The 144,179-nt window shown below is 41.0% G+C and overlaps 2 protein-coding genes across 5 annotated transcripts; one reads left to right on the plus strand and one right to left on the minus strand.

Annotated features, from left to right (window-relative positions):
* Positions 1–48,944: 48,944 nt before the first annotated feature.
* On the plus strand, positions 48,945–98,866 carry LOC147438267 (uncharacterized). Of its 4 annotated transcripts, none has more exons than XR_015184964.1 (10): positions 48,945–49,103; positions 49,812–49,991; positions 67,385–67,498; positions 67,618–67,722; positions 68,777–68,883; positions 68,980–69,086; positions 69,434–69,646; positions 98,268–98,320; positions 98,422–98,521; positions 98,595–98,866. XR_015184964.1 is itself a non-coding variant. In XM_086487567.1 (10 exons), the coding sequence occupies exons 1-10, from the start codon at positions 48,985–48,987 to the stop codon at positions 98,675–98,677; spliced, it is 1,185 nt and encodes a 394-aa protein (XP_086343693.1). In that variant the 5' UTR covers positions 48,945–48,984; the 3' UTR covers positions 98,678–98,866. The 4 variants fall into 4 exon arrangements, 3 of the variants coding, with proteins under 3 accessions (XP_086343693.1, XP_086343694.1, XP_086343695.1); XM_086487567.1 differs by having other exon boundaries at positions 98,418–98,521; XM_086487568.1 differs by having other exon boundaries at positions 48,946–49,103; positions 49,818–49,991; positions 98,418–98,521.
* A 27,187-nt stretch (positions 98,867–126,053) lies between these two features.
* LOC147438268 (uncharacterized) lies at positions 126,054–130,134 on the minus strand. The gene is made up of 3 exons (XM_086486725.1): positions 130,111–130,134; positions 126,468–126,658; positions 126,054–126,386 (listed from the first exon to the last, which is right to left on the minus strand). Exons 1-3 carry the CDS (start codon positions 130,132–130,134, stop codon positions 126,137–126,139), a joined length of 465 nt encoding a protein of 154 aa, XP_086342851.1. The 3' UTR covers positions 126,054–126,136.
* Between the last annotated feature and the right edge of the window lie 14,045 nt (positions 130,135–144,179).

Raw genomic sequence — 144,179 nt, forward strand, 5'->3', positions numbered from 1 at the left:
TCAAATACCATATCCTTCTTACGAATGGGGTATGTCCATACCTTCCTGCTAGCATCATCAATGAACGTAACAAAGTACATAGCACCTCCAAGAGAAGCATTGGGCATCGGCCCACATACATCACTATGCACCAAAGCTAGCTTTTCCAAAGATCTGTGTGGAACACTTTTCTTATGAGAAGACCGAGCATGTCGACCATAAAGGCAATGCTCACAAAACTCAAAACCACCAAAATCTGAAACGGGAATGTAATCCGCACGTGCCAACAACTTCAAACCTTTTAGTGACATATGCCCCAAACGCTGATGCCATAAAGAAGCAGGAGGTTGCTCAGTGATCCCCACAATGTGATCAGCCACACTAGCTACACAAAGGGAATATAACGTATTCCTCTTAGCACCTTTAACCAAAACAAGGCTGCCCTTAGTGATCTTCCAACCTCCATCACCAAAAGATACATTGAAACCAAGTGAATCCAACTGACCCACACTAATCAAGCTTTTTGCAAGAGCCGGCACATGACGCACACGCTGCAAGACAAACGTAGTAGAGTTTGGCATAGCCAAATGAATATCCCCAATGCCATGAATCTGCATAGAACGCCCATCGGCAATCCTGACAGTACCTGTGCTCGAAGCATCATAGTCATGAAACCACGACCTATGAGGCGTAACGTGAAAAGAAGCACCACTGTCAATGACCCAATCCATAGGCATACTACGCTCATGAGTGAGAAGAAAAGCGTCATCAAAATAGGATGCAAGCAACACATCACCAAGCTCTTCACTAGTAGCACTAGTCGGAGCACATACATGGTCATCTTGAGAGCTACACTCTCCCTGTGTTGCATTTAACTCCTCAATCTTGACATTGGATTTAGGCTTGTCCTTAGCATCATGGTCTTTCTTCTTACCATCTCCATTTTCCCTTTTCCCCTTGTAGCAATCCTTTTTGAAATGGCCTTTTCTACCACAATGAAAACATTCCACATCCTTTTTACTTGTGCCTGCACGGGACTTGCTTCTAGATTTACCCCTGTTGGACTTATACTTGTCCAAAGTCCTGCCTCTGACAACCATTGCATTAGAAGACTTACTACCTGCATTATTCTTTCGATTAATCTCTTCCGTGAGAAGACTAGACTCCACATTAGTACTTGTCAGCTCATTCGCAGGAACCGAGTTACTTATGGCTGTCCTAAATGTGTCCCATGACTCAGGCAACGTGACAAGTAAAAACATAGCTTTTACATTTTCCTCAAACGTAATTTCCTGCGTAGCAAGTTGGCTGAAAATTGTATTGAACTCATTCAAATGCGCATTCATGGAAGCACCTTCCTCCATTCGCAAATCAATAAGCTTTTTAATCCAATACACCATAGAAGCAGCCGAATGCTTATCATACATATCGCAAATCCGCTGCCATAGCTCATAAGCTCCACCCTATGCATCTTTCACATTGTAATAAACAGAGTTTGAAAGGGAAAGCCTAATGGTAGACCTGCACATCTCATCCAACTCCTCCCAATCATCCCTCTCCATGTTCTCTAGCTTAACTCCCTGCAACTTTAGAGGTCGAATCTGTTTCTTCTGCACCAAGACATCCCAAATCTGATCTTTCCAATATGAGAAGTTAGCACCATCCAACTTCTCAATATTGAAAACCGTGTCCTCTTTAGTGCCCATTACAACAAGAATGCAACAATGAGAAACCTGTAACCAACCAACAAACTGCCACAACAAAGTAGTGTTGCAAATCTGACAACACCTGCTGCTCAATCAAAGAGCAAACGCATAGAGTATAAATCAGCCCATAATATGGTCAAAAAACGTACGTAGAAATCCACAAACAAATGCATAAACCCGTGACACCTGTAACTCAACCGGCCTAGGCAAACTGTGCCACAAAATGCATCAACAATGAGCTGTCATAGAGGCATAAACATACTCCATGTCTGAATAACCACAATAGAGACATAAGCTGACCAAGCTTACACAAATCCGTGAGCATAAATGGATCCAAGTGAGCATATAACCAATGCACAAGCTCAACGAAGTCCAATCTCTACTGTCAACCAAGTACCTATCCGTACTCAAACCGCAACACTGCAAGCAAGAGCAAACCCGCTCTATGTATAAGTGAACCAAATCTCCACAATATGATGCATAAAGAGTGTCTGTCAAACTGCCATATCCACATCCATCAACATACATAGATGATGTAAACCTGTAGCTCAAGAACACGCATAAACAGACTGCCGAGAAGAGTAGAAGCTCCCACTCAAACCACAACCATATACATGGCTGTCCCACAGTCAAAATACATGTTTTGTAACCACAGAAGAGACCTGTATCCAAAGCTCCCTGTAACCTGTAACCTGTACCTGTACCTGTACCTGCACCTGTACCTGTACCTGTAGTCGAAGAAGACAATGTCGCCAAAACTCCCACTCTTTCTGTGTGTATGAGGCCACTCCAAGAAGAGGCTACACACTCTCAAATGAGCTGTGGGCTCACGTAAGTGGAAGACACTACAACAATGGCACCTGTAATGGCTATGGAAGCTCTAACAGCAGAAAACTACCAAAGAGAGATGAAAAACGTAGCTCCTAGTCTGTAGCTCGGATGGGATTTCTAATGGCACGAATGGCTCCGAAAGGGGGGTTAAACCCCAGGACGCCTGATGAAAATACTCGCAGAGTGCTGAACCTTCCAATGCCAAGCTCAGAAAAACCTTCTGCTCTTTGGAAATGCGCGCGTGCGCAAAACCGAAAAACGGCAATGAAACAGCAGCAAGTTTCAACACACTCAACAATGATGATGAAGCTCTCAATGCTCTCACTACCAAGCTCTGATACCACTTGTTGGGATCGCAGAGCACACACACAGAGAGCCAGCACGAAGAAGGAGATAGACGCAGTGTGTGGCGGGGCGGTACTCACACTACAATGTGTAGTTATGAGTATAGTTATTATGAATGAGTAAATGAATGGCTGTACATGGGTGGCTGAACAACGGGCAGCCGGGCACACGGGCCTTTAACCCAACATTATGTATCAAATGTCTCTAAAAATGTAATCAATGTAACCGAGCAGCCGAACGTTTCTTTGTGGCATAGCCGGTTAGGACATATGTCCAAGAAGGGAATGGAAATCTTGTCTCGTTCTGGTTATTTGCCTTGCTTTTCATTTAATGATTTTGAATTATGTGAACATTGTCTGTATGGTAAGCAAACACGGCAGCCACATAAGCATAGAAGCAGTAGAAGAGATACACAGTTGGCACTTGTTCATAGTGATTTGTGTGGACCTATGCCTAACCTATCTCTAGGGGGAGCTTCTTACTTTATGACATTTATAGATGATTACTTGAGGAAAGTATGGGTTTACTTTCTCAAGCACAAGGATGAAGCCTTTAGTGTTTTCAAAACGTTTGTGACACTTGTGGAGAATCAGAGTGGCAAGAAGCTTAAATGCTTACGCATTGACAATGGTGGAGAGTATGTTTCAAAGGCCTTTCAGGACTTTTGTGAGTCAAAAGGTATAAAACATGAACTTACTGCTCCTTACAATCCTCCTCAAAATGGTGTTGCTGAGAAGATGAATAGGACCATACAAGAGAAAGTCAGAAGTATGTTGTCTAATGCACAGCTCCGCTCCCAAATGGGTTTTGGGCTGAAGCTGTATCAACAGCTGTTCATCTTGTAAATAGATCTCCTAGCAAGGTTTTGCAGAAGGATGCAGTGCCAGAGATGGTATGGTCAGGCAAAATGCCCTCATACAAGCATCTCAGAGTCTTTGGCTGTGAGGCATATACTCACGTTCCAAAGGAATTTAGGAACAAACTTGAGCCAAAGAGTAGAAAGTGCATCTTTCTAGGCTATGGTAATTCTGGTGAGATGGGGTACAGACTTTGGGATCCCGAATCCAGAAAGGTTGTCCGCAGCAATGATGTTCACTTTAATGAATCCAAATATCATTCTAAACCAGAGAGGGTTGAGGAGATTAAAAGAGTTGTCTTCCAAGAAGATGGACCTGCACGTGCAAGACAAAATGTCAGGGCTCAAGAGGAGATAGAGTGGAACCACAGGTTGTGGCTAAGCCTGAGCCACCTATTGTGCGTAGATCTAGACGTATCACGCGACCTCCTGATAGGTTTGTTCTATCTATGAACTATGTCATGTTGACTGATTGCAATGAGCCTTCATGTTACAAGGAAGCAGTGCAAATGAAGGACTCCGGGAATTGGCAATTGGCCATGCAGTCAGAGATGACAGCTCTGCATAAAAACAAGACATGGAAGCTAGTTAAATTACCACGGGGCAAAAAGGCTCTACCCTGTAAATGGGTTTACAGGTATAAGATCACCGCTCATGATAGTCAGCCAAAGTACAAAGCAAGGCTTGTTGCCAAGGGCTTTAAGCAAGAACAAGGCATTGACTTTGAGGAAGTCTTCTCTCTGGTGGTCAAGATGACTACATTGAGATGCTTTCTTGCATTGGTTGCCATACTAGATTTGGTGTTGCACCAAATGGATGTCAAGACAACGTTCTTGCATGGTGATTTAGATGTGGAAATTTACATGCAGCAGCCAGAAGGGTTTGTTGAGAAAGGCAAGGAAGATTGGGTATGCCAGTTGTTAAAGAGTCTTTATGGCTTAAAACAATCACCGAGGGCATGGTACCATAAATTCCACAAGTTTATGCTTTCTCAAGGCTACAAACGTAGTGAGTTCGATCACTGTCTATATACAAAGAAGGCTAAGGATGGTAGTGGCTGATCCTTATTTTGTATGTGGATGACATGTTGATTGCTGGCAAGCACTTGGAAGAAATTTCAGCTTTGAAGTCAAAGATGGCAAAATCGTTTGACATGAAAGACATGGGTGAGGCAAGTCATATACTTGGTATGCGCATTGAGAGAGACAGATCAAAGAAGTTGATTTGGTTATCTCAAACAGAGTATATTGACAAGGTTTTGCAACGTTTCAATATGGAGAAGGGAAAGGCACTGAGTGTTCCATTGCCACCATATGTGAAACTTAGCAAACAAGATTGTCCTGTGTCTGAGGAAGAACAGGCTGAAATGGATAAGACTCCATATGCGTCTGCAGTGGGTAGTTTGATGTATGCAATGATTGCTACTCGCCTAGACATTGCATTTGCAGTGGGAGTAGTAAGTCGATACATGTCAAACCCAGGCAAGAAACATTGGGAGGCAGTGAAAGGAATATTGAGATACCTGAAAGCTACAAAGAGTATGCGTATATGCTATGGGAGTCAGGAGCTAAGTGCAAAGGGTTTTACAGACTCAGATTATGCAGGTGACTTAGACAACCGAAGGTCTACGTCAGGGTATGTCTTTACATTGGCTGGTGGAGCAGTATCATGGCGTCCTAGATTACAAGATTGTGTTACTCAGTCTACTACAAAGGCTGAATATGTTGTAGCATCAGAGGCATGCAAAGAATCAATTTGGCTTAATCGACTAGTAACAGATTTGGGAATCAAAGAAGAGATGCCTATGTTATATTGTGATAGTCAAAGTGCTATACAATTGGCTCACAATCCAGTTTATCACTCAAAGACAAAGCATGTGGATGTGAAGTATCATTTCATCAAGGAAATGCTCGAGGATAAGCAACTTCAACTTGTCAAAGTTCACACCACAGAAAATCCTGCTGATCTACTTACAAAAGGACTTCCCTCAGAGAGCTTTGCGGATTTTCGCAAGCAGTTAGGTGTAGGGTAGTACATCACTTCTCTACATCTCTTGTATATTAGCTTGTATAGTAGCTTCTCTCACACTTAAAGTACCACATTGGACTTTAAGTGGGAGGTTGTTGGGGTATAAAGCCCAATGTGGTCACCCAGGTAAGTGGGCGGGCCACCAGGTATGTACACATATTCTTTTGTAAAAACCTAATAAGAACTCACTATGCTCTACACATTACAGTAGAGCGAGTTCACCATATCGTCGTGCTCTTCTTCTCGCACTCTCTCTCGCGTCGCACTTCCGCTCGTACTCCTTCACTCTAGTCCTTAAAAAAAAGAATTCCTTGCAAAACTTGCACCCTGACACAACAAAAATCTTCTCTACCTCCATCATTGACAAATATGCCTCCAGACCACACTCGTTCTTTGCCATCTGCTTGGCCCAGTTTGCATCCACAACCAGAACCCCTCCAGGCCTAACATGCTGCTGCAAAGAGCATGCATTGTATGATATGTTAGGTACAATAAATCCAAAGACCTTGACAACCACTACAGAGAACAATGCCTTCTCTTCTTGCCATGGTCAAGACATGAGAATGAGCACCTGCCTGAAGGTTCGTCTTGGATCGATGTCTACGCTTCGAACATTGAGACAGTGAAAAACAATGATTACAATTTGTTGTCAAACCAACTCCAATAGACAAATTTACAACAACCGTCACAATCTCACGCAGCACAAAAAGTGTAAGTTCCTTGAATGATCTTGACAATGCAAACGTGATGATCAACTCCCCATCAAAGCAACCAACGAAGAAAACATTATCTTTGTATTTTATCGAACATTCTGGCATGACCAATGAGGATTTCCACACATTAGTAAAGAAGCTAAATCAACAACAGTGACTCATCCTTAATGATGTCATGCTCAACGCATAGCACCATCAGAAAAGATACATCTCTTCCTCACAAGTGAAGCGGGCACCGGAAAAACATTCACGTTGCTCTTGCTAGTTGAAGCCTTCATTCATTTCTACACGTACAAGTTGAGTCACAATGTTGACTTTCCTGAGGTGCTCCTAATGGCATATACAGGCAAGGCAACATTCAACATTGGTGATACAACTATACACTCAACTTTACATTTGCCTTTGATAACTACAACACACACAAGCCTCGGAGCAGAAAAGCTAGATGCATTGTCCTTACTTTATCAGATTTGGAACTTGTAGTGTTTGATGAAGTCTCCTTGATAGAATCAAGTGTCTTCTCAATGGCCGACTCACGTCTTCGTGCCATCAAGAGAAAACACGACCAACCTTTTGGTGGCCTCGATGTCATACTCTGTGGTGACCTCTGCCAAGCTAGCCCAGTCAAATACTCTTGGATATTCACAAGCAAGCAAGCTCTTCTTGAGGTGGTCGCACCTTCGTACATGAATTCCCTAAGTGCTACGAACTAACAATTACAATGAGACAAACCAATGAACAAGTTATAGAGGTGCTCAACCGAATGAGAATTGGTTCACACACCAGCAACGATCTTGCATATACTAACAACTCCTTTCACAAAGAGTTGTCTACTGACATAATCATATCACACTGTTGCGGGAGCGAATCACACCACCTATAAAGTGCATGCAGCACAACATCAACTTAATGTAAATTGAGGACAGAGTTGACACGATAGGCACACGGAGGAAATCTCTTTAGCTTGTCAGGCTGAGACTATCCTACACATACAACACTTTGGAAGGCCAACTAAACCACAATCTAGAATCTCACTACTCTCAACTACACCACCCAACCCACATACACAGAAATGGAAGGAAACCCATCAAATCATACCAGAATCATACGAAACTTAAGGAACACCATCCCCTTACTAGGATACACCATCCCCTCACTAGGATACACCTGTCCCTAAGCCTCTATACTCAAAACTCTAGCTCTCGACCCATCTGCAGAAAACGCATATAAAGACAGAGCCAGATTTTGAAAGGTCCGAAACTGAAATTTATGAGTACCTATGCATAGCTTATGTCCTATGATTCTAACGAATACTTGCAAGCAAAAAAAAGACATCATTTGATATACTTATGGCCACGAGTAGCTCGTAGATGGGCGAGCGCGTATGCTCCGTTCCACGAGGACTGCTTGGCGTTGTCGTGTAGCTCTTGCCAAGACTAGCGCGATGGTGAAGTCGGATCTACAATGTGATGAACGAGCGGGGAGTAGCACCAGGATGAAGCTCACTCTCTCTCTCTCTCTCTCTCTCTCTCTCTCTCTCTCTCTCTCTCTCTCTCTCTCTCTCTCTCTCTCTCACACACACACAATCGACGACAGCTTGAAACTTATGGTTATGATTGAACTAGGTACCTTATATACTAAGGTCACCTTAGGTTAACCAAAAATAGAGTTCAAGGGTAAAAATGGCTGTGTATTTACAATCTGGAAGTGTCATTGCACCCCGACTTCTGCAACTAGACTACCTACTTATTACAAATGATGTTTATAACCATAATCCTCAGCATTTCATAACTCTCAAGAAATAAGGCTTTGTTGAGCTATGTCGTGCTGTTGACCCAGCCATCAACACTCCCCCCCTCCGCGTTCATGTCGTCCCTGTCATGACCTAGTTGTCAATGTCGGTGTGTTCTTTGTTGTCATTTTGCTGATGTAAAGAAAGTATAGGATGTAGCCTTTGCACAAGCTCGTCCTGTTCGTCCAATTCGATGTACATAGTCTTCACATGATTCAGGAAAATTAAAATTGATGATGACATCTGCCAATTTTGTGTCGTTCTCATTTTTTAGAACCAGCTTCTATAATATGTAGAATTGAATGATTGGCTTTTAGATCTTGTGATTATTGACAACTTTGTAAGGATTCTGTCGAAATTGTATGGCTAAAGCCAAGTTGCACTCCAATGCAAAGTATGTCTGTGAGGTCGAATCTGGGAGATAAGTTTTTGGACTTGAGGTTCAAAATCCATGTCCATCATTCAATCTGCCTCATCAAGGACAAGATATGTAACCCTATCAAGGTCGATTTGTCTACCATTTGTGTTTGCTCTTCTTTGTTGGTGACTCCTTTGTTCCTGCTTTCAAGGTGATCAAAGCCGCATTTGCCACTATTAGCTTTTGTGTGATGTGTAAATCATTATACTAATTCTACTTGATACATGACTTTATTAAAGCCCGCCAAACCCCAGTTAATTTCCCAAGTTAGTAACTTGCGTCAAAAGGGCTTATCCAACATCATTCGCAATAGACAACCATCTATGAGCTATCATCGTCCATTTGTCCCCAAAATTCATAAACATGATTTACAAGGTATGTAGATGGCTATCATGGCTTCATATTTGAAAATTTTACATCTTCGGTTTGGCTAAGAGTTAGACTTTTTTCTTTCTTTTTTGAAACCCTTAGCTTGTTCTCTCTATGCATATCCTCCTGAGACAAAGTTTGGCTTGATTTGAACTTGTATTTCACACTTTTTGGACTTCAGTCTAAGAAATGACTGATGGGCATTGTTGGCACCTTCTGGTTGCCAAACACATGTAGAACCAATGATGATTATCAAAATGGGCTTGATCCTTGGTTGCTCTTGCAGACATCTATCATGATAGATGACTAATTGTCTTCTTGCTGCCCTTATTTTGTTTGTCAGTATTGTTAATCCCTTTTGTTTGTGAGGCTTCATTAAGTCACATACAAGATAGAAGAATACAGTATAAAGATCTACTCCCTGTATACGGCCTTCTCGTTGCATGAAGTGTCTAATGGAAACTTTACACTTGATGGCTGCTTTTGTTTAGTTGCATCACCAACTTCCTTTGTCCTTGAAGACCTTTTCCTGTACCTTCCTCTCTTTGTACTGCTCGACATCTCTTGAGTCTTTTCTTCATCTTGATTATGGATTTTTCTTGCTTTTTCTTTTCATCTCAAAAATAACAAAATAGAACCAAAAATCAAGTCAACTCAAAAAGCAAAATTATTCTAATAGAATTTGAAACGCTATGTACACTATATAATGTCCCTAGGGGCTCATATATGGCTTTTGTTCCCATATTCCTCTTGTAATGCTATTATGAGGGCATATACTCTGAATTTTATCAAAAAATTATCGCAATCAAACGCAAAAACCCAATATAACTCACAAAACATTGCCCTCTAATATTCATAATATTAGGTCTGCATTTAGAATGCCTCCCTTCCTCCTATTTGGAGTCCTCCTTGACGACAGGGTATCGCCAAGGGTATGTGTTGTGCTTGGGCAATCAAAAATTGTGCCTATGCAGGCCTTGTAATGTAGCCCTATTATGCATACACAGTCAATGCATGGAAAAGATTTATGATGTGCAAGATGTGGGTATAATAAATTTTCTTATTGGCATTTGCTGGCGAAGCTTCCTATTCTAAGCAATGTGAGTTTCTTTGAAACTCATGTGTCGTGTGCTTGATGGAAGGTTGTAGAGATTTTTGAAGGCATACTTATTTGTTCGATGCTTCTTTGGAATCCAGTTTAGCCTTCTGGTTGGTTTTTGTATTTGGCATTGTTCCTCAACAGTGGGTTCTTCTTCTAACTGTACTATAATCGTAGGAGGAATTGAAAGAATTCAAGTGGCGGTGCCATAACAACAATGTTATTGGTTTCCTTTGGGATCCACTTCTTTGTGATTACTGGCTGCTTCATTTTGGTGCTGCTCATTTAGGACCCATACTTGTCCCTGCTTTGTTTGTGTTTGAAGAGACTTCTTTGGGATCCACCTTATCTTTGTGTGAGTCTTCAACGGTCTTTGCTTCATTCCTTGTACTCTTGGTTGGCGACGAGATTCAAACTTTGGGAATTGACACTTTGGGAGTTGATAATTTAACCGCTTTGGAATCCAAATGAACCCTTGACCTCTTTGTGCTTGAGTCAACTTCTTTCGAACCCAAATCTCTGCGGAAGCTTGCAACTGTGACTTTCTTCGCCATTCTTCCCTGCTTCGATTGATTTCTTTTTGGCATTGGATCTTGTGATTTTTCATCAAAGATCTATGTCTTCTTGATCCATACCTGTTTTTGGCCAATCTGGCTCTTTGGTATTCATATTTTTTGAACTTTTTGGTTATGACTTGTTGTTCTTTTCTTTTGGCCATCCTTGATTGTTACTGAAGCTGTTAGTGACCGTGATGATCTGAGTTGTTGGTAGGGGATGTCATAAGAATCATCATTGTCACTACCATCCTCAGCAAGGTAACATTCTAGAACTTTCTCGTTGTGGTTTGGCCGGTTATGGAAAGTTGTTATGTGCTTGCTCTTCGATTGTTGTTTCTGGGATGACTTTTCTAACCATTTGATTAGAGCGTTGGTAGCTCGTTGACACGGCTGTGCTCTTCTTAGCTGAGTATTTTCTTCATATATAGGAGCCACATATGAGGATGCTTGTTGCAGTTTTGTTTCCATCGAGGATTTTGGAATCCACTTTTGTTGCACTTTATGCTTGTAGCGGTGACATTGGTTCTTGGGTTTTTAATATGGACAATCATAAAATCGTGCATTTGTTAAAGTGTTGTTCATGTCAGCTGCTGGGTCGTCTGGATTTCCATTTTCAACATCTTCTTGAAGCTCCAAGTGTTCTATAGAATCATAGAACTCGTCTTCGTTTTCTTGGATCACACTCACTGCAAAATAAGGAACGACATCGTAGCCATTTTCATCACAAAATTTTGTTGTTGGATCGTCTTGAATAGCGCACACATCAAGAGTTGCCAAGATGTGTTTCCATTCGAGTGGCTCTAATTCTTCCTCAGAAAAGGGTTCTGGGATGTAATCCATATCTTCAATTGCCCTTTCTAGGATGCCTTCCTCTTTATTTAAGCTTCCACATTGCGAAGCTCCACACATCCACAGTTCTTTAGGCTTACCCAACCATGTTGGAAGTTCTGATCCTGCTACAATAGCGGAATCAAACTCCTCCATAGGTGTTCTTGTCACATCCCTGTAGCTAGTCCTTCATATTTATCTTTCCCGTGGTTTCCATATGTCTCAAGTAGATATGGTCATAACCCCAATCTTGGACCATTTTCAGTTGTTGTATGAATGGTCTTCCTAGAATGCTATCATAGTTGTTCTTCTTGCCAAAGTCAATGATAGCAAAGGTTTGCTCATACTCAATGCCACAAGAAGTAACAACAACTGATTTTTCTAGCAATCCCATGAGCCTTTCTCTATGTATGTATGTAAGCTGCAGTTTCATCCTTGTAGCCCTCACTACTGGTTTTTCCCATTTTTCCGAGATGTCTTTTGTTGCGATGGAAATGCCGGCTCCACTGTCAAGGATTGCCATGGTTTTTACACCTTGGAATTCCATGAGAAGAGTGGTGTTCCCATTTTCTCCTTCATAATACTCTCCAACCTTGTTTAATGGAATTGGCATGGTGTTCAGCTGAGGCATTTCTAGCTCTTTGATCCCTTCCTCGATTTGAGTCATTGGGTTTTTAACACCAAGTTTCTCTAGGCATTTTTCCACAGTAGCCCACATGTTTGGTCTTATTCTGAGCAACTGGGCTAACGTTATTGTACAGGTGATTGGGGTAAATAAAATATCTATCAACCCTTTTGAATCAATGACCTTGTTGGGAGACAGTCTATGTGATGGGACTGCAACAACATCTGACTTGGCCTCATACTCTCTCGTATAGGATGGTAGTGTTCTTAGCGAATCGGACTGATTGTCCATAGACTGTACAAATCCTTTGTCTCCCTAATGCAATTCCATTTCTAGATTCATTTGAGATCCAGCCTCAAATTCCTCTATTGGTGGAAGAGACACTCCTCTTCCATCACTCATTTGGTTTACTCGTTTGCTTATCTCACTTGCTTCATTGGCCTCTTTGACTTGTTTCCAATTCGTCAAGACCATCTATTTCTTTACAGTTGTCAGGTGTAGTTATGTGAAATCGCATGGAAGAGTTATCCGTGGTATTCAGCACTATCCTTGGTTGTAATGAGAGGTCCTTGAGATTTGGTCCGCGCTCGTGATTGGAATCTGGCTCTTTTCGTTCTTGGTTTGGTGGGATTACTAGTGTAGGTGGGGTAGGGATGACATCTCAGGTTTTCCAACTTGTGGTTCTAGTAAGGCTTGGGATTTTTGAATCATTTTTCTGCAAATTTCAAGCCCGTCCTTTTCTAGTTCTGCATATGGATATGTCATCCACCTCTGTTCTTGGGTTTGGTTGTTTTTGAGCCGTGTTTCATAGATTTTAGGAGGGCGTCTAATGGCTCATTGACCTTCTCTGATCCTCCTGAACTAGCACTTCTCAATTTCTCATCTGTGGATGGTTCTTCTAGAGGTTGAGACATCTACTTAAGAGAAAATGCAACCATTTCCTCATGTTGTCTTATCTTCTCTTTAGCTTGGGTAAGCTTCTTAGCTAGGGATTCCAGCTCTCGTTCCCTACGTGATTTCATCCTAGCCTTTCTAGATTTCCAACTGTTTTTTTTGCTCTTGGTTTTTTGACTAGGTGCGTAGGTCTTTGGCTCACCTATCTCTAGACTCGCGTCAGACTTCAGTTTCTGTTTTCTCTGTCTTTGGGTTCTCAGCAGCTTCATTTTGAGCTTGAACTCTCGTAACTACTTGAACTGGTACAACATTTTCATTTTTTTAGCTACTGGGTAGGTGAACAATTCCTGAGACATTCGTTGTGATTTCACTGACTTGGTTTGGGTTTTTGGGACATTTGGAGATCAAGTGAGTGATACCACAGTCAAGACAATAGGCATTCACTTGAGTAATCTCCATCTGAGGACATTGTTTGACCAAGTGGTTGTCACGACTTTTGTGACAACCTATCTCTGGTTGAGGAGCTTCTTCTTGCTGCTCCTCTTGGCTGTAAAGAGGCTCTGACATTGCTAAGCCTCTATTAGCAAGGAACCGCAATGTCCTTTCGTCCATCTCATATCTTCTTTCTTTAGGTCTAAACGCAGGAGGTTGAGGTTGTATCGGCCTCACCACTCCATTTGTTTCTCTCATCTTTTGACGCTTTGAAGGGTCGCACCCAATTTGGTGATTATAATACATTGTAGCTGGTACTATCGCTTTTTTATTAGATGGTCCCATCATCTGTGTGTATCTCATGTCTGTAGGCAATCTAGCACCCGACAACATAGGTTGTTGTCCTAAGACAGGTTGTGGCCTTCAAACTCCTACTGGACCTAGCACATTCTCCATAGCGTATCTATGAGGAGTAGGTGCTACTGGAATAGGTTGTACATACCTTCCCCTAGAATATTCCATGCCATAGTAACACTCTTCTCTCGTATGGTTTGTCCATTCTCTCTCAATTTCGCACCATAGAGGTTGTGGAGGTCAGATTTGACTAGAGGAGCAAGTCAATGAGCTAATCCTTCTATAAGCTTCATTTTCTCACTAGATACCTCAGGCTTTATAGTGGGTTGGATTCTTGGTGAATCACTCCTCTGCGAAGATGTGTCACTCTCACTCTCAGTATCATATTTTCTAAAGGTTCTGCTCTGATTTGGATAGGAGTAAGTTATAAGGGGTGGTGATGGTACATATGGTTCTGTTGGAACCGTAATTCCACCTCTATAAAATTCATGCTCATCAAGCAGACTCACTTAAGGAGGCATGTCTGCCATCTCTGTGATCATTTCATCTCTCGTTATCGCTCTAGAAGGGAAACCAAGTGGCTCCCTTTTTGGAATTCTTGTAGGAATTCTTGTGCTTGGTGGAGATATCTATGGTCCTTCTAAAATTCATGTTCTACGGTTGCATCTAGGTACAGCCATGGTGGTAATGTAGTTGGGCTTGTGTCAAAATGTGGATAGATTGGCATTTAAGCACTTCTACCTTGGCTTGCCATACCTCTGGTCATATCTTGGTAGATTGGTAGATTGGCTTTCCATCCTGATGATCTTAAATTTCTTGATGTCAGGCCCACTCAATACTCTTAAGATAGTTCTTAATAAGCACCTTTGGCCCCTTGTTAAGTCCCTAAGAGTCAAGTCTGGGTGGTCTTTTGACCTCTGGATACTGGTTCTGGGTACCCTAAAATTTTGGATTTAGGAAACCTGGGAAAATTCAGCTCTAAAACCAAAGCTTTTCTCTTAGCTAAACCTGACTCAATTTGGAGTTCCCTAGAACAATTTTGGTGTACTGCACTTGACACAATACTCAAAAACAGTTTCAGGATCAAGGATTTTTGCTTGTATCTTGACCAAATGTGACCCAAATTTGTTGAAACTTGGTCATTATGCTTACTTTATAGTACTTAACACTTCTAGAAGTTCAATGTGAGTTTTCACCTCCAAATTAGGGCTAGAGACACCATACACATATAAAGTCTATGTGCTCAAAATTTGACAAAATTTGGTATGTGAGCTCTCCTTGATGTCCTCTACCCATTGCAAGTTTCACTTTGTGAATTTAACCTTTATTTTGACACTTGATATATTATACACGTATAATGTCTTTTGTGGCTGAATGAGGTGACTTTTATTCCATTGATTCCTTATCACTCAAGCAACTCTCAGCAAGTTTCAGAATTCAATTTGGACATTTTTTGAGCAAGTTAAGACCAATATAAGCTTGAATCTGCAGTTTTCTGTCTTTTGCTCTTTGCAAGCCCAAATGAGCTCCAAATTCTATGAAATTTTGGCTAGGGACTTCTTTAATGCTCTAGGACACTGAGGTATACTCAAATGTCCAATTTGACCCAAATCTGGCCTCTAAGACATTATACACCTATAAAGTCTTTTTGCTCAGATTTCACTTAGATTTCTACCCAAGGTACTCCTTGATGCATACAACAAGAATATGTGATTACAACAAATTTTGGATGTCAAAATTCTCAAAATCACCACTTTTTTTACCTTTACCTTCTTGTATCTGCAAACATCTCTTTAAGTGCAAAAGTATGTGTCCAAATGAGATGAAATTTTGCAAACAGGCTTAAAACGTCATTTTCCAAACCCCTATGTGGTCAAAAGTGAAATTTTACTCTCAGATCTGGTCTTCAGACATTATATCCGAATAATGTCTATGTGCTCAAATTTTAACAAAATTTGGTATGCGAGCTTGTCTTGTGGTGCTTAACACCCTGGTAAGCTCATATCTCAATTTCGATCTCTAAAAGTGCCGTTTAGACATCATACGTGTATGATGTCTAACTGGTCATAATGAAGTGAGTTTCACTCCAAAAGTTCCTCTCTATATTGGCAACTCACAACAAGTTTCATGATTGAATTTTGACACTTTTTGAGCAAGTTATGGCCAATACAAGCATTCACTTGCTTAGATGCATTTATGGTCTTTTGAAACTCAATAGTGATCCAAATTTGTTGAAATTTGGCCTATATGATTCCTAAATTTGTAGATCACAAGGGTACACTCAATGTAACTTTTGACCTCAGATCTGGTCTCTAAGACATCATACGCGTATGATGTCTTTTGCTCAGATTTTAGTTATGTTTCTACCAAAGGTGCCCCTTAGTGTGTGGAACAAGAATATGTGCTCACAACAAATTTTGGATGTCAAAATTGCTCAAAATCATCACTTTTCATTAAAAAAATCCCATGAAAGAGTAAAATCCCCCCAGTTTTCAATCTATAAGCCCAAATGAAATGAAACTTGGTGTATGTGCTCAACACAACAGAAGATGGGTATAATGTCAAAAGTTCCAAATTGCTGCCAAAATCACCCCTTACACGTCATACGTGTATGATGTCTACTGATGAATTTTTGTACAGTTTTCATCCACAAGCATCCCCAAGCCTCTAGCACTGGTTTTCAAGCACTCTTGCTAATTTTCATGCAAAAATGTGTTTAGAATCTTAGGTTTCTCTTTTTTCCGCTTCAGACACTCCGTCTTTTGCCTTTTGGGTGTTAAGATTTGGTCAAAACTCTAGTCTAAGTGTATACTTACAGTAAACCCCCCCTTCTGAACACACTGGTGCAATCATATTTTTCAAATTTGGTCTCCTTTTAGTCTTAAGACATTATACGCGTATAATGTCCAAGTTTACAGAATCAAATTTTTTGTACACAGAACCCTTGCACATGCCCTCTCATATAGTCAGCATCAATCAGCCATGCAAAAATGTCAACAGAACTCTTTTTATTGCATTTTTATCCTCAAAAGCAGACTTTGTAGAGATCATGAATGCAAACAAGCACTTTAGCAAATAAATCAATGATAGATAACTCTAGATCATAATCAAATCACTTACCTAAAGCTACTCCTACAAATCATATGAGGTTTTGCATCTATGAGTAGAAAAACGCTTCAATGCCACACACGGACTAACAAATGCTTTTATCACCTCATAAACCAACAACTACTCTAATCTAAAAATCCTAACTAAATTTGCCTAGTCGTAGACCCTTGGCAAGGCACACACTTCCTGGCTATCCACGTGATCTCGGAAAAACCTCTTCCGGATCCACGTAGAAAAAATAATGCTTTCTTTAGCCGAAACTAAAGCAAGCAACCATAGTGTTAGTAGGAATACCTACCTAAGTCCTTGTATCCCCTGCAACGCCGCCAATGTTGCAGGAGCGAATCACACCACCTATAAAGTGCATGCAGCACAACCTAGATCAACATAATGTCAATCGAGGACACAAGTGATACGATAGGCACATGGAGGAAATCTCTTTAGCTTGTCAGGCTGAGACCATCCTACACATACAACACTCTGGAAGGCCAACTAAACCACAATCTAGAATCTCACTATTCTCAACTACACCACCTAACCCTCATACACATAAACGAAAGGAAACCCATCAAATCATACTAGAATCATACGAACTTAAGGAACACCATCCCCTCACTAGGATACACCCTAAGCCTCTACACTCAAAACTCTAGCTCTAAACCCATCTGCAAAAAACACATATAAAGACAGCTGGTGGATTTCGGAAGTGTCCGAAACTGAAATCTATGAGTACATATGCGTAGCTTATGTCTCTACGATTCTGATGACTACTTGCAGGCAAAAAACAAGCATCGTTCCTATGCGATCTTATGTCGCTACAATTCTAATGACTACTTGCAGGCAAAAAACAAACATCGTCTGGTATACTTACGGCCATGAGTAGCTCATAGATGTGCGAGCACGTATGCTCCATTCCACGAGGAGTGCTTGGCGTTGTCGCGTAGCTCTTGCCAAGGTTAGCGCGATGGTGAAGTCGGATCTACAATATGATGAATGAAGGGGGAGTAGCGCCAGGATGAAGCTCACGCTCTCTCTCTTCCTCTCTCACACACAGTCAATGGCAGCTTAAAACTTATGATATGATTAAAGTTTTTTTACAAAAATGACCTAGGTACCTTATATACGAAGGTCACTTTAGGTTAACCAAAAATAGAGTTCAAGGGGTAAAATGGCTTTGTATTTACAATCTGGAAGTGCCATTTGACCCCGGCTTCTACAACTAGACTACCTACTTATTACAAATGATGTTTATAACCATAATCCTCAGCATTTCATAACTCTCAAGAAATAAGGCTTTGTTGAGTTATGTTGTGTTGTTGACCCAGCCGTCAACACACACCTATTCTACTCTAACAAGGCAAAGGATGAACACGATGAAAAGGTCTTCGCACAATTGCCCAGTGAGCCACAAGTATTCAAAGCAATTGACAAGCGTGCCGCTTCTTGCAGCAAAACAATAGCAATTCCATTGGATGCCAAGCATGCCAAGCAAACTGCAGGACTTCAAGCAACATTGTGCTTGAAGCCAGGCCTAGTGGTCGAGCTATGCACTGGAAACCTAGACATTCTCGACAGCCTCGTCAATGGTGCAAAAGGCATTTACAAGCTCTGCACTACATTCTCCAGCACGACATGCCTCTCGATTCATTTCACCAACCCCAGCAAACGGCAAAAACAGAGATATGAACACCGTCATCTTCGCAACCCACTCACATCGGCTGGTTGGATGCCAATTCTTCGCATCGTACGTGAATTCCAGATTGGCAAAAACCACTTCAACACCCTCACACACAAGCAATTCCCATTTCAGCATGTTGCGGCACGCACAATTCATCGATCGCAAGAGCTTACACTCAACACATTGGCTTTCAACCCCAAAGGAATTAGACCTCATGGCCTCACCTACACTGCTCTCACACACATTCGTGACATTGCAAATCTTTATTTGGTAGAGAGCCTACTTCTTGACAACATCGTGTTGACCCATGTGTCCTCAAAGAGCTCCATAGGTTGAGAATGGAAGCAGCTTATCCTCCCATCCAAAAGCAGCTGCATCTCCACCAAGATACACATTACATAGTGCAATCATTGAATGTTGTCTCCCTTAGAAACCATGCAAACGATATCATCCATGACAAAAGCCTAATGGCCTTCAACGTCCTCTGCCTACAAGAGCCTCGACAACATGCGACAAACATTCCAAGATTCCGCAATATATCCTCAACACAACTACACGGGATCTCCATTCTCCATAAAATCAACCTAATACCTACACAAATACACATCTGCATAAATCAAACACTTGAAACAATCCATGCAACTTTCCACTGCGCCAACAAGTGCGTGGCCACACTTGTCTCTCTCTACAAAGCACCGACATCATCACTCCCAGGGTTCCTGGAGAGCATCTCTAGTCTTCTCGATTCAACATGCACCATGCAACCACTGATCATAATGGGATATTTCAACATTGACGCACTTGAGGAAACCAGCACATACAAAACCCTCTCCACCCTCATTCTCTAGCACGGACTCCACCAATTGATACACCATCCAACCAAAGTACACAACTCTATGCTAGACCACATATGGATTAGCAATGACCTATCGCAAACCATGTCTGGCACCAACTACAACTCTTGGTCCGACCACTCCATTACATATCTCCTCATCGCAAAAAGCTAACATTCTCTTACCTTCTGGAGGCCATCATGAGTTCTCACCTTGTTCTTCTATGTAGTGTGTGCTATTGTGTGTACATGGATGCCATGGTTAATGGATCCTCTCATGTTACGTATGTAGCACTGTGAGCAAAGCAGCTTGCATCTTTATTTTGCCTCTTGATTACTATAGGGAGTATCCACATTCTACACAGAAATTCCACCTATGTCACACATGTCAGCAAGAATTCGTCGTGCAAGTTTCTCTTTGTACATAATTGGGGGTGCTCAATGCTCTATAAGTATCGGTATTAGCTTAATTTGGCTTATAAATGCCCAAGTCAGTTTCATCCATTGCCATTGCTATTCCAAAAATAATAAAACACCTTTGCATAGGCAAAGAGAAAGTCATCCTAGATAGTTTGGTCAAAGCTTCATAATGTTCTAAAGGCCCCCAAAAGTTGAGCGGCACCACACAGGTTTAAAGTTACAATGTTATATTATGTTTTTCATGGGTGCCTTAGTGTGGTTGGTCATCAACTTTTCCAAGGAAAATAGGTTGGTTGTAATTGATCCAAGGTTCTCGATTTGCACATGATATCATGGAGAGGTCACCCTTGATTCTTTGAGTGCCTTTTAAAAATGAATGTGCATGGAGAGGCTCTTGTTTGCATTATAGCCCCTCATGAATGCACAAAATTGGTAGTTCTATAGCACTTGGAGAGCATAAGAGGCCTTTTACACAAGCAAGGGTTAACCCCACTAAGTAGGCATCCTGAGACTTTTGCATAGATCAGCAGCGTAAACCTTGCCTTCCCCACCTAAACTCCTTTAAAACTAGCAAAGTTATAATTTGTGTGCAAGGTTACACTACTGGTGAAATCGTTCATTGTGTGTGAAATCTTAGCTAGCTTTGGAGGGATTAGCCACACCTTGTAGGCTAAGGTTTGAGGATACTGTAAACCCATGCTTGTGAGAAACACCTCTAAGAGGTATTTGCATCTCACTGCGATTATATTGACTACCTTGTGCTAAAAACCAATTCTTTTATTAGAACACCAACGTTTAGTTTTTAATAAGGAGGTGGCGATAGATATTTCTATAATTTTAGAGAGATACCTACAACTTGAAATTACAACTCACACACCTGACTCCGTGAGGTGGAGCATTCGAGACGGATAAGGTTTGCCAACCCTTCATGTAGACCTGGGGAGCAACCCCTAAGGGCTACATGTAGCACGAGTTTTCAAGGGGGTTTGAACCCAAGACCTTGGACACGAAAGTCTCTTGCTCTATCAAATGAGCTAGCATTGGTTGGCAGGTGATGGACATGTTGAAAAAAGGACAAGTTTTGAGATACAAACCAAATGCACCTCAATAAACCTTGGTACTGAGATGAGGCTCTTATGCGGTTATCTCATGGTCAAGCCACTATTCCATAACACAATCCAATCAAAAATTTTATGCCATAAGTCCATGTGAGTTCCCATTGGTCTTTTGATATCTTCATGCAAGGGCTTAGTTTGCTACAAAACTCATTTTAATTGACTACAGCTAGGCTAACATGCATTACATTCGGAAGGTGGCAAATCCAAGCTTCAAACCTTTTGACCATGCTATCGCGAGCACATAATACTACCAACGACTCTCTCTCTCTCTCTCTCTCTCTCTCTCTCTCTCTCTCTCTCTCTCTCTCAAGTTTTGAGACACGAACATTATGCACCCCAATAAATCTTGGTACTAAGATTTAGGCTCGTATGCGGTTACCCCATGGTCATGCCACTATTCCACAACAGAGTCCAATCATAATTTTTATGCCATAAGTCCATGTGAGTTCCCATTGGTCTTTTGATATCATGCATGGGCTTAGTTTGCTACATGACTAGTTTTAATTGACTACAAGCTAACATGCATTACATCCTGAAGGTGGAAAATTCAAGCTTCAAACCTATGACCATGCTTCAAAATCGTAACTACATACTCGAGCACTTAATACTACCAACGAATCTCTCTCTCTCTCTCTCTCTCTCTCTCTCTCTCTCTCTCTCTCCCCCCCATCCATGCATGCTAACTTATACACGATGTCATAAAATATAATATTTAACTTTACCAAATGATTTTCTCATATTAAACTGTTCATTTAATGTGGGAAGATAGAAGGGAAACAAGAATTAGGATATAGATATGTGCTTCTAGAACTATCTCAACTGTGGACCAAAAGGAGAAATGGTTGCATCTCAATAGGGGTCCAAAAGGAGACGGTCTACCAAAGAGCAATGTGCAATAAGTGCTTCTAAATTTACCTCAGCAAGGGACCAAGAGGAGAGATGGTTACATCTCAATAGGGGTCCAAAAGGAGGTAGTCTATCGAAGAGCAGCGTGCATCTAATGGAGCTTAAAAGACCTTAGGGTTAGCTTCATTAAAGACCTCCAAAAGTTAATGTTAAAAAGTCCTTTGACCTTATGCAAGCTAGGGCTGACCTTGAGGTGGAATCCTACCTAAGCATGAGGTGCTTGTCGGTTTGCTAGCTAAAGTACTTAAAGTGTTTGTGGGAACCTTGCACAAGCTTGAGGTGATTCATCATGCTTAAACGACTAAGGTTCTTGAAGTGTTCAATTCAAATATAAACACTCAAGAGGCATAAACTGTTTCCATGCTTAATTGACTAAGTGTTTGAAGTATTCAATTCAAACAAATGACTTAAGAAGCATAAAAAACACATGTCAAAATCCTCCACATGTGGCCCTCATGATGTGCTTGAATCCTATTGGATAAGCTTTAAAGGGGTTCAATGAGAATTTAGATGCATAAAAATAAATAATTAAGTTCTTTCTCTCAAAGTGAAAAAAGAGGCACATGTCCAAATGATATAATCAAATAATACGAGAGAGAGAGAGAGAGAGAGAGAGAGAGGGAGAGAGAGGACCAAACATGAAAGGGGGTAGACTCTCCCACACACACACACACACACACACATACACATTCTCTCATTGTGTGGAGTGCAAAGTGCAAGAGCTCCATCTCCTTCTCCAAGCTTGTTCAGAAGTTTAGAGCCTACACCAACAATCTTGGCTATGGAATGCAAATTCAACCAAGATCCATCTTTCAATGCTTAAGCTTGTCATCTTCTTCATCTTCATTACTATGTTATTATGCTATGCTAAGCAAGAAGAGTAATGATAAGTGAGGAACTATTTCTTTCTCCTAGGGATGATTCTTCTTCCTCTTCCCTACCCTCATTTCCTGCTAGCTCCCTCCACCTTCGAAGGTGTTTGAGGCCTTGGGACTGAGGCTTAGGATAGTTAATGCTTTTTGCAAAGTTTATGTTATGCTCGTGATGCATGAAGCTTTCCATCTTCATAGCATCACCAAGGTCATAAGGAACACAAAGATTATATTGTACCAAGTCTCTCTTGATGGGAGAATATATAATACAAATGCCCTTTGGAGGGGTATCGGCTCCAAGTAAATCCTGTCCTCAACTATTGTCATGTTCTCTAATACTCTCTCTCTTGCAAAAGTATTGGTCATGCCAAGTTAATTAAGTGCTATGTTTATGTTGCTACCATCAATTAATTTCATCCTCTATGTTCTCAAAGTGATCTCACAAAAATGCTCACTCTAATTCTCTTAATTCCGTTATTCTCAAAGTTCATAGGCCATTTCGATTACATGCGATGTTGGCAATTGACCATTTTGCACCAGAACAAAATTCACTTACCATGTGAATTAGTAAGACAACTTTTAAGATCTCTCGTGTAAAAATAGCTACCATTGCCATTTTTCCATGCAATTAAATGACAATTATTATATTGTAGGTGTGATAGTGTTGCAATATGGGCGGTTTCACATGCCAAGGTACCACCTAAGCTACCATCACATATGTCACGCTACCCTTCTCAAGTGTTCAAATTTTGGGAGAGTTGGGAAAGTATATTCTCTACCCCTAGGTACCTTCAAATTTTTACTACAAGAGGAAAAAAACCAGCCTTGCCTTTGAGAGTGTTAGGCAAGAAGATCATGGGTGGGCTGGCCTTGGGACTAAGTGGTACGGGCATGGGGGGTGGGATCTACGATGGGGGGATTGTGGGCCATAGATCTGGTGGGCGGTGCCAAAAGTAATCTAGGGTACCCTAGATTATAAAAGTAATATAGAGTACCCTAGATTACTTTCGGGGGTTGCCGCCTTGCATACATGTTTTAAGTAAATTAGGGTCCCCATCCTTCAAAAATGCGTGCAAGGCGAACTAGCTAGGACATGTGCCTCCCATGGGTGAGGTCACATGTTCAAACCCCATGCCCGCAAAATAGGGTACCCTAGATTACTTCGAAACACGGGTACCCTAGATTATAAAAAATAATATAGGGTACCCTAGATTACAAAAGAATAATCTAGGGTATCGCGTCCAGATCTACAACCCACAATCCCCCCGTCGTAGATCCAACCTCTCCATGCCCGTGCCACTTAGTCCTGAGGGATGGTGGGATGGTGCAAGGTTTACCCCCGTAATCATCACGTGTGAAATTAGATTAAAAACAATATCACATCCTCTCACATGATGAACTCAAAAGGTTAAAGTTCTCCGATTACGCTAATTGACTATACTCACGTGTATATTTCATTTCTCTCCTTTGTTCACCTTTATAGCCAATCCACATCTATAAAAACAATTTGTGTATGGAAAATCATGAAGCCTAGGCATATAGTCAATGAGAGCAAATGGATATGCAGACCAAAAAGTTAAACATGGACAAAAAAAGTAAACAAGGACACGGGAAATGTGCTTCACTTCAGCGCCCTAGATCCCATCGCTTATACTTCATTCAATATTCCGTGTTAGATAGTGTTCAGGATGTGTGTATATGTGTGTGTATGCATGCATGTATATTGTGTGTGTGTGTGTGTGTGTGTGTGTGTGTGAGAGAGAGAGAGAGAGAGAGAGAGAGAGAGAGAGAGCAATACTCAAGCCTTAAAAAAAAATTGGTATATTAAAACAAGGCCTTAGGTGGATGTCACAATAGAGCAGACAGAGGTTGGCCATGTTGACATAGTGGGCATCCAGTAGTCATTCAAAAGAGAAAAGATGGTCTTGTGCTTGTGATAGAGGGGTGACCTTTCCCCCCCTCCCAACTTCTAGATGCCAATTGCAAAGGGCAAGGAGACATGTTGATGATGGGCTTCGAGCACTGTCAAGCAACAAAAATGCGACAAACACTACCACTTGGCTAACGTGAAGTGGATAATGTGAAAGGAGATATTTTTAATAAAAGCCCAATATGATGCCACTTGGGGGGCACAATGAAAAAGATCACTTGGGCACCCACCCCAATGTGACACAGGACTTAGTGAAGAACTAAGATAGCCATAAATCTTAAATTCTTAATACTTGTTTATTTTGTAGTTGTCCAAAGGTTCTACTAGGTTGAAAGAGTTATGGTAGACCTTGTCTTTAGGGAGCAACCCCTTTGTTGGCCTGCTAAAGGCCTTAGTATCCATATGGGTGAAGGTCGTTCAATTTTAGTTGTTTGACATGTGGCCCTCCAAAAAGCCTTAAAAGTCTTGAACAGAAGACATCATGTCTTTTCAAATCTATTTTCAAAGATTGCATTCATTTTTTGGTCTGCAGAAGACCATAGTGAGGTGGGTGGATTTTGGGTGCAAATTGTGGACCGTTGATGTAAGTCGATTGGATGGAGGATACGTATACAATTGCTTGTTTTTTATTATTTTTTTTAGGTTTTTGTGAAAGGTGTTGACATTTGTGTACCTCTTTCTTTAAAGAGGACCATTGAAAATAGAGTCACACAAAGTCTTTTTTTTGTCCTCTTCCACTTTTTTTGTTATTTTAGTTTGTAAAAAAATCATTTCATTTAAGAGCATGGGCTCCATTTCATTAAAAAATTTATTTTATCTTTGTTTATTTAAACTGCTTTAGAAAACCTTAAAGAACAAAGCATTAGTAGTACATTCATAGAATTTTGATCCTATGATGTGAAATGATGTAATATTTTGATTTGTAGAAAAATCTTTTCATTTAAGACCTCCTAAAAGGATATGATATGAAATAATGTAATATTTTGATTTGTAAAAGAATTTTTTCATTTAAGACCTCTTAAAAGGACGTTTCATGAAAATATTTTTAATTTTTTATTCTTATTGAACCTACTTTTCTTAAGAATTTGTTTAATTAGTATCTATGCTTATTAGATCTATTTTTTAGTTTGTAACGGGGTCTCTTTATTTTGTTTTTTGTTTTTAATTATTATTTTATTTTTATTTTTTACTTTATTTTATCTTAAAATGTCAATGTGATTTTTTCACCTTGTTTAAGTAGATCCATCGTAACAGACAAGGCATCTCTACTACTTCTATATAGAGTTTGGAAAAAATAAGTGTCATCTTAAGGACGATTCAATATTTTTCATTTTGAAGGCCATAAAAAAACTTCCCTTTTCTTTCAACATTTACACAAACCTTAACCTCACTATTTGTTGACCATTTCACCTCTATGTACACGTGTGCATTTGTGTGGGAGGACTGGGGACAAAGGGAAAGTGCATTTCCCGTATCCATAATCCATTGTCGAAGACAATGGTGGGGGCCATACAGATCAATAGGCCAGTTTGAAACCGCTAGTTTCTAACGCCCGTGTCACATTGGGACATGTAGACAATGTTTATTCTCTTCCCAACCAATCAACGGATGTGCCGACAAACTCACCTGTCACACTGGGATGATGTCCATGTTTCCCCAACTTAGTTGGCCGTCTAGCTTAGCGACACACTTTTTCCAAAACTGTATCACCCTCCCATGCCCGCCCAACTTCAACCCCAACACTAATCCTACCGTTTGATTTGACGCGTAGCAACTTTTCTAATTTCTCGCACGCGCTGAGTGTGACAACATTTGTGCTAGCTATTGTAATCCGGACTCTTCTCATGCAAGGGCATGTTGATCATGGTCGTCCAACTCATGATGGACACGCGACCCAGTGTGATAGGGGTCTAATTATGTGTGTATATAGACATTACAATTCTATACCAAAACAATACAATTGCACAACTGATTGAGACCTACTTTTGATAAATCTTCCCCCTGCTCCTTACCTTCAGCAAGCCATCGTGACTCCTCACCTTGTTTTTCATGCTAAAAAGCTGTAGAGAACAAAAGATTAAAAAGTATTCATAGAAATTTGATCCATGATGTGAAGTATTGATTCAATAATTTTTTCATATAGATTTTTATATATAAAAAATCATTTTATTGAAAGACTTCACAAAGATTCATTTCATTAAATTGTTTTATTATTTTCTAGGATTATTAAGTCTATCTTTCTTTATGAATACATTAAAATAATATTTTGTTTTAGTTTTTCTTTTTTTCAAAGTAACGTGCGCGCGCGCACACACACACACACATGTGTGTGTGTGTGTAGCTAATGTGCAATGTGCATCTTTTACCTTATCATTCAAGTTGGGCCCTTGGCAATATATAAACCATTTGTGATTATGTATGTATAATTGATAATACAACTTTACATTAGAAGACAACAAAATTGCCATTAGATTGTGGGAATTTTTATATAAACTATTTTCCATAACTCTATCCCCCTCTTAACTTAACGGGCATTAGTGCCTTCTCACCTTGTTTTACTTATCAATGTGAGTTAGCCATACATCTTAATACTAGTTTATTTTGTATTTGTGCAAAGGTTCCACTAGGTTGAAAGAGTTATGGTAGGCCTTGTCTTGAGGCAGCAACCCCTTTGTTTTACTTATCAGTGTCTGAAGAAGTTGTGTCTCGGCTTATAAATTTGATGCTTGAAGATTCTATTAAGCCATTTTCTACTCTATTAAGGAGACCCACATTCAAGCACTCCACGTGGCTCAATAAGAAGGACGTTTAGGATCACAAGCTAGTGGACGTCGGGAGGTCTGCAAGATGTGAATTTGAAGAGTCGTCGGGTCCTTAAGGGGGGTGTAGTGGGGTTGTTGGGAGGTGAAGAGGCACTACACACAAACACCTTGCTTGATCAAAAGAAGGGGACCAAGTTCAAAATTTGAGAGAGAGAGAGAGAGAGAGAGAGAGAGAGAGAGAGAGAGAGAGAGAGAGAGAGAGAGAGAGAGAGAGAGAGAGAGAGAGAGACTCCTTGCACGATCAGAGGAGGGGACTAGTTGCAAAAGTCTCGGTTCATTCTAAGCATCTGTGGAGAAGAAATAGGTAGTGTATACCGGGGTTTCAACCTCTCTCTCTCTCTCTATGTGTGTGTGTGTGTGTCGTTGGGGTTGTGTTCCATATGCATTGTAACGAAATTGGACTTGTAACATGGAAAGTAGTGGAATTAAAATAACTATAGTGATCATTTTTAAGAGGATTATTCAAGAGCATAAAGAGAAGACTTCATAATAGATAGCTACATATTTATTATACCTAATCAGCTTGGTATTAACAATACTTTGCAAGAGAGAGAATTAGAGAAGTTGACAACACTTGAGGACCGTATTTACTTGGAACCCCCCCCCTCCCCCCAAAAGGCTTTTGTATTATAGATTCTCCCATGATGAGAGACTTGGTCCAATACAAGCTTTGTGTTCCTTAAGACCTGATCGATGCAACGAAGATGGAAAGCTTCATGCATCAAAATTATGTCCTTAATCAACTTAATGAAAGCATTGACTTGTCCCTGGTCTTAGTCTCAAGACCTCAAACACCTTCAAAGGTGGAGAGAGCTAGCAGGGAATGAGGGTAGGGAAGAGGAAGAAGAAGTAACATACGAGAAAGTAGTACCTTCCTCACCATAGATTACTCTTGTAGCTTAGCTTAGCATAGTAATATAGATGGTAGAGAAGATGAGCATGCCATTGAAGCTTGGCTCTTGGTTGGATTTGCATTCCATAGCCAAGAGTTGTTGGTGTAGGCTCTCAACTTCTCAAGGTTGAAGAAGGAGATGTAGTTCTTTGCTTCACACCATCAAAGTGTGTGTGTGTGTGTGTGTGTGTGTGTGTGTGCGCGCGTGCGCGTGTGAGAGAGAGAGAGAATGAGAATAAGGATGCCCAAATCAGCCCCCCTTTCATGCTTGGTTGACCCCTCCCTCTCTCTCTATCTCTCTCTTTTGATTTAATCATATCATTTGGACAAGCGACCTCTTTTCCCTCTTTGAGAGAAAGAGCTTAATTATTTATTTAAATGCAACTAAATTCTCATTGGACCCCTTTAAAGCTTACCCAATAGGATTCAAGCATATCATGAGGGAAAAATGGGGAGGATCTTGATATGTGTCTTTTATGCTTCTAAAGAGATCATGTTTGAATTGAACACTTTAAGCACCTTAGTCATTTAAGCATGACAATCTTTTATGCTTCTTGAGAGATCATGTTTGAATTGCACTTTAAGCACCTTAGTCATTTAAGCATGACAAGCATCTCAAGCTTGGGCAAGGTTCCCACAAACACCTTAAGCACCTTAGTCAGCAAGTACAACAAGCACCTCAAGCTTGGGTACGGTTCCCACCTCAAGGTCAACCCCAGCTTGCTTGAGGTCCTAGGTCTAAGGACTTCTAACACTAACATTTGGAGGTCTTTAATTAAGTTAACCCTAAGGTCTTCTAAGCTCCATTATATGCACATGTCCATATTTTACCTCTTGTTCCCATTCATCTCCCCCATATTAAATGATCGGTTCAATATGAGAAAGTCTTTTTGGAATAGGTAGTTTTTAGAGTTTATGACATGTACTAACCTTTGCAGATAGATTGGGCTCCTCTGCGCCCTTAGCCCTACCATTGCTACCAATCCTATGTTGTCCAACAGAGCTTGCATGGCCCTTGTTGCTAATGCCATCCACCCCTTTTGTGTTGTTGATCGTTGGGCGGCACTATTGTGTGTTTTCCAACAAATCTCGCACCTCCCTTGCTCAACTGTTAATGCCATTCACCCCTTTTGTGTTATTGAACATTGCTTGCGACATTGCATCTAATGCACGTGTCTTTGGCAACACCACGAGTGCCCTTTACGAGCTCTCAAAGGCATTTTCATGGTTGTCAAATCCTTACTTTCAATGACTAGTCATTAGTATTCGAGAGAGATTTGCCTTAGCTTAGCCTAGAGCCAATTTAAAATCCAAATTAGCTGGTTTGAAACCAAGGAAAAGGGAAGAAACACGATAAATTTTACAAGGAAATAGTTCAAAAATCTTTCAAATTTAGAAATTTTACTAGTAATTTCAATTCTCATTTTCAAGGGTAGAAAACATATCCGTCTAGGGAAAAAGACTTTCCCAACCTGCTAGTCATAGCTTGAGATCTCCCATCGTGTAGATTTTCCTTCTTGTACATCCCTCCATAAATGCATCTAGTTAATTGGTAATGTACCCAAGTTTCTTATGGTAAATTTATAGATAGGTACATACCCTAGATGAACTATGAATCTCCATTATTCTTGGACACATAAACCACTTGTGAGAATATGGTGCACAATAAGGCTCCAAAATATCCATGCTAATCTTCTCATTAAGTAGCTATCAACTTATGACCTTTTGGAAACATAACTAGACGTAGATTCCAAGGTACATGAGGTATCACAAAAATCACCATCGTAACAACAACACTAGGATCAACACACCCTTCAAAAAATGCTTATCATGCCGTGCAAGCATACCTTCAAAACACCTTCTTCTTTTGTGTTATAAACTCCTTATAACCAACCTTTGGCTTCTTTAAAATTCTATCCAGAAATATCGATGTCTATTTCACATTCTCGTGGTGTTGGTGCTCCTGATCGTAGGTGGTGTAGTGCCGAGTGAAAATCCTTGCCAGTTCCAGTGGCAACTTTGACTAGATTTTTGTTTATTTTGGTAAGGGTGGCTCCCTATAAAGCCTGACATATTTTGCTGCTTTTTATCTTGGGTTTGAGGACTCTTGTAAAGGCCCTCGAGATGGTGTTTGGTTCTATGGGGGTGGCTCTCTTATTATTCCTTAAACCTTTTGTATTTTTTTGGCCATGACTCGTGTTGAGCATACCATTGTTGTCGTCATTTTTCTTTGACATAACCTCCCACATAATGTGAGACTTTTACCCCAAAAAAAATACTATGTGGGGTAAAGGTAATGCCATTGGTTTAACCTTCTTTGCCATAGAGCCATAGACTTGTACTACTACTACTACTACTACTACTACTACAACACACACACACACACACACACACACACACAACTTTTGGAACTAGTTTACTCCTCGCTTGATCATCGCAGTAAACTAGTTCCAAAAGTTGTGTGTGTGTGTGTGTGTGTGTGTGAGTGAGAGAGAGAGAGAGAGAGAGAGAGAGAGAGACTCCTTGCATGATTGGAGGAGGGGACTTGCTACAAAAATCATATGTCAGCTTTGAGCATCTGCAAAGAAGCAATCGGCATTGTTCGGGTGAAGGCAGTTTGCCTCTTTAATTGGCCAGATGCAACAGAGGCATCCAACCACCCATTGTACACACCTTATTCTTCACTCTAGTGAAGAATAAAGGGCTCTCTTATAGATTGTGGCGAGTAGCTCCACCTACATAATGTCTCTGCTCCTCTCCTCCCTCACACTCCGCATGCATCGTGCACAGCTTGTGCTTCCAACGTCGCTCTACAAGTTGTATTAGAGCCGGTGTTTTGAAACCCCCCCCCCCCCCCCCCCCCCCCCCCCCCCCCCCCCACACACACACACATACCTAGCTTGCACATGTGTATCAGCCTTAATTGGATCAAGGCTTGGAAGCCCTATGATAAAGGGGAATTGATTTTTCTTTTTTGGATTTCTGGTAAGATTCATAGAAGCTAAAAACTAAGGCTTGGAAGCTCAATCAATAACACATAGTGTGCGTTGTATTGGATTACTAGTAAGATTCATAGAAGCTAAAAACTAAGGCTTGGAAGCTTGTACGTTGTAAGTTTGAGCTCAACTCAAATGGATTACAAACTCTATCATACCTTTCTTTAATGCTCTAATAGTGAGGTGCAAGTTCAAGTAGAGCTCGTAGTGCCATTGTTGGTGGCTTCTGGCAGTTGAGAGGGTGACGTGCTCCCCTTTAGGCTACATGAGGCACATAACACATAGTAGTTAGAGGGCTCAATCGCTGCGACCCAAGAAGGCAAAGTAGTAACCAACTCATAGGCAATAAACATCCATAGCAACTGGTGGAGGTGCAAGAAAAGGGGTTGATTTCAGCCCACGGCTAGCCCCCACACTTGGCAAAGGTAAGATCCCAATGAAGCATCAGATCAGCAAATCAATGCCAGGACTATACACAAAGCCATATTGCCTTACAAGTAGGTTCGGTTGTAGACAGATAATTGGCATGTTATGGTTTTGCTGTAATTCAAAGGTGTGGGCCATTTATGCATATGGTTTTTATGTGTATGGCACTGAGGAGTGCGGTTTGAATTCCATTGAGAGTGTGTATCCCCACAAGTAGTGTTTGCATCACATGGCACCGGCTTGAGTGCATGCTACATTTAGTAGAGACTTTGCCGCATATGTATGTTATATGCGATTGCTGTCATTTTATGATTCTATGGAGCCATTGTTGGCATTTATGACAGTCTGTCTATGGTGAGCACTCGGCAGTCATACTTTTTAATTTGTTTATGATCAATTTATGCACTCGGATTTTGTTGTGATGTTGTTGCATTGTTATGCCATTTTTGAGTTGATTTTATGCTCCTCGTACAGGGGAAACTTTGCTGAAATTTCCCTAGGGTTCTTACCTCTCTCACATAGTGGGTGACTTTACTCCCACATTGACAGGCATAGTGGTCGACTTACCTCTCTCACATAGTGGTCGACTTTAATCCCACATTGAGGGGCATACGGTTCTTTTGGACACGGACAAGTGTTCACATACCCACACTTGCAGTAGTGCATATGAGATGTATGCTCATGTGGCTATGAGTTACAAGTAGCCAAACTTGAGTTTTTGACAATGGTTGAGTTGTTCTCCCACTCGCTCTATAGGTTCTAGTCACAGTTTTTTATACAATTGACACTTAAGACTTGCATCAGTGTGACAATTGCAAATCATGATGTGGTTACATACTAGGGAAAATTTTATGTGTTGATGCACTTGAGCACTACAAGTGTTGGTGAGCTCTTTTGAGAGTGTTTTCTCCCCACAAGGAGCACATTTTATCCAGGTTCAATGCACTTCTCTTTGGCATTCGTTTATGCACATTGCCCTTGTACATGTTGTAGAGCCATAGCTCTTGTTTATGATTTGATAGCATCGTATCTGTTGAGATTTTGCTCTAGATACATGGGAAACTCTGTTGGATTTTCCATAGAATTTGATATTATTTTGGTAATAGTGATCAAGTTGATCTCCTACTTTGGCATTCACTTATGGCAGTCGATGTTGGCATTGTGGTCACTCAAGAAACATTAGATGATGCTGCTTCAAATACATGAGGCAGGAGAGGAGATGTATGCGAGATGAAAATGCGACTTTGACACATGTTAAACAGGCACTTATAGTGGTGGTATATGTCAGTGATGGTGATGCCATGCCTACCTCGAGTGTATCTCTTGCAGATATGTCTATGGATAGCACACTTTCTCCACATTGGTTACTAGATGGTGGTGCTACTTTCCACGTCACACCATGTCGTGAGTGGTTTAATAATTTTTCTACTGGGAGACTTGGTAGTGTGTGACTCGCTAATGGTTTAGTGTGTGACATAGAAGGCATATGAGATGTATATTTTTCATTGCCATTGATGCTTCATACACACTTTGCCATGTGTGATATATTCCTGGTGAGAGAGTTGAGAGACAATGGATGTCAAGTACTACTAAGAGATCAGTCCTTCCATATGCATTACAATTTACTAGTCATGCAAGAGGAGCTCTGATTGGCTGATCTATCCATTGCATGCATTTGAGGTCCAAGACGGTTTAGTCTTGCTTACATTACAATCATGTCAGCAAGAGACTAGATGAGCTCCAAAGTGCTATGCATGACATGTCTATAGATGCAAGTTAGAATGTTCATGCTTTAGCAAGACACAACGTATTGATCCTCTTAGGATAGGAATGCCTCCTACCATGGAGATGGGTGATATGGAGTTCTTTGACATGATCATGCTAGAGGCTGGTATGGTGATGCCATGTGGATACAACCCTTATGGATGACGAGGGAGTGCCGACTACCCTAGAGTCAATATCATGCTAGAGGCTGGTATGGTGATGCCAAGACATGTGGATACAGCCCTTATGGATGAGGAGGGGGTGACAACTACCCTAGAGTCAAGATCAACGCATCCATACGTGACTAGTTCTCATGGCGATGCAATGAGCATTGAGATACCTATCTTAGATAGATTGGTAGAGGTCACTGCACATGGCATTGATGCGATTGCCATAGATATGTTGACAAATATTTTTTGCATTTGTCATCAACCTTGAGGACTCTCATGTACGACCTCTTAGTGTCGAGACCCGATATAGCACCTCAGTGGGAGAGCTTGCAATTGGGATTATCAGTCATGCGATGTTTGGCACTATCATGATGCATCGTGGAGTAGTGCAGGTCATTACAAGATACCTGGAGGGTATGCATGTTGATTCTGGCAAGGATATATACTTTCGCACATTGCTAAAGCCTATACGCTGGCATGCATTGACTTCAAGAGAGCTAGTAGGCATAGCCTGAGACAAGATTCCTCCATATACCTCATGTACATACTACTAGGTCCTATAGTAGTACCACTTATAAGCACATTCACCTTTAAGTAGGAGATTGTTGGGGTAAAGGTGATGTGCCTCTTACCATAGCCACATGCACTAGAGGCGTCCAAATACCCATCAGTGTGGTGAGTAACTCCACCTACATCGTGTGTCTACTCCTCTTCTCCCTTGCACTCTACATGCGTTGTGCATTGCTTTTGCACCCAACACCACTCTATAGGAAACATGCTCCAAGGTTTCAAAACCCCCCTGTGTGTGTGTGTGTGTGTGTGTGTGTGTGTGTGTGTGTGTGGTTGTTGTGGGTTTTCCTTATGCATGCATGAGCCTCGCCTACTTTGCCTCTAGTTCCATGCACAACAACATTTGCCAATAGATTTCACTCCTTTGTGCCCTTATCCTACCATTGCTACCAATCCCAAAAGAGCTTGCATGTCCCTTGTTGATCATTGGGTAGCGTTGTTTTGTGTTGTCCAAGAGAGCTCACACCACCCTTGCTATGCTAGTGATTGTGCCACACACGGGTACGCTCAAAAAGAGCATTTGTCAGCGCTTGTAATGTCACACACAAGTGGACAACTAGTTTTATATAAACATTTTGCCAAATAAAACTTTGAACAAATATAGCCCAATTGGCAAAGGTGTTGAGGTGTGAGCATGCAGATCAAATCCTCTCTCTACTTTTGCACGTAGAATTTTGTCCATGTCTGTTGTTGGTTGACGATGGGTGAGCGGGTCAAGCTTGATGGCTTGATGCTCTGACGGACATATCAGCACGCCAATCTGCTTTTGCCACCTCATTTGCACACATGTTTGAGAGGATGACACATGTAAGAGGGGCCTAATTACTGTTATGCACATACATTTAACTGAGCTAGAAGGTGATACTCTTCTCATGTCAATAAGACATGAAGAGGATTTGGATACAGAGTGCCATATCTTGTATGATAGAATGAAAGGTTGAATCGATGTTTTAGAGTTGATTGTACTCTCGGTCTATAGTGGCTTCCCAGTGAAGTACATACAAGAATTTTAGAGTACCTAGGGTGGTTGAAATCAATGTTGCAGAGCCATCTCTAACCATTGGTGGTTCTACCCAAGCTTGGGTTAGATTTCCCCTGTCATCACTCTCAATTCTCAAGCTTTTGCAAAGCAAGCAAGCCTAGGGCGAGTAGGCATGTTTTTTGGTCTCTGCAAAGTGGTGGGAGAAAGGTTGAGATAAGCCCAGATTCACCTTCAAACGAGAGTGTAAGGTATAAACTTGTGGTAATGGTCTACAAGGTAGTATAACCATCAACTCTATCATGCAAAATTGATTAGATATATGAAATTTCCACTTGTGTCTTGAGTGCCCAATAGTGGACGGAGAACACGTACAAGAATAAATAGTTACCAACAATTGTGCTTGAAATTTGGAGTAAAAATCATTAGGCAATACAAATTTGGAGCTCAAGGATATGAAATGAAATGAATGCATAAAATAATGAAATGTTACCAGCAATTGTGCCTAAAGTTTGGAGGATAAATCATTAGGCAATACAAATTTGGAGCTCAAGGATATGGGCATTAAAAACTTATCGGCCTTCAATTTTATGATTCACCATCTCCACAGGCTCTAATATCAACCATGGAAGAGCTCTACAATTTAGGAGCCCTAGATAAGGAAGGGCTTTCGCCAAAGTTCTGAAGATGATTGAGTTTCCTTTAACACCTTCTTTATTTAAAGTGCTACTTGGTAGCATGGACCTTGGCTACAGTGATGAGATTTAAACCATAATTTCCATGTTATTTGTGCAAAATATTTTATGTAGGCCTTAGGAGAAACAAGCATAGGCTGACAAACCATGACTAGTGACTCCTAAAGGAAGCTGTTTGGCCATTTTTACATTGTTGGATGCTTAGCTTGGCCGTCTTTAACGCGTTGGATCATAGACACTCAAACGAAACTCATAGCAATGGGCTGAAATATGCAATGAAAATCACTATCATATGTTTATCAAGGTCGCTGACAAATATCCAAGCTCAGCAATGTGCTTTAATTGAAGCAATCTTGCATGATGTTGGATTGGGACAACATGAAGGTCTAAGACTTGGATCTCATACTTGTCTGGAGTGTTCTAGCACAATATAAATTTCAAGTTGATCTTTAGAGTGAATTGCCATTATGGTGAGTAAGTAGTTGATAGATACTATGTTAATGATTTCATTTGAATTTAATGTATGTTCATTTGAAGCTAATGTTACTCCACTATGTTTCTAATCTTGACCTCGTGCCTTGTGTGTCAAAGAAAATATTCACTACATTCACCACATGCTTTGCAAATAAGATAGCGGCAACCTCTCCAAAGTGACAAGAAAATATTTATGATGAAAAGTCATAAAGGTCCGTTATTAGTATCCAAATTTTTATGTGTATACATTTGCTTGGGCCACACACTAGACTACGAGATAGGGCACGACTTTGATTCTTTATAATTCTTAAAGAGACACAATGCCAACTCTCCACCATACTTTTGTATGACACCTTTTCATGTCTTGCACTATGTGGTGATCTATAGGTTGTGCCACTTTCTCATGTCATGATGAAAAGTTTAACTAGTCTCATGGTTTTCATTGTAGCTTATCAAAACATCATATTTTGCATCAAACACTCAGGCACGACATCTTCTCATTAGTTGTTTACTTTCATTTGTGCATGTTAATATCACATTTTGTAAATTACTTCAAGCACATGTTGTCTTCAATAGTACATATTTGTTGTTAACATTTAAATGCGTTGACTAGAGACACATATGTATGCTCCCTCTACTATGTCATGTGGCAAGTTTTAAGATGAGGATTTCAAGCTGTATAAGGCTTGAATTTGAGCACAAAAAGCTAGGGACCAAGTTATGACCAGATTGAAACTAGGTGAATGCTCATACTGTTGGTCAACAATCCATGTAGGTGGGTTACATGAGAAGGATTATAATGTTTTTTCTTAAACATGAGGTATGGCAAGAATAACAACTAGAACGACAATGAATATCTAGTATCCATATTAAAAATAAAGGGCTTCATTAATTGTGTTTGCATTGAATTGAAATTAAACAAAGTAGCCAAAAATATATGTGCCAATTCAACACTTTTCAAGTGGAAAAAGACAATTTCTATTAATTTGACGAGAGAGAGAGAGAGAGAGAGAGAGAGAGAGAGAGAGAGAGAGAGAGAGAGAGAGAGAGAGAGAGAGAGAGAGAGAGAGAGAGAGAGAGAGGGTCTTGTTTTCATCAAAGTGAGCTAGATTTTCTTTTACATGATTGTATGTCTGTAGTGATCACAATGTGCTAGAGATGTACTTTGCAGAAATCCGCAGGAAGGTATAGAGCTTAATGTTCGTGATCATACAAAACATCAATACTATTAATCCTTTGTTGTTCCATTTCTATGTTTCAAAAAATAGAAAACATTCAAGTTTCCTTGCATAAGAGAGTTTTCACAATCCTCCCCAAATTATAATCATACGTGAACTTGGGAACGTGCCATCCCCATGGTAGCATGCAATTTTAAATGCGTCCGTTCACTGTGATCTTAGTGTCAAAGATAAAAAGATTGTAGATCTTACCACACGATTGAATGTCTCTTGCCGATACACACAAGTTACATTCAACCTTACATATGGCCTCACTGCTTGAAATAAACATGATAGTGGAGGCAAGGTTGCCAATGAGAAGATTGAAGCTACTGGTATGGAAGAACTAAGAGGGCTCTTTTGTAGTGGTAGGGGACCAACATGCGAGAGGTAGGCACATATGATCTCCTCCAACTAGATTTATAGCTTCAACTAGATTTGTCTACTTTGCAAATACTTGGTATCTCCATCAACAAATCATTGAACCTTTCCACTTGCATCAATCTAGAAGCTATGATGTAGCTTCTTTCGAGAAGCATTCTTAATCCTCGTGCATTCCATGTTTTGTGCCACCTTCTGCATGCCAATAACTGCATAAGTGTTACTCATTAGCACATATGTTGCAACATCATCTTTCTCTAATCATATTGCATACGCAAAGGCCAATTGTCCAAGCTCTATATTTTCCCATTCTCAGCAAGCACCTAAAAGAGTCCACCAAACTGCAAAGCAATTAGAGCATGGCATCATTTGAATTAATTTCATAGCTTTTTCAAAATGCCTTGCCTGCTTGAAAAGTTCAACCATGCGAGTGATCATTGTTTGATGTATAATGGCATATATTTCCTCATGCTATCAAAAAGCATTTGGCCATCATTGATAAAATCTGAGTGACTCCATGCATTGAGAACACTAAGAAAAGTTGTTAACTTAAGATGACATTCTTATTATTTGTGATATATTTAGTAATGGGTCATGCTTGTTGATCTCGTAGGTGTATGGTCAGTGATTGGATGATCACCAATGAGAGACGCACCACAAACTTTATTAGATCTGAAATTAGTGCTGACTAGCCAAATGTGGGTGCCCATATGTGAATGGAATGGCCCACATAAAAGATGTTGTAACCTAGTTTTGAGGTCATTTTCAAGGTACTAATGTACTACTAATGCAAAGTGCTCTAGCTATCCTTATCCCTTCCCCCTCATCCTTTCTCTATCAATGTGTGAGTGTGTGTGAGCGTGAGGGATAGAGAGTGAGAGAGGGTGCATGGGCGATCGAACATTGTCGGCGCTATGGTAGCGGCGAGGTGGTTGAGTAGTAGCCACAAGCTCCCACTTCACTACAATGCAAAATTCCCTCCTAGACGGTGACACAGCAAAGTGAGTACACACTCTTTGCATCTGTCAAGCTTGTCTACAACAAGGTTGTGTGTTTGCAGCCTTCGTCGTTCAAACACAATGCACAAGGTCTCTTGTGTTTGGTGCCACTACATGGGACCATGTTGTGCATCGAGCTCTAGGTGTAGGTTGTGTTGTTGTCTGTTGAGGTTCTCTACATTTCTATAAGAAAGGCTAGAAAGGGAGTGTATGTTGTTTTTAAAGTCCACTCTCCACAATTGTGTTGTGCATTGCTCATTGTAGAAGCAAAAGAAGGAAAGGTTCATATTATTACGTGCACTGCAAAAGGTAGAAATGAGTAGACAGAGTGTGAAAATATTTTCTTTATTTTGATTTTTTTTTCAAATTTTATAATCCTTGGTTTTAGTTGGATGAGGTTCAGAGTTTCTACAGCCTTCAAAAAACAAAAAATAAACTTTAAAAATTAAAAAAAAACACCACCATGGGAGGGGGAAGGAATTATTTTCAAGCAGAATTGAATTGACACAAAAAAAGACTTGAATCATTTTTATATAAATATTTTGCCAAGTAAAACTACGAAAAAATGTCACCTTATTGACAAAAGTGCTGACGAGTGAGTGTGTAGATCAAATCCTCTATTTACTTTTGCACACAAAGTTTCTCCATTTATGTTGTTGGTTGATGATGGGTGAGCCGATCAAACTGATAGCTTGATGCTCTGATGGACATAGCGGCATGCCAATCTACTTCCGCACCTCATTTGCCCACACGTTCCGGAGGACGATGTGTGTGAGAGCGGCCTAATTATTGTTATGCACATGCATTTAATTGAGCCAGAAGGTGATTTTCCTCTCATGTTAATAGGATATGATAACGAATTTGTTACAGAGTGCCATATCTTGTATGAGAGAACAAGGGGTTGAATCTTGATGGTTTAGATCTGATTATTTTCCCGGTTTATGGTGTCTTCCTCGTGAAATGCATACAAAAATTTGAGAGTAGGTGGGTTGAAACCAATGTTGTAGAGATGTCTCTAACCATTGGTGGTTCTACCCATTGCCATGATACTTGATGTGTGATCTTCATCTTGGTTTCTCTTGCCTCACGAGTATCATTAATATCCATAAATAATCCTATCTACTCAAATCTATCCAAGATCGCTAAAGCAAAATGTTTGTAAACCCAAGCTTGGGTTAGATTTCTTTTGTCATCACTCTCATTTCTCAAGCTTCTGCAAAGCGAGTAGGCAAAATGGGACGAGGCACTTAGCTCCATTCATAGATCAATGGTGACTTTAGAGGCATGTTGTTTGGTCTGCAAAGTGGTGTGAGAAAGGTTGGGATAAGCCTAAATTCAACTTCAAAGGAGAGTGTAAGGTATAGACTCGTGGTTATACAAGGTAGTATAACCATCAACTCCATCAGGTAGCATTGATTAGATATATGACATTCTCACTTGTATCTTAAGTTCCCAATAGTGGACGGAGAATGCATACAAGAATGAAATGTTACCAGCAACTATGCTTGAAATTCAGAGGACAAATCATTAGGTAATACAAATTTGGAGCCTAAGGCTATGGTAGTGGCCAAGTGGCTAAGCAGTAGCGATGAGCTCGCTCTTCATTGCAGTGCGAGATTCCCTCTTGGGACGACAACCTAGAAAGATGAGACACGCCTTCTACATCTATTGAGCTTGTATGTAGCAAGGTTGTGTGTTTGTAGCTTTTGTGGCTCGCACGCGACACATAGCAAGGCCTCCTTTAGTTGGTACCATTAGTGGGGAGCATGTTGTGCATAAAGATTAGGTGTATGTTGTGTTGCTATCTATTGATGTTCTCTCAATGTTTGTAGGATGTTGGAAAGGGATTGTGTGTTCTTTTGAAGTTCGCTGCTCATAGTTTTTGTTGCGCACTGATGATTGTAGGAGAAAAATAAGGAAAGGTTCATATTATTCCATTCATTGCAAAAGATAGAAAGGAGTAAAGTGAATGTGAAAGTATTTTCTTTATTTTGTTTGTTTTTAATTCTTCTCTATAATTTTTGGTTTTGGCTTGATAAGGTTTAGAGTTTCTACAATTTATAAAAAACAAAAGAAAAAATCTTTAAAAAAATAAAAGAAATGTTTTTTTAAAATCGCCACATAAGAGAGGGGGAAGGAATTCTTTTTAAGCACAATCGAATTGACACAAAAAAAGACTTGAATGAGTTTTATATAAACGTTTTGCCAACTAAAAGTACGAACAAACGTAGCCTGATCGGCAAAGGTGTCGACGCGTGAGTGTGCAAATTAACTTCTCTCTCTACTTTTGCATGCACAATTTCGTCCATGTCTGTTGATGATGGGTGAGCATGAGAGAGAGAGAGAGAGAGAGAGAGAGAGAGAGAGAGAGAGAGAGAGAGAGAGAGAGAGAGAGAGAGAGAGAGAGAGAGAGAGAGAGAGAGATTGCATCGGGCATTTATGGGATGGGTTGTATAAGCTCACTTTATATGACAAGTGTGGGTAGAATTTTTCAAATGCAGTCGTGGATTCTAAGGCTATTTCAAATGCAAAACTTTGACATACACGTTTTGGGCATCTGAATTTTGCCAATTTGCTGCATTTGCAAAAATCTGAGATGGTTGCTTCTATGCCGCCTCTTGAAGCACCTATTAAGCATGTTTATGAAGGCTATATTTTGGGTAAGATGTAGCGTTTGAAGTTTCCAAAGGATGGTTTAGTTAGGGCTACATGCACGTTGCAACTTGTGCATAGTGATGTTTGTGGGCCCAAGCAAACTCAGTCCTTGGGAAATTACCTTTACTTGGTGACCTTCATTGATGATTACTCTAGGCATGAATGGGTGTATCTGCTTAAGGAGAAGTCTGACGTGTTTATGTGCTTCAAATATGTCTCATGAATTTAATGCATTTTTGGCCAGTCATGGGATAAAACACCTATGTACAGTGCCATATACGCCTCAACAAAATGGTGTTACTGAAAGGAAGAACATGTCACTTACAGAGATGACAAGATGTAAGGTCAAGATTCAAGCTTTTCCACATTCGTTTTGGTTTGAGGCCATCATGTGTGCCACTTATGTACTCAACATGTTTCCTACAAAAGCTTTGCAGTCTACGACTCCATATGAAGTATGGCATGATAGACAGCCATATATTGATCACATGGGCGTTTTTTGGTGTTTGTCTTATACTTTGGTACCACAACGCAATGCAAAAAATTGGATGATAAGGTTGTCAAGTGCATTTTTGTTGGTTATAGTGCTAAAAGCAAATGTTATAGGTTGTACCCGCCGCAAACAAAGCGTATCTTAGTTTCACGGGATGTTGTGTTTGTGGAAGATTATGTTAATTCTTTGCTGTCATGTACGTACTAGAAACAGTAATGTAAGCTCACAAGACACTATTGTGAGAGTTTATTGACTCTTTTTTGTGGTGCATTAGTGTTCAACTAAACATCTCGATTGTGAGCACTTCCATGGGCCACTACTCTCATCAAGATGTTTACTACCACTCTCGGTACCTGCTCCAATCGGCACAACTATAGATTTTAAGGACCAAATCTACATCAAGAAGAGGGGCAGGTTAACCTAGGATGGCATTCTTATTATTTATATTATATTTAGTCATGGTTCGTAGCCTTATTGATCCCATAGGTGCATGGCTAGAGATCGGGTAATCGTCAATTAGAGGTGCACCACAAACTTTGTTAGATAAGAAATTAGTGTTGATGACTGACCGAATGTGGGTGCCTACCCGGTGAATGAAATGAACCACATAAAAGATGTTGTAACTTACTTTTGTGGTCATTATCAAGGCAGTGATGTAGAGTTCTCTTACTATCATTATCTCTTCCCCCATCCTTTGGCTGTCTGTGTGAGTGTGTGTGAGTTGAGAGAGAGAGGGTGCTGTTTGAATTAGGGTTGCAGGGAAACACAAACAACTTGGAGAAGACAAAGGAAGCTCAAGGTACACAACACAGAGTGTATTACTTAGTGTGCAATAGAAAGATAGATAGCCCTAGAGTGATGGGCGTATATACAATGCACGAGGGAAAAAACCTCCTAAAGAGGGAAAAAATGCCCCGGCGGTCCCGGTGTGACATCACTACCACATGTATATGGTAACAAATCCCCCATGGGAGTGATGCGGTGAACGAGGGCTAGCACGAAGAGTAAAGGGAAGTGCCATGCCCTGAGGACATGATCAGTCCACAAAGGGGAGCAAGCCCAAAGCTTTGCAGAAAGCTTCGAACTTCTCATGAGACAATGCCTTTGTGAAAAGATCTGCAAGGTTGTCCTGTGTTGGCACATAAGCCAAGATGATCTCTTATTTTGAGAGTCTCTCCCTAACATAGTGGTAATGCACTCAATGTGCTTTGTGCGAGCATGCAAAATTGTGTTCCTTGCAACTACCAATGCGCTTTGACTGTCAGTGTAGATGATGTTGGCAATGTCTTGTGCAACACCCAAATCAGCCATAAGGTGTCTGAGTCATACACACTCAATCGTAACTGTGAAGATTGCCTTGTACTCAACCTCACAATTGGAAGTGGCCACAGTAGGTTGCTTCTTGCTCAACCATGATATACATGAACTGCTAAGTATGAAACAAAAACCACTTGTGGACACTCGCGTGTCAAAATAACCAGCCCAATCTAAGCCCGAAAAAGCATGTAATTCCGCCGACAATGATCCCCCCTTGGGATAAAACAAGCCAAGATGTAAAGTGCCACTCAAGTAGCATAAAGTCCTCTTGACAGCCTGCCAATGCTTAGACCCTGGGCTATGCATAAATCTGCTGACCTGTGAGACTGCAAACTGAATATCCGGCCTCGTGTTGCATACATAAATGAGGCATCCAACAATAGTTTGGTAAAGAGTGACATCTGCAGTATCACCAGCATCAAGAAGACTCAATTTCAAACCTGTTTCCATGGGAGTGGCAATAGGTTTGCAAAGTCTAAACTTACATAGCAATGTCTCTATCTAACTTTTCTGACAAAAGGCAATACCACCATTACATTGCTTAAAAGGTACGCCCAAGTAATGATGCAGCAACCCCAAATGTTTCATCTTGAAAGTAGCATTCAATTCAGCCTTAAATTCAAAAATATGTGCCTCATTGGGACCAGTGATCAGCAAATCATCCACATAAAGAACAACAATGAGAAGTACATCGTTGTCACACTTGACATACAATGTGCTTTATGTTGGATTGTTACGAAAGCCTCATTTGACCAAATGAGTGTCAGCCTTCTCATACCAAGCACAAGGAGATTGCTTCAACCCATACAAAGCCTTCTTACATCTGCACACTTTGTCCTCTTGTCCTTTCTTGACAAAACCGTGAGGCTGGGTCACATAGACTTCTTAAAAAATGTCACCATTCAAGAAAGCAGTAACAATATCGGATTGATATACATCCCAACCAAAATGAGCTGCCAATGCACATTGAAAACGAACAATAGTCATGCAACAAGTAAGAGCAAAAGTTTATTCATAATCTATGGCTTTCTGCTGCGCATAGCCTTTTGCAACAAGTCGAGCCTTATGGCGATCAACCTCACCATTCGGCTTGCATTTCAACTTGTAAACCCACTTTGTACCAATGGCCTCTTTTCCAGGAGGCAAATCACATAAAGTCCATGTGTCATTTTTTACAATGCATCAACAAGTGTGAAAGAACTGCCATTTGCAGCATGTAAGAACAATCTTTTCAACTTCTTGAACAAGGTAAGAGGCATTGTTGGCACAAGTGACCGTATTCCCATGAGGGACAGACTCAATAGAGGTAAACAAATCATGATGTGAGGTAATGTGCTTTGTAGCACCACTATCAAAATACCACACATGTGATTCTGACATACATGCATCATGGACAACAGGATCATAAGTGAATTCTGCACTAACTTCCCATTTTGCATCAACATCAGCATCGCAATCTCCTTTGACAGAAGACTCTACAATCGCTACACTTGTATTGGACCCTATAGTGGATGCAACCTCTTTTGCCTTCAATTTTGGACACTGCTTGATCAAGTGATCATTAGCTTTACAATAATGGTAATGCATCTACTTTTGCCCTTATCACTAGAATTGCCAGACAAAGTGCTGCTAGAAGAAGCATTAGGAACATAAGTTTTGCCACTCGCAGCAGAACCATAAAAGGTGGTTACATTGTTGTTCCCACCTTTTCTTTGAGCTGCAATAAAAGCCTGTTCAATTGCACGTTGCCTAGTCCTGTTTTTTCTGGAAAGTGACTCTTGCAACAACAATGTGTGTAATGCATCAAACTTGACAACTTCAGGATTTCCTTGGGTCATAAGTCTCCAAGTACTAGCAAAAGTCTAGTAAGAATCTGGCAAAGCATCAAGAACAGTCTACACAAGTGAATTGTAAAAAATGACTTCTCTTGTAGAAATTAGTTGCTCATTAGCATCCTTGACACCAGCAAGGAAAGTGTCCATTTCATTTTCCTCATGCATAATCTTTGATTCCAGATCTTTATGCAACAAAGAAATTTTAGCCTCATTGCGGCTTGCATAAAGACCTGCTAGAATATCCCAAACCTGTTTTGAAGATTTTGCTGAACGGATATGAGGAGTGATAGTGCGCTTCACAAACAATGCAATCAATGCATGATCCTGTGCATCTCTTACATCCCAACGAGCCTGCTCAGCCGTAGGCAAAACAACTCTGACAGCAACCCCCCTGGTAGCAAAACATGTAGCATCCTCAACATCGCCTGCATCCACAATACCACGACGTACATCAATGCCCTGCACAATGCTCCAAACTCCCTTTTGGTACAAGTATATGTTGCATTATGTAAGCCCACATAGAGTAATTGTCCCCACCCAATCTATCCTCAGCAAAAAACATCTTGAACACACCTGTGTTGTTGTCAGCCATGGAAAATGCCTGCACCTTATGTGAAAATTGTTGCCCGAAACGAGGAGAAACTAAGTGAGACCAGTACGTGCTATATAGCACAACCCGTAGTAGACAGTATGGGACATGCTATGCAGTGATTGTCATGGACAAATTTTTTGCACAAAATGACAAAATTGCCTGTGCATACCTAATTGTAGTGGAAACGGAGGTCGAAATGAGCCCGAAGACAATAATATGGTCTCCCTCTAGGCTGTGTGTGTATCACTATGGTTCCGTTGTAATGCCACCTCTAATTTTTCAAAAGCATTCTCATATAGCACATACTCTCTCTCTCTCTCTCTCTCTCTCTCTCTCTCTCTCTCTCTCTCTCTCTCTAATCGGTCGGTTGCCTCTTTGACCTACTCATTTGTGGCTTGCCACTTGCCTCCAAGTCCTGCCTATTTGCCTTTCACTCCAAGATTGTAAATCTTGGGGACGACTTCCTCGCGGCTGAAGCCCATGCTCCCGGGTCATGCTCACCACCTCTAGGCTCCCACTTATACCCCCTTGCAACCATGTGGAGTGCCTGAATATGGCCTCCTATAATAGATTAAATAGATGGGATCTTTGAGGAGGTGTTCTTGTGTTCCCCATGGAGGATGCATCACTTTTGTAGGTTATGGATTTGGGATGGCCTTCCCTCTTGGCACCATTATTTTGGGATATTGGTGAATGGCAATGGCCTTCTGTGCCGATTGATGGGGAGCATGTTTCCTTCTTTGAGTATATTGTCTCCGTGCAAAGGTGAATCATTTTGAGGGTGTAGCACCCTCCACACGGTCCACATTAGTTAGAGCAGTGGTCTAAACGACACACCTCTCCTACTTTAAAGTACAATTTTGGTAATGCATTTGGAGCATAAGAGTCAATCGTTAGAAATTTTACTTCATATAGATGATTGCACTTGCATGATTACTTGTTGGCATGTGGTCTAGACACATTGGAAATGACTCCACATGTGAGCAACGTACTTTGCAGCAAGAGTCCTTATGCCATTGTTTTGGGATTTGCACTTATGCATAGGCGATATGTGGTTTGCTTATTAGATATGGCATTCATGATGTGTTTGTGACATGGAGTGTAGCTGCATGGATTTTGTGATTTTTAGAGTCACATAGCCTCCGTAGGGGCTCTGGTCTTCTTGCTCACAACCTTGGGGTACAAACATGGCAACGCCTTCTCCACTTATAAATACAGGTTAGATAGGAAATATCTTCTCCACTTATAAAAACAAAATTATATAGGATTTTAATAACCTACTATCCACTTGAGCGTTGAGAATATCTTCCAATATGAAGCCCGATATACGATTATCCAAGCCTTGATGCTATACATAGTGTAAGCTTTGAATGTGGGAATATACCCCAAATCGTTTTCCTCTTCATATATGTTTGGAAATCCTTTCACATTCATGTAAAGATTTGTCTCGTTGGTGGCACTAACTGACTCATTGCTTGTTATTTTGCCTCTTTGACATATGTCCTTGGTAACAAAAGGAGGAAGAGAGCAAGATTTGTCCGGTTGGTGGCACTAGCTGACTCATTGCTTGTTATTTTACTTCTTTGACATACATCCTCGGTAACAAAAGGAGGAAGAGAGCAAGGTTAAGGCATGTAAGCAACTCATTTGCCTTTATGTGTTGTTCTTGATAATTGCTCAACTTACAACTACTTAGCCATTCAACCGTTGTGCTCATCATGCAACTTCGTTCCATGACAATTTAAGTTGACACCAAGATGAAAATATTGTTGTGATCGTGGTTGTGTTTCCCTCCATGGGATGTTGCCACACTCTCAATCCATCCTGACATTCAATTTGCAAGGGACTTTAGCAATTATTGTAGTACATACTGAGACTTGTTGCTTGCCTCATAAAGGTCTACTACTATTAGGTCCTCTCCACCATCTCTACTAAAACGGAACCACACTTGAGAGAGAGAGAGAGAGAGAGAGAGAGAGAGAGAGAGAGAGAGAGAGAGAGAGAGAGAGAGAGAGAGAGAGAGAGAGAGAGAGACTCATGGAAGTCGGCAAAAATATGCACAACACAAAAACGTTGTGAGGGAAAAGAGAACTGAAAGCTTTAATGGAGATAGCGTTTTCAAGCAAATCGATAGCCAAAAACCAAAACATATTGCACATTCAAAACACTCAATTGCAATGCAACACTTCACCTTCCTATGCCACTTGCATCCGAAGACCACAATTTCAATACCCCACTGGCCTTGCCACCAACTCCACATGCACAACCCACCGATGTTTTCTTTGTAGTTGCACCCCATTGGTATACCCAACTCTCTCGGGAAGTTCATAACTACCTGTCACCACTTGTTGTTGCTGATCGCATGCATGCAACCATTGCTGATGCAACCCCTTCTGACCCTTGTTGCTATTTGCAAGCACTCCCATCACCCTCCACCTGTCGCCCTAAACATCTACCTGGGCCTTCAATTGTCGACGACACCTCTGTTTGTAGAGAGAGAGAGAGAGAGAGAGAGAGAGAGAGAGAGAGAGAGAGAGAGAGAGAGAGAGAGAGAGAGAGAGGGATTCTTGTTGGGGGTGAGAGGGAGTAGGCGGGGAGAGAGAATCTTGGCTAAGGTGGCTCCATAGTAAATATACGATTGAGCTACCCATTTTATTTTTTATGGACCTCTTGTAGCTTGAGGTAGCAAGGTTTTCAATGTCGACAACCTGGAAACGATTCTCCCTTATAATATCAAATAGATTTTTGAACTACTCAGATCAGCAATCAATCAATGACTGCCAAGTGGAGCAAGGAGAGAGTGATAATTTGAAGAACATTTTTTATTTATTTTGGCAAATCGCACAACTCCCGTGCGAGGCGACAAAGTACGTCCGTGAATTGCTCAGATCAGCAACCAATCATTGACTGCCAAGTGGAGCAAGGAGAGAGCGATAATTTGAATAACATTTTTTTAAAAAATTTGGCAAATAGCACAACTCCGTGCGAGGTGACATCGTGAACGCCAACGAATGAACGATGAGAACGAGAGCATCATTGATTTCGGGGCTACTGTCGAGACCTTCCGTTGCCATCACTGTAGCTCGTCGGCCTCGTCCTCTGTCTCAACATGGGGCTCCGCCATTCCACGTTGTCAGGTAATGTCACAATGTTGCCGTCTTCTGGAGCGCGCGCGCGCGCACGCACACGCGCGCACACACACACAGACATGGCTTTTATGCGTGCTTTCAGTAGTATCTGTAATTCTAGAGGTTACGCAGCAGTAGTATGAAAGGATTCACTGTATCATGAAGGCATTATGAAACTGTAAATGTGGTGCTTTTGAAGGTATTGGTTTGTGAAACTCATGTAACCTGATGCAGAGAATGGTACCACGTCTCTACTGCTGATTTAGTTTCACTTTTTGTCTCGAGACAAGGTATCATAAGAAGTAGCCTATTAAGGAATTCTGATGGTGTCTCTAGGGCAGCTCAAAAAGAAAGCTGTGTGCTCTTGTTGCTTTTTGATCGAGTTTCTGCTCAACATGCTTTCACGGGCATCATCAAAGTGAAGGTCCAACAAAGAGGCATTCCAATCTTCAATTTTGTATCGTTTCTCTCATTAGTTTGAGTTAAACAAATCTTGCACTTTGCTTATGTAATTTGGAGAAGAATGACCTTAGGGACAAGGGATTTTGGTATTTTAGCCTTCTTGCATACTCCCATCTTTCTTTTTGTGTCTGTCACATGGTATCAAGTGCAATCTGCTACCATTGGTGCCTAGGAGAATTTAGGATGATAAACTGACACAAGTACCTTTTCTATGGCTTTGTTGGGGTCTTTCGGTTGACAATCATGCTTTATCAGGAACAGCTGCTTGGGTGTTACTCCGCGTCATGTGTGCTACACGACACTGAGTAAGGAGTCAAGTCTGTCAGATACCAAGAAGGCAGCACTGGAAGTGGGAAAAGGAGTTGGTCTGGTGGCTTTTTATGCTGATAATAATGTCGTGAGTTTGCCAGATGGTCATCGCTTTCCAATGGACAAGTACTTTCCTGGCTTTCAGTTTGATTACTGTCATTTTCATTTTCAGATTAGTCTATTAGTGGCTAACGAGCTTCTTATGCATGATTGTCTTTGAAACTCAGGAACATGTTATTTGTCTTCGACTAGCATTTTGATTTACAATTGCATTGAAGAATCTAAGAAGAATATATATATTTTTTGCATGGAGCTTATGAAAGAGCCTAGCTGCTGCGGTGAAATTTGAGCCAATTCTATAGGTTAGGGCCTTACACAAAATACATTGTTGACGGTAATCAATGTGGATAATCATCCCTCTTCTATATAAGTAAAAGAGGAGAGCAATAGGAAGAAACGTTTGGTTGGATGTAGCCTTTCTCCAAAAGCTTGGCACTTGGCTGAAAATTTTATTCTTCTGACCTTTCCTGTGCTGATAAGGTGCCTTATTAGAGGAGACGAGGCTTGCTCCCGTTAGAATCTCTATCAGTTTTTTCTGTTCTTCCATTGGAGGTGGAGTGCTCTTCATCCTCCCATGTAGTCGGTGGAGGGGTGTGGTTTTTGTTGGATTCACAACTAGAACCCATGTGTGCTGCAGAAAATGGAGTGGATCCTTTCTAGGAGAAGAATCATATGGCTTTGATACCAGTGTAACAAGCTTGGACACCCAAGTGCCAGAGTTGGGAGCCCTTGGCTCATATTTAAACATACATAGGGTCTCTAAACGGGCACCCTCAAAAGCATTTGAGTTGTGTAGTCAAAAGTTGAGGCTAGGTCTCCCTCTAGACATCCGTACCACGTGCCACGTGTCATCTGGTGAAATGTGTTGCAATTTACGCTTACAGGCTGCCACATCATCTTTGCGCAGGGATTAGGGCTTCGATGTGTTTGGCCGGTTTGTCCATTTAGCCCCTTTAGGGTCGTGCCACATCAGCAACTTGTGACAAGATGAGATAGGAACAAGGTGTACTTCAGGCCTTATAGGAGAAAGTACTTCAAGAGGCGGTTTTGTAATCTTAACACGTGCAAAAGCCTCGGTCTATTTCCATCTAAAAGAGGAACAGACTCGCTCTTCTATCAAACATTAAGTTTGATCTGCTTATTTTTATGGGTCAAAAGATCTGAGTGAGGCCTCTGGTTGTGGTGGTCGCCTAGTGGTGTTTGATCTTGTAGTGGTGGTGGTTGTTGGAAGTGGCAATGGAAGTCGGACGGATATGGTTGAAGACAATGGCAACAGGACCCATGTGCAGCACCTCTCGTCTCTGATGGTGGACAAATCTTCTTCTTCTAAAGCTTCGAACTCAACCTCTTAACTTCTTGATACACCACCTCTTGATGGTTGCTGATATCCTTGCAATTCTCCATAGCTGCTGAAAATTTGCTGTCCAAACCGGACCGGATTACTCATAGATTACTTTTTTACTTTAGCGAGCCCGGGGCGGGCAAAATGCCCAGCCTACTCTTGCAAGGTGAAGCTTTTGTCACTGATTCTTAGAATAGCAATCAGCTGACCTTTAATACCTCTGTAACTAGCTGGTGATACGCGCTAGGCAGACATCAAACTTGAAATTTTTAGCGCAATAGAGAGGGAGATAGAGAGTATTCACCTCATAGATGAATGAAAGAGACGAATTACATAAGAGAGGAAGAGAGAATTAACTCATAAGCATCATAGAAGAGTTGAAGATTACGACTCCATGGGTGCACTGGCTGCTGTCCGCTTTCCATGCATGCCCTGCGTGTGTCCACTTGCCATGCATGAGGTGCTAATGTGGCCACCTACTGCTATTTTGGCTCGCCACTTTAGCCATGTGCTATTTTTGGATTGCCAAATCAGCCACCTGCTATTTTTGGGTTGCTGAGTCCAACACCCGCGGATCGTCATCTTAGCCACCTGCTAGTTTTGGATAGTTGAGTCCACCACTTGCTAGTTATGGATCGCCATCTCATCCACTTGCTATTTTTGACTCGCCGAGTCCACCATTTGTTGTTTTTGGAGCGTCGTCTCAACTATCTGCTATTTTTGATCACGAAGCTATTTTTGGTCAGTAATCTCCTCTTCAAAGGGTGCCTCTTAAACACCTCAAGCGGCTAAAGCTTTTCAAATAAAGTTTGCTTAGCCAACAATTTGTGACAAATTTGAGCTTCTGCAGTTCGGATGTTTGTCTTGAGATCAGGGGGCACGGACCATCAAGAACATCAAGACATAAAGATCAGGATTGAGTGTGGTAATACTTCAACCTCACCGTACCATTTTAGTGATTGAAATCGTCTTTTCATGGATCTAGCCTTTCCTATGCAAGTGAGACCTTGGTTTGTTTTAGGTATGACCACAAGCGCTCAGTTGAGCCATTCACTTGGAAGTGTGAGAATCAACTGGACCATGAGTGATGAAAAGTGTCGAGAAGATCTGGAAAGTTTCGATTTTTTTTTTCAACAGGAAAGTATCAAAGATTGGTATTGAATGTTGGGCTGAAAACTTTGAATAAAAGTAGCCTGCTCAATATGTCTATGATTTATTAAGGGTTGAGATAATAAATACTTCATACTTTGTTGATCAATTTTGATTATCAAATCAATATCCATTAAATAATGTTTTCAAATTTTTAAAGCGTGGACTACAATAGTAAATTCTTTGTGTACTGAACTTTCATTCAGAAGGTTTAGATTAAGTGGATGGTCATTCTACATAAGAATTGCACCAATACCTTTTCCACTAGCATCAGTGACTACAACAAAGAATGGTCTATCAAAATCAGGCAATTGTTGTACAAGTGCATTAGTTAAAGCAGTCTTGAGTGCAATGAAGGAGCTTTCTTGTAAATATCTATACATAAGAAGTGGTTTTGTTTTTCAAGAGAGTCAGATAATGAGATTTATTAATAAATACGAACAAACTTTTTATAATAACTATAAAGAGTGATCAAAGAATGTAGCTCATGTAAATTTGTGGGTTTAGGTAATGACTGAATAGCTTCAATTTTCTTGGAGTCTACATGTATTCCATTTCTCGATACTATGTGTCCCCAAATACTCAATTTCAGGTTGAAAAAATGAACTCTTTTCGGGATTTATAAGTGGTTTTGTGAAAGAAGATAAAACACACGTGTTAAATGTTCTTTATTTTCTTGTTCAAATTTACTGAACACCAGAGTATTATAAATAAAAACAATGACGAAATCCTCATAGTCAATAAAAATCCTGTTTATCACACGAGTGCAGGTGGCGTGGCTGGTGCATCTGTTAGACCAAATGGTATGACAAGAAATTCATAGTGCGCCGTTTGTGTTTAGAATGCAGTGTTGTAAACATCTTGCTCAAACCTTTTGACTTGGTGGTTGATTTAAGGTCAATTTTATTGATTATGTTTGTCCTTTTCAGTTTGTCTAACAAACCATGAACTTTGGGAATAGGAAACCTATTCTTAATGGTGAGCCCTGTAGTCATTACACATATAAAAGGTTCCATTTTCTTCTTAACACAAAATATTGGAGCACCATATGGTGGACTTCGAGGTCTTATAAGTCTTCGGTAAAGTAAGTTGGTGTTTTGGTTTTGTATCTCCTTATGTGCATTTGGTTTACACGATAAGGTGCTTTGCAAGGAGGTTCACTATTTGGTATAATATCAATTTTATGGTCTTCAGGACGTGAAGGTGGTATTTCAGGAGACAAATCATGCATGAAACAATCTTTAAACTGTGAGAGGAAGTCATCATATGTAGAGTGATGTGGAGTTTTACTTTTAGCAGAAAGTTGATTTATAAGCACTAAGTATATTTTTTGTGTGTTTCTAATTGCTTGTTTAGCTTGAGTGTGACAAAGTAGTGGAAGTTTTATTTGGATGGAGAAGGTTTTGTTTTCATGGGTGAGAGTCAATGTGCGTGTTTTCATGGGTGAGAGTCAATATGCGTGTTTTTAATATACGTGTGTGTAAATTCACTAATGTAAACTTCAACGGTGACTTGAGTTTTACAGTTGAAATGTTGATTATTAAAAACAGTCTTTACTTTTTGAGGCGAAGAGAATTCTGAAAGAGAGAGTTGTTGTGTCAATCGTGCATAGATGAAATTATGACTACTATTATCATCTAAGAGAATTGTGATATCTTCACCCTTAGATGTATCCTTTACTTTAAGTAAACTGTGTGGAAAAGGCTTATCATTGGCATCATATTCGGGATCATATCCTTCACTGTGATTGGTTTCAACTTCATTGTTGTTGGGAATAACATTTTCGATGAGGTTAACGGTTGCCTCATTTGGATGGTTGTTATTGAATAGTTGGGATTAGGTGTGACTCCATTGGGTTGGCCATTGGAATGACCATTTCTCTTAGCAGTGTTGTTTGGGTACTTATCTGCATAGTGGCCAAATTGAAAATATTTAAAGCAATTTATCTTTTTGTTACCGCAGGACGATGATTGTTGAAAGGATTCTGGTTGTGTCTCTGCTGCATGTGGCTGTTGTTGCCATGGGGCTAAGAACGTGTAGCATAATTGTCAAATTTGCGTCTTTTGAAGAAGGTACGACTGTGATTCTCGTTCTTGTCAAAGTTAGGAGAGAGAGGAACTCTCTTGTTATGGACCACAACTAGTGTTAGTAGGTTGATTAGTGTTTGGTTTATGTCCACCTTTCTTTTTCCGTATTAATAGCCAAGTTAATAGCTTTTAACAGTGAATTTGACTCAAATATATCTCCCTCAGCACCAATCTGCAGTGCTAACCCAGATATGTACTTTCTTGTGGTTGGCACGTTCAATGGCTTGAAGTTGAACGAGACAGTTTCAAAAACGATCAGTGAAAGCCTATACCACTTGCTACCTTGACGAATTAAATCTCGTTAACGACGTGCTTTAGCTTTATATTGTGTAATGAGGTAGAAACAATTTTTTAAATCCATGTGAAGTACGAGGTCTTCTATGTATGTATGTATGTAAAGAGAAAAAATATATATACATATACATATACATATACGTATATATATATACATATGTATGTATGTAAACGAAATAATTTTGGCTTGGCTGTAGAGTCGATGATGATTAGTCCAAATGTACAACACCAAGATAGGGTTGAAATCAACAAGTGTTTGAGCAGGTTGGTCTACGAGAAAATTGCATTTTTGGTGCTCAAACTCCCATCCTCAGTGCAACAAACTTGGGTACCCCAAGTCGAGAATCTGTCGCGACACACGAGAGAATCATTTTAAAATACTTCACACTTAATTCACAGTTCGATTGAGTCGCCACGGCCTGGCGTAGTTCTGTGCCCAAAGAGATTGGTCCCAAAGATTGGCGCTCCTTTCATTATTTCTTTTTGTATTAATGCTTGAGCAAAGTACAACACCCGAAGGGTCCTCTGCTCTCAGACCCTGCATCCAGATGCGTCCAGATGCTCTCAAGAGTGAGGCCCTTTGGGTCTATTTATTATTACAAGGGATGCCCAAAAGCAGAGCCCCAAAAGCAATAAACTCAAAAGCAAACCGTCTCAAAAGCATTTGGTGCCAAAATCTGCCAAAAAAGCAGTCAATGCAAATGACGAAATTCCGTACTGTTGGCCACGTTAGTTGCTGTCAGCGCAGATCGTGGAAATCCATACTGTCTGCCACATCAGCCCGTCGGTGCAGATTCCAGAAATTCGTACTGTCTGCCATGTCGGCTTGCTTGCGCAGATTCGGAGCTTGTTCGTACAGCATGCTGCCATGTCATCACCCCTCTGTTCGGGCAGTACTGCCAAGTCATCATTTTGTGACACTCAGTTTCATGAGTCAATCGGCATTACGATTGTTTTAATCTCGGTAGGAATCCATCATCATGGGTCAACTTCAGAGATCTCATGTGTGTTTTCGATGAGTTTGCAATGGTTATCGATGGCAAAAAATTCGAGGATGTGAAGGATTTTTCGTTGAGGTTGTAGGCCAAAAAGCCTTGAATTAGAGCAAATTTTATTAAGTATGGGAGTTTGTAATTGCTAGGGTTTTTGGCAGCAAGTGTTGAAGTGTCACAAACTGATGACGTGGCATCATTGCTAAGTTGTTCCAAGTTATGGATAACTGTCGAGAGGCCCAGTAAGGGGCACTAGGCTGAAAATAAAGCGCAAAATATTGCTGACGTGGTTGCTTTATGGACAACCGCTATTTACGTTGACTGTCGTACAGATTGCCGCGAATACCGCTGACTGTTGACGTGGCATAACAGTACGGAATTCCGTAAAGTGCGCTGGGCTGGCAGTTTTTGGGCTGGCTTTTGAGTGATAAGCTTTTCAATTACTGCTTTTGAGGCTTTGCTTTTGGGCATCCCTTGTACTTATAAATTAGTGGGCAGGGGCTTCACTTCTCAGAGTATCTGGACGCAGAGTCTGAGAGTGAGCACTTACCCTCTCTCTTGTACTTTGAACACAAATTAATACAAAAAGAAATACCAAAAGGGGCGCCAGTCTTTGGGGCCAATACCTCTTGGCACGGAACTACGCCAAGCCGTGTCGACCTAATTGTGAATTGTGAAATGTTTTGAAGTGAATCTCTGCTGTGTCGCGGCAGAATTTTAACATGGGGTGTCCAAGTTTGTTATAGTGGTATCTGAGAGCAGCCCATTTCTCTTCTACCGGGCAATCCAATTCTTCTCTCGCGGCACTTATGGATTCCAACAAAAATCAGTCTACTTTTGCATCTGTGAATGCGGGAGGAGATCACGAAGAAGATTCTCATGAGCAATCAAAGGAAGAGTACGGCCCACCTCGGCCTACTCAGTTCGAGTTTGAAGAGATAGAATGTCGACAATTAGTTGACGAGGCAACAAAGCAGATGATTTAAATTGCGAAGGATCCAAAATTTGTAAAATTTTTGACTCAGCAATCCCTCGCAGAAGTACACTCCCAGTGACAGAAGGCCACAGAACCACCCATCAAACCGGCCATCAAGAAACCTCCTTTTCCGAGGATGTTTACAGAGAAAGAATTACAAGAGGTGGTTCAGACATAGATTAGCCGGCTTTTAAACGCAAACAACAAATCCAAAAAGCATGAGAAAAAGCATAAGAAAGGAATTGACTTCCCGGGTTATTTGGGTCGTCAATCTTCCTTTGCATGAGCGAGAAAGCAGAAGAAGCATGTATGATTTGAAGGACTACCCAGTTCTTCTTCTTCTTCTTCTTTTGGCAGTTCTTCTGACTCGAGCGAAGAAGACAGAAAAGGCAAAAAGCGAAGCAAAAAGCAAAGCTTCGGAAAGGGCAAGAAAAAGGCAAAGAAGCCTAAATTTTGCCTAGTTTTTGACAGTTCTACAGAGGACTCATCCTTAGATAGTTCACACTCTGAGGATCACATGTTTTATGCAAAGAAGAAGCATTTTTATAAAGCCAACCAATATGACTTCCTCGAAGATAAAAGCAAGAAAGTAAGAGAATTCAAAGAAGGTGGACAATCAACTAAGTTTGACTCTTTTTCTGGATTCCGAGATGTTCCGAGGGCTTTGGCCTTCATACAGCAGTTTGATATAGCTTTCTTTGGAGGGCATTACTCAGAGCACCCCAAGATTCGGAGGGCTACATCTTTCTTCAAGGGAAATGCTCGAATGTGGTGGTCCACCCTTCTACTGAGAAAGAAGGCTCCAGTTAAATGGTTGAAATTCAAAAGGCTTTTTTATTTCTTCTTGGTTGACTAGGGAGTACGAACGAGATGTACGAACTGCTTGGAATCATCTTCGGATGACCAAGGGAGATTCTCTGGACGCTTATTGCGAGAGATTTTGGAGCTCTTTTCTACCAGCTCCTTCATTTAAGAAGGTCTCGTTTAAAGAACAGATTGAGCGGTTCTGTTGCGGACTTCTTACGGAGATCCGAGACTACCGCTTAGAACAAAAATCAAATTCTATTCAAGAATTGATGGGTCATGCGAAACGGGGTTTTGCCATCTAAGTTACCCCATTTGATGAGATCTTGACCCAGAGAACCCAACATACTTCTAATAATGAAAGTAGAAAGAGAAAGAGTTCCCAAGAAAAGAAAGACAAGGCTTCACGACCCTGGCTCACTCTTCGAGAGAGGGCCAACTACATCAAAGAGGGAAAGTGTTTTGCGGGGAACATGGGCACGTCTCCGCGAAGTGCCCCCTAAAAAGGCACAACAAGAACAAAATGAAGACAGGCCAGAGAGTTCGAGAGCGGCTGAGAAACGTGGCAGAAAAGGCAAGATGAAAGCAGGTCTGGTTCCAGATTGCATGGGTACTGACCCAAGCACGATTGATGAAAGTACAGATTTTGCCGAGCTTGGGGCAAAGTGAAAGATCAAGAAGCCCTGATTTTCTTTGATGGAGGAGCCAAGGCCAACTTCATTTCACCTGAATTGGCAGCGCGGCTCGAGATTACACCCGATCGGATGGGACCACAAGCAAAGACAGTTCTAGCGGCACCCGGACGGGATGCAGCCATTACACGTGTCATTGGAAAACTTCGGTTGCATTGTCAGGGGTATTTGGGGCACGAGGACTTTTACATAATGCCCTTGGAAGGTTGTGATGTCCTCCTTGGAGTCCCTTGGTACCATAAGAACAACGCCGTGGTCGATTATCGTGCGAAGAAAGCGACATTGCAAATGAAAAGGGCCGAAAAATTGTACTTGATGTGAAATTGAAGGGCGAGTCTGTCCCTATTGTATCGGCTTCGGCCGTTTCAAAATAAATGAAATTCAGTTTGTTTGTTTACTCGATCTATTTGAAAGAGTTAAATGATGAACACATGACAAATATGTTTGAACTTGAGAAAGAACGCCAAGATTTTCTCCACACTCATACCGATTGATTTTCTGAGGGCCTGCCAGGACGAGTTGCCACCATCTCGTCCTGAGGATCATACTATTGAACTGATACCTGGAAGCACAACACCGAACTGGCCACCTTACTGAGTGAGCCGAGCCCAAAATGAAGAGATTATGAACCAAGTGAAAGACCTCTTGGAAAAGGGTCTTATCCAGCCGAGTACTTCACCCTATTGCTCTCCGGTGTTGTTGGTTTTAAAGAAAGATGGATCTTGGAGAATGTGCATTGATTATAGAGCTCTCAATAAAATCACCATCAAGAACAGATTTCCGATTCGGAGGATCGATGATATTCTTGACAGATTACATGGATCCTTTTGTTTTAGCAGGATCGATTTGAAAAGCGGATATCATCAGATCTGAATCGCGCCAGGAGATGTCTACAAGACAACTTTTTGGACGAGCTTCGGTTTATATGAATTTTTGGTGATGCCTTTTGGCAATGCTCCAGTTACTTTTAATCGAATGATGGATAGGATTTTCAAAGAGTACAGATCTTTTGTTGGCACTTTCTTTGATGACATTATAGTCTTCTCCAAGGATGAGGTAGAACATAGACAACATCTGCTACGAGTCTTTCAGGCATTGCGAGATCACAAGTTAGTAACCAATGCCAAGAAGAGTGAATTTTTCTTACCGGAGATACACTTTTTGGGACACATCATCTCAGCAACAGGAGTACTGATGGAACCGGCCAAGATTGAGACTATACGTGATTGGCCCGATTTGAAGAATGGTCATGAAGTAAGAAGCTTTTTGGGCTTATGTTCTTACTATCGGCGGTTCATTAGAAAATTTGCAGAGGTTGCTTCCCCTTTGCATATCTTGACACAAAAAGGAGTCCCTTTCTCGTGGGGACCCACAGAGGTGACTACCTTTCAGACTTTGAAAGAGAAATTGACTACGGGACCAATTTTGACTTTGCCGGATTTGCAAAAGTCATTCGAAGTATATTGTGATGCTTGTGGTCGTAGTCTGGGTGCGGTCTAAATGCAAGAAGGCCATGTCATTGCCTATGAGAGCCGATTGTTTTCAAGGCCGAAAATTGACAGCACGGATTTATGAGAAAGAGCTTTTGGCGGTTATCCACGCTCTTACTCAGTGGTGACATTACCCACTTAGAGCCGATTTTACGGTCTTCACTGATCATCAGAGTTTACGCTACTTCTTGTCACAGAAGCAGCTTTCAGAAAAGCAGATGCGGTGGGCTATTATTGTCACGAGGACGTGGCAGTTATTAACCATGTCACAGAGATGTGGCAACTGCTAACCTTGGTTGTTGGTTTCTTTCCAATGGGGTTTATTTTATTTGTTTAAGACCCTCTTTTTGAAGTAGCAAACGGTCGGACATTGTATGGCCAATGTGAACGGTAGATCCACTCGTAGACGGGAAGTGGTCGGCACTGGAATTCGTATGGTAAGAGGATGTCTAGGCTCAGAGCAAGATCATATAGGTCCCCCCGTCGCACTTAGCAAGTTGGTGGATACTAGGAAGTGAACTCAATTAAGGCGTAAAGTCAAGGTGGGACTACCAACAAAAAGTATCCGACAGTTGGGCCACATTGCATTTTTGGATGCGGTCCCAATGAGGATAGATGGTCAGAAGACCAGTGGGAGCCCAACGGAAGCATCTCCTAAAAAATAGGGAATTGCTATTTTGGGCCGTGAAATGTGTTCGCGTCATTACCTCCGGTATGACTAGGGGAACATTTTATAACTCTGCCGCGAAGTCAACTGGGCAACCGGTCAGGATATTTTTAAGCGGCAAACCCGAAACGCGAAAATGCTTGAAAATGCGCCAAGTGTCACATTTTCGTGAACTTTCCTCTTGCAGAAAAATGGGCGCTGATTTTTAAGCTGGGAGAGGCCTCATTTGCAACCTGTCACAGGTTAAGAGCTATGGAGTGCTTCCTTTCCCTCTCATGTACAGTGTGGTGCTAGGAGTGATGCCCTGCACACTACACACTGCTCTCTTTCTCCCCTACGTGCAGTTATGTGATGCCCCACAAGAGGGCTGCTCATTTGACTGATGTACAGTTGTGTGGGTTCATGCTTTTGTGCTGAGGCAAGAGCCTCCTTGAGCAGGAACAGGGGTAGCTAACTGCTGCTCCAAAGCAGGCACTGGTGAGGGTCATAACCTCACCGTACAGGTGCAAAGTCAGCGCTGTGTATGCGCTGTAAATTCACTGTTTTTCAGCCATACGGACGCCAGGATCATTGGGAATCGTGCCCCACTGGCAAAGGACAGTTAGGGGACTGTTTGGGGCTGAAAACAGGGCAAAAACCAGTAAATACAGCGTGCTGAATTTACTGTTTTTGGACAGGAATCAGAGGGTATACGACAGTGCAAGCGAGTTCCAGCAGGGGAATTGATTTCGCGCAAGTTTTGGGGTTGTTATGCTGCCGAAATTTGGCCAAATCAAATGGTATCTAGGTGGATACACGTGAAGGATTCCCAGGACCTTACCTTGTAATTTACCCTCCTAAAGAATAAAGAAATACCGAAAGGGGTGCCAATTTTGGGGCCTACAGGTTGTCGGCCTCTGCTCGGAGCATTCTAGCTTCTGAGCCTTGTGTGTGATTAAGTGTTAATTCCCGTTACAGGTCTCCTTTGCAAAGTGCTTTGTGTGTGTGTATAAAGTAAAGAATTTCGGGTGAAAGCCAACGCCTACTGCCCTACGGGCCGGTTTTAATTATCTTCTCACCGTTTCACTTCCAGATTGTCCATGTGTAGAGATAGAAGAACTTGGTGGCAGATGCTTTGTCTCGGAAGCCGTTAGTCTTGGCTATTTTCGCGATTCATCATAGAAGCTTCGAGAACATGGTCGATCGGTACGCCACAAATCCAGATTTTTTTGATGTATTCAGTCGAATACAGAATGGGGATGTAGTAGTAGAATATTCCATTCGGGATAGCTACTTGATGAAGAAAACGAGTAGGATATTCCATTCGGGATAGCTACTTGATGAAGAAAACGATGTTGTGCGTTACACAGCCGTTGAGGGAAAAGGCTCCAACCGAATGCCATTGTCCACCATTGATGGGTCACTGCGGCATTGGTACCACCTTTAAGGTGTGGAGCGTCACTTCTTTTGGCCGAGACTCAAGAAGGATGTGGACGATTTTGTACGCAGTTGCTTGGTATGCCAGAAGGTCAAGTTTGACAGGCATAAAGCACAAGGATTGTTACTGCCTTTACCCATTCCCACCCGCCCTTGGGAAAGTATTGCTATGGATTTCATTTTTTATCTCCTGAAGACACAGAGTGGGCATGATGGTATGTGGACTGTTATTGACAGATTTAGCAAGCAAGCTCAATTCATTCCAGTGAAGAAAACAATCAAGCCGGATCATTTAGCAAGATTGTTCATTGCCCAGATATTCAGATTACATGGCATACTTGAGACAATAGTCTTTGACAGAGATCCCTGATTCACGAATTTGTTTTGGAAGGCTATTTAGGAGAACATTGGCACACGGTTGTAGTTCTTGTCATCTTTCCACCCGCAGACAGATGGGGAATCGGAGATTGCAACTTCAATCGTATTGGATTTATTGCAGTCTTACATCTCGTATCAGAAGACTCAATGAGAAAAGTCTTTGCCCTTGGTGGAATTTGCCTACAATAACACGATCCACTCTTCGATGGGGAAGGCGCCATTTGAGATTATTGAAGGTGCCACGAAGGTTCCACCCTTCCTAAGCATGAAAGATAAGATTTTTGAAGCCGACCAGTACACGAGGGACTTTGACATTGCGTTTGCCAAGGTCAGGGAGGCTTTAGCAAAATCTCAGGAAAGACAAAAGAAGGTCGCAGATCGACACCGTCGCGATTTGAAATTAAAGGAAGACGATTGGGTGCTCTTACAATTTGAGAAGGCACGTCTGAGAAAGAAAAAGGGAAAGGAGTGGTTTTTTCCAAAGCTTAGCATGAGATACTATGGACCTTTCCAGATAGAAAAAAAGATAAATGATATGTCTCCTTTGGACTGAAGCTGCCTGATACTTGGAGAATTTACAATTCTTTTCATGTGAGTCTCTTGAAGCCTTTTAAAGGCGATGTGCTGGATGATGGGGAGCCAGATGAGCAACCCAAAGTGGAGAAAAGCGAGGAGATACTCGTTCCAGAACAGATATTGGCACATAAAGATAGAAAGATTAAAGGTAAAGTGATTAGGCGGTTCTTGGTTAAATTCAAGAACTACCCTGCATTGGATGCGAAGTGGATGGAGGAGGAGGACATAGCAAATACTGCTCAGATTTTGGAACTTTACCTTGAAGCATTCGGTTTAGCATAGTCTACTCCGATAGAATCCGGATTTCAGCATGGGTGAATCTAGTGCAACTGTCACAAGACGGACACCACGTGTCAATGCACCACATGCCAATAGAAAAGAACAGACTGAACAGACTTTTAGCACTTCAATAACAATTGAATTAAATGAGAGAGAGAGAGAGAGAGAGAGAGAGAGAGAGAGAGAGAGAGAGAGAGAGAGAGAGAGACGACACGCGGCACGGAGTGGCGGAATTCCACCCCATGGCGTATTGGCCCCAATTCTTGGCGCCCCTTTCGGTATTTCTTTATATTGCATCAACACAGTACAAGCCGGTACTCGAGACTCTGCACCTTCTCGAGGAAGCATGCCAGAGAATGAGTCCTAGCCTCATATTTAAAGGCCCTAGGCCCCAAAAGCAGTTTTACATAAAAAGCCTTCAAACTCAAAAGCTTTTGGTCCAAAAGCAATGCCAAAACGCTGCCAACGTAATTTACGGAAATCCGTACAGCCTGCCACGTCATCAGCCAATGTAATTTTTGGAAATCTGCCACGTCATCAACAGCTACGCAATTTCTTGTGTGTGTGTGTGTGGGTCTTGCTTTATTTCCTTTATGTCACCATAAGTTGGTAGGACTTCTTCTTATGTTACTTGTTCTTCTTAGGGTTTAAGCCCTCGGCCGGCATCTTCAAGTTGGCTCCCTTCTTCGGGGCTTTGACATGTCAACAGTTTGTTACGACAGCGGGCATGCACAAGAGGGGAGTCACTCCGCTCCTTTGTCAACAGATTACCCCGATTTTTGATATAGAGTCACTGATTACCCTTTGGGTTTTAGGATACTGCTGGGCTGACAATATTCCGCTGTAGGACTTTATGAACTGGAATTCCCAAATATGAAAATGATATTGATTGATTTGTACTTGACTTGTTTGAGTGCATGAAATGAAAGACAAAATGAGTGCAGCATTTTATCGCTATAGACATGATTGCAATAAGGATTAGTTAATCGGGCATCTGTGATGTCCCGACTAGATCTAGATATGATTGCTAAATACGTTGCCGATAATCATGGTCTGAGATTGGGAATGAATTTGAATGTGATTTGTCATGTGATGTCCTGTGATGTCAAGTGATGTCCTGTGATGTTCGGTGATGTGGCTTTCGATTGGTACATGTGCTAGATGTGTTGTGTCTAGTGCGTCAGTACTAATAGTCAGTGTCTGCTAAGACAGTTTATGGCCTTTGTCTGTTTTCCAGGGGCGATTACAATTCTTTCAAGAGGAGGGTATGTCACAAACTAATGATGTGGCATCATTGCTAAGTTGTTCCAACTTATGGATAATTGCCGAGGGGCCAGTAAGGGGCACTAGGCTGAAAACAAAGCGCAAAATATTGTTGACGTGGTTGCTGTACGGACGGCCGCTATTTATGTTGACTGCAGTACGGATTGCTGCAAATAGTGTTGACTGTTGACGTGGCATAACAATACAAAATTCCGTAAAGTGCGCTGGCTGTTTTGGTTGGCAGTTTTTTGGACAATTGCTTTTGAGTGATAAGCTTTTCAATTATTGCTTTTAAGGCTCTGCTTTTGGGCATCCCTTCGCTAGTCTTCGGGGCCAATACCTCTTGGCACGGAACTACGCCGGGCCGTGTCGACCTAATTGTGAATTGTGAACTGTTTTGAAGTGAATCTCTGCTGTGTCATGGTAGAATCTTGACTTGGGGCGTCCCAAGTTTGTTACATGAAGAAAATAAATTATAATGGCTCTCGCTTTTGTTGGCGGCCATGGTAAAGCGCGCGCATGTGTGTGTATATATAGATACATATGTAGACTTCGAGCCCCCCCCCCCGTGTCCGTTATTCCCTTTGTATAAAGGGAGAGCTTGGGAGTGTGTTTGTGTGTGTATTTCTCTCTCTTCCCCTACCTTTGCTCGCCCCCTCCTTCCTAGGGATGTGGGAAGACTTTTTAGTCTTCCCATAACCATCCAATTTTCCCACTTTTGGCCATTGGCCTTTTTAATTAACTTTTGAAACCTTAGCCTATGGAAGTCTTAATGGAGCTGAACCTTAGGTATTTTAAGCTCCATTGATGCACATTGCTCTTTTGCAGACTGTCCCCCTTTGGATCCCTATTTTCCCTCCTTTGGATCCCTGCTGAAACCGGTATGGCAGCCTTACCAATATTCTAACTTTTACTCTCCTGGTACCTCCCCATATTAAATGATCAGTTTAACATGAGAAAATCATTTGGGAGACTTAGATATTAGTTTTTATGACATAAACCATCATATTTTCAATGTGAGTGAACAGACAAAGGAGAAGCTCACATACTCGGGACATAACGTAGAATTTTCAAAAACTTTCTTTATGAACTTCGATGTATTTTCATGTGTACAAGTGGGCACAAGCTGTTAATACGATATGCTAAGATGTACAAGCTAGTTACTTAAGGTTTTTAAAAAGTATGGGCATTCCAAATTCTGGCATTGTCGTAAGAACAAGAGTGGAGGCATGCTTGCACTACGGACACAAGTGAAAATGGTAGCATTGCAAGATGGTTGCAACCACCATCTTGGCCTCAATATTTTGGCAAACAGCTGGCCTATGCAATTTCATGGCCCAAATGAAAATGGAAAATATGTCCCAGGCACTTTGCAAGCCTTTGAAATGCCCTCTTCAAATCGCTTAGGATGTAATGTCTCCCCCAATTTTATGTCAGTGTCTACCTGCCTGAACACTACCACAACTTAAGGGTACAATGTTAGAGTCTCATTCATAACCATATCTACCTGCAAAAGAGTAACAACAAGAATGAGCATTTTCTACGACCCAAACAAAGGTCACTTAATATTCCTACCGTGCTCACGTATTATGTTGAGACCATAAACAATGCACAAACACACCTTGCTCTTGTGCAAAAGCTAGTGACGTTAACTGCAAAACTACTCCCAAATGCTTTGTGGACAAGAATGTCAGTTGTCACAGTCCTAAACCAGCAGCATCGATCCTTTGCTTCAACTCGAGATTCCCGTCTCTTTGTCATCCCAACCGTTAATGATCCCACTATTGGAGCCATGGTTTAAACTTGCAAAGAACTAGGAGATTATCCTTAGCATGGCAATATAAAAAACAAATTAACTTGAACAGATTTAGGCCGCATCTGTCTTGAACATGTTTGTGACGGCTTTGAGGATTGCAGAGCCAAGGCACAAAGAAGAGTTGGAGGTTGAGGAGAACGTTGTTGAGGCAAAGGGTGGAGGTGGAGCAAGGAGGGAGAGAGCGAGGAGGAAATTGAGCACAGGTACTTTGTGCATGGTGCAGCAGGTGGGTGGGGTGGAAGCCACGTAACAGAGGGCAGTAAATCTACTAATTAATAAATGCGACCTCTCTCTCTCTCTCTCTCTTGCACAATTCAAAAGAAATTGTATTTCATATCGGACCCTTTTACCCCTCCCCTTGTCGCCTTCTCCTTGCGCACCTGCGCGAGCCAGAGAGAGAGAGAGAGAGAGAGAGAGAGAGAGAGAGAGAGAGAGAGATCGTTCTGTACTCATGGCTTGAAGCCCTGCTAAAGTCCTTTGGGAGAGGCTGAGAGAGAGAGAGAGAGAGAGAGAGAGAGAGAGAGAGAGAGAGAGACTTTCCTTCCAAGCTCCACAGGGGATTTCCTTCGATTCCTAAATTTTATTAAAAAAAAAGTGCATGCATACTTATAATCATTCCCTTTACGCAGAGGGACTCTCTCTCTCTCTCTCTCTCTCTCTCTCTCTCTCTCTCTCTCTCACACAGCAAAGTCATCATGCAATATTCCATCTTTATCTACCAATAGAAGATTATCTAATTTTGGGCAAACAAATAAAAATAAAACTTCCATGTTTCATTACCAAAAAGGGAAGGCATCACTAAGGCCTCACCCCTTTGGGGCAGGCCAATAAGTTATAACACTATAAATAACCATTACACGCAAGCTATCTCAATTGTAATGCTAACCACATACAACAAGAGGGTGCCAAATCTTGTAACAATATCAATATGTAATTAAAGGAAAGCTGTGTCTTTATGGTTTAGAATGAGAACCCAAGTTTAATGTATAGTTTGTAGGCGATTGTTATAAATGGCAACAGAAGGATGTAGTGTTTGCAAATTGCCAGTGCATTTATGTATTGTTGTGTGATTGCGGTTGATATGCATTTAAAAAATGATGGAGATCAGGATGCATTGGCATATTCTGCATCTTTCTTAATGTCTCGTTATATTTAATCATATGGCATATGTGCATGATTCATTAAAGTTGAGAACACTTTCCATCGCCAAGCTTAAGATACTGACTTTGTTTATCCAGGTATAGGGCGACGAGGCTAATGCTTGAAGATGATGCTTCTTTAGTGAATCTTTTGACTACTCATGTTTCTCCAGCTGCTTCCACTCAAGAACTATGTGTGGTACACGAAGAACGGTATTTATGGTGTAATCAATGTCTGCTAGGAAGCAGACATGACTTGTCCACTACACATTTTCTTTTATGCCAATCCAGATTTGCAGTCATTTTAAAAGTAAGTTCTGTTTGTTTGTCAGGTACTTGCACAACATACTTAATGGAGAACTAAATGAAAAAGAGCAGCGCAACCTTGGTTTTCCATGGAGTCCCGAGCTTGTAAATAGGTCACGAGCTTCTACAGGGTAAGGATATCTTGACTGCAGGTAGACTTTGGGACGAATTTAAAGCATGTGAATCAAAAGAGGTTTCTGTGTGATGGTTTACATGGTAGATGTGGCTTAACAAGTTACAAAAGTGGAAGCCCTTTTTTGTTCTTCTCTACTTGTTTAGTTGTTCGACAGGTAGACCATGGTGAGCATTATTCACAGAGTAAATTTCTTCGTTCACTGATTGTACTATTATTGTGATTTTTTCAAAATAAAAATGCTACCCTTCAAGAGACTGTAAAACAGAGAGCTAAACTAAATGGTCAGGTCAAAACAGGGTTGAGCTATATTATATGTCGTTGTAAGCGACATAGCAGGCCTGCAGCATCAATGGATGGGAAAGGTAGACAGAATCTACATACGAGTATCAAACAAGGATGCAGTAAAGGAAACTGGATCTTATGTCTTGTCTCCATCTTTTGTGCTAAAAAGTGGTATTATGAACGTCAATGTTGTATATTGGATTCAGTGCTCGAAAAAAGCCTAGGTTTAGTGTAATCCCATCTTCAAATTTAAAATAAAAACCTTAAATTTTGAATGTGGTTAAACCTACACATTCTAGAGAATTTCAGCATATTTTTGTCAAAATATCTTTAGATTTTTGCAAGAAACCTCTATATTTCCCAATCAATGGTTTTCCAAGTTTTTGGAAAAAAAATTATTTCAAGTCCCGACTGGGTGTTGAAATTACCTATTCTAATGTGCTATATTTGATGTGCCAGTGGTGATCATCCCCTTTCAACCTGGTGTTTACACACTTCTATAAATATTACTGATCCACAGCTAACTCATGTGCAAGTATATTCATTAGAAAGATGGTTTTTGTGTTTCGCCTTGTTGGATTTATGCAATATGCATTTATGTAGGTAGTGTCTATAGGCAGTTGGTTTCGGTGAGGAGAAGTTTAAGAATAGGGACAACTTTTCAAATATCAGAAAGTTTGTTTGTTGAGGACATCAGAAATTGATATCATCTGAGTGGTTTAGAGCTTCTGCTTGTGATTCATGGCCCGATTTCAACTTTCTTCCAGTGGAACAATAGCCGCTATGCATTGTGTGATGGTTGGCCTAAGAAGAGGAGCTGCAAACATTGCAGGCGGTACACATCATGCATTCCCAGATCATGGAGAAGGATTTTGTGAGATTCCTCCAGCTTTTATTTTTGCTAATGATATTATCAACCAACTTCAAGCTTTAGCTTAACTCACAACATTAATCTGTAGGTTTCTTGCAGGCGTATTTAATGACATAGCAGTTGCTGCACGAGTAGCACTAGAAGCTTACCCAGAGAGCTGCAGCGTTGAGCGTCCTATATTAGTGATTGACCTTGATGTCCACCAGGCAAGAGCTTTCAAGTTCTACAAGTATTTTTCGCCTTTTGCATTGGTGCTTAAGTCGCTCTCAGAACATGGTATGTAAAGACCTTACATGCTTGTATAGAGGTTCTTGCTGTCTTATCAACCTAGTTTATTATGCAATTAATATGCCTGCTGAATACTTGTTAGCAATCAAGGGTACATGCTCAATTCTCCAATCTGAATTTTCTCTTGATGATTGCTGACTAGTGATGGTGACTCTGAGATGAAATTTTATGTGTTGACATAGCCAACTTAAGCTTCTTATTGGTGATGAGTGGGAGATGAATTTGTATGTGTTGGCTTAATTAACTGTGAGCTCTTTGCTGATAGGGAAATGGTACTGCAAAGATTTTTGAAGCAGATGACAGGGTTGTCACTTTTAGCATGCATGGAGCAAACAATTATCCTTGGCGGACCAAAATGAAATCTGATTATGATGTTGATTTACCAGATGATACTGGTGATGAAGTTTATCTTGCAGTGCTGTCTGATTGGCTACAGAGGCTGTTCGGTTCTCATAGTCCAAGCTTGATATTTTTCCAGGTAGTACTTGAACTGAACAGGCCCTTTTATTCTGATAGTGAATTCAAACTCTCTCTCTCTCTCTCTCTCTCTCTCTCTCTCTCTCTCTCTATCACCCAAGTGTGGTAGATTGGTTATGCCATTTCCCTCTCAAATAACAGGTCTTGAGTTCAACTCTCATCGGATAGATCTTTGAGGTCTCTTGGGATAGTTCCTACAACGTTAACATCCTCTTCTTCTCGGGTGTGTGTGTGTGTGTGTGTGTGGGTGTGTTAATAAAACGAGGAAAACGGTATATCCTTTCTATCACCCTAGTGTAGTAGATTGGTTATGCCATTTCCCTCTTGAATAACAGGTCTTGAGTTCAACTCTCGTTGGATAGATCTTTGAGGTCTCTTGGGATAGTTTCCTATGACGTTAAAATCCTCTTCTTCTCGGGTGTGTGTGTGTCTGCGTGTGTGAGTGTGTTAATAAAAAGAGGAAAACGGTATAACCTTTCTATTACCCAAGTGTGGTAGATTGGTTATGCCATTTCCCTCTTGAATAACAGGTCTTGAGTTCAAACTCTCGTCGGATAGAACTTTGAGGTCTCTTGGGATAGTTTCCTACGACGTTAAAATCCTCTTCTTCTTCCTCTCTCCCTCTCTCTCTCTCTCTCTCTCTCTCTCTCTCTCTGTGACATTGTATCAGATTCACCGCATTGTAACTTTTTGGTCTCATAGGTCATTTTGGCCTTTTGAAGACGTTAATCTCTTTCTCTCTCTCTCTCTCTCTCTCTCTCTCTCTCTCTCTCTCTCTCTCTCTCTCGGGTGTGTGTGTGTGTGCACGCGCGCTAATAAAAGAGGAAAATGGTATAACCTTTCTATCACCCAAGTGTGGTAGATTGGTTATGCCAGTTCAACTCTCCTCGTCGGATAGATCTTTAAGGTCTCTGGGGATAGTTTCCTACGACGTTAAAACACTCTTCTTCTCGGGTGTGTGTGTGTATGTGCACTAATAAAAAGAGAAAAATGGTATAATCTTTCTATCACCCAAGTGTGGTAGATTGGTTATGCCATTTCCCTCTTGAGTAACAGGTCTTGAGTTTAACTCTCCTCGTCGGATAGAGCTTTAAGATCTCTTGGGATAGTTTCCTACGACGTTAAAATACTCTCTCTCTCTCTCTCTCTCTCTCTCTCTCTCTCTCTCTCTTATATTTTGTTCCCCAGACATTGTACTAGAGTCACACATGGATGAAACCTTTTGGTCTCATAGGTCATTTTGGCCTTTTGGAGACGTTAATGTAACGTTTCATTTCATTTCATTCTCTCTCTCTCTCGACCCATGGGATCACGACCATACAGGTTACAAGCTGGAATTGTAGAGGTTTCCCATGGCATAAGGGAGAAGGGCTGGTGGATATTCTACCACAAGCTGACATACTCTTCCTATTGGAAACATGGGAACAAAACACATGCAGGCTGCCGGACATTAGTGGATATATCAAGCACTCCGTATGGTGGAATGGTACCAAAATGTGAGGACAAGGAGGTGTAGCTGTAATGTATAAGGAAGAGCTTCAAAAGATGGTTGAGGTATGCAAGATCGATGACCACAAGCGCTATATATGGGTTAAGGTTTGCTCATCAAAAGGATTGATCTTTGTTGCAGGATGCTATATCCCGCATCGAGAGTCACCTTTTTATGACACAAACCAGCTATCCAAAAATGACCCCTTTGCTGACCTATGTACAGACATTGCAATGTATGCACAAGAGGCAGCAGTTGTCCTTCTTTGGGGATTTGAATGCCCGGATTGGAAACACACAGGTACAATTGACAGACCATTCAATGCACCCTGCGGATAAGAATGGGGAACTTATACTTGGTTCTATGTGGGATAGATGTTCAAGTGATAACATCATGAATGCACAGGGGTCAGCCATGATAAGTATGATGAACTTAATGCAGCTTGGTAGCCATGAATGGTGTGGATAAGTTCGTACACTCTGGATCATACACTTGCTACACGGCAAATCATGGGAGGAGTACAAATGATTATGCCTTGGTGAGATACGATGCATTGGACTTGGTCCATAGTTTTGAAGTGGGTAGCAGGCTACCAACCTCCGACCATACCCCAATTCATATATGCCTACACATACCCAGTATGCCTATTGTCAACACAATGAATACACCGAATTGGTCATACAAAATGCAACTCACGAAGAAAGAGGACTATGCTAGTCTCTTAGATAGCTTACTGTTTGACCGGAACATGCCCTGTGACATTGAAGAGACGTGGAAGATCTTCTGACATGCAATGGAGGAAGCGGCAAAAATTACTATGGGCAAGTATCAAAATGGTAAACAGACTAGGAAGGGTTTACCTCATAATCCTTGGTTTGATGCAGAATGCAAGGAGGCCAAATGCAAGATGAGAGGCTTAGCACAACACTCAACTGAATGGGAATGGGCTGCTAGAGAATACAATACACTCAAGAGGAAAAAGAGACGCATGTATGAACTCTCAAAAGAAGAACTAGACCTCAGCAGGTTCAAGAAAGAGCCAAAGAAGGCTTGGCGTAACATGAAGGGGAAGAAAGGGGATGTGATGGGAGATTTCAGCCTAAATGAAATGTATGCTTATGTACAAACTTTGTATGCCCCGTCGGGGACTCAAGAGGCGATATACACAGGGCTCAGGCCGAACATTCAAAGCCCATCACCTTCCATGCAGTTATTAAAGGCCTCAAAAGCCTGGTGAATGGGAAAGCAACTGACACATTACATCTTACCTCTGAAATGCTGAAATGGTTAGGTATTGAGGCTAAGAAATGGATACACCATATGATGAATCAAGCAATCAACCAATACTTACCCCAAGATTGGCAAGAAAACTGGGTGAAAGCGCTCTTTAAAGGAGGTGACCGCAATATGCTCACTAATTATCGCACCATCATGATGAGCTCATGTATGGCAAAACTATTTGGAAGCATTATTGAGAAAGATCTTAGCACATGGGCTGAAAATAACGGGAAAAGTGCCATTGGACAAGCAGGATTTAGAGCCCGCCACAGCACGATAGACCACCTTATCACACTCTGGGTCTTGATGGATGAAACCAGGCTAAAAGGCAAAACCCTGTATTGTTGTTTTGTGGACTTCACGAAAGCGTTTGACACAGTACCGCGTCAAGGGCTATGGTCATGTATGGAAACTCTAGGAGTTCCTATGCATCTCAGGGTATCAGTGGGATGCCTCTACCAAGAGGTCAGATGTAAACTCAAGACAAACACAGGTTTCTCACAAGAGTTTAGGAGCACTATGGGAGTTAAACAAGGATGCCCTTTGTCACCTACGCTTTTTGGACTATGCATAGATGAGCTTGATGATTTCATGAACAAGGCTATGGGAGAGGGGGGAGATCACCCTAGCATTGGTACTCACGCTTTTGCTCCTCATATATGCCGACGATGTGGTTCTCTTTGCCTACAAGGCCCTCCTTCTACAGAAACTTTTGGATGCAGTACATGCATTTTGCAATGCAACGGGCTTGTCAATCAATGTAGCCAAAACAAAGGTTATGTCAGTCCACACATGTAGAAATGAGAATCAGCCCATCATCACGTATGACGGGCAAGCACTCCAAGCGGTTGAGAGGTTCAAGTACTTGGGCATCTATGTACCTTCAAACCATGCATGGGGAAGTTGCGCGCAAAACAGAATTGATGCAGGACAAGCGAAATGCTATGAATTTGAGAACATGTGCAAGCAAAGTGTCACAAGGCGATGGGAAATCAAGTCTCTGGCATTTGATGTATGCGTGGTCCAAACAATACTTTACGGTGTAGAGGTATAGGGGGGGAGTATCCCTGCTAGCACTTGGAATGACATTGAAAAGATACAGAAAAAATTCCTATGTAGACACATGGGGATCAAAACTACCACCCCATACTTAGTGATGCTTTTGGAGACCGGCAAGAGACCCTTGGAAATGCAAGCCTTACAGAGGGTACACAGATACCTCATGAAAGTTAAGATGATGCCGGAGAGCCGTCTACCCCACATGGCATGGCAAGCCGGATGTAAACCGCAAAAGAATTACAAGAGTAAATTTCTCACATCCAGTCTCGTAGAAGACATACGGAAATGGTTCTCTAGATGGAATGTGGGAGACCATATGGACATGCACATAGAGGAAGGCACTGAACATGAGCATGGGCTGAATTTTGACAGAAGCATACTTGAAGCCCTACACACTAGATGGAGTACAGTAGTACACAGGTCCAAATTTGAATACTACGGCAAACACATCAGTACACGATATTGGGAGACCTACAAGACTGGGGACACCTAGATGCATATCAGGACACCTATGTCCCACGGGGCAAGACTGGCCATTACTTTGATGCGGACAAGATCACACATGCTCAAGATTGAAACGGGAGGGTGGCTGAATATTAAGGAAAATAAAAGGACAGACACACAATGCAATTTAAACAAAGTGGAAAGCGAGGCCCATGTCACCATTGAGTGCCTAGCATATGCACACATCCGTGCTGATTTCCCACTGCTATTGCAAGGAGATGTCACCTTTGAGGAGCTTCTCTCTCGGACACACCCCTCCCCAGTAGCTTTAGGCATCTACTTTGCCAAAGTATTGGATCATCACACAACACTAACACACAAGAAAGCTACTAGCCCACTACCCCCTCTACACACATGAGGGGAGCCTCTTGTAGATTTTTTTTTGTGGTCCCATGGGTCATTTTGGCCCCCCGAGGACGTAAATACAACATCATCATCATCATCATCCCACATGTGACACATCAGAGGCTCGACTTGCACAAGCATATGCAACACTTGGTGCATTGGAGAGGCAATGCGCTCATTTACATTTTCATGAGTCGTGCACCAAGCCATGGATAGTTACCCCCACGCTTCTCTATCAGAGGAAACCATTAACGGAGATTGATGGGCTAGAAAAGGAGTTTTACAATGGATGGGACCATATGGAGAGACCATTCTTTACGATGATATCATGAATGATAAGGGTGAAGGCCAATGGATACTGATGCGCCAGAAAAGGAGTATTACAATGGATGGGAGCACATGGAGAGATCATTGGTCATGATGATATCACACACGATAAGGGTAAAGGCCTCAATTCCGCATGAGATCATTCGTGCAAAGATCAGTGCATCACCCATGGTGATCGAGGCCTTGTTTTAGGTAGTGACCTTCCTCCACAAAGTATGAGAATTCCTTTGAGATAAGAGCTTCTTGTCGGATTCGGCTTTGCTTTTACTTTCATTGCCACTTGAGGGGCCGATCCGCGACCTTTTGCCACCTCTCGTAGAGCTCTTGGTATCGGTTGGTACTAATTTGGATCCTTGCATACTTCATCAACCACTTCGCACGGGTGCTAACTTGCAATTGCCAGCTAAGATCTGCAAACTGTGGATCCTCGATGGGAGTTTTCTCAAGTGGGCATCCATTGTTGCAAAATTGGAGGCAGAGCAGGCTTTTGTTCTTGGTTATGTTCTTTGTTAGATATGGAAGCGGGGAACAAGGGCATGTTGTTGCCAAGGGTCCCTAATAAAGCATCCGATGATCAGCCTGAGGATAAGCCAAAGAGTTCCAAAGCCGCAGAGGAGCGAGAAAAGAAAGGCAGGGCTGGGGTCGGATTTGTGAAGATTGACCCATAACTAATAGATGAAAGTATAGAGCTCTGCAAAGCGTGGGGCAAAGTACGAGATCAATAAGTCCTTATCTTCTTTGATGGAGGAGCCAAGGCCGACTTCATCTCGACTGAATTGGCGGCTCGACTTATGGAAGTACACCCAAGGAAATGGGACCATTGCCAAAGGCGGTTTTAGGGGCACCAAGATGAGATGTTTCCATCACACCTCTTTTAGGAAAACTTCGGTTGCATTGTCAGGGGCATGTAGGGTACGAGGACTTCTACATCATGCCTTTGGAAGGATGTGACGTCTTTTGGAAATCCCCCCGTACCATAAGAACGGTATTGTGGTCAACTACAGGGTTAAGAAGGTGACATTGAAGAACAAAAAGGGTAGAGATATTGTACTTGATGTAAAATTGAAGAGCGAGTCCGTCCCACTTATATCGGCCTCGATCGTTTCAAAATTCATGAAATCCAATCTTTTGGTTTACTTGACATACTTGAATGACAATAAAACGTCCAATATGTCCGATCTCGAGAAGGATCGACAAGATTTTCTGCAAGCTCAAGCCGATTGTTTCTTTGAGGGCTTGCCGAGAGAGTTACCTCCTTAGGACCTGAAGATCACGCGATTGATTTGATTCCTGACAGCATGTCACCGAACCGGCCACCTTACCGGATAAGCAGAGCCCAAAATGAGAAAATTATGAACCAAGTAAAAGAGTCGCTAGAAAAGGGTCTAATTTAGCCCAATACATCACCTTACTGTTCGCCACTTTTGTTGATATTGAAGAAAGATGGATCTTGGAGAATGTGCATTGATTATAGAGCTCTCAACAAAATCACCATCAAGAACAGGTTTCCAATATCTAGGATCGATGATATACTGGACAAGTTACAAGGTTCTAAATGCTTTAGCAGAATCGACTTGAAAAGTGACTATCATCATATTAGCATGGCTCCTTGAGATTTGTACAAGGCCGCATTTAAGACGTCCTTCAGACTGTACAAGTATTTGGTGATGCCTTTTGGTCTCACGAATGCTCCCACAACATTCAATAGGATGATGGACAAGATTTTTAGAGAGTACCGGTCATTTGTGGGTACTCTTTTCGACGACGACATCGTATTCTCCAAGAGTGAGGTAGAGCACAATCACCATCTATTATAGGTTTTCCAGGCACTACGACAACATAGATTGGTGGTTAATGGAAAAAAGAACGAGTTTTTCTTGCCAGAGATACACTTTTTTGGACACATTGTCTCTACGGAGGGTGTAAAGATGGACCAGCCAAGGTTGAAATCATTAGAGCTTGGCCAGATTTGAAGAATGTGCATAAAGTTCATAGCTTTTTGGGGTTATGTTCGTACTACAGGCGGTTCATTCGAAAGTTTGCGGGAATTGCTTCTCCATTGCACAATTTGACTTAGAAAGGGGTTCTTTTATCTTGGGGACCATCAGGATTGCAGCATTCAAGACTGTAAACGAAAAGTTGACAATTGGTCGAGTGCTGATTCTACTAGATTTGCAGAATCAATTTGAGGTTTAGTGTGATGCGTGTGGATGCAATCTGGGGGTGTTCTTAATGCAAGAGGGCCATGTTGTAGCTTATGAGAGTAGAATGTTCTCGTGACCAGAGCGGGTTGCACAGATTTACAAAATTGAGCTATTGGCATTTATCCATGCTCTTACTCAGTGGCGCCTCTTTTTACTCGGAACAGATTTTAGAGTGTTCACCTATCACTAAAGTTTGAGATACTTCTTGTCCCATAAACAACTTTTGAACAAGCAAATGAGATGGGCAAACATTTTTTCGTTGTTTCATTTTTAAATCATTCATGTTAAGGGAAAGAAGAACTTGGTGTTAGACACATTGTTTCATAAGCATAGGTATTGGCTATTTCGGCGATTCACCATCAGAACTTTGAGGATATGTGTCACAAAGTGATGATGTGGCATGCCCAATTGGAAGAGAAATAGCCGAGCGGACAATTACTGTTACAATGTGATGATAGCAACCATGCAGGACGTTGCAGGAACTCAAATGACATCCAACTTGTTGGTGCTTAATTGTCGAAATTAGTGTATGGTGATGAGCACTGCTACCACTAAAAACTTTGGCAACAATATTTTGTTCAACAAGCTGTTAGATATCTTTATATGATGTGTTACAGACTTGGGCACCCCAAGTCTGGAATCTCACATGACACACAAGAGAATCACTTAAATTATTTCACGACTTTAAAATTTGAGTCGACACGGCCCAACGGAGTTCCGTGCCTAGAGGTATTGGCCCCAAAATCTAGCGCCCCTTTTGCTATTTATTTTTATATTAATGAATGAGCAAAGCTACAACTCCCGCGGGCCCTCTGCTCTTAGACTCTGTGTCCAAATGCTCTGAGGAGTGAGGCCTTGGGTTTTATTTAAAGGCCCTTGGCCTCAAAAGCAGTTACATGAAAAGCTTCTAACTCAAAAGCTTCAAGCCCAAAAGCTGCCAGCGAAAAACGTGGGCATTGATACACTGCCACGTCAGCCTTTGTCAACGCAAAACGCGGGGTTGTCAACATGTCAGCATGTCAACGCCCGTACTCTTATTCTGATTGTCCCTTTGAATTTTCCGTACTTTCACCCCATCCGGAGTTGTCGAGTGGGTTCGTTTGATTCTTGCGGGATTCGTTGTTTGAATCCATGTGTGCCACGATAAGAGGATGGGATTTTCCGGTAGAAGAGAAATCGGCTATGCTCTGATACCACTGCTACAGACTTGGGCACCCCAAGTCGAGAATTTGACATGACACGTGAGAGAATTACTTAATATACTTCACACCTTTAAAATTTGAGTCGACACGGCCCGGCGTAGTTCCGTGGCTCCCTTTCGGTATTTATTTTTATATTGATAAGTGAGCAAAGTTACAATTCCTGCGGGCCCTCTACTGGCAGACTCTATGTCGAGATGCTCTAGAGAGTAAGGGGCCTTGGGTTCTATTTGAAGGCCATTGGCCTCAAAAGCAGTTACATGAAAAGCTTCTAACTCAAAAGCTTTAAGCCCAAAAGCCACCAGCGGAAAACGGGGGCGTTCGTACACTGCCACGCCAACCTTTGTCAGCGCAAAACGCGGGGTTCCGTACGGCTAGCCACATTAGCATGTCAGTGCAAATTGCGGCATTTGTACAACGAGCCCTCCAGCCCTTTTATTATGCCTAGTGTCCCTTGGGGTCTTGTCTGCAGGTGCCCATAAGTTGGAACAATTTATAGCATGCCACATCCTGACATACTCCCCTCTTGAAAGAATTGTAATCGCCCTCGATTACGCCTGCAAAATCAGACATAAGCTATAAACCAGCTCAGTAGACATTGGCTCTAAGTACTAACGCACTAGACAACACAAATCTAGCACTTGTACACAGACGACAGTCACATCACATTCAGATCATAACACATAGAATCCATTCTGATCTAGGACCATGCTTCCTGGCAACGTATTTAGCAATCGTATCTAGATCCACACTGGACCTCATTGATGTCGGATTAAGTAATTCTTATTGCGATCATGTCCATGGATTTTTTAGGACCGAAATGTTGCAGTCATTTCGTGAATCATTCCATCTGCACTCAAACACAATCATGTGTGAGTAATCATTTCAGGAATTCCAATTTATCAATCAGGCACTGAGTTCACACTAATCAGAGTGTTTCAATCATTCAATTCTAGTCATCTTTTCGCTGTGTGGCCATCTAAACCCTTGGGAACTCTTGATGCGCTCACCACAGTTTCATTCAATCATTCATCATCATGATTTCATGATTCTTATCGTTAATATGTTCCTCGTTGATTCTTGAGCTTCCATTGCTCCGAATTTGTGATCATCTTATTCTCGTTTTTCACCTTGTATCTATCTATCCACAAATAGCCGGATCTTCCATAAAACATTAGTTTCATACGTAAATCAAAGTTATCTTTGAAAAAGTTCATTAAATTTTTATTTTTATTTTAAATCATTCATAAATTCATAAAGCCAGTTCATCCATAATTCTATATCTATTATCTGTTCTGGAGCGAGTTTCTCCTCGCTCAGTTCTATTTTCAATTTGTCACTCATTCTCATTCTTGCGCCTTTTTGGGGCATCGTGCAGATATATGTCCTTGTTCCCCACATTCAAAACACTTTCCTGTTTTGAGATATTCGTCTTTTTGTTCCTCTGTCAGTCGAGGTCGTGTATCTTTCTGTCGTCTGCGTCTGTTATCACTTGTTAAAGGTTGATATGATGGATAAGTCAAGTTACCGGAATACATAGCAAAGCCTTGCTTAGCATGTTTCATCTGCCGTACGGACTCAGATTTTGTAACGGGCAGTAGTCTCGTATCTCTTTGAGCAGTCCACAACAAAATCCCTTGATTTGCTGCTTGAAGCTGATCTTCTTAAAGGATGAAGCAGATAGAAAAACATTTCAAAATCTCTCACAATAAGTATCCAAAGTTTCTGCCTTGACCATCCGAAGATGATTCCATAATCACGTCTCGTTTGTATTCTTGATTGAGCCATGAAGAAATAAAGAGTCTCTTGAACTGCAACCACTTTGTCTGTGCATTTCCTTTCAAAAATGATGATGTCCGTCTAATCATGGAGTGCTCTTTATAGCGGCCTCCAAAAAACGCTATGTCAAACTGTTGAATAAAGGCTAAATGTCACCAACGTGTGACTACTATCTATCCTTTTTGTTGATTTCTTTCTTATTATATATTCATTTTCACTTTTTGGAAACACCCATCGGGAAATCTAACTGGCCTGCATTGCATAACTAGTGTGGAACTGTTCAGAGGGAGTCCAGGCTCGAGGGCAAGAGAGCACTAAGGTTGGACAAGGACTATGGTTAGCCAAAGTGGGGTCATTGACTAGCCAAAGTGAAATCCTTCGCTACAGAAGCTACATTTCAGTTCTGGGTGTGGCTGCAGTGTACAAAGAGGGTCAGATGACCTAGAAAGATACAATGGCAGCATCTCCTAAAATTTAGGAAACTGCTATTTTGGGACCAAAAAATGTGTTCGTGTCATTACGTCCGGAATGACAAGGGGAACATTTTATTACTTTGCCGTGAAGTCAACTGAGCAACCGGTCAGGATATTTTTAAGCGGCGAATCCAAAACGGGAAAATGCTTGTAAATGCGCCAAGTGGCACATTTCTGTGCACTTGCCTCTTCAAGAAGAAAGGGCGCTGAATTTTAAGCTGGGAGAGGCCTTCACTTGCATTCTGTCTCACAGGTTGAGAGCTATGGAGTGCTTCCTTTCCCTCTTATGTACAGTGCGGTGCCAGGAGTGATGCCCTGCATGCTACTCACTGCTCTCTCTCTCTCTCCGCTATGGCAGTATGTTATGCCCCTCTAGTGGGCTTTTCATTTGACCAATGTACAGTTGTGTGGGTTCATGCACGATTGCCGAGGCAAGAGCCTCTTGCATAGGTACTGGATTAGCTAGCGGCTAATCCCCCGCAAGTACAGGTGATTCGGAGAGGTTTCACGTGCGAAATCTCGTCCGATTCAGGTGCGGGAACTCGAGGACTTGCTACGGATGCGACCGGAATGCAAAACGGAGCCCGAATCAATGAATTACAGCCTGCTGTGTATTTTTGCAGGTTTAGGGTTTTGGCCCTAAACGGACCCTAATACCCTGGGAGGTTCGGGGACGCGAGGGGACCGCTGTACAGGGGATCTGGCGCATTTTCGGGGCAGAAAACAGAGAATTCAGCGTGCTGCAGATTCTCGCCACGTTTTGCAAAGTGTCCGTATGCGTCGGGAAAGTCATCCAATGCGTGGGAATACTGACTGTGAAGGGTCCTAGTACAGTTATGCTGCCGAAATCAGGCCAGAACAATTGGAATTCAGCCAAGATTGTGCGGGGCAGCTTGTAGGGAACCACAACTCTTATTCCCTCTGTTAAAGAATAAAGAAATACCGAAAGGGGCGCCTAATTTAGGGGCCAGTCTAGTGTCGGTCTTCTCATACAGGTGCAGTCTAGCAGCCTGTATCCCTTTCCCCTTTGTTGTGTCTTGAAAGTACAGGTAAAGTGGGCGACAAATTAAATGGGTGAAAGCAAATAAGGTTTAAGTCTAAAGTCTACCGCCCTTTTTTGAAAGTACAGGCCGGTTACATGGTTCCATTGCCGGGATTAAATCACTTTTTCCCATAGAAGTGAGCTTTGGTCAGTTTGGGCTTGAAGACACAGGGGATCATAGACCAGACACAGAGAATTGCAATTATGGTTGACAGACTAGATGATGTGACTGAAGAGGTTTCCTCCTCACAGGGTCAACAGACACATGGAGTGGGTGAGTCTTCAAGACCACCACAGACGGATGATGATATATTCAGGACCCAGTTGGCTACTGCTGTGGCTATGTTCACACAAGTAATGCAGAACCCGAGGTTTTTAGCCTTTGTGCAACCTCCTCTTCCGTCTCGGCAAGTTGGGTCACTGGATCATATTCAAAAGCCTGTTAAGGCTCAAGCACAGGTGATTCATACTGCAGAGTCAATGGAAACACCTATACACTTGACGCAGAACATGCAGTCTCCACAACCTGTGTCTAAGGTGCAAGAACAGGTGGCTGAAATGCCAGTCTTTCAAGCTATACTAGTTCAGCCAGCCACCTTTCAGCAGCCTATAGCTGGTTCTAATGGGGAGGGAAGCAACCTACAGACTATGCAACAAGTCTTCCCACCACCTTGAGTACACCTTGGCTATTTTGGAGGTGGATCGGTATTCCAGAGCATGGCTGGTCATGCACCTGGAAATCAGTTTTACACGCAAGGAACATTGTTTGGGGGTGCTCAAACGATGATGTCTAACCCCATGTACAGTGTCATGGGTATGCAACCAGGGTTTCAGAGCACTCAGGGCCAATTTGGGATGCCACAGGCAAATTTTGGTATGGCTGGAATTACAAATCAAAAACCAAATATGGCATTTCTAGGTCAACTTAATAGCGGTCAAGGAACACAGATGAACCCTAACATTGTTCCCATGTTTCAATCACTTCCATATGACAACTTAATGCCGCTGGAGAGGCCAACTCCGTACAAAGAACGTGGCAAAGGTGTGACATTCACGACCTTTACAAGGTTTGATGACAGGAAGAAGGCTCTCTCATTCCTCCAGCAGTTTGACAAGGCCTATGCAGGGGGAAACTTTATAGAGGCTTCAAAGGTCCGCAAGGCAGCCACTTTCTTGACAGGGAATCCGGGACAATGGTGGACAACTTTATTGCTTCAGGGCAAGCTCCGTCTACATGGATTTACTTCAAGCAGATTTTTGCGGGAGCATGGTTATCTGATGACTTTGAAGCAGATGTCATGACAGAATGGCACCAGCTTAATGCTGCCAGTTGCAAGAATCTAGATGACGACAATCCGAAGTTTTGGAAAGCTCTACTTCCAGTAACTTCCTACAGGTTTGTGCCATTGACAGAACAGATTGAAAAATACTGTTGTGGCCTACCCAAAGGATTGAGAAAGTACTGCACGGAGACCAAAGTCACTACTTTGACGCAACTCATCGAGGTAGCAAACACTGGCAATGGTTTGCTCAAGGGAGAAGATTGTGAATTTAATACTAGAGTCAAGGAAGGATCAGCCAAGAAAAATTCAGCGAAGTACGTTCCCAATGAGGTTCCTAAAGGGACTCAGGAGCCAGCCAACGCACGGAAAGGCAAAGCTACGGCTGAATCAGAAAAGGGACCAGAAATGGAAAAAACGTTTTCCTCGCAAGTCGGAAGAGCAAAAGAAGGTCCTGAGGTCAGAGAACAAATGCTTTATCTGTGAGCAGCCTGGCCACATTGCTTACTATTGTCCTCAAAAGAAAAGGCCAGCTGATTCTGAAGACAAGGAGGACAGGAAAGGAAAGAGGCCCATGGCTGGTCTAGTGCCAGATATGGTGGGCGACATGCCAAATTCAGATGCAAGTGAGCTTTGGAGAGCATGGGGAAAGGTCAGGGATCAAACAGTCCTTATCTTCTTTGATTCAGGTGCCAAAGCCAACTTCATTTTCCCAAAATTGGCTTCAAAGTTGGGAATCAGACCTGAAGAGATGGGGTATAGAGCAGAGGCAGGTTTGGCATGTCCTGACCATACAGAGGCTGTGACACCCATCATCGGAAAGTTGCGCCTACATATCCAGTCCTATGTAGATGCTGAAGAATTTTACATCATGTCACTGGACGGATGTGATGTGTTGCTAGGTATTCCTTGGTTGTTTCGTGTACAGGGAATCATGGATGCCTACAACAAAAAGATCACTGTACAGAGCAGGGGAAAGACTCACATTCTGGATGTAAAGCTAAAAGGGGAGTCTATTCCCACTGTATCAGCTTCTGCTATTACTTTTGTAATGAAAAAGCATCTTTCTGCGTACTTGGTTTTTGCACGTGAAGTGTCAGATTGTGATGAATCAAATTTATCTGTGTTAGATAAAGAAAGGTCAATGTTTTTACGACAGTATAGTGACTGTTTTTCCGATTCATTACCATCTCAATTACCGCCAGAGAGAGGACCATGCGATAGATTTGGTGCTAGGAAGTAGCCCACCAAATAAGCCTGCGTACAGGGTTAGTGCGTCTCAGCAGAAAGAGATAATGAGCCAAGTACAGGAGCTGTTAGAAAAGGGGCTGATTCAGCCCAGTTCATCTCCATTCTGTTCTCCAGTGTTGTTGGTGCAGAAAAAGGATGGCTCATGGCGTATGTGCATCGACTATCGTGCACTGAACAAGAATACCATCAAGAATAGGTTCCCTATACCTAGAATTGATGATATTCTGGACAAATTAGAAGAAGCAGCTATGTTTAGCAGGATAGATCTAAAGAGTGGGTACCATCAGATCCGCATTAGATCAGAGGATGTGCACAAGACTGCTTTTAGAACAACGTTTGGCCTTTACGAATTTTTAGTGATGCCCTTTGGTCTCACAAATGCTCCTGCTACGTTTAATAGGACGATGGACAGAATTTTCCGTCCACACCAGCAGTTTGTTGGTATATTCTTTGATGACATGATAGTCTACTTTAAGAATGAAGAGGAGCATAGGCATCACTTGGCCATTGTGTTCAAAGAGCTACGCAGCCATAGGTTGCTCATCAATGCAAAGAAAAGTGAATTTTTTCTGGAAGAGATTCACTTTCTGGGACACATTGTCTCAAAGGATGGTGTCAGAATGGATCCTGCTAAAGTTTGCGATCAAGTCATGGCCAGATTTAAAGACGGTGCACGATGTCCGAAGCTTCTTGGGACTATGCTCCTATTACAAAAGGTTTATCCGAAATTTCGCTGAGATTGCTTCACCTTTACATGCTCTTCAAAAGAAGGCAGTCACCTTTAGATGGACACAGAAAGAGATTTCAGCTTTTAGTCTCTTAAAGGAAAAGATGACTTCAGATCCAGTCATTGTGTTGCCAGATCTTAGGAAGTCATTTGTGGTCTAGTGTGACGCTTGTGGTAGTAGCATTGGTGCAGTGCTAATGCAAGATGGCAGGGTAGTAGCCTATGAGAGTAGAATCTTGCAAGGGCCAGAAAAGACTATGCAAGTCTATGAAAAAGAACTGCAGACCGTGATTCATGCGCTCTTAAGCTGGAAACACTACCTGCTAGGTGCAGATTTCGTTGTCCAAACGGATCATCAGACCTTGCGATACTTCTTGACGCAGGCAAAGTTATTTGAGAAGCATATGCGATGGGCACACATCCTCTCCATGTTCCATTTTCAAATTGTGCATGTGGAAGGCAAGAAGAACATTGTGGCTGATGCCTTGTCAAGGAAGCCACAAATTTCAGCTATGTCAATTCCTTATCATCATGAACTTGATGATATGAGGGAACAGTATGCAAATGATGAAGATTTTGCAAGGGTCTTCGAGCAACTAATGGATTGACAACATCATGAACACTATCTTCTCAAAGATGGCTTCATGATGATGCATGGTAGATTGTGTGTCACAAAGCCATTGCGACGCAAAGTTATGGAAGAGAGTCATGTCCCACCGTATGCAGGGCATCGTGGTATCGATGCTACAGTTAAAGCGGTTGAGACATTCTTCTACTGGCCTACATTGAGAAGAGATGTGGATGCCTTTGTGCGAGAATGCCTAATATGCCAGAAGGTCAAGTTTGACAGGCAAAAGGCACCAGGGTTATTGCAACCACTACCTATTCTAGATAAACCATGGGAAAGTATTGCTATGGATTTTATCTTTGATCTTCCGAGAACGCAGACAGGAAACTATGGTATTTGGACCATCATTTGCAGATTCAGCAAGGAGACTCATTTTATTCATGTCAGGAAGAAGATAAAGCCAGATCAGATGGCAAGCTTGTTTATGAGCAATATTTTCAAGTATCATGGCATGCCACAGTCGATTGTTAGCGACCGTGATCCACGCATGACAAGTTTGTTTTGGAGAGGTTTGTTTGAGAATATGTGCACAACGCTCAAATTCTGTTTGTCATTTCATCCTCAAACAGATGGGCAGTCAGAAGAGGAAAATTCTACTGTCCTAGATCTGCTGAAGTGCTACGTGTCAGAGCATAAAGGAAAGTGGTTGCAGTATTTGCCATTGGTGGAGTATGCATACAATAATACAGTGCATTCATCAACCGGCAAGGCACCTTTTGAGATAGTTAAAGGTGGCAAGAAAGTTCCTCCCATACTGCATACAAAGGACAAGATATTTGAAGCAGACAAGTATGTTCAGGACATGGATGAAATGTAAAAGAAGGTCAAAGTGGCCTTAGAAAAGAGTCAGGCAAAGCAAAAGAAAGTAGCTTCATCACCGTCGTGAAGTGGTGTTTTCACTTGGTGACTGAGTGCTTCTACGCTTTGAAAAGGCAAGGTTAAAGAAGATGAAGGGCAAGGAAAGACTGTTTCCAAAGCTTAGCATGTGTTACTATGGGCCTTTTCAAGTATGCGACATAATCAATGATGTTGCATATAGGCTGAAATTGCCTGAGAGTTGGAAGATTCACAATGCGTATCATGTGAGTCTTCTCAGACCCTATGTGGGTGATGTGCCAGAGGATATGCCAGCTGAAGATCAGCCGGAAGTCGAGGAACTTGACGAGATCTTTGTCCCGAAACAGATTTTGGCACATAAAGAAAGAAAAGTGAAAGGCAAGGTTGCTAGGCGTTACTTGGTGAAGTTCAGAAACTATCCACCAATGGATGCTAAGTGGATGGAAGAAGGTGAACTTGCAGAGTCACCAACTGTGTTATCACTTTACCTTGAAGCCTTCGATTTGCAACCTACCTTGAGCCCTTGAGTTTCAAAGCTACATGGATTGTCAGTGTGACAATGGCTTCTGAAAGAACTGATGTACATGGTATTTAAAGTGAGCTCAAATCAAGTACATGTTACATGAATGTTAGAGCTGTACAGATTGTCAGTTTGGCAATTGCTCTTATGGAAAGTCCAAAAGTTTGCTTAGTGCTATAGAAATGAGTATTTCTTGTCAGTTTGTCAAGGATACAGTAATTGGTTCTATTAAAGGGTACATGTGTAATTGCATTTTTAAACTGTCGGTTTGGGTATGCTCGAAAGTGTTACTGGATCCAACGTGTACTAAAAGACAGTGGCAAAATGCGTAGCTACCATTTTGTCATTGGAAAGTTAATGACTCAAAGCAATGGCAAAGTGCGAAGCTACCACTATGTCATTGGGACAGGGTTCATGTTGCTAAATTGGCTTTATCTTACAGAAAAATAATTCTAAATGAATTATTGTATTTATAAGTGAGAGGGTTTTCTCGCTTGGAACACCAAGGGAAAATAATTCTAAATGAATTATTGGAAATTTAAGTGAGAGGGCTTTTCTCACTGGAGACATCCGAGTACAGAGTATTTCTAGTGCGTCATTCAAAGTAATGACGGGAGCACTGAGAACGGGAATATCTGTAAGGCCACCAAGAACGGGTACTTCTGATGCGTCACATTGGATGGGTGACAGGGAGCATCGGAAAGAAGTATCCAACCATCCGGGAACGGACATCTCTGATGCGTCATAGGATGGGTGACATAGAGCATCGTGAAGGAGATTGTACCGTAAGTTTGGTAGGAAAGGACTAGGTGATGGGTATTCCTGATGCGTCACAAGGTGGGTGACGGGTGCATCGGAAAGGGAATATCCATAGTCGGGAGGAAATTCCGAACTGTGTTAGAATTGTGCACAAGGAAAAAGCAAGCACTTGAATGAAGATGGGTTCAAAGGAAACTTTGAGGAAAAACTGATGCTTTCTGAGAAAGGGGGATTGCTTTTCGGAAAAGCAGATGCTTTCCCACGAGAAAGTCTATGTTTGCATTGCAACTGTGCATGTGACTGCATCCAGGGACGCCTGGGAAGTGCTGTGAAAGCATTGTTTTTAACTTATAAGGTTTTATTGAGTTTTTGGGCAGGTTCAGAGTATTTTGAAAATACGTCGGCCGCCCATTTAATAAGTGGGCAGCCATCTGATAAATAAGGCAACAGATCAGCCAGCGTTTTCTCTCTCTCTCTTTTTCTGGCAGAACGGAAAAAAAAAATGAAAAAGAAAATTTGAAAAAAAAAAAAAAAAACGGCCGCGATCTCTACGCGAGCAGCTATTCGTGCCTATGGCTAGGAGCTATAAAAGCATCACATGCCCTCACTCACAGGGGAGGACCAATCTTTGCAAGGAGGAGATGCTGCAGCAGATTTCAGCCGTAAAGAAGACGTTGCAGGTGATGCCCATGGCTGCCCCAAGTGTACCAGATGTCGCCAAGACCCAGTGCGCGAGTTTCCTCGCGAAGAAGTGCCTACGAAGCGTGTTTCCATCGCGACAAGCTCTGTTTTCAGCCGCTGATTTACGAGAAGGAACCCGAGAACACACCTCTTTTGTGTGTAGGATTGGAAGAGAGGATTTTCTATGGAGAGATCTCTTCTGAGGAATTGCTTTTCGAGAATCGAGTTGCGTTTCGAGCGTCGAGACTTTGAAGGTAACGATTTTCATGTTCTGATCTTTGAGTATTTGATTGCAGGTGTACTTCCTCTTCGTGAGGGAGTAGGAGCAGAGGAAGGCACGAGCCTCTGTAGGAGAAAAGCGCTCTGAGGAACTAGAGCCTGATCAGTCCAAGGGTTTCGTACCCGAGTTTGGGAAGTAGATCCACGGATCGGAGGGAGGTAGTCTCTCAAGTTGTGATCCGGAAGTTGGGATTTCCAAGTAAGGACTTCGTGTCCGGGAAAGGAGAGTTGTTCTGCGGGAAGAGGACTCTTGAAAGAGAGTTGGAAAAGAGTTGCAGGGATGCCATGCCTTGAGTCTAGAAGGTGAGATCCAGAGGCGAGAACCTTGATTCTCGAGGAATTGGAATAAGGAACGGAAGTTTCTTGGAATAGGGTTTTGCCCTAGGAATCGGAAGCTGAGGCTTCCGGGAACCATCAAGTCTTATTCTAGAACGAACGTGGTAATACGTTCGGTTCAAGTGCTTGTATAGACTTCTCCTTGGTAATAAAGATACTATTAGGGGGGGGGGGGGGGGAGAGCCCATCTTCTAGTCCCCAGTACTGTGTCGATCTTCACTCTCTATCTCTCTCTCTCTCTCTCTATTTATTTCTCTCTATATCCTCTGGCTTCAGTAATAAGTGATAAATCCTATTTATCTGAATGTATTTTATATTGTTATGCGCTCCCGTTTGTGACAGTGGTATCAGAGCATGGTCTCCTCTCTTTCTCTGTAAAGGAGGACGACTCTTGGAAGATACGGGAAGAAGCCATGACAAGCCAAGAGAGAAGTAAGGAGGTGGAACCCTAAGTCCTGCAAGGAAAAGCTCGCAGAGTTGGAATTTTTTTTTTCTTTTTTTCTCTCTGCAAGAAGTCGACACAAGGCTTGGGATTCTCTGAGAAGGCGACAAGAGCATGATGCTCAAGAACCTAGAGAATCCAAGGAGCGGAATGCTCGAGATTCTTCCGAATCCAGAAAATATCCATGGACGTCAATCTAGAACTATAGCCATGAAATCCCGTCATTTCGGGAAGGATATGAAGAAGGTCTCTAGACCTAGGAACACTTGTAGTCAAGTTTGATACTTTTGACGGAAGGGAAGATGCCCCGAAAGCTACTGCATTGATTCGACAAGTTTGAAGTTGCCTTTGCAAACGGCAATTTCTGAAAAAGCGTCGAAGATGAGACATGTGATTAAACACCTCAAGGGGATTGCAAGTACTTGGTGGTACACCAAAGCTCTGCAAGGAACTTACAACAAGACTTGGATTCAATTCAAGGCTGAATTTTTTGACAATTTTTTTTCCTCTATGCTTTGAAGAAGGCATCCAAGAAGATTGGGATCGGTTTGCCCAATAGGAACACGAGTGAGTCAAAGCAAGTAGTGGTTCACTCTTGCCAAGGTAGCTCCATTCTTGATCCTCTCTGAGGAAGGAAAGATGAACAAATGTAACGAAGGACTTTTGCCCGAATTCGTAAACCCATCTGCAAGATACTTTGCAGGAGATGGTGGAGTCAACAATACAAAGCTGAAAGTGTACACCTTAGTGTACATAGAATCCAATCCCCGTGGTGGGACGGGAAACATTGAACACAGAAAGTTTGGAGTAAGGGAATTAAATCTAACTCCTGAGTTTTTGAATAGAAGACCCTTAAACTTTAAGTGAGAGGGCAGGTTTTTAATCAAAGTTACATCTTTGAGGAAATCATAAAGTGCATTATGCTTGCTTGCTCTTTTGCACGAGGTATGGTTGTGTCTAACCGGGACAATCACTCTCGAGTGTTTATGAGAGTAAGGTTGAGTTAGAACATTGTTTATACGATGAACTGCTTTGCTTAACCATCCAGAAGGTCCATGATTGATCTGGTATCCGGTAGTTCTCCAACAAATTACCTGCTATTGCGGGTAGGAAATTATGAAGGAACCATTCTGAGTTTTCAAGCAAAGAAAAGCTTTCATGAAGCTTGAGTACTCTTTAAGCCCGCACCCCCTACCCGGTAAGGGAAGATATGGTAGTGCTTTTTGCACAAGTGAATGAACACTCTCTTTACGAGGGAAGGAACAAGTGACGACTACAGCTTGTGCTTGAGGAATCCAAGGATTAAAATCCTAGATTATTTGATGAGCGGGTTTTGCTCTAAGATCGAGCCAAGTGATCGTCAAGTTGAGCGTCTTCGCTCTAAGGATCTTGCGAAGGGAAGGTAATTTCCCAGGTTCACCAAAACTCTAACACAGCTTAAGAATTATGTACACCTTTGGGTACATGGATAACACACAAAGATACAGACCTATGCCAAGGTGGGTCATCTATCAATTGAATTTTTTTTCTGCTAAACGGAATGAGATGAACCAACTTTCTTTTCAGGAACTCGACGGGAGTTTGGTATACTCTCTTGAGCGCCTTTTTATGCGCAAGGATGTTCTGACACGAGAATCTCTATTTGAGATGTGTTCGGTAGAAGGATTCTCTACGGAGAAGTGCTTTTACCATTATAGTAGCAACTTTTGGTTGCGGTATATGTTTCTCCATGAGAAGGTCAAGTAGCATTTACACGCTGCTGGAATAAATTCGAACTATTATGTTCGTAAGAATATAGTTCGCCAACCGTTTCAAAATGGTAACAATTACATATTGGAGAACATCCTTGAGATTCAAAGAGGGTTCGCTCTATTGTGAACTGGGTTTGAACGACGTTCAGAAAATGCTATGGCTAGAATCCTATCTGCCTGACATTTTGCAAGTTGTCATTGATGCTTGCAAGGTGAATCATTTTTTATGATTTTGCAAGAAAGAGACGCTTATGGGCGTCGGGAAAACACTGCTAGTGGTAATAACTCACAGGAGAATAAGATTGGAAGGAAGTGCCGCCGTGCACAAGGAATTTTCGGATTGGAACCGTCCGCCTACGTTGAGCGACGGCCCGGAACAAGAACCTTCTTTAAGGTGATCACAGACTTTGTTTGTGAAGGAAGATATCGAGATTAATACTCATGATTTGGGCATTCCCAATGTGGGAGGACACAAGATGTTTAATACCCTCTCGACTAACAGCGCAAGATTATGCGCAAGGATAGATACCTACATTGATTTCTAGGAGGATTATTCTTCTCGGGATTGAGAAGATGGAATTGAGTTAACAGATTCTCGGATGAGGAAACTTCCGATGTGTTGGAAAGACGCGAATGACGAGTTCTTACATGGCTCGTAAGTTTGATAATTGGTGAAGGATATCCTCGAGGTACTAGAGGAAGGACATGAACCGGTAAGGTAAGTATTGAATTTTTGAATTTTTGTTTAATTTAATTTTAAAGTTCTCTTTTGAGAAAGAACTAGCTCAACTCACCATTGAGCAAGATTTGGAATCTTTCCGGTTTCTCCCCGGCAGTTCAGTTGGACCTCTACAGTTGAGGACAACTGTTTATAAGTGAGAGGGATGTTGCTAAATTGGCTTTATCTTATAGAAAAATAATTCTAAATGGATTATTGGATTTATAAGTGAGAGGGTTTTCTCGCTTGGAACACCAAGGAAAAATAATTCTAAATGAATTATTGGAATTTTAAGTGAGAGGGCTTTTCTCACTGGAGACATCCGAGTACAGAGTATTTCTAGTGCGTCATTCAAAGTAATGACGGGAGCACTGAGAACGGGAATATCTGTAAGGCCACCAGGAACGAGTACTTTTGATGCGTCACATTGGATGGGTGACAGGGAGCATCGGAAAGAAGTATCCACCCATCCGGGAACGGACATCTCTGATGCGTCATAGGATGGGTGACATAGAGCATCGTGAAGGAGATTGTACCGTAAGTTTGGTAGGAAAGGACTAGGTGATGGGTATTCTTGATGCGTCACAAGGTGGGTGACGGGTGCATCGGAAATGGAATATCCATAGTCGGGAGGAAATTCCGAACTGTGTTAGAATTGTGCACAAGGAAAAAGTAAGCACTTGAATGAAGATGGGTTCAAAGGAAACTTTGAGGAAAAACAGATGCTTTCTGAGAAAGCGGGATTGCTTTTCGGAAAAGCAGATGCTTTCCCACGAGGAAGTCTATGTTTGCATTGCAACTGTGCATGTGACTGCATCCAGGGACGCCTGGGAAGTGCTGTGAAAGCATTGTTTTTAACTTATAAGGTTTTATTGAGTTTTTGGACAGGTTCAAACTATTTTTAAAATACGCCGGCCGCCCATTTAATAAGTGGGGAGTCATCTGATAAATAAGGCAACAGATCAGCCAGCCTTTTCTCTCTCTCTTTTTCTGGCAGAACGGAAATTTTTTTTTTGAAAAAAAAAAGAAAAACGGCCGCGATCTCTACGCGAGCAGCTATTCGTGCCCGTGGCTAGGAGCTATAAAAGCATCACATGCCCTCACTCAGAGTGTCGCCAAGACCCAGTGCACGAGTTCCCTCGCGAGGAAGTGCCTACGAAGCGTGTTTCCATCGCGACAAGTTCTGTTTTCAGCCCATAAACGTCGTGGACGGGGCTGATTTACGAGAAGGAACCCGAGAACACACCTCTTTTGTGTGTAGGATTGGAAGAGAGGATTTTCTATGGAGAGATCTCTTCCGAGGAATTGCTTTTCGAGAATCGAGTTGCGTTTCGAGCGTCGAGACTTTGAAGGTAACGATTTTCATGTTCTGATCTTTGAGTATTTGATTGCAGGTGTACTTCCTCTTCGTGAGGGAGTAGGAGCAGAGGAAGGCATCAGTCCAAGGGTTTCGTACCCGAGTTTGGGAAGTAGATCCACGGATCCGAGGAGGTAGTCTCTCAAGTTGTGATCCGGAAGTTGGGATTCCCAAGTAAGGACTTCGTGTCCGGGAAAGCAGTTGTTCTGCGAGAAGAGGACTCTGGAAAGAGAGTTGGAAAAGAGTTGCAGGGATGCCATGCCCTGAGTCTGGAAGGTGAGATCCAGAGGCGAGAACCTTGATTCTCGAGGAATTGGAATAAGGAACGGAAGTTTCTTGGAATAGGGTTTTGCCCCAGGAATCGGAAGCTGAGGCTTCCGAGAACCATCAAGTCTTATTCTAGAACGAACGTGGTAATATGTTCGGTTCAAGTGCTTGTATAGACTTCTCCTCAGTAATAAAGATACTATTAGGGGGGAGGGCCAGCCCATCTTCTGGTCCCCAGTACTGTGTCGATCTTCACTCTCTATCTCTCTCTCTATTTATTTCTCTCTATATCCTCTGGCTTCATTAATTAGTGGTAAATCCTATTTATCCGAATGTATTTTAAATTGTTATGCGCTCCCGTTTGTGACAATTCACACGTAGGCAATACATGTGTCGACGAGGTGTTGAATACACCAGGGTTGACAATGAGCATGTATGTGTGGTGCATGTGTCGACAGGTGTTCAATACACCAGTGTTGACTGTGAGCATGTACGACATAGATGCAAACGAGGACGTTTGAGATTTCAAGAGGGGGGTATGTCACTAGCGTGTGACTACTATCTATCCTTTTTGTTGATTTCTTTCTTATTATTTATTCATTTTCAACTTTTGGAAACACCCATCGGGAAATCTAACTGCCCTGCATTGCATAGCTAGTGTGGAACTGTTCAGAGGGAGTCCAAGCCCGAGGGCAAGGAAGCACTAAGGTTGGACAATGACTATGGTTAGCCAAAGTGGGGTCATTGACTAGCCAAAGTGGAATCCTTCGCTACAGAAGCTACATTTCAGTTCTGGGTGTGGCTGCAGTGTACAAAGAGGGTCAGATGACCTAGAAAGATACAATGGCAGCATCTCCCAAAATTTAGGGAACTGCTATTTTGGGACCTGAAAATGTGTTCGCGTCATTACCTCCGGAATGACAAGGGGAACATTTTATTACTCTGCCGTGAAGTCAACTGAGCAACCGGTTAGGATATTTTTAAGCGGCGAACCCGAAACGGGAAAATGCTTGTAAATGCGCCAAGTGGCACATTTCTGTGCACTTGCCTCTTCAAGAAGAAAGGGCGCTGAATTTTAAGCTGGGAGAGGCCTTCACTTGCATTCTGTCTCACAGGTTGAGAGCTATGGAGTGCTTCCTTTCCCTCTTATGTACAGTGCGGTGCCAGGACTGATGCCCTGCACGCTACGCACTGTCCTCTCTCCCCTATGGCAGTATGTTATGCCCCTCTAGTGGGCTTTTCATTTGACCAATGTACAGTTGTGTGGGTTCATGCGCAATTGCCGAGGCAAGAGCCTCTTGCACAGGTACTGGATTAGCTAGCAGCTAATCCCCCGCAGGTACTGGTGATTTGGAGAGGTTTCACGTGCGAATCTCGTCGGATTCAAAGGGCAAGTAGCCCTACAGGTGCGGGAGCTCGAGGACTTGCTACGGATGCGACTGGCACGCAAAACGGAGCCCGAAACAGTGAATTACAGCCTGCTGTGTATTTTTGCAGGTTTATGGTTTTGGCCCTAAACGGACCCTAATACCCCCGGGAGGGTCGGGGACGCGAGGGGACCGCTGTACAGGTGATCTGGCGCATTTTCGGGGCAGAAACCAGAGAATTCAGTTGCTGCATACTCTCGCCAGGTTTTGCAAAGTGTCCGTATGCGTCGGGAAAGTCATCCAATGCGTGGGAATACTGACTGTGAAGGGTCCTAGTACAGTTATGCTGCCGAAATAAGGCTAGAACAGTTGGAATTCAGCCAAGATTGTAGGGAACCACAGGTCTTATTCCCTCTATTAAAGAATAAAGAAATACCAAAAGAGGCGCCTAATTTAGGGGCCAGTCTGGTGCCGGTCTTCTCATACAGGTGCAGTCTAGTAGCCTGTATCCCTTTCCCCTTTGTTGTGTCTTGAAAGTACAGGTAAAGTGGGCGACAAATTAAATGGGTGAAAGCAAATAAGGTTTAAGTCTAAGGTCTACCGCCCTTTTTTGAAAGTACAGGCCGGTTACACTAAAGCCTTAGGAGCATCTTGAAACCCTGAAAAGTTTTCAAACTTTACTGCTTGCCCACCCTCTTTGAATTCCTTGGTCTTTTTGCCCTTGTCCTCGACATATTGGTTGGCTCTGTAAAAATGCTTCCTCTTTGAATAAAACATTTGGTCATTGGAGTCCGAACTCTCAGAAGAGGACGAATCCTCATCGAAACTGTCAAAAAAATGTAGGGATCTGCTTTTCTTGGCCTTCTTCTTGTTCTTTCCCAATTTGTGGTTCTTTCATCGTTTCTTGCCCTTTATGTCCTTTCACTCGAGACAGAAGAAGATGAGCTGTCCGAGCTGTCAGAAGAAGATGAGGACTAACTAGACAATCCTTTGAAGCGTACATGCTTCTTGTGTTTTCTTGCATTGGCAAAAGAAGATTGTCGGCCCAAATAACCAGGATAGTTAGTTCCCTTATTACATTTCTTCGGGTGCTTCTTCGCCCCCAAAAGTTGGCTGACTCGTCTTTTGACAACGTCCTCAAGTTCATCTTTAGTAAACATCCGTGGGACAGGAGGGTTCTTGAGGACTGACTTTATTGGGGAATCGATGGCTTTCTGCCAATGGAAATGGACTTTTCATCGATCGGGTCCCGGGTCAAAAATTTGGCATATTGGGGATTCTTTGCAAATTTGAGCATTTGCTTTGCACAATCATCAGCCTGCTGCTGATGTTGCATCTCCATCAATTGATACTCCGTAGGCCGTGGGGGCCCGTACTCTTGTTCTGATTGTCCCTTTTAATTTTTCGTACTTTCACCCGATTGGGAGTTGTCGGGTGGGTTCGTTTGATTTTTGCGGGATTCGTCGTTTGAATCCATGTGTGCTACGGTAAGAGGATCGGATTTCCTGGTAGAAGAGAAATCGATTGTGCTATGATACCACTGTTACAGACTTGGGCACCCCAAGTCGGGAATCTGACACGACACACGAGAGAATCACTTAAAATACTTCAGAACTTTAAAATATGAGTCGACATGGCCCGGTGTAGTTCGGTGCCCAGAGGTATTGGCCCCAAAATATGGCGCCCCCTTTCAGTATTTATTTTTATATTAATAAATGAGCAAAGTTACAACTCTTGCGGGCCCTCTGCTGTCAGACTTTGCGTCGAAATGCTCTGGAGAGTAAGGGGCCTTGGGTTCTATCTAAAGGCCCTTGGCCTCAAAAGCAATTACATTAAAAGCTTCAAGCCCAAAAGCTGCCAGTGAAAAACGCGGGGTTCCGTACGGGCAGCCACGTCAGCATGTCAGCGCAAATTGCAGCGTCCGTACAGCCACGCCAGCCCTTTTATTATGCCTAGTATCCCTTGGGGCCTTGTCTAGGTGCCCATAAGTTGGAACAACTTATAGCATGCCACACAATCATCTTGTGACATGATGCATAATTTGTTATTTGGTTTTCAAGCCATAAACTGGATAATATGGTCTACCCATGCAGGTACTTGCAAAACAGAGATCAAAACTCGTCGCCATTCGTTTGCCAAAGAGTTGGGTTTTCAATGAAGCACATTGAATTATACATGCTCGCAACACGATACTTGATCTGGAACTTTGTAAACTCAATAGAGAACATTAAATGTTTTTCTCATCGGCCTTGATTCGTCCAAACATCAACCATTGTGGTGCTTTTTCTCATCATCAATCCTTGGTTTGAGTGTACACAGAGGATATCTTTTGTGAGAAAGAAACCTTATGCTCATTGATTTTTTTTTAGTGAAGCTAGCTTAGATTGATGTGCCCTTTTCATTGGCAGGCCTTGTGATTTATCACTTGTTTATATTACCAATCAGAGAGTACAATTGCTAGAGCGTCGTTATGCAACTACGCAACCAGGCATTGATCTGCAAGAGACACCCTTAATGCTCTTAGCTGGCGCTAGGCCCAAAAGCAACTGAGGCTAAGATTGGTGCCCAAAAGCTCTTTCGCTGCCACGTGGCACTTACATGATTTGTGCCGTAATTTACGGGCTGCCTTGTCAGCACCACACGGGCCATTACCACGCCATCTCCTGAGTCTTAACGATCTCTTTCTCTTTCTTCATTCGGCGGGATTAGATGCCACATCATCACTTTTGTGACAGGTCTTAATCACTTGTTACAGTATAATTTTGGAAATTAAGCACTTTTAGACAGAAGAAAATGAAAGATCGACACTTGAGACAGTGTCAAGGGCCATTTTGTCCCCCCTTGAAATGAAATGCTCATTGCTTACAAAGTGTGACTATAAAACATGAGAAACAGAAACTTTAGAGCTCGTTGTGCACAGCTACAGAATGTGAAGACTAATAAACTTCATGATTTGAGTCGTGGGAAGCTCCAGCTTGTTGCAATCTAGCCTCACTCTCAAAGGCATGCGATTATATGAACTACGTAGCCCTGTGGAGGGGGAGAGAGGTGGGAGCTGGAAGGTAAGCACATAATTGATGAAGATTGAGCTGTGAAAAAGAGATTTCCAAATCCGTCTTCTTTATTGTGCTGCTATAGAGTTGCGGATACATAAGTCATAAGAATAAATAGGAGAAGGAGCTCTTAGAGTGGTGGAAATTAATAGACTAGGATTGGGGTACCTATTCAATGCCTTCGGATGTGGATCCTATCGGAAGACTTTTAAGGGCGATTACTCTCCTGCTGTAATCTGCAATAATACAAGAATTGGGGGCTGATTCAATGCCTCTGGATGTGGATCTGATGCCTCCAAGTGCTGAGAATGATAGAGATACTGATGGCCTGCAAAAATGTAAGCCAATGGCTGCTCTATGATGGCCGAAGGGAGAGGATGAGTATATCTACTTTTTGGTGGCAAAAATGCAAGCCTAGAGATGGAATCTAGGTTGATTTTGATATGGAGCCAAAAGGAAGTCTTAGATATGCACTTCATACATCAATAATACTTAATTGTTAAATGAACCTGGGGAATTGCTCTTTACGAACCACATTAAACATTGATCAACTATCCTCAATTTTAAGATATCATTATCATCCTTATTGTGACCGTTTCTCGTCTTTAAGCTGTGACCTTTAAGGCATTCAAGGCCAGCAGTTGAAGTAAAGTGGGGTATTTTATTACAGGCAGGAGTTGATGCCCTTCGCGAAGACTCTTTTGGTAGACTTGCAATGACCAGGTACTGACATGTTTGGAAATGTTTGGGAGAGGAAATATTTATGATTGTGACAGATTTATTACAGATCTGGACTGATAATACATCGCAATTATTGAAGGCAGGGGTTGCTGCAGAGAAATAATATGGTGTACACTGCTTGCTTAACAAGACAGTTGCCTCTTGTCATCACAATGGGCGGAGGATATTCAAGGCCCTCCGAAGGTGAACCTTGTGCAATTCTAATCCCTGTTCGGCACATATATTTTTTAATTCCTTTTTGTGGACAATTTTGCAGCATCTGTGCTAGCACATGCGGATGTGTACAGAGCGGCAGCATTGCGTTATGGGGCTATGAACAGAACTTCTCCCATATCTTAGGTAGCAGGTACATTCTTGCTCCCTTTGAGAGGAGCAGCTTATCATTATTGTAATTGCTCCCTGTGAGGAAGCCACTTGCCATTAATATAATCATCAGAATTTTGTATAGTCCTTACACTGCCCCATCAAAAAACATTTCATTCATTGAAAGACTCCTAATACTTCATGCCTGCTTATGTTTCCCCCTTTTCTTTTGTTTTTTTGGGGTGGTGATTCTCAACTCCTAGTCATGGACATTTACATGGCTATTGCAATGTGACATGAAACGTTTCGTTTTAGAGCAAGAAAAAAGTGAAACGGGTTATGTAATAATATGTATATACTTCTTTATATTTATATTTCTATATGCACATATACGTATATGTGTGTGTGAGCATAGTGCGTACATACACAATGCACTCACATCTATATGCACATATCATGTGTGTGCATGCATGTATAACCAAGTATAGGTACACACATACATACAAAGCGAGAGATAAATGAGTGCCTTGTGTGTTGGAAGCTTGCCAAAAACAAGAAAGCAAATATCAAATTTTTTTCATGAGAAAAACTGCAAATCTATTCTTTTGTTTGTGTCTACACTCTCTACTTTTGTATCATTATGTTGCCAAGCAATGCCAAAACTAGAGTTGTCATTTTGGCCATGTTGTTGAAATATTTCAACAAAATGTGCCCTAGATGACAACTCTAGATCATAAATTTATGTTAGCCGTGTTCTTTGCAGCTTACCTTCCCCTTATGAAGGAATAAATAATTGGTTGTTTGTGGATTGCTAGTCTCAAAGTTTCTCACGATGCTCTATAGAGATGATGTGAAACTTAAGGCTCACAATCACTACTTGCCCAAGTCTGAACAAAGCACTATTGCTTCGGCTAAACAAGTCTTATTTGAACAACAAAGCCCCTCCTTGAAGTGTAGGGGGCACTCTAATTTTGTTCTTGCAGCTTCTCAAGCATTGTTTGAAGTCGTGCTCCATAGAAGATGGTTGGTGATTCTCATCCTTTGGTTATCAGGGTTTTGTGTGAGCTTTATTCCAATTCATTTTGGATTTTTCCTTTGAATCTACCTTGTCGTGCTCTGGAAGTAAAACTGTGACAGGATGTTAGCCCATCGCATCTGCTTTTTCGAAAGCTGTTTAAGCGACGAGAAGTAGCGTAAGCTCTGATGATCCGTAAAGACTGTAAAATCATCTCCGAGTAAATAGTGATGCCACTATGTAAGAGCATGAATCATTGCCAATAGCTCTTTCTCATATATCTTTGCGACCAATTCTAGCCGTGAAAACATCCAGCTTTCGTAAGCAATGACATGCCTTCTTGCATCAAAACTGCTCGTAGACTACGACCACAAGCTTCACAATGAACTTCGAATGGCTTTTGCAAGTCTGGCAAAGCCAACACTAGTCCAGTAGTCGATTTTTCTTTGAGCATCTAAAACACAGTCACCTTTGTTGGATCTTGCGTTAAAGGGACTCCTTTTTGCGTTAGTAAATGCAAAGGTGAAGCTATCTCTGCAAACATCCGGTTATGATGTACTAAGGGATTTTAGTATTTGAATGTTCCCATAGAACATAAAACCTACAAGTAGAACATGTTGAGGGTACTAAGAGCATTGTGAACGAAAATATTTTATATCAGTGTAAAAAACCTTGAGTGCCTTCCTCATATAGGAAATGTAACTAGGCCCACCGTAGCTTGCAGATCGCATACGGCATGTAACTTACTCACATGATAAATGAGGGAAATTTATTAAATGCACCCAGATCTACAATCATTAGTATATATGAAGCATCAATTCTACAACACCTACATAACTGAAGGTTCATGTTATGGGTGCACATGTAGAAATGCTCTACTAGGTCATGAATTGGCTTCTTTATAGTTGACAGGAAAGTCCAAACTATTGGCACACCATATTTAGCAAGAGCAATCCCGATATGCTAGCATGAACCCTAAGACACATAACATATATTTTGTCATCCCTTTCATGTGAGAAATTGCTCCAATGCTTCTGCTCAGCTTGTTTTTGCTCTACAACAACTCATCTCCTCCTGCTTGAAAGGATGCATTTATGAAGTTAGGCATAGCTTTGGTGCCACATAGGTCATATTTCTTGCAAATTCACACAAATACTCTTAACTCTCCTTGTAACAATCATGATCTATGAAAATGTTGAAAAGGAAAATAGACATACCACATTCCAAAATATACACAAGAATTGATGGCCTTGGTGATAGTTGTCATTGATAGTTTCTTCATGATGACATATGAAAATATGACTTTAACATGGTGGTCATCTTTGTTCATGATGACATAAGATGCTGATAGACTTCTGAAGTGTACCTAGAAAAGTATATCTCTTAGATGAAGTGTTTTGTCACCCCGACCAAGATGCTCTCAGGGATATCCAGAAAAAGGTAGACACTTGGATGAAGCTAAGAGAACGTGGAGCATAAAGAAATGCTTATGATATTTTGTTATTCTTTAAAGAGCAGTTAAAGACAAACCCTAATCTTGTTCAATAACCGCTCATTGAACTTATTCCATCTTTTTATCCGGCTTAAAATATTTTCAAGGTTGCTATCAATTATTGTAAATTATTTTCCATCCGAGTTTCTTATTAGAGCCATCCGTTTATAATCGATCGTGATATTGTTCTTAACATGAGTTGAAGTAGATTTGAATCAGTTGACTTCACTCAATCAAGTTGTCTATTATACAACTTAAGTGTTTCAATGTGGATCAATGGGATGGTTTGGCGTGGTCTTGTTATGATTTATAAACACTTTTGAACCGAAGAGTGCACCATGTCCTTTGACTGATTTTTGAATAAAATATGACATAGTTAAATGGTCTCTTCAAGATTAAACCATTTTGGTTAAATCATATTTAACCCAAGGATTATTTAACATCACAAATGCACTAATCTCACTAATAAAAAATTGGAAAGCGATCCTTTAAATATATTGAGAAGAACAATACAAAGTCTAAAGGTGACATTACATAGAAAATGAGTTCATATAAAATAGACAATACAAATTGGGTTTCAGGTTCCAAGTGCTGACTATGCAGGGGGTGGTTTTGTTGTGGAGGCCCCAAAGGTAGCAAGGGAAAGAGTGGACTGTGGAGCGATTGTTCATGGTATGGTCAACTAGGCATTAGCGATGGTTGTTTAATTGAGGGTGGAATAGATGGCACCATGGACTGGGGATGTGATGGGTGCAATGTGAATGGCTGTCACTCTGTGTTAAAAATGAAATATCAAATGAAGAGTCGACCCTAACCCACTTGGAAGCACTGCTATGGTAATACCTACCATAAACTCATTGTGATCTCCCTTGATGTTGATGCAATGTTGTTGTAGATGCTCACACTTCATCATCAAGCCACCACACCTAGCAAGGCATTCCCAAAGTGCGTCACCAACCTTCATGAATGTACCCAACAACCACCTGTAGAATATCATGTACATTATTGGCCATTGCAATGACACCTATAGCTTGTAATTTTAACCATTCCTCAACCTTACCGAGGAAAGAACTTACTCTTCTTCGCACCGGGCCAAAAGGGTGCTCCATGTGGTCTAGAGTCCATGGCGCCCCTGCGAATGGTTCTCGGATCATATCACTATTGACATCAAAATCATCATTGTTGGCTATCAAATATTCGACCTGGTGATCTTACAATGGAACAACTAGGATCCCATAAAATCTACATATGGATATGGTTAGAACAAATGTCTCAACTTGCAACATGCTTCACAATTTTTTAAAAAAACCATATGTATCATAAAACTCATAGAGAAATGGTTTATAACTTACTGAAACTGTGAAATTGTTGATAACAGCATATGTGCACAAGAACACCAGGAGGAAGATGGTACGAAGATGGAAAAAATTGCACACATGAGCCTCCGTGATGAGTGCTAGGTGGTCCGCTCAACATTCCACCACAACTACACCATCCAACAATAAGAACTCTGTAGCTAAGGTGAACACACTAGCAGTAACCTCGATAAAGAATTGATTCCAATGAGGGATGCCATAAATGCCAACACTAAGTTTGTAGTATGTTGGTAAGTTCATCCACACAAGTCACACCCTTTGAAGACCCATTTGGCCAAGTTCAAAGACGGACCCCACCAAACGATGGATCACTTTGAGGGTCCTGTGATGCATAAGACCATGTGTAAGAAGATTGAATGAGTGTCCAATGACATAAGAATAGAAACTAGATACTAAAGCATCGTTAACTCAGGAAAAACTTCTTTTTGGATCCATTTATGAGTTTGGCGATGTGGCCCCGTTGTAAATGGACTCTGATAGCCGTAAAGGTACTAAAAGAAAGCTAAAAAAAGCTATCGTACTCGTGCACAAAAAAGCTATACCTCCATTAAGGAAGATTTCAAAACTGATCCTCCCTCCATTACAAGCAAGTTCATGCTTTCTTCTTCCGCTCGCAAAGAACCATGACTTCTTCTTCCCGCTCTAAAAGATATAGGGGTTGTTTTACTCTTTCCCTAGCTAGTCTCACCATTACTCTACCAAGGAGGCCAAGCAACAAAATCTGCTGTATTTCCATTTCAAACTCCATTGCTATAGATAGTCAATGGAAAGAGAAGACGATACGCAATGGTTCTTAGGTTCTCATCATGTAGCCATGGAGGAAAAGATCCTCTACAACAAATCTATTTTGTTTGTCATGGAAAGCACGAGTGCTAGATTTCAAAGTGGAGGTTGCGAAGAGTGTGAAGGAGGTTTTAGTTCAACATGTCTACACTCACTCTGATGTGATTGCAAATGGCCGCAATGTCTCAATGGAGCATCACCAACGATGCAATTGTAAGTGCTTTCTTAGCCTTCCTTTTGTGGTCTTCCTTTTAGACCTTTCTGGTCTCTTACCCTTTTTTTTCTTTGAAGAGGTAGATCTGTATTAAAAGAGATAAAAAGGAGGGTTACCCCATAAGCTTTGTAAATGTATAAGGTATGCCCCTCTTGATTCTAAATCAGTCACTGCTCTCCAAAGTTCTATTCTATGGAAGCAGTGAAGGTTATGTATTCGTGAATTGTATTCAGTTGTTAGACTTAGTAGTCTCTTACTTTTGGTTATTGCACTTGCATATGTCTTTCCCTCTTTGTACAAGGAATGTGAGCAAGTGGAGTGTATTATAGGGATTTTATCTATATCACATTGATGTTTTATAGTATGTTGGAAGATCTAGCAAGAGCCTAGTAGATGAGGGCATCATCAACTATGAGCACTTCTACTCAACCAGAGAAATAAAAAAGGTACCTTGGTTAAGCTCCCTCTCCCAACCAATTGGAACTCCGTGGAATGGCCAATCCCAAACATGACAATGAGTGAAGCTCTCCGGAGAAGCTATTTAGGGATGTGTAGAGCTCCCTCCAAAATTCTGTACCCACCAAATTGGTGACGATTGCTCATTTTTGTCCTATAAGTTTGTTTGTGGAGGATTTTCATACCCGCCACATACATGTCGCAAAGACTATGCTAATATGTAAATCTCTAGATTCTTGCTTCTATGACAAGTTTCTTGATAGAGGGTGGTATGTTAAAGAGATGGATGGCATACATTGCAAGATTGCAATGGACACTTTGGTCGCCAAGTAAATGATCAACACACAATAACTTCTCATCTCTTTTTGGTAAAAGTGCTTTCAGTTTGTGCCTATTGATCAAGATTCGACAGGCTTGGATAACAACGCTATCATAGATGTGGAGGTGGTGGAGAAAGAGCTCAACCTTGTGACAATGATCACAATAAGGGAACAATGTAGCTTTCTTTAACTCCGGCATGACATAGTGGAGGAGACTTCGGACAACGAGCCCTCACAACTCTATTTCTTACTAGGTGGACGCAAAGTAATGCAACGAAGGAAAAAAGAGATTTTTTGTACAGAGCTAAGTGGCCGAGTTCAAAGTGCCAATGTAGCTTGGATGAATTCAATTAGGTTGTAACTTTTCCTTCAATTGAAATATGTATTGATGAATTCCATTGTAACGTTTCTTTCATTTGAAATCTTCTATTTCAACAGTGAGATGATTTTGACCATGTGGTTGTATTTTTTTTTAAATGGTAAGATGATCTCTCTCTCTCTCTCTCTCTCTCTCTCTCTCTCTCTCTCACACACACACACACACACACACACACACACACACACACACATCATTGGCACCACATTGACAGGTATGAAGAATCATATTAATGTACATAGTTAGCATTTTGAAGAGTATTTGTAAGTACAATTCAGATACAGTCAATGGGTTGTAATACAAGTTCTACAGATACGGGATCAAAATGTCCTCTAGGTAGAAGTCATGCTCATGCCCTTTAAAGGAGGGTGAGGAGAGTGTAATGGAAATGGCCTATGAAGTTTGAGAATAGTGGAATTAAGAAAATTAGAGTGAGCATTTTTGTGAGATTACTTTGAGAACTTGAAGAGTGAACTTAATTGATGGTAGCAACATAAACATTGTATTTAATTAACTTGGCATGAACAATAGTTTTGCAAGAGAGAGAGTATTAGAGAACATGACAATATATGAGGACCGGATTTACTTGGAGCCGGTCCCCCCCTCCAAAAGGCGTTTGTATTATAGATTTTCCCATCAAGAGAGGCTTTGTTACAATACAATCTTTGTGTTCCTTGTGACCTTGGTGATGCTATGAAGATGGAAAGCTTCATGCATCACGAGCTTAACATAAACTTTGCAAAAAGTATTAACTATCCCAAGCCTCAGTCCCAAGGCCTCAAACACCTCCGAAGGTGGAGAGAGCTAGCGAGGAATGAGGGTGGGGAAGAGGAAGAAGAAACATTCCATACGAGCAAAAAATAGTTTTTCACTTATCATCACTCTTCTTGCTTAGCATAGCATAATAGCATAGTAATGAAGATCAAGAAGATGGCAAGCTTAAGCATTGAAGCATGGCTCTTGGTTGGATTTGCATTCCATAGCCAAGAGTGTTGGTGTAGGCTCTCCACTTCTCAACAAACTTGGAGAAGGAGATGGAGCTCTTGCATTTTGCACTCCATACAATGAGAGAATGTGTATGTGTCTGTGGAGAGTATAGCCCCTCTCATGCTTGGTACACCTCTCTCTCTCTCTCTCTCTCTCTCTCTCTCTCTCTCTCTCTCTCTCTCTCTCTCTCTCTCTCTCTCTCTCTTTATTATTTTATTATTTCATTTGGACATGTGTCCTCGTTTTTTTCTTTGAGAGAAAGAACTTAATTATTTATTTTTATGCACCTAAATTCTCATTGGACCGCTTTAAAACCTAAACAATACCATTCAAGCACAGCATCAAGGCCACATAAGGAGGATCATTTAAACATGTGTCTTTTATACTTATTAAATCATTTGGTTGAATTAATACTTCAAGGACTTAGTCAATCAAGCAAACATATGTCTTTTATGCTTCTTAAGTCATTTGTTTTGAATTGAATACTTCAAGCCTTAGTCAATCAAGCATGGACATTCATGCCTCTTGAGAATTTATCTTTGAATTTTACATTTCAAAAACCTTAGTCATTTAAGCATAAAAATCACCTCAAGCTTTGGGCAAGGTTCCCACAACTACTTTAAGCGTCTTAGCACCTCATGCTTGGGTATGATTCCCACCTCGAGGTTAGCCCTAGCTTGCGTAAGGTAAAATGACTTTTTAACACTAACTTTGGAGGTCTTTAATGAAGCTAACCCTAAGGTCTTTTAAGCTCAATTAGATGCACGTTGCTCTTTGATAGACTACCTCCATTTGGACCCCCTTTTGAGATGTAACCATCTCTCCTCTTGGTCCCTTGCTGAGGTAAATCTAGAAGCACTTATTGCACATTGCTCTTTGGTAGACCGTCTCCTTTTGGACCACTATTGAGATGCTCCCATTTCTCCTTTCGGTCCCCTGTTGAGATAGGTCTAGAAGCACATAAATATATACTAACTCTTGTTCCCCTTTTATCTTCTCATATTAAGTGATCAGTTTAATATGAGAAAATCATTTGGTAAAGTTAGATATTATATTTATGACATTATCTCTCTCTTGAAATCATAGTCGTCCTTGACTGTGAGGTAGAGAAGATAAAGCCTAGTCATTAGTCCATGTTTCTTAGTGGGTAGAGGATCCCTTTTTACCCTACGACATCATTCCAGAATGGATGACTAATCCATTTGGTGCTTGAGAGACTTAGCTGCCTCAAGCATGTCTGCTCTTTAGTCCATATCATACGTCCAAAGTAGAGTGACAAGTTCTACTTGGTGTTTGGGAGACGTCGTCACCACAAACATGATCTTAAGCATGCATACTTCTTAAATTTTGTGCACAATAAAAGAAAGAGAATGAGTCTTATAAGACAAAAATGTTGTTCATTTAAAAATTTTATTTTCATTTGCTTACTCTAGTTTAGCATTGTAAGCATTGACAAGGTTCATATTATCCTAAAGCTAGGTTCCTTATCCATCTAGCATCTTTAAAAGAATGATTTTTAAACTTCACAAGATATCATTGGATAAACTTACCCTTTCTTAGTACCTTGTCTTCGTGTGTCGAAGAATTGATTCAGGCTGCAACACCTCTTCTCGATCTTCAATCTCTAGCGGGTCTTCCATTATTGGTTCTTTTTGTGGCTCTCCTTTGTAAGGCTTGAGTAGGCTCACATGGTTAACATTGTGAATGAGCCAATGGTTGGGCAACTTTAATTGATAAGCCATCTCATTGATTGGCTTAAGAATTTAAAAAGGACCATAGTATCTTTTTGCTAGTTTAGCATAATACTCTTGGTGGCCCGTAAGAATCTTACCCGTAGTATGCCTTAGATGAGTCTTGAGAAACTTTAGCAAGACCCAATCATTTTTCTTAAAGGCTAAGGCTCTTATGTGCTTATTAGCAGCAACCCTTTTTGCCTTTGCTGTAAGATGGATATAACTCTTTTTACTCTTTGGAAAAGATTCTTGTCTCGGCTATATTCATATGCAGCAAATATCTTCCCATATACCTTAAGTAGTAGGGGACTTTTGGATCTTCCCTCTTTAACCTCGAAAGGTGCTTTCCCAATAGAAGTATGTACAATGTCATTGTACGCATACTCTATAAGAGGTAGGTACTTCTCTCATTGAGAACGTTGATCTACTTCTATGACATAGGCTTTTAGTAGATTCAAGAATCGTTAAATTATTTATTTCACTTTGGTCATTCGTTTGTGGATGATAGGAGGCCAAAAGAGAAATTTAATCTACTTCCTAGATTTTCAAAGAGACCCTTCTAGAACTTACTGGTCATTCCAGGATCTTTGTCCGACACTATAGATGTTGGCAAGCCATGATACTTGAAAAATTTGAGATCTAGAGAGGGTTATCGTTTGATGTGCCTTAATAGTCTTTTTTACAGGCATAGAGTGTGTTTCTTTGCTAAGCCTGTCGACTAAAACAATCCGATTTGCTTCCCTCGATCAAATTTCAATTTTTGGTACACCATGCATTTTGAAACATACTCTTGTATGTTTAATTTTCATAATAGACCAGCAGAAATACATTTCTACTCCTTGAAGAGTAGATTATGGAATCCTTCTTTGCCCCATATAAGGAGAAGCATAGGATTCATACATGACTTTCTTATTGTATGGGTGAATAACACATAGTCTATTGTCGTTTGGAAGATAACCATCCTTCAAGGTGAATGGTTCTTTTTTTTCCCCCTAATGCAAAGGTTGTATTTACCTACTTAAAGTCTTGGTCAATAGCATACTCATCTATCATAAAAGATAGATCATTGTGAGTTACTATAGATACCCTTGGCCGTTGTGAAAGTGCATCGACCACTTGATTGTGCTTGCCAACAATGTGAGCAATATGAAATTTAAGTTGCAAAAGAAAATTTGCCCACCTCATTTTTTTGTCGGAGAGCTTGGTTTGCGTCATGAAGTTCTTGAGGCTTTGTTATCCATTCGTAGGATGAATGGAGTCCCTAAGAGATAGTGTTTCCACGTGTTTAGGGCATATAGAATAGCTAGTAGCTCTTTTTTGTAAAACTGCTCCAAGGCAATCACCACAAGCATCACATTGGACCTCAAATGGCTTTGAGAGATCCGGAAACATAAGGATTGGTTGAGAGGTAAGCTTCTCTTTGAGCTTGTCAAAAGAATTTTGTTCTTTAGCAGTCCATGAGTACTTAACATTCTTCCTTGTTAAGTCATGCAATGGTCTTGCTATTTAAGAGAATTTTGCTATGAAGTGTCTATAGTATGCACACATATCAATAAAGCTTCTTAGCTCATGTAAATTCCTTGGATTATGCCATGCTTTTATTACCTCCAACTTTGATGGATTCATAAATATATATACTATCTTGATAGATAATGTGACCTAAATATTGAATCTCTTGTAGGAAAATTTCACTTTTCTTTTGATTAATGAAAAGTGTATTCTCTCTCACAACTTAAAGATTACCTAAAGGTGTCACTTGTACTCCTCAAGAGAATTTGAGTGGCCAAAAGTTTTTTGTCCATCGTAAGTTTGAATGCAGCTAGAGCATTTGTCAATGATCGTATTTAGTGCTCTAAAGTCGACACACGTGATATGTGTCATCTTTCTTTTGCACTAAAAGTACTGGTGAACAAAATAGGGAGGAGCTACACCTCACCATCCCTTTTTCCACCAATTCATGCAATTGCCTCATGATCTCCTTGTGAAACTCAATAAGGAGGTTTATTAGGAGGTGAATTTCCTAGTAGAAGCTCTATTGCATGGTCTCATCATCCCCTCGTTTTGGAGGTAGCTCACTAGGGATGTCATCATTGAAAACATCTTGGAATCCATTTAGGAAATTAGACAACTCTAATTCCTCTTGATTCCCTTTATTGCTACTTGTGAAAACATTAGAATCATTTATAGATTCTCTTAAAAAAATCATATATTTAAAAATAGAGAGCTTTTCATTGACTTATCAAAAGCAAGCATATTTACCAGGGATATGGTGTTCCCCGACTCGTTAGCATATTTGTACATGCTCTTTTTCCTATAGTAGGTGAAGTAGATTCTCCTTTCAAGGAGCTTCATGTTGGCAGCCATGCTATTGAACCATGGTGCCCCTAGGATAGCATCCTCATGTTGGAGAGGAGAGATTTAAAAAAAGTGTTCTTTGTCGATGTAGCTTTGGTCATGAAGCCTCAACGTCCCAATCAAGGGAGTAACGGAGGCTTGCTATCCCTTGAAAGCTGTGTCAGCAATATCAGTATCTCCCATCTCAAAAGCTTGAATGCCCAACTTGGTGGCCAACTCCGTTGATGTGAAGTTGTGAGTAGAGCCAGGGTCAAACAAGATGAAGGCATCATGCTCCCTTACTTTCCCCCAAGCATAGGAGAGGAATGAGCCTTTGCAATGAGTATCCTCTTTTGAAGCTTCAACCATGGAAGCTCTAGGAGTGTCATTGCAAACATTTCTTTTGGGGCAAGAACGATAACCATGTCCGAGGCTCTTGTGTCTCCATTGTAGAGTGGTCCATAGCAAATGAATTAGCTTCTACTGTGGTATGCTATGTTTGAGGCTCAGGCATTGTTGAATGTTGATGATTTTCAGGCTCTATCGATGGAATAGTGCAGGACTCTGCTTGAGGGTTGGGAGTTTCTTCCTCAGCCCCTCCCTCTGCATTAGCTTCTTCCTTTTCAACCCCTTCATTTGCAAGGAGTTTCAATATTAATTTCTTCCTCAGCCACTCCATGTGCATGATCCAGCCCCTTGGCGCTCGCATTGCCCTTCTCCTCATCATGCATCTCTTCCCTCTCAACCGCTCCTCTGCATGATTACTGTTCTCCTCAGTCCTTCCCTGTGACTGGTCTATCACCTCCTCTTCCTCTTGTCCCTTCTCAAGTGATTCTACAAAATTTGAGAACTTGTGGAGGTCCGTTTTCTTGTGTCCCTCACTTGTCATTGTTATCTCTACAATATGGTCATCCAACACGGTGTCTTCTTCATCCATACTTATATGATGTGAAATAGAAAGAAAATGCTTGATAAGAGTAGCTTGGTATCGATGCTAATTGCATATTGTGTACTCCTCCAATGCACTCTACCACTAAAAAATGAAACAAAAAAGGAATTGAGAGAGATTTTTATTTCAACAATCACCATGTATAGTGATACTTTGCAAAATGCCTACCTTCAACATGAATGGCTCTAGTGCAAAGAAGCCCTACACTATGTACTCAACATGTAGGAGGCATCTCCATCCACACAAGTTGGCATCCGTTTGTTTTGGAACTGTGACTTAATTTATGTTCGCCTTGTACAATTCAAATGTTTCACACAACTTACCATATGCATGCAACAGTCTTTTTATGCAGCTACAAGCAGAAAAAATTGGTATTAAATTGAAATAATCATTGCATGCACACCTTATGCACATCAATCTAAATTCAAAACTTGAATACTCATAGTCTTAATTCTAGATGGGTTCCTCGAATTGAGTTGAGAGTCCAGACAAGCAATCCAAACCAAGCTCCCCTGGTGGTTGCTCTCTTATGAAAAAATTATCGCTCTGACTGGTGGCAGCATCGGACAATGGGCAAACCACTTCTCTGATGTGCCTTGAGGGGTGTTTTTCATACTGAGAAGGATAGAAAATTGAGGATCCATGATTTATATTTTCGGCTGACTTTGTTCAAGAAGTTGGCTCTTGATCAAACTACAAAACAGTTAGTGGAAGTTATTCTCTAATCTAAAGCCTAAAGCCAAGTATGTTGAAGCTAGTGAATGAGTCTTACTTTAGGCATATATAGAAAATTGAATATGCTATTTAAGCATTTGGATCCTGCAATATATTAATATCAAAAGAATAAATTGCAAGTCTCCTTGAACCATCTGTTAGTGGTATGTCTGCTATCAGTCCATCTTTCATTGATGATAAAATTTCATTGTTGCTCACATTGATTTCATGCGTTACTGTGACGTAGCTTTTAATACCTTCTTCAATAGCAGCTTTACTTTTTCTCTCTCTTTTAGTTTCTTCCTCTCGAGACTTTGCACACAAGTTTTCTTGCTCAACTTTGGCCCTGGTATTGACATCATGGGTGACCTAACCAGCCTCTGAAAGGGAAGCTTTGGTACAATAAGTTCAATGCATTTATGAGCCTTCCTAATTTCCTTGAACAACTTTAGGTTTCTTTGTACCCTCTTCCTCCTTAGAGCCTTCAAAATATTCATAGGCTTTCTAGGTCTCTTCTTCTTGCTTGCCAACTTGCCCCATGCTTTAGCAGCTAAACTTGGACCGTTGCCAACCTTCTTAGCAGTCGCCTTTGTTCTTGCCATTGCCCTATAAGAATAAAATCTCTCTCTCTCTCTCTCTCTCTCTCTCTCTCTCTCTCTCTCTCTCTCTCTCTCTCTCTCTCTCTGTGTGTGTGTGTGTGTGTGTGTGTGTGTGTGTGTGTGTGTGTGTGTGTGTGTGTGAAGGCTGAAACTAATATTGCACTACTACGCGCGAGGATGCTTTAAGAATAAGATATGTAGCACCCACGTGCCGTTAGTAGAGAACTCTCAAGGGCACTCTGTGTGTGTGTGTGTGTGTGTGTGTGTGTGTGCGCGCGCGCACGCGCCTAATATTGCACTACGACATGCGAGGGCACTTCGAGAATAAACTATATAGCCTCTAGCACGCCGTTGGAAGAAAAATGATCCCTAGGTTCAATAAAATGGCCTATACGTATGTCGAAGCATGAAACTAGGTAAATAGAGACAAATAAATAGGTAGCAATCTATTAAGACAAAAGAGTACCTACTACCTTGCTTTGCTTGAAAAAAAAAGAATCTGTGTCTCTGTTTATTCTAGATGGGAATCTTTACCAGTAGTGTTGATCTCTTTCTCTCTCGGACTATTCTCTCTCTCTCTCTCTCTCTCTCTCTCTCTCTCTCTCTCTCTCTCTCTCTCTCCTGGGATCCATTAGATCCAATCATAAAAAGTATGTGGAGTTGTACGATGCATTTAATGACTATATGCTATGATTAGCATGTTGACACGTGTGAAAATTTAATTTGCCATAATGTCGTGCATGGCGCCAATGGTCCAATCATTTATTGTGTTGGGGAGAGAGAGAGAGAGAGATTCACAAAAAGAGAGAGAGAGGGAGAGGGAGAGAGAGACTTTAAGAGATTTAGAGAGAGGGAGGGAGAGGCAGTCTCAAGAGATCTCATTTGAGAAAACACTTATTACTCAAATTGTCTGAGTAGTCAACAAGAGAAACATCCAAACAGTCCACCAAATTCAACACCAACTGTATACATTGATGCTGAGCCCAGGGAAAGGTAATCATCCTGTACATTTTTTACAAATCCTCTCTTTGTTTTTTTGTGAATGGCACACCGAGGATTTTTGACTTAAGAAATTTTCTTATGCGTGCGCCATTGGCAATTTGCACATGTTCCTGGCAACAGCGCGTGTAGATGGCATATTTCTTATTGCATTTTTCCCCACACTCTATTTGCAGTTAGTACTTTTGTGTCTTGACATCTCCACAAAATAAAGTGTGTGTGTGTGTGTGTGTGTGTGTGTGTGTGTGTGTGTGTGTGTGTGTGTGTGTGTGTGTGTGTGTTATTACAACAAAAGAAGATGTGTGTGTTTGTGTGTGTGTGTGTGTGTATCTGTGTGGGTGTGTGTGACATTACAACAAAAAAAGGTGTGTGTGTGTGTGTGTGTGTGTGTGTGTGTGTGTGTGTGTGTGTGTGTGTGTGTTTTAACCAAGATGGTATATATAACAATGTATAGTTATGAATGCTGCATCCATATACCTTTTTGTTTTGTGGTTTTAATTATACATAGATTGAATATTAATATGTATTCACTTGTGATTTCTAAAGTAGGTTTTGTTCTAGTTTCGAAGCGTCAGAGCTCACAGAAGGAAGAGACCAAAAGTAGATTCAGAGTGTTCGTTTGGGCACCAACACACAACTGCCTCTTCATTGTAGTTGTTAACAGGTTCAATGAAGAAAAATATTGACTTCAGTGAGCCTTTAGAGATTCTTGGAATGGAACTAGAGGAGCTTGTCCTGCATTCAGATGTGGATGCTACAGAGGTGGATTCGAAACCTTTTGCAAGTCCGGAAAACACTGCAACCCCCTTGGTTCATGTGCTCAACTCACTAAAGAGGAAGGTGGATTTTTCATCAAGCACTCTCTGTGGGCCACCTACAAAGCACAACACAAAAGAGAAGATGAAAAAAGAGACAGTTATTGTGGAAGAACCTTCAATCATTGATGAAAGGATTTTTTATTTTATAATATTTGATAGAGTCGATGATAAATTCATAAGGTATTTGGAATCTTCAATGCCAGATTTAATCTTGATGATCTTTTAGCTCAACACGTTAATTTCTTAAAGCTTGAAAGAGAGAGGTTTGAGTTGGAGGGCAAAATGGCAGGATCATTCTAAATGACATGGTGGTTTTTCACTTCTGAGATTGTGATCCCAAAGGAGGTTCATAAGGAAATACAATCAATTTCCATTGTCATACAAACCCTTGTGGTGCCCTATGCACAAAGAGGAGTGCAAGCTTATCCAGGTTCCTTTGGCTTTCTTTTCTATTTGAATATACTATTCATGGAGGAACAAGATCTTCCACCAGATGAACAAGAGGATGTCAAGAAGGACTACAATGAAGTGGAAGAGATAGAGGAGGCTATTAACTTTGAGGCAGAAGCAAAGGAGGTCGAACAATGCAAAATGATATGTGTTAAAACATCAAAAATCAAGCTACCATTGGATGTGACTAGATTCAATGAGGAAAAACCTCAGTTGGTGCTTCTAAGTGTGCCAAAATTTAGATTTAGGAACATGACATACATTTTTTACACATGTATCTCTTAGAGTTGCTTCCATCATGATGTATACATGCACACCACCATCTATGTAGATGTGCACCTACATCCTCTTCTCAATGACCGCGTGCACAAGAGGAAGGACATTAGTTGGACTACCCACCCTTAAGTCCATGTTTGCACCACATGCACATTGCCCTTAGCTCTTGGCAGCCTCGTGCTCACACTTGTAGACCAGTGCCTCCTTAGCTTAGGATTCAAAGCCAACAACAACTGACCAAAATTCATATTAGTTTTTGGTTCTACACATCACTTACTAGGTCACACTTGAGGTAATCACGTCCCAACTAGAAATCTGCTTGCTTGATCTTACGGCGTCTCCTTCTCTTGCTAGTTTTTGGCTGCTCTCTACCCTCGTACAGGTTCTCCTTGCCCTTGAAAGCTCTAGTCTCCCTCTTGATCTCTATTTCCCTTGCGGCTCTTGCTCTTTTATTGGCAAATCTTCAACATCCTGCTTATCCACCCTGATGACATTCACCCTAGGGACTTCACCACCATCTGGCAGAGTTGGTTGCCCAAGATTCTCGACTTCCTACTCTCTTTGGCCATAAGATTGTGCTTGATCTCTCCCTCTTGTAAACAACGGGTACATACCACCTCTTTCCCTTGACAAATGAGGGCAATCCGATGCATAACGTCCCCCTTCTCCACAATTGTAACACATGTACGGCAATGGCCTCGCCTTGCTTCTTGCTCCTCTTGGCTGCCCTCTATCCATTACAGTTAGCCACAATTCCTGCATTTTCTCTGACAAATCATGTTGCGGCACAATTGCTACAACTCGGTTCCCATGGTTCTCCTCATGTACAACATCTCTCGGACCCTGAGGTTGGGTAGGAACCACCATTCATAGCCCAACACTCCTTGTTCAATCTTCTTTTTTATCTTCCTGCTCTTTGTGTTTGCAATTTCCATTGCACCATTGTAATTTTTTGGGATTTCAAAGTCCACCTTTTCCCTCACTTTAGTATGTAGGCACGCCATGAACTTATTCATCTTAAAGTAGTCGCCATTAGCCATCTGCACGGGTGCTGCTAACTCTTCCCAACATGCTTCAAAATTATCCAAAAACAAACTTAATTCTTCACTTACATCCTGTTTGACTGCCTTTAGTTTCACATCCATCTTGACTCGGGATTCCTCTTTGCGGAAATCATGTAGAGAACGTGCTTGTATAGCCGGCAAAGCATGCCTCGGCTCACACCTTCCAAAGATTTGTACCACACCTTAGCTTTACCGCACATCACCAATGGAAATGTGAGCATCTTGCTATCCTCACTCGGCATACTTAGTGACAACATATACAAGTCAAAGTGTGCAATCCACTCGTCTAGATTGTCTTCACCTGTGAAAATTGGCCCATAGCTTTGTGACGCCATTTCTGCCAATGCAAAAAATTGTGCCTTCGCATTGAGCAGGGAGCATTCAATGTGCTCCTTTGTGTGGGCACCAAGAGATAGAGAGGAGGAATGGGGAACACACCTAAAACACAAACAAATGCCTCTCTATAGCTCAGGGCATTCACACCAACCCTATCCTCTCAAAAACACCTTCAAAAGACACAACACACACAAACATGCCACTACTTGCACACCTCTCAATGCACACACTCTTAGCAAGACCACCATTCAGCTCACACACACCACCAATGCTTGTTTCATCACTTTGGACACACCACCACTCAATTTCACTCCCTTTGCACCACAAACCGGTCTGCGGGCACACACCTCCATTGGTACCGACACTCACACAAAGAGCAAAAGAAAGAGGGGGGGAGGAGAAACGATGCTAGAAAATAGGGGGAATGGCTTGGTATTGCTTAGAAAGGTGCACATACAAATGATGAGCTCATACAAAAAAAATGACCCTCAAGGTCATCCCTTGACTTTTTCGACCACTGGTAGTGCGAAAACCGGAAAAAAAAAAAGCCCACTAAATGAGTTAAAAAGGGGCTTTATAGAGGGGCCCACCCTTTTTTGGAAACTTTGATTTGATTGGCCCATGTGGGTGCTTTATTTGGAAATTTTTTACAAGGCATGAAGCCTTTGGATCAACTTTCCAACACCTCTCTCTCATTTCCATTTCCACACTTGAGCTCTCGAGGGGGGGCACTAGTGCTAGCACTAGCGCTAGTGCCTCCTATACTTTGTCTTCAATAAATTGGTGGGGCGCGGAGGGCCGTGGAAACCCCTTGTTGGTTGCCACATCATTGTTGCATAGAGCTACTCAATAGCACCACACGGCATTGTCCACTACCCATCAACGTCAGGTCACCACCGTGCACAGCCATGCAGTGTCAAAATTGCGGCCAGGAGCAGTGCCTTGCATAAGGGGCCATAGCCCCATGCCATGAGCTCCTTTGTGATGTCTTATGAGCCCCACACCTCCAATGTATATATCGTATATTGCAATAGCCAAAACCCCCATGTGGGTTTATCCTTGTTGACACATGGCGGCCGTAGGCTCCCCAAGCTCATAGGCTTCCCAAAAACTCCCACAAAGTACCAAAAAAAATAATTCTTTCACCCCCTTCGTCTCAATGCTTCCATATCTTGCCCAGTGCTACTCTTTCCAAGATGCAAAGCACCACTTGGAGACCCATTCAACCAAAACTGGGAAAATCCATTTGGCACCGCACAGTCGACGACTGCCACCAAACTCCAACTGGCATATTTAGATCACCGCAACCCCAATTGTCAAGCTATCAATTCCTATCAGCTTCACATGGTGCCTACCACACTCTAAAACCTGGTTGAACCCAAAAAACCACCAAAGGGCACTTCTACAAATGCCACTAAAGTGCCCCACAACTGGCCCCAGACAAATCTTCAACTGGCCATAACTTGCACATTCGAGCTCCAATTGACAATCCAAAAAGACCGACACACTCCAAAGCTTGGGCACTTTAACCCTTTCTACTCACATCAACTCTCACCACATGTCCCCACTTGCCATGTCTGTGGGGAATCTGTTATGCATTCCATTTTTAGACATCCACAACTTTCACACCGTGGCTCTATTTGAGGAGCCATCTAAACAAGATTTTAGAGCACCACAAACACTACATTCCAAAGCATAATCTCCACACTCTAGATACCTGGAGTTTCCACCCCAATTGGCCCCTTTTGGAGCCCTTTTGGCCTAAAATACCATACATTGCCACTGTCCAGGGCCTTCATATTGGCTCTAGCATCCTGCTATGCAAATGTGGACATCCATATCATTGCATGGCACTGCTTGTAGGCTCGACCAACTTTGGTTGCACCAACATGAACATTTTCATCTTATTCTAAAGAAACAAATTGCATCCTTGCAAAAAAAAATGTGTGTGCTTTCTTTTGTATAAAATAAGAAGGTTTTTATTTAGGATTCACGTAGCTCTAGTGGCACCATTTCCTCTTGCAAGCTTTGGGATTGAAGAGGACCCCTTACTAGAAATTGTGAGAACATTTTCTTGCTCAAAGTGGGTGAAGATTGAAGACAATGAGCTACTAATTAGTTGCTACTTCCTTATTGCCTCCAATGAGCACAAGGATCTCTCTTCTATACAACTTGTTTGTGCTTTGGGGATTGTTGAGAGAGTGCAAGTTATCACCTTGGACATTTTCACCTATTAGAATCACACCAAAATGTGATCCATAATTTTCCTATAGCACATTTGATCAGCAGGCTCATTGTAAATGGGGTAGAGAGTTGGATAGAGCTTGCGTAGTTCATCATCTTTCATAGGAAGTGCATACACGAGTACTAGTGAGTTTGGTACTACCTCAATGTGATTGAGAACTATTTCATTGCCTGCTCCATCATTTTTTGAAGGATTGTTACTAAATTGAAGAGGTTTTTCAGGGCCTATTTTTGCTCCTTGAGTGTCATTCTAGTCCTTGGGCCATGATTACCGGATGCATTATTCTCTAGGATGACTGTGATGACCCACTAATCTAGCATTCCTTTGGCTATTTGCATCTTCAGTAAAAGGGCTTGATCTTTGGATTAATATCTTGCATGCACTCATAAGATAGTTTATTACCCAATAACACTTCCAACAAAATCCATAGACTCTAAATGTTCATTGTAGTTAATTGTTTGGTTTGGAGATTCACCAAAAGATCATCCTATGTCAAGATATATTCAGGTATTTTATTCAAAACATGAACTGCATATGGGTGGTCTAGAAGGCTGTAGGTCCTTTGTTCATGATAATTGACGAGCTTCAATTGCTTGATCATGTGCATGGCACCTACTTACAACATCTAATATCTCTCTAGGTTTGAATAAACATTGTCATCCTGAAGGAACGTTCCGAATTGGAGTGCCTTCTCTCTACGTAGACTTTTGCTCAGACTCAAACATTGATTTGAAAAACTTGAGTCGTGGTTTAAGTGGGGCTCCACTTCGATGGCCTTTCCCTTTGTCCTTGTGTGTAAGGGCCATCTATTGTTGTTCTTCCCAACTGCTAGTCTAGAGGTGGATTCCGTTGGCCTTCCTGTGTTTGATCAGCATGAGTGTTTGGTGTCTCATCAAGTGGGCCTTGAGAATTGTCAGTGCGTGACTAGTATGATTTCCTCCTTGACTAGGGCCAAGTGCATCGACAGAGTCATCATCATCATCATCATCATTCCTCTTGTGAGATGGTCCTCCATCTAGATCCTCACCATCTAGCTCTCATTGTTTCTCATCCTCCTCTTCATCTTCATTATCATCCACATTTGTGCAAAAATGCTCAATGAGCGCTTGATTTGCTAAGATACTAGTGTAGGTGGAGCTCTTTTCCTCCAGATCGTCCTTGATTTTTGCCGCAAAGTTCTATAAATCCTCTAAATTTAGGGTTAAATTACCCTCTAAATCTATTATGTCTACCAGCAATTTGATAAATGTATCTTTGACTGGCAAAGTATACTGGACAATTCATTTTTCCATCAGGTTGTGCCAAAATAGCTCCCATAACCATATTAGAGGCGTCTACATGAACATGAAAAATAACCTCCCAATCTAGCTAGCAAAGGATCGATTTCATACTAATGGCATCCTTGAGAGATTGGAAATTGGCTTCACATACTGGGGTCCAAATGAACTTAGCTTCTTTCTAAGTTAATAATAGCATGGCCTTTGTTGTGAAATATGAATAAACCTTTGATAAAAGTTAATGTACTCTAGAAATGAACTCAATCTATACACATTTGTTGGTGCTCTAGCTTGTTGGACACTTTAGATCTTGTCTTCTTCATGCCATTTTGGGACATAATATATTCCAGTAGCTATCCCTTTTAGACCATGACTATTGATTTTAAGGGATTCAAACAAATCCTCTTCTCTCTGCATCTCTTGAATACCTCTCCAAAATTAGGAGATGCATGATGTGAAATCATCCACGAATACTGTCAAAAAATTGTGCAAGAACTCAATGAAGGTCTCTAATCATACATCGTTGCTAGAGCATTACAGAAACCGTATGGCATAGCTAGAAATATGAAAGGTACCCATTTAGTGATAAACGTTGTTTTCTCTTGATCTATTGGTGCTATCTTCAACTGATTGTATCTATTATACCCATCCATGAAACTATACATTCATGCCCAATGATCTTATTAAGCATCATATTTGTGAAAGGAAATGGAAATGGATCTTTAATTGTTTGAGTATTTAGTTTCCTAAAGTCCACACGGACCCTAAGTTTTCCATTCTTCTTTGAGACTACCACAATAGAAAACAACTTGTCACTACTTGCCACTTTAGTGAGATGAACCCTACCTTCAGTAGATTGTCGATTTCTTCCTTAACCTTTTTTGCATAATTCAAATTTATTCCATACCTCTAAATTTGCAATGTTCATACATCTGGTTTTAGTGGTGTCCGATGTTGTTACACCTCTAGGTTGACACCTTTCAGATCTATATGTTCCCAAGCAAAAATGTCTTGATACTTCTGAAAATAGTTGCCTAGCATTTTCTTTAATCATTGCTTTTGAATGTTTATTGATCTTTATCGTTTTAGGATTTGATTCTAAATCTAAATTTCACTCCTCTATTTCTTGATCACATGGTAATAACCAGTTTGGTGATCCACTCCCTATTCATTTTTCCAATGATTCAGCTTCTTTCTTATTGAAAGGATTATGTGTGTTAGTTGAATCCCCTTCAGATGGTATCCTATTACGCTCCAATGTATGTGAATCATGTTGTATGTTTCCCATGTCTTCACCATCTGGTCTGGTTTCTCTTGTAGTCTGTCTGGATTTCATGTTCTTTTGGAGGCCTACCATCCAGATTTGTTGGACTTTCCCCTAGATTTGACTCAGTGAAGTTGTCTAGGTATTATTGTCTTTATTGTTTTGCCCTTTCTTGACCCAAAAGAGCTACATTTAGATTTATCTCAGCTACGGGGAAAATGCTCAGCGATGCCAACGTCCTTTCACTCTTCTTGGTTCCATGTTTCCTACATAACTCTTCTGGGCACATTGTTCTCCTCCATGTTTTGGTGTTGCTTGTTTCAGTATTGATTCTTCTATTGAGCCCTTGTATTGTTAGTCTTTGACCTGCGTAATCATGTGTGACTCCTACACTCCTCCACCATGGCCTTCCTAAGAGCATATTATATGCCCCTTGGACATCGAGACCCAAAAAACTGGTTTTGAACTTCTATGATCCTACTCTAACCTATAGATTCTCAATCAAACCACTTGCTTGGACTATTCTCTTGTTTGCCATTTTGATTTTGGAAGGACAAATTTTTATCTCTTGAATCCCTAATCTTTGTTTGACATGCTCCCTTAGAAAGTTGACTCCAATACCACCATGTAGAATCACCCTTAGTAGTGATTTGTAAGGGTTTCAGGCCCCATTTCCGGGTCCGGTGCCATCACTAACCCCTAACCCCTATTATTGAATATAGTGAACAATAAAGAGTGGTGAGAGTATACACAAATTTGATCACCTGCCGATGATTTTTTGAAAATAGTATTTCTTCCACAGGGGCTAGAAATAATTGCATACCAAAATGAGCTACATGTCAAGGAGATGTCGAATAGGTGTACTCCTTCCTTTTCCTCTTGTGTAACTACAAGATTTTCCTCTATTAAATCTAGTAGAAGAGCCAGGAGTTAGAAAAGATGTAAAAGAGTTGTTGGGGGTAGTTAGTGAGTTAGCTCTTTTGCAAGATGGAGAGTCATCATCCTCAATACATGGTTTGAGTAGTCCAGTAGCCATTTTGACTCCTTTGTAGTTGGCATAGGTGGTGAGGTACGTGCCAGGCTCATCAGACTTGAGCTCCTTAAGGATGTCAAGCATTAAGTTTCAAAAGGCATTGAAGGCAATCTGAGCAATAACAACTAATCTAGCTTGTCCACCAAGCCAAGAGCAAATTAGAGATAAATGGAAGTCAACAGGTTTCTCATGGAAGAGTTGTTCCAAATGATTAGGAATGTACCAAATAGCATGGTCAAACCACATAATATTGGATTCACAAATGGCCTTTGGGTCAAGGAATTTACAGGCACATTTTAGGTAAGCTCGATAGACATCTTAGATTGATTCTGTATAAAAGTTAAAGTTGCTCTTGGCAAACTCCATATTTCCTTTGATGCAAATGTAAAGCCAGCATTTGAGGCACATTTAGTTTGATCAATAAAATTGAGGCTAAAAGGGGCCTTTATAAGCTCCCCTTTGCCCAAAAACTATCCTCCTTTAAGTATTTTGAGCCAAGAATCTTCAATTGTAAAAGCTTGTAGGTTGGCAAGGTAGACCCAAGTTTCACTAAGTACGGGTGCAGAAAAAGCCTTGTTAGGGAGAATTTAAAGCTGATGATCGACACCAAAGGATTCCACTTCAATTTAGAAATTCTTTAACGGCTTCTAGAGTAGCATTATCTCTATAGAATAGGCCACCAGTTTGTGGGACAATAGGGGTAGCAAGAGTACTAATGAAAGCAGGATTAAGCCCACACAATTTTTTGAGAAAAATTGGCAAGTTCAATACCAAAAATATAAATTGAGCAAGATCTTGCTTATATTGCAAAGCTAATACAAGTAGCTGGGAAATGTATTGTGAGATCATAGCAACCCTCTCAAGAGTGTCTTTGTCAAGAGTAGCCAAAATCTTGACCCAATTGTTGAAGGATAGCATATGTAGGATCGACAACTTCATGTCAGCAGCTAGGGATGAAAGCATCCAAATTGCTTATGCATCAAAGAACAAGAGAGCTAGCCACAGAAAGAGGTTCTAAAGTCAATTCGAGACCTTGGGAGAGAGACAAGAGCTGTACCAAAAGATTGAGAGAGTAGATTGTATTTAGGGGAAATTACCAAAATACCCCTCTAATTTGAGGAAATTCCCAAAATACCCCTCAAATTTCTAAAATTCCCAAAATGCCCCTGATATTTTGTCATAAATTCCCAAAATGCCCTTCAAATTTTCCAAAATTCCCAAAATACCCCTGGTTGTGAGACTAAATTTCTCGAAAAATAAATTTTTCTGTAGGTGTTCACAAGAAGAGTGATTGTCTATCATACAAGATGCTAAAACTACCATTTGAGTTGGTTACGTAGGCTTTGGAGATGAATTGCTTCATTATTTTCAGACATAATTGCCTTTTTTGCGATGGTAACTGGTGACAAATTACATGCTGAGCACTCAAAAACGGATCTCAATTGTCAAAAACAAATGAAGATTAGAAAATCTTGAACATTCCAACCAAAATAGATACAAGGGTACTTTGGGAATTTCCTCAAATTAGAGGGGTATTTTGATAATTTTCCCTTGTATTTATTTCGGATAAGTGATCATTTTGATTTTTCTTTTCTGATAAGAAAAGGTCTAGTTCTAGGAGATGGGGCTTTATTTAAGGGCTGATCTTTTAAGTATCGTGAAATGTTTTCCATTATCTTTGCGTGTTTCATAGGGTCAAGGATGACCCTCATGCAAGCAATCATCTCGTCTTTAATGAGTACGTGAAACATCAGTAAGAATTAAGGTAAGTAATCTTGGATTAACTTGCAAACCTAAAATCGGTAAAGTCCAAAGACCATGATAGCCGTGAGCAGGAATTCTGATCTATAGCCTAAGATGGACCACCTAAAATCAGTCAACCTAAACAAAAATTATAGAAAGTGGGTCCATTATAGCCCTATAGCCCAATAAATCTCTAAAGCCAACATCCTGTTCTTCCAGCATTTTGGGAGAACCTTGTGTTTAGGACGTGTGTGTTGCAATTTTTTAATTTATACTTATACACAAAAGAACATAATAGTTCAAAAGACATCCGACTGTAGACAAAGAATAGCACAAAAACAACTCAGTCTTTGATTCATTTTTGTAAATTATAATGAGAATGCGGTATCATTCTAGTGTTTTGTGCATAAGATAGTCAAGAACAATTGATTCTAAAGTGAATGAGGCCAGGTTCGACAGGGGTTAATTTTATTTGTGAGTTAATCAATTCGTGTTTTTTTGCTACAGGTGATGCTTTTTCGAGTTTATAGAAGCATGGATTTCACTCATATGTATGCTCTCTAAGGTGGCGTTGTGGTATGTTAAATAAGTACCGAGGGAAGGAGAGAGAAGAAGGATTAGATGGAGAGAGAAAAACATACTTGTGAAATAGAGATAGGATCGGGGTGTGAGAGTACCGACAGAGAGAGAGAGAGAGTGGGAGATGAGGGGGAGAGAGGAAAGATAGGTTCAAAATGAAAAAAGTCCGGCTCAAGTTTGGGCAAGAAGGTTCTCAAGCTGATTCAAATTATTTCATTTAGTAACTTGGTATAGAATTGTTTATGTGTTGGTTTAATGTATATATTTTATAAATATCCCACATTTTAATTGAAATGAAAGTGGAGTTAAGTAAAAGTAGAGTTTTGTTGTGAAGAAGGAGGTATGGACAATGTGAGAAGCTATGGTCAAGTGGGAGACATGGGGGTACATAGATAGCTCTTGAAGGGCCGCTTTATAGGCGGAGATTGACCATTTGCTTGTCTGCAAACGCACAATCAACCTGGTCGACATCTCTAGCTCTAATGTGGTAGAAGATTGAGGCAAGATTTAAATAATTATGCACTAAATATATATAGTTAAATAAATATGCACTAGCACATGATAAATTGTACTAGTGTGATGCAAGTTGTACTCTGTGTGTGTGTGTGTGCAGGTTTGATTCCCTACCTAATCATGTAAACAACTTATTTTAATTATATGATGTTTATTTTAACTATATGATGGTGTTCCACTCTTCAGTGCCTTGGCGAGAATAATTCATATGTCTCTGTCTGACTTATTATTATTGAAGTAGCTGTGATACTTTTAATTGGCCTGGTCTACTAACACATCTTCAAGATCTGTCATAATTTAGGGTATTGTTGATATCTTGTAGCTAAACTGAACCGCCAAATGTAACTACAAGTTGTTTGAAAGCCAAACGTAAAGAAAATCGGTGTGAGTTTTTTATATAATGCAAGAAAAAGATGAGCATGTCTTTAGTATTTACCCTACTTTTAGTAGAATGTTGTTCCCTGTCCATGTAGGTGTTGTTGCAAACAAGGATGAATGCCTGATAAGCCAATTTGAAACTAGGAATCTAAAAAACATTGATGGTTGTACTTGTTTGGACAGAGACCTCAAAGTAATGATACACGCATAGACTCTTGCATATAAAATAGTAATTAAGAACACTTTACTGAGTTGAAGAATTGCATACGTACATAAACACACACATATAAATAACTATATATATTGTATAAACAAGTACTTAAAAACACTTTACCGAGTTGAAGAACTGCTTACGTACATAAACACACACATATAAATAAATAAATAAAAAGATATCATATATATATATATTATAAATATTATATATAAAACTATATATATTCTTAGACCGACATTGTAAAGAAATACTGACAAGCAAATGAAATTTTGATAGCATAACAACGTGAAAAATAAAAAAAAACCCATTCCATACTTGCTTCTAAGAAAGCTTGCCTAACCTTCATTAAGCTTTCCTATTCTATACTTACTTCCGTGAAGCTTGCCGAACTTTTGTGTATACATGAAACTATGATTATGTTTCTAAACATGAACAAAAAGCATGATTATATTCACAAGCAATCAAAATTTCGGCAGCATAACGACGTGAAAATACAAACAAAAAAATTTCCCATTCCATACTTGCTTCCGTGAAGCTTGACTAAATTTTCTGTATACATGAAACCATGATTAAGTTTTCAAACATGAACAAAAAGCATGATTATATTGACAAGCAATCAAAATTTTGGCAGCATAACGGCATGAAAATTCAAACTAAAAAAATTTCCATTCCATACTTGCTTCCGTGCAGCAGCGGATGCTCACGGGAAGAAGAAATTACATACGCAAAAAAGCATGTGTTGGTATATTACTTTGGTAAATCCAAAGCTCTCAACTAACTTCTATCTAGCATAATAAATATGAAATCATGGTGGCTGAATTGATAAGGACGATCAACACCAACAACATGTCTTCAGTAATACCAAAAAAGTGGCACCCAAACACCATGGTCACATGTCGTTCCATAAAAATCACAAACTAGAAAAAACGATAGATAATACCAATGTTGATGTCAATCAAGGGCAATGAGATCCGGGCTCATATTGTTGCCAATCAGTCTCCTCATTGCTATCTGCATCAACTACTGAAATAGCACGTACACATGGAGCCTTGAAGCGTGAAAGATGTTGATGGAAGACCTCTAGATCACTATCTATGCAGAGACAATGTCTAGACAACTCAACGCAAACATTGCCCAAGCCACCACATCCAGAAAACATATCAACAATGTAGGTGTGCTCCGCAGTAAATGTCCGCACAAGCCAGCTAAAAAAAGCAAAAAATATGCGCATTTTTACTTTATGTAACATAGTCCAATAACGCATAGTAGAAAGCATATATTCTTACCGAAAGAAGTCAAGGCTACGCTCGGCGGCACCTCTAAGAGCGTGTCCTCCAATGTACTCTCCGTCGGCGCGCTCCACCAGTATTCCGGACTTGGCATCGAAAGAGTTGTTATCCACGCTCTCTCCATCTCGTCGATCGTAGATAGGACGTTGACCCTTATGATAAAACAATCCTAGCAATAGTGTTTCCACCTACAAATTACAATTAGAATGTGATCTAATTAAAGAAAACTACAAGCATGCTTTTCAATCAACAAATAAATTTACTTACTCTCTCAATCTCAATGGTCTTTCACACATAACCATCGGGGATCAAAATAAGGATGGTGTGCATCATTTTGAATCCCATCTCAATGGCATGGCTAGACACAATGCCAAAGTGATCAGTGCAGCTTAGGGTGATGTACCACCCATTGTCTGTCACATACTTTGAAGCTATTACGGACACTTTCTTACTTAATTTTTGAGAGAATTGATTCCATGGAGGGACCTGCATAATACGCATTGTTAATTTAATTAAAGTTACAAAACTATCATAGACTGTCCATTGTGGTTTTGAAGGATGCATACCTCGTTCTCCGAAAAAAATTCAACTTTAAAGTTTGTTAGAAAATCCGCAAACAAAAGAGAGGCCACTTCATTGCTCTTTTCCCCATCAACATGGGCTGAATGAAGAAAATCCAAGATCCTGTATACAATCAAATACATGTATTTCAAACATTCACAACACACACCACACATAGTTAGTCTTTCTTTTCACATGTGTTTACCATTTCTCATCATCGAGAGAAATTTTGTAAACATCTAGCATGTTGCCAATAACAGTCACATCACAATCTATGGAAGGCACTGCATAATCATAAAATAAAATATTTCATCAAGAATTGTTGAGTAGAAAGAAAGTGACAGCTAGATATCTATACAAGCAAGTTTACCTGTGGAGCCTTGAGCACCTTTTTGGTTCTTTTTGGGAGACTTCTTGGGCTTCTTGGATCTAACAAAATCCAATCGTTTCTTTATAGAGGAGATTGTACTATTGTTTACTCTTTTCGAAGAGGTGGCTTTTTTGGAAGCTAAGCCAATCTCCTCAATACCATTTTCATTTCTTTCAAGAACGTGCTCTAAAGCAAACAAAAATATATTTCTCACAAACATAATCTAAATAGTATGAGCACTTTAACAATTTTGTAGTTTTTATAAATGCCAAAAATAACCTTTATATAAGTTCCCTTCATCACGTGGGTAGGTGCCTCGAGTGTAATCTAGCCACCAAGGGCAATACTCAATTTCCCAAGCAATCAAACCATAATCTCTCATCCATAGTGGATACATACACTCCTCACAAGAGAGGTCCCTCCAACTTTCAACATCAATTGGCAACTTCTCCAACAAAGTTTGATCGTAAAGCTGAATTAGCCATCTACATAAAATGCAGTTAACTTTATTTGAGCTCCTTTCCTAAGTGACTTATTTATTATACAAACTCTAAGTAAAAAATAGAATAACAACCATAAAGATATCAATTGTATTACCTGAATAATACTCTCCTCTAAGATTCCATAAGCTCTGGAATTTTTTCATCCGATTCTTTTGTGTTGAGCTTACTCCAAAGCTCCACAAAAGCTTTATCAATGTGGTCCCTCAATTGGTGATGAAACCATGCTTCAAAGCCCTCCGGCATTTCTTCAATCATTTTTCCTTTGATCCTCAAGCATTGCTCCAAGATACTTCCCCAATACCACTCTTTACGCAAGTACATTCTAAATTTCATTGCACTAATATAACGCTCATAAGTAACATCATCTACACGGCAATGCATCAAAGAGTGCAATATTTCTTTTTTCCTATAGAGCCAACAATAAACAAACCATAAATGCATTGATTCATTTGATGATTTCATGTGTATTTTTTATCCAAAAATTAGTACCTCTCTGGTGATATTTTAGAAGTTCCCAAAGAGTGGACCTTGTCTCTTGTAAGGCCCACTTGATCATTTTCTCTTATCCAATTGAAGTTAAATAATAAAGAGAAGAACCCCTGGCTATTGGCGAGGTTGACAATGGCCAACATCTATGTTGCATTAGCACGAGATCAAATCAAATTAATTTTTCAATCAAATAAATCAAATTCAAATGACATCTCAACTTACAATTTTGTAGAAATTCAAACATAAACGATGAGAAGAGAAAGTGTTTACCTTATAAGCTCTTTCTTTGAATATTTTTTCTACTTTTCTTCGAGCAACCATTTTCTTTTCTGGCAGTGAAATCGAGGGATCATTGATCTCTTGCATCTCTTTGATAAAAGACAAGTCAAAGTCTTCCTTTTGTAGAGCAAATGAAAAAAAAAGTAAGATTTTAAAAAATAATGTCAAGTTTTAGAAATTACATAAAAAGTGTACTTTAAGGCAAAAAAATATACCTTCCATATGAGCATTGCTAATAAAAGAGCAGGAGCGTTGTACCAACTCCCTTTAGATGCCTTCTTCTCACAAGCAAGCTCTACCTCTATCCATCGAATCCAATCTTGGGGAAAGTCTTTCATTAAAGAATCTTTGCTTGCCACAGCTAGTTTTTGGAACAAGAAGATCTCCCGCCCAAAATTTGTGCTCACAATGGTTCTACCAATCCTAAACCACAATATCTTAAATTAAATGGCAGTAGAATGACAACAAATGTGATAGCAATAACTTTCAAAACAACAAATGTGCCTACTCATTTTGAGAGCGCAAAGCTAGCATAAGCTCCCCCTCTGCACTTCTATCAACATTGACAAATCGACACTTCACAGAACAATGTCTCCACTTTATCATTGAAAATTCTACAACAACAAAAAAGAAAATTAGAAAGCATAGAGTAATACAAGTCAACTTTACATTAAACAAAAAATAAATCACTTACGTGTTTTTATTAAGCGCATCCAAGTTTTCAAACGGTGATTACCATCCCAAACGATAAATTTTTTTCCCCTTAAGTCTTCCCACTCAAGGGGAAGAGAATTATCAAAATCATCGCTTATTTCTCGTCAAATAGGCCCCCATTCATCTTTGTCTAAGTCAGAAACATAATGTTGATCATGGACTGGCTTATTAAATGACACAAGAAATGGAGCTCCAAGCACACTGTATCCAGACATCTCAAACCTTTTCACCAAGCCCTCAGTGCTGCCTGGACCCACCGCTCTAATGGCTTCATTTTCCATCAATCTGCAGAGAGGAATGCGAGGAGGTTCCCCACCTCTCTTTACAATAAAACCCTCTACAGTCTCCTCCAATATTCGACCATGAACATCCTTTCCAAATACTGTTGGATGATCGGGAGGTTTAGCAACAATTGTTGTTGCTTCAGACACGCTGTGAGCCACCAATTCACCTTGTGTAGCATGAATATCTATAAACACCTCTTCTTCATGCACATCACTGAGTATATCCTCTTCTTCATGTACATCACCCAAAATATCCTCCTTTCGACGGACATTGGAAGAAGCAATGGAAGATCGTGCATTGGCCCTATGCCCTGTAGTGCCAGACCTTAATGTGTATCCTACTCCTACAAGCAAAAAACAATAAGAACACAACTAGTTTAGTGAGTATGATGAGACAAAAAAAAAAAAGAACACAAATAGCTTAATGTATTTAAACTTACTTTGAGAGATACATGTCCTGCCATGTTTAGATGGTGTACGAGCCATAATCTATCAACCACAAACAACAAAAATCTTCTTAGCAATGAAAATACAAATATAAACTTCTAAATTTCGACAAAATAACGGCGTAAAATGCAAATTAAAAAAAAAAACCATTCTCAACTTGCTCATGGCAAGGAAAAATACAAATCCACTTTGACATTTGTATACCTCTTCTCTACAACGACTTGTTCTTACATCATTGTAATTGTTACTGTAAGTGTGTTTAGTATGTGTGTATGCAAGTGTGTTGATGTGTGTGAATGCAAGTGTTAATATATGTGTGTGTGTGTGTGGATGTATGCATGATTGTGTGTGTGTGAATGTAAGTGTAATATGTGTGTGTCTTTATGCATGATTGTGTTTGTGTTTGTGCTATATATGCAAATGTGTTAATATTGTGAATGCAAGTGTTTATATATGTGTATATATCCACTTTGAAATTTGTATACCTCTTCTCTACAACGATCTGTTCTTACATCATTGTAATTGTTACTGTAAGTGTGTTTAGTATGTGTGTATGCAAGTGTGTTGTTGTGTGTGAATGCAAGGGTTTATATGTGTGTGTGTGTGGATGTATGCATGATTGTGTGTGTGTGTGTGTGTGTGTGTGTGTGAATGTAAGTGTAATATGTGTGCGTATGCATGACAATACAAATATAAACTTCTAAATTTTGACAGCATAACGAAGTAAAATGCAAATTTAAAAAAAAAAACCATTCTCAACTTGCTCATGGCAAGGAAAAATACAAATCCACTTTGACATTTGTATACCTCTTCTCTACAACGACCTGTTCTTACATCATTGTAATTGTTACTGTAAGTGTGTATGCAAGTGTGTTGTTGTGTGTGAATGCAAGTGTTTATATGTGTGTGTGTGTGTGTGTGTGTGTGTGTGGATGTATGCATGATTGTGTGTGTGTGTGTGTGTGTGTGTGTGTGTGTGTGTGTGAATGTAAGTGTAATATGTGTGTGTTTGTATGCATGATTGTGTGTGTGTTTGTGCTATGTATGCAAGTGTGTTGATGTTGTGAATGCAAGTGTTTATATATGTGGGTGTATGTATGTGTGTGTATGCAAGTGTAATGTGTGTGCGTATGCATGATTGTGTGTGTGTGTTTGTGCTATGTGTGCAAGTGTGTTGATGTTGTGAATGCAAGTGTTTATATATGTGGGTGTATGTATGTGTGTGTATGCAAGTGTAATGTGTGTGTGTATGCATGATTGTGTGTGTGTTTGTGCTATGTGTGCAAGTGGTTTGATGTGTGTGAATGAAAGTGTGTATCATTGTGTGTGTGTGTGTGTGTGTGTGTGTGTGTGTGTGTGTGTGCGCGCGCGCGCTTACCTGCGCACGCTCGCCCGATCCACCGGAGGAGGTCCAATAGGAGCTCCCTCATGCCTTGAAAGGCATGGTGAGAAGGCAGTGCGCGCATGGGGGAGCTCCAATGGAGCTCTTCCGGTGGATCGGGCAAGTGTGCGCAGGTAAGCACGCACACACACACACACGTGAGTAGAAAATCTACACACACACACACACACACACACACACAGAGTACCTTGTCTTCTTTTACTCCTTCTTCTTCACAGCACAACTCCACTTTCTCTTCACTCCACTTTTATTTGCTTCTTCACAGAAAAACTCCACTTTCACTTCACTCCACTTTAATCTCAATTAAAACTCCACTTAAACTTCACTCCACTTTCATCTCAACTACTACTTTTTTCACACACACCATATATTACAAAAAATGATATTGTGGTATAAACACTCACACACACACATTCATTAATATATATATATATATATATATATGTATATACACACACAAAGATATACACAAAATGGATTCATATATATATAATTTTACTAAAAAAATACTACGTTTTTTACACACACACACAACCATATATTTAAAAAAATGATTGTATGTGTTTGTGTGTATAAAAAACGTAGCATTCTTAAAGTTAAGTTATATACACACACACACGCACACACAACATGGAAAAACTATGTGCACAGTCATACATACATACACTCTCTAGAGCTAATTATATATATCTTAACTTAAAAAAATGCTACGTTGTTTACACACACCCACAAAATCATTTAAACACACACACAATAATATATATAACTTAACTAAAAAAATGATATATACACACTACCAAAAACACACACACATATATATAACATGGCAAGATGGAAGCATATATATAACTTAACTAAAAAAATTGCTACGTTTTTTTACAAAGTCAGTCATATAGAATGTTACGCTTTTTATACACACACTCACACAATCATATATATATATATATATATATATATATATATATATATACACACACACACAAAAAGATGGAGACACTATTAGACTGCATTAAATGCAGTCCTTGAACCACCATTTAGAAATTAAATGGCCCCTCAGACATATTCCACTGCACATACATTCACAACCGTCATATATTAAATGCACTTCTTCAATTATGATTTTCATTATTCTTTGAGTCGTCACAAGATCTTATGCAACTGTCTTTTCGTCTACCTACCAATCTTTCACTTTCATTAAACTTCACATCTTTCATTAACTTTCACCAGTTTCATTAGCCTTCACTTTATCTTTAACTTTCGTTAACCTTCACCACCTTCACTTAATCCACCACAGTTTTCTCGCATCTCCACCCTGTAATCTTTTGCTTGAGAGAATATGTCCAACATGAAAGTAACAATAACTTGGAAGGTTGGTGGTCAGATAGTCAATCGCGACATTCAGTCGAAGGGAAACTCATTGTTGCTTAGTGCTTACTATTTGCAGAGTTTGCTGCCTCCATCTTGCCATTTTCAGTCACTATCTGCTCTTATTGAAAGTGATTGTGGCCTAACAAAAGTCTTACTGCAACCACAGTGGGATATCGAAGGTCATCAGCATTTCTTAATAGATGGATCTTTTTCGAGCTTGTTTGAGATGCTTCATTCAGACACATTTATATAGGTATCTGACAATGAGAAAGGAAATGACAAAGAGATATCTGAAGATGTTTTAAGCATTGTGCATCTTGAAAGTAGTGGTGACGATATAGGACAACTCAAAACTCAGTCAATCGTTATTTGGATTCAACAAAATCCAGGGGCAAAAAAGTTAAATGATCTGTTAACATTATGTGGAGCTCCTTTGCAAGTTGCTGAACTTCCACAACATTATTATGAAAATTTGTGTTTTGAGTTACCTGCGACTCAGGATAAAACAAAACGAATGACAGGGATGGAACAACTCTTTGATGGTCACTTGTGGACTCGCCCATCTGTGACAACCATGGCAATAGCATGCACAATTCGTCTAAGCCACTGTTTGGGATGCATGCAGTGCAATTATTCAACGTGTCCTCATTATATTAAAAGGAGGAAGAATTTAATAGTAGAGATTTTCATGGATATTTGGACAGACAGGTCAAAAAGGACTACCTTGCAATGGAAGAGAATACAACAATAACTTGTCATTATTGTCAGAAGGTTGTTACTTGTGTTGTTGCTTGTCCCTGCAAAATCTATTATGTTTTGCCTAGAGATGGTACAATGTCGCGAGACTGGCAATACATGTTGGTAAACATTGTCATAATGTTAAGGCAGGAACCTCTAGGGCTGCTATTTCAAGAGTGCGGAAACTGGTAGGTGCAGTACTAAAAATAGAAAAGGGTGGCCCAAGAAAAATTCAAATGTTGGTGGCTCAACAACTTGTTCTTCACTCCTTGATTGGTGAGGAAGCTGAAGTTACATCCGATGTACAATTCAATGACTTTTTGGAAGAAACGATGCCGCTGGTTCAAACCAAAGGGTAAGAGAAACTCAATTTTGTTCCTTGAATTTGTTAATTTTTTAACTATTATAAATTTAGCCTTCTTATGATGCATCATGTAGGTTTTCTTCAATTGTTTCAAAGGAGAGGAAGAGTCAAGGTGTTGTTATTGGGGATGGATATGATAATATTTTATTGCTTCAAAAAAAGTGCATGTTTTCTTTTTTCCATGGGAGTAGATTTCCTGGACAGGGTGAAAAGATGACACGTGCTTCCTATTTAAAATGTCCACTAAAGGACTAGGTTCTGGGATTGATCTAGTAAATTGGATGCAAAGAACTGAAACTGGTGACTTGAGAAATGCGTGGGTACATTTTGATTTTACCCATAGAATAGATGGATGGGCAACAATGTCATGCTCGGTTTATGATCCAAGGTAATCTTTAAGTATTTAAATATCTCGTATTTTTTTATCATTAAATAAAAGAAGATGTGTGAAAATGTTTATGTTGAATATCTTGCAGCATACGATCACTACAAATAATTCCTATATGTGAAACTAAAGAGGAGGATGCAAAGACTCAAGTTATTTTTTGGGAGAACCTTAATTCAACAATGGAAAAGTACGAACATGGTGCAGCTGACATTGCAGGTTTTATGTCTGATGAAGCTGGTGCAAATTGGAATGCTATTTGAACAGTCTTCAATGGCGGGCCAGATAATATCATGGAGGGACGTGAACGATCATGCCTATTTCATTGGGAGCAGAGTCTCCACAAATATGCTAAAAAGTGGACACCTCAACATCTAACAAATCAACACATTGATATGTGTGAGGAATGGAGATCTTGTAAGACCATTGTGCTTGCATCTCAAAAGGTACTTTCAATTAAAAAATGGTGGAGACAGCATCTATCTACAGAGAGCATCACAAGAGTGAGCAGATGGTTTAAGTGGTGGGAGCATCGAATTTCACACCGAGGAGGAATTGGAATAGATATAAGTGACAATCTATATTTTTAGAAAAATTTATAAGCTTTTCATACATGAAATTTATAAATTTTAATTCATGTTTTTTTGAATTTCATAGGGTGGTGTAAGTCCGTGGGAGCGGGCAAAAATTCCCAATGTTAATTTATCAGAAAGTGTACATGCCAGTTGGTTAGCGGGTGAAGGTGGAAAGAGAAAAATATCCTTGTATGATGCATGTGTAACAGATGTTATAAACTCATATATTCAATGTGCAAAGCGTTTGGGATATACTATTGGGCGTTATATAGGAACGGGTCCCACAATGGAGACCTTGCTTTCTCGAGTTAAATCTCAGCAAACTCCAACTCTAACCAACGTGGCCCATCTTACAGGAGGCTGTTGCACGGACTCCCATGTATGCGCAGCCTATTTTGCATGGAGACAAAGAAACAGTACAACGCAAAAAGAGGGGTAGAACAGGAACAAGTAGCTCCCATCGGCCAGAATATGTCATGGAGTCTAAGCAACGAAACCATCGCGGTCGACCAAAAAAAATCAAGTTTGATACCCAAGGACCATGTATTTCTAATATTCCGCTGCAAATTAGTGACACTGATGATGATATTGGATCTCAAAAAGAAACAACCACACCTTTGTCATCTCAAAGAAACAATGTGTTTGAGAGTGATGTGCCACGCACTCAGTGGGCCCTCAGGAGAATGCCCATTCAAAGTCAAAGAAAATGTTTTGGAATGGTAGGGAGAAAAAATTGTGACAATATCTTGCATAGTCGCTCAATTGGTCTTGTTGCTCCATGTATATGGTCCGAAAGAATGTTCAAGGGTAAAACAATTGAGCAATGGTTATGGTTTTGTAATCATGATATTTTGCATACTCAATCAATCAAAAGACAAGTCAAATATTTACCTCCTGCTCCAAATGTTTGGCCAGTAGCAAGAGGGACAGATATCTCCACACAAGAACTTGCCGCGCTGCATCAGAGTGGATTTCGGACAGAGAATTCAATGGTAAATCCACAACCTCTTGCTGGCGACTGCAAAGAAGGTGGTGGCAGCTCGAGGAAGAAAAAGTGGAGGCATGGAATCTCTAAAGAGGCCATGAAGAAATTGGAAGCATGTAATAGTATGACAATTATATTTTTGGATGAAGTGAAAAGGTCTCAAGAGCATGTAATTTTTCGAGTTCTCACTGAAAATAGTTATGAGATTTATATAAAACAAAGTCCAACATGCACGTGTTCGGATTTTCAAAAGCGAGAGAATACCAACAAATCCTTTTTGGCATGCAAACATATGTACTATGTGTACAGAAAAGTGCTCGGACTTAAACCTAAGGAGCACATGATTATTCATCAGCCAACCCTCTCACCAATGGACATCACTTTTATTCTTGGACAACCAAGGAGGATTTCTCCCTCCATTTAATTACAGTTGGTTTGATATGCATTGGCCACTTGATTGTGCTTACAAGCAATGTGAGTGCAAGCTATTTGGGAGCAAATTACTTGCCTTTTAGAGTGACCATTACATTTATGGCGATTATCCTTTTTTGTACTCTAATTTTGATTTTATCATGTGGTAGTTTAGCGAATGTACTTACATCCTCAAACTTACGTTGTTTCAAAAAGCTCAAGCTTGGGAAAAATAGTATTGTCTCTATCTATCATGATTTTTGACTTCATCACATTTATATAGGTTGTGGATTATTTAACTCTGAAAATAGTGTTGTCTCTATTTTGCATGATTTTTTACTTTATCGCATGATTATATGTTGTGGATTATTTGACTCTGATCACATGCCTTGCGAGCATATTTAACTCTAATGGCATGAGTTGTGAAATGGTGATTTTATTTGTTTACATTTTCACGTCGTTATGCCCTCTCGGTCTCTCTCTCTCTTTCTCTGCGTAGTGATATACAACTCTATGATTTTACTTTCTCTCTCTAGAAGAGAAGTCACTCTCTCTCTCTCTCTCAAGGATTTATGATTCTTCTTCCAATGGTAACTCGCATAAATATTATCTCTCTAGAATTTATACTTTCTCTCTCCGTCAACCACACATATATGGAGTCTTATGACGATTGAAAATTACATTAAATAGATACTTTATGCTATGACACATATTTGGTTTAAAAAACTCTAAAGATTGTTAAAATTGTCAAAAAAACTTGAAATGAAAAACTCGCAAATGTCAAATCCCCGTTCGACAGTGGATCTTAAATATCTGCAAGTATCCATTCTCAGAACAATTGATATGAAGTTGTCATTGTTTTTTTGGAATCTGAAGGCCATTGCCCCTCCTTGATCAAGTGAAAAGTGCATTTGTTTTAATTCGGGGAAGGGAATGGAGGGAGCTTTTTCTAAGCCTTTCACTGGTATAGTGTTTGCAGGGAAAAATCTTTCCGCACCTTATTGGAGAGAGCTTTTTGGAGGAAGCTTTTATTGTTATTTCACAATGCAATAGAACATTCAAAGTAACATGTGCATTGGAAAAAACTATGCTTCAAACATAGGAGAAGGACAAGAAGACACGAGCCACTATCTCAAATCATGAATTCCAACAAAAAGAATTACGATATAAAATCAAATGTTACTGTTTGTGCCATACAATTACATATGGCATTAGGGAATGTGAGCGAACTAATTTAATTACAAAGCTCTTTTATGTTAGCTTGCTATGATGGATCAACATATTGTGGTTTAGGTCCAAGCCAAAGTAGCAAAGGAACATGAAGTAAATATGCTTGCAGGCCATGTAGGGTTTGCTTTGTGCCACTCATTCTGCAAAGTCACCACATGAACACATCGGGCTACTTGAATAAAGAACTTCATACCTCTTGCCCTGCACCTGTGTGAAGAAGATGTGTCCGACATGAATTTTTCATGCATTCTTGCCCTCACCACGACAGTGTGCATCTTTCACCTGATTCTGAATGTTGCCATCCGAGTCGAAATGATGGGAAATATCTCGTTGTGACTACAACCCCCATAATCTATAGGATTGACCATGGAAAATCTTACAGGGCAATCAAGCAACAAAGGTTCACCTCAAACAATATTCAAGAACAAACCCACCTTGCATGGCGATGAGAAAGGCATCGTTAGTAGAGCTTAGTGACTATCCATACATATTTTAGCTGACACCCTAATCTATATTTATAGACAATCGACACACCCAAAGCTAGCGATGAAGCTCTCTCTATATGTTACCCTATCATCAAGTTAATCTTGGAGAAAACGATGGTGGTTGAGGACTTTATTAATATCAATTTCTTGTCTCTTTAACGCCTCATTCTATGTCCATATTTCTCTATCTACCTTTATCTTCCCCCTACTTTCTCTTTCTATCTTCTTGTCCACACCCTTTATCTTCTCCCTCTCTCCCTCTCTCTCTCTCTCTCTCTCACACACACACACACACACACACATAAGTCTAACCCTCTCCCTCTACTTCTCTTTCTCTCTATCACTCTTCCTCCATTTCTGTTTCTCCCTTGCTCCCTCCATGTCTCTCTCTCTCTCTCTCTCTCTCTCTCTCTCTCTCTCTCTCTCTCTCTCTCTCTCATAAAGTAAGCATCTAAAGTTCTTGGTGACTTATTATCCAGGATGTCATTACTTGGAATGCCTTAATTGCAAGATATTCTAAGGCAAAGGAGAGGAAGCTTTGGAGGAACATGTGTTGGAATTAGGGTTGCAGAGAAACACACACACCTTGGAGAAGATGAAGGAAGCTCAAGGCACACAATGGAGAGTGTATTACTTAGTGTGCAATGGAAAGATAGATAGCCCTAGAGTGATCGGCGTATATACAATGCTCGGGGGAAAAAACCTCCTAAAGAGGGGAAAAATGCCCCGGCGGTCCTAGTGTGTTCACACACATCACTACCACATGTATATGGTAACAAATTCCCCCTGGAGTGATGCGGTGAATGAGAGCTGGCACATGAGTAAAGAGAAGTGCCATGCCCTAAGGACATGATCGGTCCACAAAGGGGAGTAAGCCCAAAGCTTTGCGGAAAGCTTCAAGCTTCTCACAAGACAATGCCTTTGTGAAAAGATGTGCAAGGTTGTCCTGTGTTGGCACATAAGCCAAGCTGATCTCTCCTGCAGAGAGCCTCTCCCTGACATAGTGGTAATGCACCTCAATGTCCTTTGTGCGAGCATGAAAAACTGGGTTCCTCGCAATTGCCAATGCGCTCTGACTGTCAGTGTAAATAGTGTTGGCAGTGTCCAGTCCAACACCCAAATCAGCCATAAGGCGTTTGAGCCATACACACTCAACCGTAGCTATGAAGACTGCCCTGTACTTAGCCTCACAACTCGAAGTGGCCACAGTAGGTTGCTTCTTGCTCAACCATGATATACATGAACTGCCAAGCATGAAACAAAAACCACTTGTGGACACTCGCGTGTCAAAACAACCAGCCCAATCTGAGTCCGAAAAAGCATGTAAGTATGGCGGCAATGATCCCGCCTTGGGATAAAACAAGCCAAGATGTAAAGTGCCACTAAGGTAGCGGAAAATCCTCTTGACAGCCTGCCAATGCTTAGACTCTGGGCTATGCATAAATCTGTTGACCTGTGAGACTGCAAATTGAATATCTAGCCTCGTGTTGCATACATAAATGAGGCAGCCAACAACAGTTTGGTAAAGAGTGACATCAACGGGATCACCAACATCATGTAGACTCAACTTCAAACCTGTTTCCATGGGAGTGGCAATAGGTTTGCAATCCTCAAGTCCAAACTTACATAGCAATGTATCTATGTAACTTTTCTGACACAAGGCAATCCCACCATCACACTGCTTAAACTGTATACCCAAGAAATGATGCAACAGCCCCAAATCTTTCATCTTGAAAGTAGCATTCAAATCAGCCTTAAATTCAGCAATATGTCTCTCATTTGGTCCAGTGATCAGCAAATCATCAACATAAAGAACCACAATGAGAAGTACATCACCCTCACGCTTTACATACAATGTGCTTTCTGTTGGACTGTTACGAAAGCCTTGTTTGACCAAATGAGTGTCAGCTTTCTCATACCAAGCACTTGTCCTCTTGTCCTTTTATGAAAAAACCGCAAGGCTGTGTTACATAAACTTCCTCAAATATGTCACCATTCAAGAAAGCAGTAACAATGTCTAATTGATGTACATCCCAACCAGAATGAGCTGCCAATGCACATAGAAAACGCAGAGTAGTCATACGACAAGTGGGAGCAAAAGTCTCTTTATAATCTATGCCTTTTTGCTGTGCATAACCCTTTGCAACAAGTCTAGCCTTATGGCGATCCATCTCACCATCCGGCTTGCGTTTCAACTTGTAAACCCACTTTGTACCAATGGCTTTTTTCCAGGAGGCAAATCACATAAAGTCCATGTGTCATTTTCGATTGCATGGTAGCCATCCAATTTTCTGAATTCTGTGCTTCATCAAAAGACAGAGGCTCCTCAACATCATGTAAACTAAACACAGCCAAAGCATAATAATCTGATGCATAAGATGCATGGCGAGAGCCTGAACAAGTACAACTAGACAAAGGTGCATCCAATTTACTGTCACGCAAAGTGTGCACCAGCCATTTTGGCATACCTTTAGCCTGCTCATTTTCAGCCCTTTCCTCATCAAGTACACCATGTACATCTGCATCAGTAATAGGCTGATCTAGAACATTTTCAGAAACCCCCATAGGCTGTACATTTGCCTCATTGGAACTTACATTCGTATTTCCACCACTGAAAAGAGGCAACAGAGTGTCATAAATGTCCTATGAGCTTACATTACTGTCTCTAGTACATGACAGCAAGGGCTGAACAGAATCTTCCACAAAAACTACATCCCGTGAAACCAGAATACGTTTTGTTTGCGGATGATACAACCTGTAACCTTTGCTTTCAGCACTTTAACCAACAAAAATACATTTGATAGCCTTATCATCCAATTTTCTACGCTGCACTTGTGGCACCAAAGCATATGCCAAACAGCCAAAAACACGCATGTGCTCAATAGAAGGCTTTCTATCATGCCATGCTTCATATGGAGTAATAGACTGCAAAGCTTTCGTAGGACACCTGTTAAGTACATAAGTGGCACACATGATGGCCTCAAGCCAAAAAGAATGCGGCAAAGCTTGACTTTTGACCATACATCGTGCCATTTCCGTCAGTGATCTGTTTTTCCTCTCAGCAACACCATTTTGCTGAGGTGTATAAGGCATTGTACATTGGTGTTTTATCCCACGACTACCCAGAAATGCATAAAATTCATGAGACATATACTCCCCCCCTCGATCGGAATAGAGGGTGCCCATAGTACATTTCGAGACATTTTTAGCCACAGCCAAAAATTGTTTGAAGCACATAAAAACTTTAGACTTCGCTTTAAGCGGAAATACCCATGCATGCCTGGAGTAATCATCAATGAAAGTCACGAAGTACAGGTAATTGCCCAAGGACGGAGTTTGCATGGGCCCACAAACATCACTATGCACAAGCTGCAACCTGCATGTGGCCTGAACTGAACCATCCTTTGGAAACTTAGAACGCTGCATCTTACCCAAAATACAGCCTTCACAAACATGTTTGACAAGTGCTTCAAGAGGCAGCAGAGAAGCAACGATATCAGATTTCTACAAATGCAGTAAACTGGCAAAATTTAGATGACCAAAACGTGCATGCCAAAGTTTTGCATCTGAAATAGCCCTTGAATCTGCAACAGCATTTGCAAAATTTTGTCCACGCTTGTCATACAAAGTGAGCTTATACAGCCCACGGCACAAAAGGCCAGATGCAACAATTTCATCACCAAAACTGAGATCATGAACTGTACATCTGTCATCCACAAATTTGACTACAAGTCCAAGTCTAGCAAGTGTCGATACAGACAAGAGATTCTTCTTGATCCCAGGTACATAAAGTGCATCAACAAGTGTGAAAGAACTGCCATTAGCAACAGTAAGCACAATCTTTCCAACTCCCTGAACTGGATAAGAGGCATTGTTGGCACAAGTGACCGATTTCCCATGAGGGACAGACTCGAGAGAGGTAAACAATTCACGATGTGAGGTAATGTGCTTTGTAGCACCACTGTCAAAATACCACACATGTGAATCTACAACAACTGACAAGCATGCATCATGGACAGCAGGATTGTAAGTGCACTCTGCGCTAAAAGCCCATTCTGCATCAACATCAGCATCACAGTCTCCTTTCACAAAAGACTCAACAATGGCTGCATTTGTAGTGGAACCAGCATTTGCAGGTGGAACCACCCTCTTTCTTCTTAGCCTCTTTGGCCTTCAACTTAGGACACGACTTGATCAAGTGATCATTGGCTTTACAATAATGGCAACTCATCTTCTTTTTTTCCTTATCACCAGAATTGCCAGACGAAGTGCTGCCAGCAGAAGCATTAGGAACAGAATTTTTGCCACTCGCAGCAGAACCATAAGAAGTGGCTGCATTGCTATTACCACCCTTTATTTGAGAAGCAATAAAAGCTTGTTTAATTGCACGCTGTCTAGTCCTGTTTTTTCTGGAAAGTGAATCTTGCAATAGCAATGTGCATAATGCATCAAACTTGACAACTTCTGGATTTCCTTGGGTCATAAGTCTCCAAGTACTAGCAAAAGTCTGGTAGGAATTTGGTAAGGCATCAAGAACAGTCTGCACAAGAGAACTGTCTGAAATGACTTCACCTGCAGAAATAAGTTGCTCATTGATATCCTTGATACTAGCAAGAAAAGTGTCCATATCATCTTCCCCATGCATAATCTTCGACTCCAGCTCTTTACGCAGCAAAGAAATTTTAGCCTCATTGCGGCTTGCATAAAGACCTGCTAGAATTTCCCAAGCCTGTTTTGCAGATTTTGTTGAACGGATGTGAGGAACAATGGTGTGCTTCACAGACAACGCAATCAATGCATGAGCCCGCGCATCCTTAACATCCCAACGAGCTTGTTCTGCCGTAGGTAAAACAACTCTAACAGTAGCAATCCTTGCAGCAATATCTGCAACATCCTCAACATCGCCTACATCCTCAGAACCAGGGCGTACATCAATGCCCTGCACAATGTTCCAGACGCCCTTTGACACAAGAACATGTTGCATCATATAAGCCCACATAGGGTAGTTGTCCCCATCCAACCTGTCCTCAGCATCAAACATCTTGAACACATCTGTGTTGTTGTTGTCAGCCATGGTAAATGCTGCACCTGATGTGAAAACTGCCCGAAAATAGGAGAAATGGAGCGAGAACAACCTGTGCTATATAGCACAAACCGTAGAAGACTATAAGACACCTGTTATGCAGAAAATGGCACTGACAGAAATTCTGCACAAAATGACAAAATAGCCTGTGCAGTACTGCCCGTAGTGGAAACGGAGGCCGAAATGAGTCCAAATCAAAAATCTGAGCAGACCAAGCTCTATGAGCTCACCCGAAGTATTTTTCGACTTGCGAACGCTCGCCAAAGCTCACTGAAATCGGAGAAAGTGAGCAGGCGTATACTAGAGCAGCTGGCGACTAAGCCCGAGAGGACGCAACCTGCTCTGATACCAATTGTTGGAATTAGGGTTGCAGAGAAACACACACAGCTTGGAGAAGATGAAGGAAGCTCAAGGCACACAATGGAGAGTGTATTACTTAGTGTGCAATGGAAAGATAGATAGCCCTAGAGTGATGGGCGTATATACAATGCTCGGGGGGAAAAACCTCCTAAAAAGGGAAAAAATGCCCCGGTGGTCCTAGTGTGTTCACACACATCACTACCACATGTATATGGTAACAACATGTTGTGTTAAGCAATGCTTAGGTCAATATGTATGCCAAAATTTTATGCTTACAATCGTCTTGGTTCATATAAAGAGGTTTCTATCCATGATATCGGAATGATGGCTTAATTGATGTTTTTCTTAATTGCCATAATTGAAAAATAAGGGTTGTCTTTTAGGCTAAAGAAAAGTAAGGGAGATGATTAGCACAGTGGTCAGGTGTGTAAGGCATGTGGATGAGAAGTCACCAAGGTTTGCATGAAAAGAGGGTACCTCCAATGAGGTTGGTATGCATGAGGAAGTGGATCAGCACTGCATGGCGTGTGGAGTGGCGACCACGGAGAGTTACGGCCAAGAAATGTTGTTGATGTTAAAGATGCCCTGCAACACCTCATACGGAATCTCAACTTTACGAGGGATCATCACCACCTACTTTCGAGGATGACCGGGGGGGGGGGAGACATGCCACTAC

Source organism: Adiantum capillus-veneris, chromosome 17 (genome assembly GCF_014529385.1).
Source record: "Adiantum capillus-veneris isolate H3 chromosome 17, ASM1452938v2, whole genome shotgun sequence".
Taxonomy (NCBI): Eukaryota; Viridiplantae; Streptophyta; class Polypodiopsida; order Polypodiales; family Pteridaceae; genus Adiantum; species Adiantum capillus-veneris.

Coding starts and splice junctions, on each gene's coding strand:
- LOC147438268 (XM_086486725.1), bottom strand. CDS start 130,134: ATGGCAGGACATGTATCTCTCAAA. Junction 126,659..130,110: donor CAGGACATGTATCTCTCAAA/GTAAGTTTAAAT, acceptor TGTAATTTGTAG/GTGGAAACACTATTGCTAGG. Junction 126,387..126,467: donor CGTAGCCTTGACTTCTTTCG/GTAAGAATATAT, acceptor TGCTTTTTTTAG/CTGGCTTGTGCGGACATTTA.
- LOC147438267 (XM_086487567.1), top strand. CDS start 48,985: ATGAGAACGAGAGCATCATTGATTTCGGGGCTACTGTCGAGACCTTCC. Junction 49,104..49,811: donor CCGCCATTCCACGTTGTCAG/GTAATGTCACAA, acceptor ATGCTTTATCAG/GAACAGCTGCTTGGGTGTTA. Junction 49,992..67,384: donor CATCGCTTTCCAATGGACAA/GTACTTTCCTGG, acceptor TTGTTTATCCAG/GTATAGGGCGACGAGGCTAA.